At 36.8% G+C, this 143,560-nt stretch overlaps 10 protein-coding genes and 3 pseudogenes across 16 annotated transcripts; 6 read left to right on the forward strand and 7 right to left on the reverse strand.

Annotated features, from left to right (window-relative positions):
* The first annotated feature begins 1,342 nt into the window (after positions 1 to 1,342).
* LOC147291448 (basic blue protein-like) lies at positions 1,343 to 2,712 on the forward strand. Its single transcript, XM_086237897.1, has 2 exons — positions 1,343 to 1,580; positions 2,332 to 2,712. Exons 1-2 carry the CDS (start codon positions 1,403 to 1,405, stop codon positions 2,532 to 2,534), a joined length of 381 nt encoding a protein of 126 aa, XP_086094023.1. The 5' UTR covers positions 1,343 to 1,402; the 3' UTR covers positions 2,535 to 2,712.
* A 10,902-nt stretch (positions 2,713 to 13,614) lies between these two features.
* Positions 13,615 to 18,640, forward strand: LOC147291449 (putative pectinesterase/pectinesterase inhibitor 47). Its single transcript, XM_086235331.1, has 3 exons — positions 13,615 to 14,338; positions 16,913 to 17,249; positions 17,860 to 18,640. Exons 1-3 carry the CDS (start codon positions 13,658 to 13,660, stop codon positions 18,549 to 18,551), a joined length of 1,710 nt encoding a protein of 569 aa, XP_086091457.1. The 5' UTR covers positions 13,615 to 13,657; the 3' UTR covers positions 18,552 to 18,640.
* Positions 18,641 to 19,406: 766 nt separating this feature from the next.
* Positions 19,407 to 21,435, reverse strand: LOC147291450 (putative pectinesterase/pectinesterase inhibitor 46). The gene is made up of 2 exons (XM_086237659.1): positions 20,376 to 21,435; positions 19,407 to 20,083 (listed from the first exon to the last, which is right to left on the reverse strand). The coding sequence occupies exons 1-2, from the start codon at positions 21,433 to 21,435 to the stop codon at positions 19,407 to 19,409; spliced, it is 1,737 nt and encodes a 578-aa protein (XP_086093785.1).
* A 14,565-nt stretch (positions 21,436 to 36,000) lies between these two features.
* On the forward strand, positions 36,001 to 36,669 carry LOC147291451 (secreted RxLR effector protein 161 pseudogene; annotated as a pseudogene).
* Positions 36,670 to 40,393: 3,724 nt separating this feature from the next.
* On the forward strand, positions 40,394 to 44,601 carry LOC147291452 (ETHYLENE INSENSITIVE 3-like 1 protein pseudogene; annotated as a pseudogene). Of its 2 annotated transcripts, none has more exons than XR_015121135.1 (2): positions 40,394 to 40,553; positions 42,242 to 44,601. The product of XR_015121135.1 is annotated as an ETHYLENE INSENSITIVE 3-like 1 protein pseudogene, transcript variant X2 (transcript). The 2 variants fall into 2 exon arrangements; XR_015121134.1 differs by having other exon boundaries at positions 40,395 to 40,553; positions 42,069 to 44,601.
* A 1,322-nt stretch (positions 44,602 to 45,923) lies between these two features.
* Positions 45,924 to 50,907, reverse strand: LOC147291453 (putative disease resistance protein At1g50180). Its single transcript, XM_086237147.1, has 2 exons — positions 49,641 to 50,907; positions 45,924 to 48,412 (listed from the first exon to the last, which is right to left on the reverse strand). The coding sequence occupies exons 1-2, from the start codon at positions 50,683 to 50,685 to the stop codon at positions 46,629 to 46,631; spliced, it is 2,829 nt and encodes a 942-aa protein (XP_086093273.1). The 5' UTR covers positions 50,686 to 50,907; the 3' UTR covers positions 45,924 to 46,628.
* Positions 50,908 to 54,201: 3,294 nt separating this feature from the next.
* LOC147291454 (uncharacterized) lies at positions 54,202 to 60,582 on the reverse strand. 3 transcript variants are annotated; one of them, XM_086238825.1, is made up of 7 exons: positions 60,071 to 60,582; positions 59,298 to 59,345; positions 58,373 to 58,468; positions 58,075 to 58,147; positions 56,120 to 57,844; positions 55,831 to 56,035; positions 54,202 to 54,596 (listed from the first exon to the last, which is right to left on the reverse strand). In XM_086238825.1, coding segments are annotated over exons 4-7 (2,193 nt in total). In that variant the 5' UTR covers positions 58,076 to 58,147; positions 58,373 to 58,468; positions 59,298 to 59,345; positions 60,071 to 60,582; the 3' UTR covers positions 54,202 to 54,334. The 3 variants fall into 3 exon arrangements, with proteins under 3 accessions (XP_086094951.1, XP_086094949.1, XP_086094950.1); XM_086238823.1 differs by having other exon boundaries at positions 56,120 to 57,851; XM_086238824.1 differs by lacking the exon at positions 58,373 to 58,468 and having other exon boundaries at positions 56,120 to 57,851; positions 58,075 to 58,136.
* Positions 60,583 to 67,781: 7,199 nt separating this feature from the next.
* CYP98A3 (cytochrome P450, family 98, subfamily A, polypeptide 3) lies at positions 67,782 to 72,496 on the forward strand. Its single transcript, XM_086236167.1, has 3 exons — positions 67,782 to 68,386; positions 71,048 to 71,445; positions 71,671 to 72,496. Exons 1-3 carry the CDS (start codon positions 67,882 to 67,884, stop codon positions 72,313 to 72,315), a joined length of 1,548 nt encoding a protein of 515 aa, XP_086092293.1. The 5' UTR covers positions 67,782 to 67,881; the 3' UTR covers positions 72,316 to 72,496.
* A 275-nt stretch (positions 72,497 to 72,771) lies between these two features.
* LOC147291456 (protein FAR1-RELATED SEQUENCE 3-like) lies at positions 72,772 to 89,115 on the reverse strand. 3 transcript variants are annotated; one of them, XM_086237830.1, is made up of 7 exons: positions 88,859 to 89,115; positions 88,190 to 88,272; positions 85,778 to 88,018; positions 85,534 to 85,623; positions 84,989 to 85,138; positions 77,583 to 77,698; positions 72,772 to 73,284 (listed from the first exon to the last, which is right to left on the reverse strand). In XM_086237830.1, exons 3-6 carry the CDS (start codon positions 88,007 to 88,009, stop codon positions 77,588 to 77,590), a joined length of 2,583 nt encoding a protein of 860 aa, XP_086093956.1. In that variant the 5' UTR covers positions 88,010 to 88,018; positions 88,190 to 88,272; positions 88,859 to 89,115; the 3' UTR covers positions 72,772 to 73,284; positions 77,583 to 77,587. The 3 variants fall into 3 exon arrangements, with proteins under 3 accessions (XP_086093956.1, XP_086093955.1, XP_086093957.1); XM_086237829.1 differs by having other exon boundaries at positions 85,778 to 88,087; XM_086237831.1 differs by lacking the exon at positions 88,190 to 88,272 and having other exon boundaries at positions 85,778 to 88,087.
* A 3,496-nt stretch (positions 89,116 to 92,611) lies between these two features.
* Positions 92,612 to 95,524, forward strand: LOC147291457 (transmembrane emp24 domain-containing protein p24delta3-like; annotated as a pseudogene).
* Positions 95,525 to 103,041: 7,517 nt separating this feature from the next.
* Positions 103,042 to 103,823, reverse strand: LOC147291458 (uncharacterized). The gene is made up of 2 exons (XM_086235947.1): positions 103,494 to 103,823; positions 103,042 to 103,401 (listed from the first exon to the last, which is right to left on the reverse strand). The coding sequence occupies exons 1-2, from the start codon at positions 103,821 to 103,823 to the stop codon at positions 103,042 to 103,044; spliced, it is 690 nt and encodes a 229-aa protein (XP_086092073.1).
* A 216-nt stretch (positions 103,824 to 104,039) lies between these two features.
* Positions 104,040 to 105,584, reverse strand: LOC147291459 (uncharacterized). Its single transcript, XM_086235948.1, has one exon. It carries the CDS (start codon positions 105,582 to 105,584, stop codon positions 104,040 to 104,042), a length of 1,545 nt encoding a protein of 514 aa, XP_086092074.1.
* Positions 105,585 to 118,834: 13,250 nt separating this feature from the next.
* LOC147291460 (ethylene-responsive transcription factor WRI1-like) lies at positions 118,835 to 123,788 on the reverse strand. The gene is made up of 7 exons (XM_086235076.1): positions 123,316 to 123,788; positions 123,124 to 123,206; positions 122,923 to 122,931; positions 122,566 to 122,654; positions 122,194 to 122,318; positions 122,032 to 122,108; positions 118,835 to 119,519 (listed from the first exon to the last, which is right to left on the reverse strand). The coding sequence occupies exons 1-7, from the start codon at positions 123,534 to 123,536 to the stop codon at positions 118,861 to 118,863; spliced, it is 1,263 nt and encodes a 420-aa protein (XP_086091202.1). The 5' UTR covers positions 123,537 to 123,788; the 3' UTR covers positions 118,835 to 118,860.
* Positions 123,789 to 143,560: the final 19,772 nt, after the last annotated feature.

Consider the following 143,560-nt stretch of genomic DNA (forward strand, 5'->3'; position numbering starts at 1 on the left):
AATTATATTTAGAAAATGTGGGAAAATAGAGTTGGTTGATGGGACCAGCCAGCCCATAACTACCCACTTGTTAGTGGGTCGATTCGGTTTGGGCCGAAGTAGGGTTGGCGGGTTGAAATGGGCTGTTTTGGTTTGGGCCGAACTTTCTGATTTTTGTAAATTTGCCACTTAATTTGACACGGGCAAAACGGAGGGGTAGACCAATTTGGTTGGGTATGCGCCCATCCCTATTAATAATATTTCTCTCTCCAATATTGAGAGAGATGTTCCAATATTACGATAAGTAAAAAATATTTGAATGCGTAGGATGCAAGCATCATACTTAACTTTTAATACATTTATTGTTAAAATGTAATAATAAGGTAACATTTATAACCTTTTATGTACTTAGCTTATTTAGTTTTTTTTTTTTTTAAGTTTTGTTTATTTTGAACTTTATTCTCTCAAATTCTCTTAGTTTCTTTGGTATATATCTGTCCAAAATGTACTGAAAATATGTTTTAATTTTAGTTTACAATTTTAGTTTGACGCTTGTTAAAACTATTTTGGGTGAGTTGGGTTTGTGTTAGTTTCAGTTTTTATTTTGAGTGAGTTGAGCTTGTATTAGTTTCAGTTTTTTATTAAACTTTTTAGACGGTTACCTGTAAGTTAAATTTGTGTGTTAAGGTAATTTTTGTTAAATTTTTAGTTTGTCAGTACCTTAAAATTAAGGGACTCAAAATACTTTTACCATCAATAATAAGATTATTAATAATAATAATAATAATAATAGTGAAATTATGCACCTTTCGCTGTAAGAAAATAGGAAGGTGGTCCATTTAACTAATTAAGAAGGATGACTATACATTGAGAAAAGGAGTGATTCGGGTGGGGTTGGTGGGCCGGTTTCGTTGCTTGGTGCTCCGACGGAAAGGAAATCAGTGAGGTCATGCCGGATTGAGCTGCGCGAAAGCCGTTGCCTTAACTCCATCGCATCCGTTTTCAAATTAGTAATTTATTTATTTATTCTTTTTTAAATGTTGAGGACTTTTATGTTATTTATTGATTCTATTTTTGGCATTGCTGACTTCAAGGCCTGAATCGAGAGTGGAATGTAGAAAGGTGAAGTGAAGGGGCAAGGGTTGGCGGTATCCACAGTTTTTCTGCTTTATAGGTCCAAATGCATGATATATGACTTTTGTAACCAGTAAACCCAGACCCCCCATGCCTTTTGGTTGTTGTGTTGTGACATATGGGTCCTACAACTCTGGTCCACATTAATCACTACTGCTAGCTACCCACTCACTTGGGCCATTAAAAAGGGTCAACTTCCTTCCTCAAATTTAGAAAACACAATTGTGTGTGTGAGAGTGAGATTGAGATTGTGATTGAGATTGAGAGTGAGATTGAGATTGAGATTGAGATGGCTAAGGGAAGAGGCAGTGCATTAGAGGTTGGTGTGGTGTTGGTGTGCCTGATGTTGCTGCTTTACTGTGAGTTGGGTGATGCAAGAACCTACACGGTTGGCGATGCAGGTGGTTGGACCTTTAACGTTGCTGGGTGGCCTAAGGGAAAGACTTTTAGAGCCGGTGACATACTTGGTAATTAGTAATTACTATACAAAGCATAATCATATATATATATATATGCTATTATTTTCTTTATCTTCTTAGTATAGAAGATTTAATTTATATATGCTCAAGATACATGAATTGCGTTTTCTACAGACTAATTAAATTCTATTCACTACAATTTCACTAAGAAAAATTTCTGAGGTAGAGGGTAGTAGCTAGCAGTTTCGGATCCTCTGCTTTTTTTTGTTTTTTTTTCTCGTTTTTTTGTCATATTTTTGCTTAATTTTTAATTATAGTCGTTTATTTATAATTTAAGAGTATGAAACAAATAATAAAATAGATTTGTAGTACTTTTTATGTGTGAATGGAGTTATATAAATTCCTAAATTTATATTATACGATTATAATTAAAACAAATAAAAACAACGCAAGCAGGGAATCCAAATATGATAATAGCACTGAACTGAATATACATAATTAGTTACAATATATTTTGATATTGACGTTGTGTCCATTTAAGTTTGAAAAGAAATTAAAGAAAAAAAAAATGATGAGTCCAGTTGGGTCTAACTAATGAAGCAAATTTTGTGTATAAATATAGAATATAGTAAATAATTTTAAAAATTCTATAACATACTGAGGCTGAGCTGGTGTTACGATGATTTCCTTGTCTACTAAATCTTTGTAAGCTTGTTTGGCAATTAAATTAATATTTCTCATTCATTATATATATGCTGACTAGATAGAACCTGTTGCATTAATAAATTTATATTTCTAGTTTTCAAGTACTCGTCTGGAGCTCACAATGTGGTTGCTGTTAACCAAGCGGGGTACAAGACATGTAGCACAACTCCAAGAGGTGCCAAATTATATCAGACTGGAAACGATCAGATCAAACTTGGCAAAGGACAGAACTTCTTCATCTGCAATTTTTCTGGACACTGCCAATCTGGAATGAAAATTGCCATTACTGCAACCTAAATAATTAATGTCCAATTAAATAATTAGAGCTATATGTGCTTTATCTCCTATATTATTGCTGTATGGATAGAATCCACTTCGGCACTTCCACACTATACTCGCTAGTTGGAAGCCTGAAATATCTGATGTTAACTGTCACTACTACTTTGTGGATGAAGTAATAATATTTTGGAGCAGGAAAAAGTAATTAAAGTCTTGTGGTGGTTTATGATATTTTATTTATCATATCATAATGTAGAGTAATTTATATATATATATATATATACAAACTCCTTCTATTGAGATATACCTCAACTTATTTATGTTGATGTATACTCTATTGGGGCTCACACGAGTCGTTTTGTGTCGATCCGAATCGTTCAATTTTTACATCTCCATTGATAGATCATCCTTGCAAAAGATTAGCCAAATCGAAAATCATTTGCCTATCTAACTTTGATCAAATAAATGGACGAACTAAATATTTTCGATAAAGCCGTTTATTTGTTTAATCAAAGTTAGATAGGCAAATGATTTCCGATTTGACTAATTTTTTGCAAGGATAATCTATCAATGAAGATGATCCTTGCGAGCGGTTCGGATCGACACAAAACGACTCGTGTGGGCTCCAACAAGATCATACATCAACATAAATAAGTTGAGATATATACCTTAATAGAAGAAGCATGTATATATATATATATATTATGTTGGCTTTATTGCATAAATATCATCTAGACTATGAGGCATGTGCACAAACACTATCCAGACTAAATTTTTTTTATAAATTATCATTCAATATTACTTTCACGTGACAATGTACCATCTGCCGTCACATTTCATCCATTCACCAATTAAGATTAGGGGTTTTTCGTCAATTCATCTCAGAGGATATTTAATAAATATATAAAATATAATGTTTAAACAAAAAATTATAATTAGAATGTTTAATCTTTTTTTTTCTTTTTGGCAAAAGCAGATCCCCTACCACCCAGCCATCGGCACCACTTTATGGCCCTCTCTCTCTCTCTCTCTCTCTCTCGCTTTTCCTCTCTCATTTTTCCCATTCTCTCTTCCCAGATTGGAGTGGCTAGCTAACTCCAAGGCTGGTGGTTAGGTGGCGAAAAGAGAAGGAGAGAAGGAAAGAGGGAAGGAGAGGGAGAGAGGGAGGGAGGGAGGGAGGGAGGGAGGGGAGGGCGGTGTCTGGGTGGGTGGGTGGGTGGCAAAAAGAGAAGAAGAGAGGAGAAGATGGAAGTTGTGACAGAAGGAAAGGGATAGAATGAGAGAGAGAGAGAGAGAAAGAGAGAGAGAGAGAGAGAGAGAGAGAGAGAGAGAGAGAGAGAGAGAGAAAGACGAAGGCGGTGGGTACTTGGCTGGTGGCTGGGTGATAGCTAGAAAGAGAAGGAGAGAAGGGAAGAGGGAAGGAGAGCGAGAGAGCGAGAGAAGGAGAGAAGGAGAAAATGAGAGAAGTAGAAAAGGAGAGGGGAAGAGGGGAAGAGAGAGAGAGAAAGAAGAGGAGGAAGGTGGCTAGGTACTTGTTTTTTTTTTTTTGGGTACTTTTAAGTTTTCTATTTAATTATATTTACATAAAAAAGTTATTTAAAATTTTGATTTAACAGAAAATTAAACGGTAGTGCCACATTAGCTCCGTTTTGAAAGATTGGATGACAATTTTTAAAATTTTTTAGTTTGGATGATGTTTGCGCACATGTCTCATAATCTGGATGATCGATATTTATGCAATAAAGTCATATATATTAAGACATCTAATTGTAATTGAATAAATAAACGAACATAGTAATTCGATAAACACATTAAAGGATAACCCTTTAATCAAATGGTTAAACAATTTCTAATTTGTTTAATTTTTTACAAGGATAATCCTTGTATAGAAACTTAGAAAATAGATGGCTTTGATCATCAAATTACGATGTGGAGTGGATCCTACAAGAATATAATGCAAAATATAATGCAAATAGTGCCTGCCAAATATAATGCAAATATTCGGCTCTGGTCCACCGAATGAAGTGCGAACCCAGATTCATTCATGGCGTTCAAAACATTAAAAAATTAGCACACAACTCTCGTTTAAAGACACCCAAACAACGATTGGACTCTTCATTCATCAAAACAACCTTCATTGGATGATATGGGGACACACATTAGTTTAGAGTTTGAATTTTAGTTATGAGAGTAAGGTTGAAGGTAAGCTGGGGAGGAAAGGAGGTTGATGATATGAGATGTTGGGTATGGAGAGAAAATTGAGGTTTTTTGTTTAAATATCATTTGTCCTTAATAGTCATTTCATAGTGGGACAAAATAGTCCATTTATGTGCAAAATATATGTTGGGTAAAAAAAAAGAAAATAATTGGGTATGGCTAGAAATTCCCAAAATTAAAATGCGTAAATCTCTTATACAACATCTGATATGGCAAGTATTTTAATTTACATAGTAATTCTAATTTTTAAGGCACTCTAGCAAAAGCTAAAAGAAAAAAAGATTATGAATACAAGGGTAAAACAATAAAAAAATAGTAACAAATAAACAAATACATATCCATTCTGATTAAAATTTAAATAACAACAGACTCCATTTACTAAGTAATTATTAGGTGAAGAGGGGAGACCCGTCTCTCTCCACTTCTCCTGTTTATCATTTCTGTTTTACATTTTGCTTTTTTATGTGATAATTTATCATTACTATCTTTTTTATCATTATATATATATATAAACTCAATTGATGATTGTGTTAGCCCCATGTCAAGGGGCTAATTAAGATGACAAGAAATTGATAAAGTTGTATCATCTGGTGCATATATGCGTACACTATGATTTATAGGTTTTGATCGTTTTCTTCAGAATGAAGAAAAGATAAAGAGGAGTGATACCTTTCCACATTAAAATTATTAGCTAGGTCTTCGACTTTTTTACATTAACAAAAGGGACTATCTTTGCATTGTTTTCTCCAAAGTGGGGTAGTGAGTGTGAGAGTAATACAGTGGCCTGAAAAGTGATTTTGTGACTTGAGAGAGATAATTTTCTCCAAATTAGTACCGGTTTCGCCTTTTGTAATTGGAACCTTCCACGCTATCTATAAATTGAGCCAATACTTAGGTGGTATGTGCACAAATGAAAGCTCCTATAGTGTGTTTAAGAAGTTTAGCTTCCCACCAAGGAGATATGACAAGTGAGATGTGTAACTAGCTAGCTAGGGGTGGGCATTCGTAACCAAGAAACCAAGAACCTAACCAAACTGGACCTTAAAAACTGAGTGAACCAACCCTTAAGGTCCAGTTCAGTTACCTTTTGAACATAGGACACGAAAATCTAACAAAAGCAACCAACATTTTCACTGCTCCACAAGAGAATTAACTTGTGTTAACTCTATAATAGTACGTAAATATAATTAGAGGGCTGCTATTTGCACACTTTTTTTTTTCTTTTTGCACACCTTTTTGTTAAAAAAAAATCAAAAATCAAAGGAAAATACACATCTATCCTTCTCATACCCAAAAACCAACTCCATTTTTTCTCTTTTGCACACCCCATCAACAGACCAAAAAAATACACTCACACCCAGCCACACACACCCCCCTTCATCTCCCTCACCCGACCACACCCACCCACGCAGCCCTCCCTCCACCAAGCCCCAGCCCCGTCGCTCCCTCCCTCCAGCCCCGACCCACCCACCCAGCCCCCTCCCTCCCTCCCTCACCCGACCACCACAAGCAGCACCCGACCTCACCCCCAACCTCCTCCTCTTCTCTCCTCCCTCCCTCCATTTCTCTCTCTGCTTTCTCCTTCGTTCGGCACTGGTTTGCCGAAAATTTGAGTTTTCTTCGGCAGCCACCCACCGAACACCCACAAACCATTCGACAGCCACCTGCCGAACACCCACAAACCATTCGACAGCCACCCGCCGAACACCCACAAACCATTCGGCATATATCCGCCGAACCTAGAGGGTGGTGGGCCGGGTGGGTCGAGGCTAGAGGGAAGGTGCGACGGGGTTGGGTGGGAGGGGGTGCGATGGGGCCGGGGTTGGGTGAAGGGGAGGGAGGAGGTCGGGCTGGGTGGAGGGGATGGAGGTGGGCTGGGTCGGGGCTGAAGGGAGGGTGCGACGGGGCCGGGGCTTGGTGGAGGGAAGGGAGGAGGTAAGGCTGGGTGGAGGGGAAGGAGGTGGGCTAGGTCGGGGCTGGAGGGAGGGTGCGACGGGGCTGGGGCTTAGTGGAGGGGAGGGAGAAGGTCGGGTGTGTTTTTTTTTTTTTTTTTGTCTGAGAGTAAATGGTGTGTTGGGTGAGGGGTGAGTGTGTCTTTTCCTTTGATTTTTTTTTTTTTTTTACAAAATGGTGTGCAAAAAGAAAAAAAATGGTGTGCAAATAGCAGTCCTCTATAATTATTATCTTATTATTAATAAAATAGTTTTATCTTTAAAACTCAAAAATAACTCACTAACCCTAAATATCTTCTTCCATATATATTTTTCATATTGCGCCGCTCTCCTCTCTCTCTCTCTCTCTCTCTCTCACTCTTTCAGCTCTTACTCCTTCTCTCTCAGATCTGTCTTTCTCTTTTTCAAATATCTCTCTCTCTGCCTCACACTGCCGAAATTGAGAATCGACCAAAACCGATCCAAAATATTAATATACTAACTCATCAATCTTGGCTTTGTCAGTGTCGGTGCCAAATCCCATTTTTGGTGTATTGATGTGCTGACATCGGTTCGAAAAATCGACCAACGGATTGGTGCACCGAACCATGTCCGCCCCTATGTGTTGCTTAGTTGTAGAAATTCAAGATGAAGATGAAGATGAAGATGATGTTGATAAAGAGCTTGATGGTTCTCAATTATCGGATCAATGATTTACCAAAGGTATACATATCCATAACTGACCCTTTAAGCATATTTCATAAGTTCCCTTTCTTTAATATGTGTATTTGGGATTTGATGAAGATTAAAGTACAACTTCCATTGATGTGCTAATGTTTTGACTAGATTTCACATTTGGTCTTTTGGGTTTAGATATATTTTTCCAATTTGGTACTTGAGTTTTTTGTGTTTTAGTTGTGATTTCCTTGATTTTATAAAACAAATCCAAGGCTATATACATAATTTATAGTTATGATGCATATATAAAACCCATGAGTTTAAACCAATTTTAGCAGCGATTTGAAAAAAAAAAATTAAAAAAATTTGTATGGGATACTGTCGTTGCATTTTGGCTGCGTTCCCATATTTATCTTTCAATATAGTTCATGTCTACAATATTCTTTTAGATTTGACTTACAAGCTTTAAAATGCATATAATATATGTTGTGTACTGAAATTGATTTTTATGAAAATTTAACTTGGAGTTAATTAATGAGAGAGGAGATACAATGCCTCAATTAAAAAATTTCCACAAATTGATAACGGAATAACACACATGTACCAAATGTGATGTTGAGTCAAATACATTAAAATTTCCTAAATGTGAATTGAAAATGACTAAAAAAAACAGTAGTTTCCCTTTGGATGATTACAATTAGTTTTTAGTGCATAGCATGCATCAACCAATTACACTGTTTTTAAAATTGCAAACTATTTTCATCAACTACTACCACTTTCACAATCACCAAAATCGGTCACACTCTAGTCACATTTCATTAACTTTTAAATATTAGCATTATTATGGAATAGAATACTAGTTGCATATATATATATATATATATATGCAACTGTGATCAGGATAACAATTTTTCTTTTAATAGGACATGAATTTTTTAGTAATTCAACTCAGTAACTCCTGTTGGAGTGAAAATTGTTTTTATAACTTTTTTTTTTTTTTAAACCTTCTTTTATGATTGTTTGCCAATTTTCGGACAAAATTAACAACGTTTGATTGTTGCAGCCACCTTAGATATCCCCACCACCAACAAATGGTTCCAGGTCATCCTCTTCATTAAACTCATCACAGCAGCGATAGAACTCAAATCATGAGACAGCTAATAAAAACACATCCAAAAGGAGTCCAGCGTCGTCGGAGGAGGAGCAATTTGTCTCTGTCAGCGTCGTCCGTACAACGCTCATATGCTTTGCCTGATCTGAGAGAGTTTGATCTGAGATCTCAACTCTGTAGAGATGGAGTACGTGTAAGAGAGATCTTGAGTCCAAGGGTTAACTTGTTCATCTGGGTTTGTTGAATTACAATCGACCTCTTCTCCAAGCACCTGCCAAACAGATCTCAATGGAGCCAAGGAATATATTGCTAATATATCTCATTGTAATTAGGAGTAAATAGTAATCTAATATATAGCTTTCCTAGCTTGTAAAATTTTGCCTTTTTTCCTTGTTTAAATTAATGTATTGACAGTAAAGTAATTAATATATGAAAACCTAAGAGAAAATTCTCTTACATTGTTGCCATCTTTTTCATAGTTCCTCATTTTTAATTTTTTTGGATAAATTTATGCCTTTCTAAGTTGATTACGAAATCTTGTCCAACTTGGGCTGAACTCCTAGGCCATGAAATTGAGTTGTGTCCTTGGTCCGATGGGGTTTCACACTTTGGGCTCGATCTAAGTATCTTGACTCGATTAATTTGGTTATTTTAGAGGTACTATATTTTTGTACTACATATGTGTCACCTCTCTAATATAAATGGAATCCGCTTGTACATGTAGACTTCTCCTCTATTATAAAATTAGAGGAGTGTGTTAGCAAGTTAATATGAAACTAACCATTCTTTTAGGCTCACTACATGAGTAATTTCAGAATCCAAATCGTCCATTGGTTAGACATCACTTCAAAGATTATCAATACAAAATATCAACCAAACCAAAAAAAGCATTTGGTCATCTAACGGTGATCAAATAAATAAACCAACACTATGTTTGGATAAAAGCATATAAATGCATAGTTGTTATTATAATCAAATAGATAAACTTCTGATTTTAGAGATTTTTTACAAAGATAATTTTTGAAGTAGAGTCTAAAAAATTAACAGTTCGTATTATAAGATTACATCATTTAGTGAGTCCACAAAGGTGTTTAGCTTCGTATTAATTTACTAACCACTTAACTTTAGAGCATTTTTGTACATAATTATATATACATGTGGTACAAAAAATGGAGAACAAATTTGCTCACCACCTTAATTTGGTGATGAGCATCACCATCATTTCTATGTATGTACATCTTTATTCTAAACTAACCACAGTTAATCACCGACAATAAATGCATAAAAAAAAACTCTATTACAATTTATCCCTATAAAGCATAGGGGTGATTTCCCTAAAGTACAAAATATTTTAAGCGCGTTCACCAATTCTTGGAAATCATACAACGTTAGTAATTTCGTCCAATTTTGCATTAAGTGCCAGAGTAGAGTGCCACGTGGATTTTGTTTAATGACGAGAAGAGCCACGTGAAGATAAAATAATAAAAAATTACAAAAAACATTTTATAATATTAAAAACTAACACTAAAATATAAAAAAATTAAAAACAACAAAATTTCCCCACCTTCCATCCTTCTCCCGTGCATCTCTCCCAGAAAATTAAAAATTTCTCCTTCTTCCCCCACAGGCCCACACAGCCACCTTCTTCTTCCTCTTCCTCCTTCTTCTTCTTCTTCACCCAATCAAACCCAAACCTCTCAAGAGTCTCAACCCATTTATGAAAACCTTTAAGAAAATCTAAAAATCAAACAATCTACAAAAAAAAAATATTGGAGATGAAACATATCTATCCATCTCCAACCAATTGACAGATCGTGGGGAAGGGGAGGGGGTCTGGTGGGGGAAGGGAAGCCACCATCGTCGAGATCGAAGGCGTTGTGAAGCTTGGCATCGCCGCCATCGCCGAATCTGTCCCTGTCGATGTCGAGGTCGACCATGCCAGCACCTCCCCTCCTCTCTCTCTCTCTCTCTCTCTCTCTCTCTCTCTCTCTCTCTCTCTCTCTCTCTCTCTCTCTCTCTTCCTCTCTTTCATTGTTCTCTACTTCTCTGGATTTTTATTTGAGTTTGGGTTTTAACAATTTGGACACATTTTGCACAATTTTTATTTTGATCATTGTTGAGCTTTAGATCAATCTTTTGGGTTGTTGTTGCATGTTGATAAAATGGATTGAAGGGAGAATGCAATTCCAAATAGGATGCAATAAAAAAACAAAGAAATCAGAATGCAAAAAAATCAAGGAAGAAACTCATTCTTACAATATATATATATATATATATATATATATATATTATATAACAATGGTGAAGAAAAAACTATTTTATTATTCTGGGAAAAATCCATCTCATTTCTTGTGGGGGTGTGGGTTTGATTGGGCGAAGAAGAAGGAGAAATTTTTAATTTATTTTTTAGGAGAAATGCACGGAAGAAGGATGGGAGGTGGGGAAATTTTTTAGTTTTTTATTTTTTGAAAAATGCTTTGTACTCAACTTTGAATACTAATTTTGTACTCGTTACCAATCACATGAACCTATGGTGGAAAGATGATGAACCCCATCATGAGCTTATGTGATCGGTAATGAGTACAAGGTGGAGCTCAAAATTGAGTATCCAAGCAGTGCTCTTATTTTTTTATATTTTAGTTTTTTTTAATATTATAAAATATTTTTGTAATTTTTTATTATTTTATCTCCACGTAGCACTACACATAAAAAAAAACCCCCACGTGGCATACCATGAATTTAAAATTGGACGAAATTACTAATATTGCATGATTTCAAGAGTTGATGGACGCTGCTTGAAAGATTTTGTAATTTGTTGAACATTTTGAAATTACCCCAATAATTCGTAGGGATAAACCTCTAAATTCTAATAGAGCCAAAAAAGGCTTATCGATCTTCTTTCCAAAATAAAGAAATGACTTAATTATCGATTTACCACTCAAAATTGTAACTCATTCTCATTTTGTCACTCGAAAATTTTTTTGTCCCAGATTACCACCTGTAACTTACATCCGTGTCCCATTTTACCTTGTTCTGTCAACAATTCCGTTAAAAATTATGACTTGGCAGTTAATGCTGACATGGCGCGCTGGATGTGCGCCACGTGTCACATCTTTGTTTTTATTTTCAGATTTTTTTTATAAACTTTAAAAATTAATTAAAAATAGCTCCGAACTCAGAAAAATACACGAAAAATTCCTACGGACTCATCTTGACTAGCACTAATTTACTACCAGGTTAAATTACCAATTTTCCCTCTAAAAATTTCCAAAAAAATTAGAAAGTCCAAATTAATTTCTAAAAAATTAAAATAAATTTTCCTCTATTAAATAAATTCTAGAATTTTCGTAAAATCTTGGACAAATTCTCAAAAATATTTTGAAAATTACCAAAAGCCTATTTTAGAGAATTATTTCGAGACTTTACAAAAATTCTAAAATTTTTCTAGAATTTATTTTATAGGAAAATTTATTTTCCTCTTAGACTGAGAGGTCTTTTGGGTAGCAAGTGTCCACCAGAAAGGTATTGTTAGTTTTTAGAAGACTAACGGTGCAGACCTCATATTTTTTGGAGTTCGGGAGATTATCCTATGAATTTTCAAAGAGTCTAGAGTATTTTAATTTTCTACAAATAAATTTGGACTGTCCAAATTTTCTGGAAATTTTTAGAGGGAAAATTGGCATTTTGACCCCATAGTAAATTAGTACTAGTCAAGACAAGTCAATATGAATTTTCTGTGTATTTTTTTAAGTTCAAAGCTATTTTTAATTAATTTTCAAAGTTTATAAACATAGGAAAATAAAAAAAATCAAAAAATACAAGAAAAGATGTGACACGTGGCGCACATTTAGCGTGCCACGGCAGCATTAACGGCTAGGTCATCATTTTTAACGGAATTGTTGAAGGAACAAGGTAAAATGGGACACGGATGTAAGTTACAGTTGGTAATCTGAGACAAAAAAAAACTTTCAGGTGGCAAAGTGGGAATGAGTTACAGTTTTTTATAGTAAATCATAGTAAATCGATAATTAAGCATAAAGAAAAAGGATAATTAAGCCTAAAGAAAAAGGAAAACTCATCAGCCCCATGCCCAATACGCAGCGACCCCCCCTCACCCCCTCCATCTTTTTCAGTGATCACTCTCTTTCAATTCTCTATCGTTTATTTTTCCCCCTCATTTTCTTTAATTTCCTTTCACAAAAGACATAGACATAAGCATATAGAAGAAGAAGATGTTAAATCTTGTGAAAATGTTGCAGGAGCTAAATATTGAAACACTACCCAAAAAATCATCATGAATCAAACATATCCACATGGGTTTGCAGCCTCCTTGCAGAGAAAGAAGAGTTTGGCCTATAAAAAGCGTCACATGTATATGTAACTTAAAATCTCTGGCAGCAAATCTAGACATGGACGACATTGACTCAAACTGGGAGGATATAAAAGGGTTAATGGGTTTGAATTTAAACTTCAAAGGGAGGTGATCGAGAATGTGGTTTTTGGAGTGTACTTCAGTGAGGGGTTTCCAAATGGAGCATGTCTCTGTGTTTGTGTTAGGAAATTAAAGAAAATGAGCAAAGGGGAGAGTGATGACTCGCCGGCCGGCATCAGGCGGAGGAGTCGCCGGAGTTGAGAGGAAGGGGTGGGGTTGCTGCGTATTGGGCATGGGGTTGATCAGTTTTTTTTTTTAAATTAAATAGTTTTTTGAGAAGAAGATAAAATTGTTTATGCATTTATTAATAGTGGTCAACTGTGGTTGGTGTATAATATAAATAGCACATGTAGAAACGGATGGTGATACTCACCGCCAAATCCAAATTTGAAGTGGTGAGCAAATTTGGTCTTAAGGTTATGGTCCTTACTTTTTACTCTTAAACCCTAGTACAAGATATGAGAGGGCAATAGGCATTGTACAGCGGAACAGCCTAGCACAGTAGAATGAGTCAATGAGATGACGGAGTGTGTGTCCTTCCTTGCACGTTCCCATCTCACTTGCACTTGCATTAATTGATGTCCCTCTAAATTCTCAACACCGACACACCCAACCCAACACTCCATCCCCATATTAATAATCTTCACGCGCATCTCTAGCTAGCTCTATGTCCCTCCCTATAAATTCACCACTCTCTTCTATAAATTCACATCCCATTTCCGTAACACTCATTCACTCAACCCAACAACACATAGAGCCCCGGCCCTCCAAAATGCCAAAACCACCCTTCTCTTTGTTCCTTCTTGTTTCTCTCCTCTGCCCCATTTCAGTCCTTTTGCTAAGCACCTCTGCCGCGGCTGCAGCATCCCCCTCCTCTGCCTCCACCGCATGCAAGTCCACCCTCTACCCAAAGCTCTGCCGTTCGATCCTCTCCTCCATCACATCCTCCCCGTCCGATCCCTACAACTACGGCAAGTTCTCCGTCAAGCAATGCCTCAAGCAAGCTCGCAGGATGTCCAAAATACTCGACCAATTCCTGCACAAGACAAAACGCGGGTCGTTTTCCATCAACCACAGCGAGGCCAATGCTTTGGAGGACTGCTACGAATTCTCCCAACTCAACGTGGACTACTTAGAGACCATCTCGGCCGAGCTGAAATCGGCCGAGTCTCTGAACGAGGAGTTCGTGGACCGCGTTCAGACGCTGCTGAGCGCCATTGTGACCAACCAGCAGACTTGCTACGACGGGCTCAAGGTGGCGAAGAGCAGCGTCGTGAGTAATGGGACTGCGCTGTCTGTGGCTTTGTCGAATGGTACGCAATTGTACAGTGTGTCGCTTGGGCTGGTGACTCATGCATTGTCTCGCAATCTCAAACGACACAAAAAAACTCACGGTGGTGGGTCCCTCCCCAAAGCACACAGAGCTCGGGAGCCCCTTGAAACTTTCATTAAGGTATGCTTAATTAATTGCTTTTTTTTAATTTTAAGTTAATTATCTTAGTTGGGATTTTATAATTATTAATTAGTTGGGCAAATTTTGTAGCATATCTGATGGCAGAGGCTACTTGCGTAGCATTGTTTAGGATATTAGGTAACACTAGTTCAAATTTATTAGCAATATTTATATAATATTAACTTAAGACAGACAACTACGTACAGTAGATAGTGTGACATCCGACCCCATAATAAACAAATAAGATTTTTCATCCAAAACGATGTACTGCAAGATTCTAAAAACCCAGAATAAAGTAAACAAGGATTCTTTGGCTTATAATTGGCCAAAATTACTTAAGATTCTTTGGCTTGTTAGGCTCTATTTAAATTAGTTTTGATCTACAAACTTATAGGTTTTTATTAAGTTATCTAAAAATTTTGCTAATTATAAAATAGCTTATTTTGGTTAAATGTTTATTTTCTCTTTAAATTCTAATAAGCTTTAATACCATTGGTTAAATAAATTAGTCAATAATAGATAAATTCAAATAAAAGAGATCACGAACAAAATAATTTAATTTTGATCGAGTATTCGAGCGCTTGCAATGAGAATTCAAATGCAAATAGTTCGTCATGAAGCTTCTTCTCATTCTTGAGCTATACCAGTCGAACCAAAGACATGCTGGTCTTTAGCTGTAATACAAAGCCAACAAGCTAAAAAGGGTCGACCAGTACATTTACTAAGAATTTATGTATTAGAGTTACTTCTTTTGATTGAATTTTGTGTAATTAACCCTTGCCAAGTATACAATTCTTATATTTGTGGGGCTTGGCAACTTAAGTGGTAGGGAGCATGAACCCCGACACTGAAACCTGAATTTGAATCTTCCTTTTTTTTTTTTCCATCGAACTCCTTTATAAGAAAAAAGAAAAAAGAAAATAGTATTATGTTTAATCTTATATTGTTTAAAATCTCCTTGGTGTGTCTAACCAGATGACCATTTTGTCCAAACATCATTAACGAAAATGTTATGTCATGATGACTATTACCTAGTTGTTATGTGTTTCAATTTTCTACCATACATGTTTTGCTTATTTCAATTTTAGTAACATATTATAAATTTAAGAGTACTTACAAATTTATGAAACTATACACACCAAAAAATTGTATTTTAAATTGCTTTTTTCTTTTATTCACACACTTTGAATTTATAATATATAACTAAAGTTAACAGTTTAAGTAAAATTAAGTAGAGGTTTTTCGATCCAATTTTAATTTATACCTAGCTAGAACAACACTTTAGTTTTGGGAAAATTGCAAGTGCATCCAGTTGGTCCCAAAGGTTTCGCTGTAATTGTTTATTTAAGTCAACTGGGTCTTTAGTGTGATTGAAGTAGATCTGGAAAACTGAGTGTTATAGAATGCTGGGCCAAGTGCCCAAGTCAATATGTTGAATCAATTATATTGTGACTTGTAAGTAATTAATTAGACAGCTAGCCACTTGACGTCACATGATTTCTGCATATTGAAAGGCATTTGGACCGGCACACCTCATTCATGGTTAATAATTCATTAATCATAGCCAACTCCAAATTTGTGTTAACAATGGTGTGTAGTAGGCTAAAATTTACAGGTCAACCTTAATCACATGGATTGTCAGCTGCCTAGTCAAAAATAGATGGACTAAATTGAAAAACCAACAAATACAGGTAATGACATGTTTTTCAAAATCAGCCAACTATAGTTTACACTTTACACAACTCATGTTTGACAAATATGTTGATTTTATACAATATATAGAAGGAATGCTTAGAGGTGTTACCTTGACGAGAATAACTTACCTTGACAGGTTTCAAGTCCAATGGTAGTAATACTTGTGTGCTTTTAAAATATATACGTCAAATTACAGTTTTGATTATTGCAATTTAAATTATTTTCACTCTAGTCTATATGATACAAAAAGTTTTAATCAAATCATGCGATATATATATATATATATATTTTAGTTAGCAATTAAGGTTATATTCATAATTTCGTCAATCCTTTGATAGTTTGATGACGTGCTAGTAACATGGCCTGAGTAGACTATATAAGTATTTTGGTCATTTGCATAGCATCTCATGTTAGTTTGGAGTCGCTATATTGTTGCCATGTCATCAAATTGTGAATAAAATTGACGAAATTATAAATTTAACCTTGAATGTAAATTGAAGTAGTTTAATTTAAACTTTTTGAATCATACGCAGTTGTTGGATAGCCTAATTGAAAATGCCATAGAATTATCCACAATGCACCAAAGTTCGATCCTTTTCCCCCCAACTCAAAAAAAAAAAAAAAAAAAAAAAGGGTATTTTGAATCACACTACTAGACTGGAAAATGACCCATACCATAAGAACCAAAAATGTAGGATGTCCTTTGAAATAGTTCAAGCTAGTAACAACTTTATTAAGTAATATGCATGTGGTATATATAGGCCACCATATATATATATATATATATATATGTGTGTGTGTACATATATCACAGGTTTACCTGTTAGCCATTAATATATTAAACTAAGGAGATTGAATCACCTTATTTATTTCTTGCAGGCTCTAAGGAAAGGTTCTTACAGACCAAGTAGAGAGCGGATTCTTGATGAAATGAAGGGCGGTGGTATTCTGGTCAATGACGCTGTGATTGTCAGTCCATATGGTGCTAACAACTTTACCACCATCGGAGATGCCATTGAATTTGCACCCAATAATACAAAGGCCGATGATGGCTATTTTGTAATCTATGTAAGAAAAGGGTACTATGAGGAGTATGTTGTCGTCTCCAAACATAAGAAGGGTATAATGCTGCTTGGAGATGGTATTAACAAGACAGTGATTACTGGAAACCATAGCTTCGTTGATGGCTGGACTACTTTCAATTCTTCAACCTTTGGTAAGTAATGCATGTCGCATTCATTCACCACATCTGTCATCTCTAATAACTAGGATAGGGGTGAGACTCATGCATATTAGTTATATATAGATGTAGTAATGGCCACATTTATTAGATATGTACGTGGTCATTAATGTGGTGTACTTAGCATGGGTCGAAAAGTAACGCTACGTCTATTATCACATCTCTAATAGGGCTAAGATTAACGAACCTCTATTAGATTTAAGTGGATTTTAACTCTATTAGAGATATGAGTGGATCACATCTAGTGGCAGGTCCACGTACATTATGGAGGGGTCAATTGACCTTGTGAAACTATTTTATCTCCATTAAACTTGGTTATAATCTCTAAGTTTTTTTCTTTTTTTAATTTTTGCCTTAAGGGGTACGGTGTGGCAAAAACTGTTTGATGGGTAAGAGCTATATATGAATCTTCTTCATTACACCTCCACAAAGACAAATTTCTTGATCCGTTAGTAATCACATCTCTATTAAACATGTGATTCTCACAATTGTTTGAGATGTGATCAACATTGTTGTAAAGTAAATGCATAACATGTTGAAAATTTTGTACCCTTTTCTGAAACCCAATTCTGTTCTGTTGCGGCAGCTGTTTCTGGAGAGCGATTTGTGGCCATAGACGTTACATTCAGGAACACAGCGGGTCCACAGAAGCACCAAGCAGTAGCTGTGAGGAACAATGCTGACCTTTCCACATTTTACAGATGCAGCTTCGAAGGCTATCAGGACACTCTATATGCACATTCTCTAAGGCAATTCTATAAGAATTGTGCCATATATGGAACTGTGGACTTCATTTTTGGCAATGCTGCTGCAGTCTTCCAGAGTTGCAACCTGTATGCCCGAAAACCAATGGCGTATCAGAAAAATGCTTTCACGGCTCAAGGCCGAACCGATCCGAATCAGAACACTGGAATCTCTATCCACAACTGCACAATCGAAGCTGCACCGGACTTGGCAATGGACCCGAACTCCACCTTGAATTACTTGGGAAGGCCTTGGAAGGTGTATTCTAGGACTGTTATCATGCAGTCTTATATTGGTCCTCTGATTACTAAAAGTGGATGGTTGGAGTGGAATGGTACAGTTGGATTAGACACCCTCTATTACGGCGAGTTTCAGAATTTTGGACCGGGGGCAAATACCAGTATGAGAGTGCAATGGCCTGGTTATTGTAAGATGAATGCTTCCCAAGCTCTGAATTTTACTGTCCTTAATTTCACATTGGGGGATACTTGGTTGCCTGATACAGATATACCCTTCTCTGGAGGGTTACTGTGATTTAGATTTAACGCTTTCAAGTGAAAAATTGATTGAACTTTTTTCATTGTATTTAGTTTTAACTTAATTTCTAATGATTTGTTGGTCTTTCATGTCTTTATATATGTATTCTGTAATTCAGTAGTTCCTGTTAGAGAATAATTGTTTCCTCTAGTGCATGTACTGTAAGTCCTACAAAGAAATGCAAATTGAAATTCATTGGTTTTTCTTTTCTTTTTTCATATTCTAAATTTTAATCAACCTACATGTAACACATTTGTGTAGTACTATTAATTGGAGCATGCAATGCAAAATTGTTTGACAATGAATAGAAATGTCCAATAATTTGGTACTAGATATATAGATTGTGACAAACTTAAGCTTTATTAGATTGTGACACATTGATGTTAATTTGGTACTAGTTTTTAATTATGGACTTTATATACTATCACAAACTTAAGCTTTATTAGATTGTGACACATTGATGTTAATTTGGTACTAGATATTAATTATGGACTTTATATACTATCACAAACTTAAGCTTTATTTGATTGTGACACATTGATGAAAGCCTTGTTACTCAATTTTCTTTCTCTTATAACCAAGCATACGCTCAAATTAATTTTCTCTTTGAGCCACAGATTTCACCATGCAGTTAATTTATGTTGTAGGCAAAACATTAATCAAACTAATGAACACAGGGCAGTTGGCTCAGAAAACTAATGTTTCAAATAGTGATTTTTTTGTGACGGTCAAAACAATGAGTAAGTATAAGAAGCAAAACAAACAGTCATGATTAAAAAGAAAAATAAATGTGAAAGAAAAAAAAAAACAGAAACAATTTTGTCCATGGAGACCAAATGTATTGGTCATCACTCAGAGGTCCTTTTTGTAAGCAACACCTGCATTAGAGACCCACTGGCTTCCTTGGAGAAATGGCTGCACTGAAAATTTGCTGGCCACTTTATTGGTGATGTTTCTCAACCCCTTCCACCTAACTCTATTCTTTGTTGCAGAACCGGGTCCGAAATTTAGAAACTCAGAGTAAAATATGGTGTCAGGAGCTGTAGTGCCTACCCATGGCAACCATCCACTTGGGCTAATGAGGCTTCCCATGAATGTCTGCATGTACACAGTTGTGGAGTAGTTCTTCCAAGGCCTCCCAAGGAAAGTTTGGACTGATGACAAGTTTCCGAAAGGCGAAATGGTGCAATTCTGGAATGCGATTCCTGTGTTTTGATTGGGGTCGATTTTGCCCTGTGCAGTGATTGTGTTCTGCTGACCAGGCATGGGGCGCTTAGGCATTATGTTACAGTTTTGGAGCACCACTGCTGAGTTCCCAAAGATGAAATCGACTGTCCCGTAAATGTTGCATTCACGGTAGAACTGGCGATTGGAATGTGCATAAAGTGTGTCCTGGAAGGCATCAATATGGCACCTGTAGAACACTATCTGGTCGGCACTCCCCATCAGGGCCACCGCCTGGTGCTTGGCTGCTCCGGCCGTGTTGCGAAATCCAATGTCCCGGGCAATGAAGCCCTTCCCGAAAACAGCTGCACACAAAAGAAATCAATGTTTCAATCTCATTGCATTGTTAAGTTGTCCTTCATTGTCTTTACAGATGATACTCGTAATCATATCTCATACGAGAGAAAAACTTTCCTATAACATGGATAAGTGGTGTGACATCACCAACCGAGAAAAAGGGGGCTTTGGGATCCACCCTCATCTCTCTAATTTATGTTATATGAAAGTTATTCTCCTTGTACAGAGATGAAATTTGAGAGAGACATCAATAATATAATTAGTAAATTATTGTAATAGAAATAGAACATGAAAATTTACCAACTGTTGCAGAGGAAAATGTGGGAGTGCCATCCACAACGTTGCGATGAGCAGATATAATAGTAGAAGTCATCCCATCACCGACCACCAAAACATTCCACTTTGTTTTCTCAACTCTCACATTCTCAAAATAAACCCCCTTCTTCACGTATATGACTGTTCTCTTCTTGCTCTTATCCGGGACAGCATTGAGTGCAGCGCCAATTGTCTTGTATTTTCCACTGCCGTCTTTGGCCACAACAATGTCGGCCTTCTTCCTCAAATCCGAACTCTGAAGCAGCTTCCGGTCCTTCCGGTGCAGCCACTCAGGCACACCAATCCTAGCCTCGGCAGCAGCAGAAGGGTGACTCAGCAACCGCCGCCTCAGCTTCACAGAGCTGGCCACCTTGGAAATCCAAGAGACTATGGCAAGGCTGTTGCTTGTTAGCTCAGTAGAACTCTTCAGGTAATTGACAATGCTATCCCTCAGTTCTCCTTTATTTGCATCCTCAAAACCATCAATGCATGTCTGCTGGTAAGTCCCTGCAGAACTTAACCAAGTTTTGAGATCGTCAAGAACCTCAAGCAAGGACTCATCGCCCGATAACGAGTCGTTGAGATGATCCAAGGCAAGACTCAAGAGCTCGGCACAGTTCACCAAAGCTGCCGTGGACAATTTGTCCGCGGCAGTACCGTTGATTAACCCGTGATCTGAAAAGTGATTAGCGACTTTCGACAACTCATTGATTGCCACTTGGATTGACAGCTTGAAAAGCTCCTCGGGCTGAACATTGCTGGAGTTGACCAGAGGAGCGAGGCTGCTATAACACGAGTCCTGGTACAAGGTCACATCACAGACGGCTTTGACCGAAGCAGAAAGGCTCTGCTGGCCACCGCCGCCGTTTTTGGAGTTCCCGCCAGAGTTGTGAGTGGCGGTTCCAACAACGGCGGCAACTACCACACAGACAAGAACTATGGATGATAAGGATATGACGGCGACTCTCTTCCGGGTCTTCCGACCAGCCTCGAGCTTGGCCTGGTCGGATTCATCGACTTTGCCGTAGGCTTTGAACGAAGACATGCTTATTTATTATTTTTTTTTTATTGATATATGTTTTGTGTTTGTGGACTGCATAAGGGCTGGTGGGTGGGTGTGTTTATATATGGAGGCCTGAGTGAGATATTATGGTAGTTAACGCGGTACTACGTGCTTTGCACTATACTATTTTCGTTAGCTTTCAAACTGCTGTAGTGCTTCACATGTTGAGGCTACCAACACCAACATAGACATGCATGGGCTAGCTAGTAAAATACTTTGGGTGTAGTCATTTTCTCCCCAGAGGATATATATATAAACCAAAGATAAACAAATAAAATTGAGAATAAGGAAGAAGAAAATGGTTGTAATATTGAACCTGTAATATATGCTCACTTATACCGCCCGTCTTTTTTAAAAAAATAAAAGAAAATACAATATGTTTACTTTTTATTAATTTTTTTTATTACAAATCTATAATGAGGTTGTCATTGTCCGTTAGTGACAACCTACGTTTGTTACTGTCCATCAATGGCAACCTACGTTTCTTATTGACAACCCACATTTGCATTTACGTCGAAAATAAAGTCAATCACAAGGTTTTTCTTTACATGTTGCATGTGGAATGTTAATACACAATTACAATAAAGTAATACACACAAGTCAAATTAAGAAAAAAATTTTAAAAAATAAAAAATATGATTGTTACTCTTCGACTACACAACTACAATAAAGTAAAAAAATATGGTTGTTAACTTGTTACTAGTAAACAGTGCCAACAAGTGTCAGAATACTCCCAAAAAAACATATTTGAACACTAGTGCAAAACCTAACGTTATAAGCTTAAAATCTGGACTTATTTATCATAAATAATTTAAGTTATAGAGGTACGTGGACATATTTAATATAAAGAACATTAGGTGGATTAATGTAATAATTCAAAGTTAAAAGTGGACTTATGAATCATTATCAAAAAAATTTATTAAGTTGTGGATATATAGCAGAACTGAAAGAATAAGGGTCAATGAAAGTTTCAAAATAAAAATAAGGGACTTAAGTACATTTACATCCACCAATTATAGGGTCTATTTTAAATTGGTGTACAAACTATAAAATATCTCAAATTCCTCAATTAACTAACAAAAACATACAAAATAGTCCATCCGTTAGGAATTTCGTCAAAGGGACCATTAAGTGTCACGTTGGACATAGTCCACTTGACATTTTTAATGACGTGACATTGATTGGTGGGGGCAAAAATGGGTTTGACCCCAAAATAATTTCTCTCCCATTCCATGACGACACTTGGCACCTAACTCTAACATAGGCCCACCACTTTCCCCCCTTTGTAAATAAAATCGTAAGCCCCTATAAATTAATTAAAAAAATCTAGTTTTTGTTCTAAAGGCTAAAAACAACGCATTTAACCATTAGAATTAAAGTTTTCTGCTTATCTAATAGTTTTGTCCACAATTTCCATTGCAAATGGAATCTTATATATACAGTCCAAAGGCTGATTTTTTTTAGATATTATGAGAATTAGTGTTTAAGGAGCAGACCTAGTGAAAAGAAAAGTCAGCTATAAATCCACCAAAAACAAAAAGAAAATCCAATCTATTTAATTAATAAGGCCTATTGAAAGGTCTGACAGTAAAATTAATGATTTATTAGATTCGATCCACTTTTTAAGTATCCGAAAATTTTCACCATGCAAGTGTTCAAATTTTATTTTAACTAAATTTAATGTAAAGTCAGTCACGAGTTTTTTTTTTTTTTTTTTTTTTACATTAGTATTTCAAATTTAATTCCAAATCATATTTAAAATTTTTTAAAATTCATAATATAATTCAATTTTCAAATTAGGTTGTAAGTTTTAAAATTATTTTTCAGTCAGCACCAAATAGATGACCCTTAAATTTTTAAGCAAACAATTGGGTTTTTTAATTTTTTTTTTGTTACATTGGAGTGAATAGAACAACATTTGACCTAATCTAATCCTAACCTTTATCTCACCCACCCTCACTATTTGGATCCATTAATTTTCTTTTTTAAGATGTTTTTAGTTTTTAATAAATTTTTCGTAAAGGTAAATATTTGTAGCAGAAATTTTTTATTAACTTGCAGGTGGCAAGAATAAAATAATGGGTTATTTTTTTTAAAAGCCCATTATAGAAAATAGGCTCTTTTTAAGGCCTATTATAAAAAATCAAGTCCTAATGTAGTCCACTTTAATGAAATCAAGTGGAAAAACGAACATGGCACAGAGCCCAGCGCGTGCAGTTTTTTTTTTTTAATTCCATGTTAGGTGTCTGGATTTTCCAATCCTATCATGTGTTGACATGTGTTTTTCAAAATTCTTTTGTACTTAGAAGTTTAAGGTTTCTTAAAGGAAATGAAGTTTTCTTTGTCTTTTGTGTAACTAACTTATACCATTAGAGGTTTAGAGTTGAGCTCTAGTACCCTTATATGTGAATTTGGTAAATATCAAGTTGGAATTAATTTTTGAGAATTAAATTCTTTGGAGTCAAATTTTCCTTAATTTTTTTCTGGAGAACAATTTGTTGTTTTGAGGCTATAGAAAATTATAATTAATTACAACGAGTCCGTAGGATTTTTCAAAAAATTATTTAGAGTCCCGAATTATTTTTGATGAATTTACGAAATTTGGAGAGAATAGAAAATAGGAAATTAATTTGGAGTTGTTGACTAGAACTGACATCGAGTCAGCAACGCGTGGTGCGACACCATTGGTCCAATGGCACTGATTGGGAGAAGGCGGATGAGCTCATGTGAGCTTCTGTGCGTGCGTCACACCGGATTTGCTTCTCCTATTCCAATCATGGCCATTCGAGATCATTAAAGCCAAATGATCTCAGCCGTTGATCGCTTTAAGAACCGAGTCCTGACTCGCGTGTCTTCATTTGGGGCGACCTAGATCCATTTGGTCTCACAAAACGGGTAGTCTGTTTTGTTTCTTACTGTTTCTTAGTACGTAATAACCCACATTTACATCGAAAATCAAGTCATTCACATAGTTTTTTTTTTAACATGTTTCTTGTGAAATATTGATATCCAACTACAAGAAAGTAAAACACACAAGTCTAAAGAGTAAGAAAATCTTAAAAAAATAAATAAATAATAAGATTGTTCTTGTTTAGAAACAACTGCATGTTGTTGTCACTGACAAACATTGACAACAAGCTTTACAAAAAGCGTTACATCGGAAGGTTAACCCATGCTTTATAATTCAGGTTCAAGCTCAGATTTAGGTTTAGTCGGGTTGCAAATAAGTCAACCCAACACAACCTAAGCTGAACTGAGATTCAGGTAGAATTAGGTTTAGGTTCCCAATTTCATTGGGTTGGAACTCAAAAAATTATGAAAAGTGTTCGCTCAAACCGCAATAAAAAATAAATAAATTGCAGTTTATAAAACACAAAATCCTCCCAAGCACCATCCAATGTGTGGCAGTGATCTTACTAATCGTTCTTTTTTTTTTTTCTTCATACTTATGGTTTTTTGACTATACACTAATATTATTGATAGTTTAGTAATATATAAACTAATATTAACAAAATATAAATTAATATATATAAATATAAACTAATATATAGATATTATAGTATTATACTAAATGCAATTAGGGTTGGTATTTGAGTTCGGGAGGGCATGACAAGCTCAAGTGAGCTCGGGTTCGGGCTCAAGCTCGAGTTGGAATTCAGTTTGAGATTGGATTCCAGTTAGGGCGGGCATTGACTTTATTAAAAATTTAAAACTACCTACATGGGTTTAGACATCGGGTTTGGGTTGACCCGACTCAAGTTGGAACCCTATGTAAAACTCTCACAAAGGGCTTTCGAATACTCATGAAAAACTTGGCGTTGTAAGCCTTTAACTTTAACGTAAACTTATCTATTGTTAATAATAGTCTCCTACCTAGATAAGGTTTTGTTTCCTTTTAGTGTTAGGATTGGCTATTCCTTGTGATTGTTGAATTCTTGTACATTAAGCAGTCTGTTGCTTGCATCTTAAGTTTTAGGCTTGTATAAATATGTGTTAACACGTTTAATAGAATTATCAAATTATCAATTCCTACATGGTATCAGAGGTTCTATCGAACTAAGTGGTTTCTTTCTTGCCCTCACCCTAGCCGATCCTTTCTCTCTTCTTTTTCTCTTCTCTCTTCGCTCCCATGGCTGACCCCAATGCTGCTAGCTCTTCTGTCTCTTCCTTCTCCCCGTCTGGTCCTAATGTTGCCACTTTCCTCAAGCTCTCTGAATCCAATTATTTACTTTGGGCAAGTCAGATGCGGCCCTTCTTAATTGGTCATGACTTCTTCAAATATGTTGATGGCTCTTCTTCTGCGCCTCCTGCTGAACTTCTTGCTGATGATATTGGCCTTCACTACAAGAAAAATCACATTTAGCGACAAACCGATTTCGTCGTTAAAAACTGCTATTTCGTCGCGAAAAACATTTGGCGACTGAAATATTTCGTCGCCCGTTTCGTCGCCTATAGGGTGTCGCCCTTGATAATTGGCCATGAAAGAAGGATTTCGTCGCGGATTATTTTCTGAGACGAACTTATATTTCGTCGCCGAATAGCATTATTTCGTCGCCAATGTGTCAATAAGAATTGCATGATATTTGAATTTTGGCGCCAAAGTTGGTCACCTATGGTAAAACTATCGTCGCCAATTTTCCTGGATATGGCGCGAATTACACATATTTGGCACCAAGTTTTGTCGCCAATTATATTCATTTTGTCGCAGAATTTGGACGCCAATTATGTTCATTTTGTCGCAAATGATGAATTTGTCAAAGGCGAGGAAAGCTAATTTCGTCGCCAATTCATTTATTTTATATTTTTATTATTTATTTATTGCTTTTTTTTGTATTTAATTAATATTCTTTATTTTTTGGATTCATTTTATAATGTTTTCATTTATAAATTAATAGACGTACATTTTTAAATCATATTATAAAATATAAATGAAATTTATGTAAATAATTATACAAAACAAATACTAAAATAAAGATAAAGATAATTTTAGTTTAAATGTAACATAGAACCTACACATACACAAGTGTTCCAACACTTCAAAAAGATCAAAGCCTATGAATATATACATGCCAATGGGACCTAAATATCTGAACACTTCATCTAGGATCAAAGTATCTAATTACACTTCAAAAGGAGCAAAGTTTATGAACACTTCAAAAACATTGAAAGCATTTTACCTAATGCATGTACATCTGATTTGGCACATACCTAATGCACTCTTACTGCACATCTAATTTACCTAATGATTACCAAATGCCTGCATGAAGCCAAAAAACCGCAATATCAAAATACCCAAAACACATACCATACCCACAAGTAAAAGTGTAACAGCCTAAGTAGACCTAATATCCTCAAGATCATCAAAGGTGTCATCATTTTCACCAACATCATTACCAGAAACACCATAAGAATTGTTTTGTTGGGAACCTCGAATGGTAGCAAGCTCATCTTTCATTTGCATAATATAAGAGGTAAGCTCCTCCACTTTTCCTGTAAGCTCCTTAATTCTCTTATCTGTTGTAGCAGATGAAGCAATTGAACTAGTATGCATGTGAGAAGCATTTTCTTGGCGAGGACCATATCCCATACCTCGAATAGTCGTACCTTTAGCAACCCCAACTCCTCTCCCCAAGATCTCCAACTGATCTGCAACAGGTACAGTGATTTCCTTAAGTGGGGTATCCTCAGGTGCACTCTCAGCCAGCTCCTTCTTCTTTTCATTCAACTCTGCCACCATCTTATCTTACAATCCAAGAAGAAATAAATCCCAAGATTATATGAGCTAAAGAACAAAACAAACAATTTCTCTATCTTTCATTTAGTTCCTTATCTGAATAATCCCAAGGTTACTATTGAATATTTAAGTGACCAAAACTTAGGGATTTCAAGGTTGGAAGTAATAGTTACTAAATAGAAAAGGCCTTATTATTGTTGCGAAGGACTATTCAAAAGCATATCCAACAACATCAACATGCTCAAGTTGTACACTATTTTTCTCATAATGCGATCCCTCTAAAAAAGAAAGGGAAACTTTTTTGCTGCAGTACACACACACACATATTTGATAGTTGCATTAACAAAAACAAAGAAACAATTCTAAAGGGCCATAAAAAGACCACAAAATTCATCACAAAGTATTTCAATTACTGTAAAACACCACAAAAAGTAAATTTGCAATTCTTCACTCCTGGTAACCATCTGACAAGCTCAGCTAATTGTTCAATGTGAATAGGTATAACAAACTATATTAAAAAAAGAAGAAAAACGATTTAGGGGCTAACTGAATGAATAATTTATGAAGATAGACAAAGACTTTTTGAACAGGAGAGCTTGACCAGAGATTAACCAGAGAAGGCTTCCATACCAAACAACAAAATTAACCAGAGATCTCATTGATGAACTGCATTCAATAATTAAGACCAAGGAAAAGAGATCAAAGCTAGGAGTCTGCACAGATCGAAGCACAACTTACAACTACAATTTGCAACTAGTCACCAAGACTCCTTCAAAATAAGTCAAAATTCAATGGCAGTATATATCAAACTTAAGCCATGCATAATACATGCTTCTCTTGACAATGACATAAACAAACCATGTGAAAGATGGTGGTTGGCTCTAGAAGTTGCTAGACCATTAGACTTTTATCAACTAGTTGTGCCCCCATGAAATATACACGTCTCTACAATTTTAGGGTCATGTTAACATTGATTTATTTATAGAGTAATTAATTTATAAATTGAGCTTCAAGCAGAGGTGGTGTCAACCAATTCATCAATAAAGCCTACTATGAATCCCATATGAGTACACTGTAGACTACCTCTTTCCCCAAGTTAATACCTTTGAAGTCAATTACATATGGGTTTGGTTATGTTTGCAATTGGGTACTTTATCTTACCTCATGATGGCAGATGGTATATGAAAATACAAACAAGCATAAAATATTTATATAAGTTATAATATACTTGCTTGAAACAAAAAATAATAAAAAGGTACGTTCATGGTTTTTAAATTCTTTTATGGAGCAGACTTAAACTAATCATTGCTTTAAGTACCAGAGGCTTTAGAGGTCAGCTATTCATTGCTCTTTCATGTACAACCCCATCACAGCCTACCTTAATTAGCTCCCTCCCTGTCTCTTTATCTCTCATAATTCAGAACACATATATATACAATTAGCGCAGAGTTCTTCTATTGGTGGCAAAAGGGGCTGCAAGTAATCAGATAAGCCAAAGCCAAAGCCAAAGCACAGAAACGAATTGTGGTCTCCCATAATGATAATTATAAAAATGGCCAATCTCCTATCTATTGTTTATGTAAATTATGTGGCATGCTTACTGTGTGTTGTAGTTCATTAAAAATTACTCCATATAATTAAGATTAAGAGACATTTCATGAATTAATTTAAGCTGCAATTAAGGTTAAGACACATTCAGATTGGTAATCATAAAAGACTTTCAATTAAGCTGCAATCATTAACTGACCCTATCATTATTAAAAACAAACTACTCCAAACACAAGGATTTAGTCATATGCCTAGCAGATTTGTGTAATTAATCCCTTACATGTTTTTCCTTGGCTTTCTCGTCGCTCTAGTTGCCCGATTTTCTCTTATACATATGGCCTCAGATCTCAATATATGTAATTTGTTGACCCTCCTAAGTTTGCCAACAAATGAAAAATATACTGAATGATACTTAAAATACCAAAAAATTAAACATGCAACTAAATATATATATATATATATATATATACTCTTGGTAGTTGGTACCAATGTTTTGGCTTCCATATCTTTTTGGAAAGGTTGTGAGCCACCATGGTGGTTATGTGGCAGCTTACTTGGATTTTCTCCATTGATCCTAGCACGTTTCTACATGAGGAAAACACATCAAAGTTATAGATTAACCATAAGTAGTAAAAAGAAAAATCAATCAAAAGATCAGTATAATTAATTAACATACCTGATATTCATTTGTTGAGTACAACTCATCAACTATGGTTAAGTCATGAGGAACACAAGGACAAGTGGAAAACATAGACATGCAAGAAAGGTTCTTCTGTCAAACTTTTAGATTCTCAAGGCTGGCTTAGAAAATACACAAAAAATGCATCCGAGGTCAGATTAAGGTGACCTTAGTCTTGAAATGACCATTGTAATGTCTAGTTTATGCTCACTAAAAACCAGATCAAGATACCTCACTAAAAAAATACAGTTTTCAAAGGGAGTGTCACAGGGTCAGTGACTACAAAAATCAGAAAAAGGAATTTTTGTGTGAAACTCAAGACTATCTACTCTCTTGCCAAAACAAAGCACACCAACACACCCAATGCAACACCAACATGGATCAAACAGGGTAGAGTGCATTCTTTCAATTAGTAATTGAGAGAGTGAGACAATTCTTTAAAGTAGTTGATTGTCATTAGAGCTCTATGTAGGCTGTTTAATCACTTTGAGAACTAGGCATGGGCTGTGAAGTCAGATTGAATTAATTCTTGGACTCCAAGATTGTAAAACCACATATTTGGTAATAGGACTAATTCCTCTGCAGATACTAATTCCTGCAAACAAAACCAATTAGTAGTATTGTATTTAGATGAGTTATTGATCAATCATGTGGGGGCCAAGGTTCTATTTAGGTAAGGGGCCATGCTCATTAATTCATTAAATATTTATGGCTTTTCTTATTTAGTTTTCCTTTACTTCATTTGCTATGACAGTTCCTTCAGAGGCTAGAAGAGAAGAAAAATGGACAGGAGGCTGAAGATAAGCAGCTGCAAATGAGATCTAATAAGGTTAGTTTCTTTATTGTTGACTAGTAATTTTCAGTCACTATTTGCACGAAGTTTGGTGCAACTTGGTAAATGCCTTACTTGGGTGCTGGGGTAATTTGAAAAGGTGTAAAATACACAATAGTGTTCAGGAATCTAATGATTGGAGCTGATTGGAGGATTATTTACAAAAGTTGCCCAAGTTCATTAGAGTATAGGTTATCCCAGGCTTCTGGAAGTTTTCCTTTGATCTATTTAGTTATTACAGAGGGGGTTGCTTCTTCTTGGGGTTTTGCTAACAGCACAAGTGGCATAAGACATGTGCAAACAGCACACTGGTGATGGGGTAATATGCTATGTAGAATGACCTAATTATTTCCACGTAAAACTAGTGAGCATAAATTAGTGCAAGTTGAAACTTTGTAATGCTTTCTTTTTGTTTCTTTTATTTTTACTTTTTGCTTGGTCAAACCCTAAGTTATGCTTAAAGAAAGGAATATCTTATGCAGGAAAAAGCAGTGCGGGATGTTAAACAATTGCGTTAGAGCACTGGCTTAAAAGCTAAACTAAACGAAGATCTATCTTCTGGATCCCAATTGTAATCACTTGAAGAAGGTATACACATTTTCTTCCAAAATTTGTTTATGTAAGGTGCTATATCTTTTTGGACTGCATGTAAAGTGTTATATCATGCTAAAATTATGCATTAAAGCATTCTATATCATATTGCATCAAAGCATGTATTAGAGCTGCAGTAAATGCTTTTTAACAGTGTCTGGAAAGTTTCTACCTCGATTTTAGTTTTTGAAGCAATGTCTACTACTACTCTTTGTTTAGTTTTTGAAGCAATGTATTTAACCTTTTAACCTTTCCATTTTATCCCATCAATTACTTTTTCATTAACAGAGGACATGTATTTCTTGCAGATCCCTCCAACATGGCCCCAGTCACAAAAACTCGGGAGGCAGTCAACTCCCAGCAAGGTCCAAGAATTAATTCAATCTGACTTCACAACCCATGCTTGGTTCCCAAAGTGATTAAACAGCCTACATAGAGCTCTAATGAGAATCAACTACTTTAAAACATTATCTCACTCTCTCAATTACTAATTGAAAGAATGTACTCTACCCTGTTCATGATAGACTTGTTAGAACAAAAAAAGAAAGGGAAGGCTATTAGTCATAGATCGACCTGCAGACATATAGAATTCTATTTGTGCTGCATATGACCTCTCAATCTCCCAAGAATACATCTTGAGAGTAGCAACTCTCTCAAAATAAAAATAAATATCTTTTGCAGTATGGTTAGATATGTTCTTAGTAGCTTAAATAAATTCCTTAATTATTAGCATTAGGCCATAAAAAATTGTGTAAAGACTCCCATCTGAATCCATTAAAAGGTTTAGGAACTGCAAACCTGAAGACAAATAGTGGAAGACCTCTCAGCCAACCAACAATCCAATATCATGTGATTCCTGGCTAACAAATACGCTCGGAACTCACTTTCTCTACAATCACGGTCCTACTTCCAACACCACAAATTGAGAACAAAAGTAAATAACAAATCGATCAAAAGAATAGAAGTTGTGATTACCAATGAAATAAATTGATTGAAGAAATAACCAAGAGGAAAAGTTTTATGGTATAAATGAATAAAGAACCTGCTTAGGACAAAACTAAGATTACCCATTAGAAATGATTGGCTATAAAATGAAAAGAGAGGAGCTTTCTACTATATAAATGAATAATGAACGATGAGAAACAGAATCAAGTATTGATGATTTATATTGAAATTCAAAAACTGATGTTTTTGGTTGCAAAATAGAGATTACCCATTAAAAATGATGGGAATAGAGAATCAAATAGAGAAGATTTGGTAATGGAAATAAATACCTCAAGGTTAAGGGGCTTGTAGATTGGGAAGAGTTGCCAGGAATCAAGCGCCGCCGTCGGACTGGGCCGGAGTGATCGAGCAAGAGAGAGAGTGAAAGAGAGATTAGTAAGTCACGGTGTGAGAAGGAAGAATAGCTAGAGTGGTTCAGAGTCTTCCGACCAAATGAGAACTTTCTTTTTGGGAAATGTGAAAAACTCATTTAAAAAAAATGGAAAAGGGAAAAAATGGGGGCAAAAAATTTTAGGAGCAAAATTTGGCGCCTTAATTATGCGCGACCAACACGAATAGAAAAGGCGACCAACAATTTGGTAGCTTTAAGATTTAGTCATTGCGCGCGTAGACCCACCAAGGAATTAGCGACGAAATATGTATGTCGTCGCCCAATAATCTATAGGCGACAAAATATTCGGTCGCCAAATTATATTCTTTTCGTCGCCAATGAGTTTACAAATTAGTTTTTCAAACATTAAGTCATAGACGACAAGATAATATATTTGGTCGCTAATTACACTTATAGGCGACAAAATTTAAGTCGGTCGCCCAAAAAATTGTCGCTAAATGTAGTTTTTCTTGTAGTGCTTGCTCCTGTTCGTCCCAACCCAGCCTATCTCTCTTGGTACCAAAAAGATCAACTCGTCTGCAGCTATCTTACCTTCACTCTTTCTGAGGCTGTGCTTTCTCTTGTTGTTGGCAAAACTTCTGCTCAGGCTATTTGGGAGTGTCTTCGTCAACACTTCTCTCAAATCTCGGTGGCCAATTCCACTAATCTTTGTTTTCAACTTCTTTCCATGGACAAAGGATCCAAAACAATTTCTGAATATCTTCAGCATGCCAAATCGCTGTGTGATGCTCTCGCTGCTATTAATGAGCCCGTTTCTAATACGGATCTTGTCACCGCTGTTCTTCGTGGGTTGGGTGCTGATTTTTCAATGTTTGTCACTGTTGTCTTGAATTTTCCTCCGCTGCCCGATTTTCCAGACCTGCGCGCTCGTTTATTTTCCTTTGAGGCTCATGCTTCCTGCTCTTCCCAGGCCTCTTCTCATGCTCTCATGGCCACTCAGCAGCCTGCCCCGCCCCCTCGCGATTTCAATCCTTCGCAGCCACCACGCCCATATTTTCCAACCATCGTGGCGGTGGCTACAACTGCCGTGGTGGTCGTGGTCGTGGTGGTCGTGGGCGTGGGGGTTGTGGTCGTGGCGGCTGGCAGACGCATCAGCCGTGGCAGCAGCATCCCTCGTGGCAACCGCATCCGCAACCTCCGCAGCCCGCGTGGGGTGGTGCCTCGTGGCAGCAGCCATCCTCTTCGCCTTCTCTCATCGCTGGCGTGCTAGGTGCCCCTCATTCTTTTTGGTGTACTGTTTGCAACAGCCCCGGTCACCATGCTACGATGTGTCCTCATCGTCCTATTCCGGCCAACTCTCCTTTTTGCTGGTTTCCAGACACAAGCTGCCCCTCCTTATCCTGGTCAAGTTGCTTCGTATGTTGATCCCACCTGGCTTCCTGACACTGGAGCGACTCATCACATGACGGGCAATGGTGGTGCCTTACAAGATGTCTCTCCCTATAATGGTAACAATGTTGTTCTTCTTGGTAATGGTGATGCCTTTTCTATTGCCCATACTGGTTCTCTTCCTCTTACTCTTGGCTCATCTAATTTTCGGTTATCTAATGTTTTTCATGTGCCTCATCTTCGCAAGAACTTGTTATCTGTTGATCGCTTTACGAAGGATAACTCTGTGTCTATTTCTTTTTATCCTCACAAGTTTATTGTTTCTGACTTGGCTTCTGGTCTTCCTTTATTTCAGGGCCCTTGTAAGAATGGTCTTTACCCCTTGTCTGCGTCTTCGCCACAGGCCTTCATGGCTGTTTCTTCCTCTTTATGGCATCATCGTTTAGGTCATCCGTCTGTTGATGTTTTAGCTAGGTTATCTTTAGGTCGTCCTTCCAAATCTTTTTGTAGGCATTGTGCCATTGGGAAGTCTCATAAACTCCCGTTTTTATCTAATAAAATTTCTTCTTCTTCTCCGTTCTATTTGGTGCATTCTGATGTATGGATGTCTCATGTTTCTTCTTTTTCCGGCTATAAATATTATGTTTTATTTACTGATGATTACAGTCGATTTTCTTGGATTTTTCCTATGCGTGCCAAGTCCGAAGTCTTCACTCACTTTCGCAATTTCTTTTTATTGGTTAAAAATTTGTTTCATTGTTCTATTCAAACTTTTCAAAGTGATGGCGGTTCTGAGTTTGTTAACAACGATTTTATTGCTTTTTGTGACACTTATGGCATTTTTCGTCGCTTGTCTTGTCCCCACACTCCCCAGCAAAATGGTCTAGCTGAACGGAAACATCGTCATATTGCCGATGTCACTCGTACTTTGCTCTCCACTTCTGGTGCTCCTTTTGAGCTTTGGGCGGAGGCTGCCCTTACTGCAGTCTCCCTTATTAATCTTCTTCCCACTTCGGTGCTTAGTTGGTCCTCCCATTTCTTGCGTCTATATGGTCGTTCTCCTGACCTCTCTTCTCTTCGCACCTTTGGTTGTGCGTGTTATCCGTACCTAGGGGCTTATGTTACTAACAAATTGGCATCTCGTTCCAAAGAATGCATTTTTGTAGGTTATAGCAGGCATTACAAGGGCTATCGTTGCTTGGATCCCTCCTCCAATCGGGTGTATGTCTCCAGACATGTTCTCTTTGATGAAACGACCTTCCCATATGCTCGCGTTTCTTCTACACCCGCTGCCTCTCCCACCGTGCAGCTTGAACTTCGACCTGTGGCTCCTCTTGTGCCCACCCGCCCACCGTTGGCTGCTCCTCCGCCGCCGCCCCACCCACCCTCTCCCCCATCTACGGGTACCTCCAGCAGCACTTCTTCTTCCTCGGATGAACCAGTGTCTCCTCCACCACGCCACTCTATGATTACTCGGTTGCGAGCTGGTGTTGTTCAGCCCAAGGTCCGTACTGATGGCACTATTCGTTATCCTCTATCTACTGATGTTGTGGCTGCCTATTCTGCACAGGTTCTTGAGCCCACTTGCTTTACTCAGGCCTCCCGGTCTCCTGAGTGACGTCTTGCTATGTCCGAGGAGTTCAATGCTCTTCTGAAAAATCGCACCTGGTCGTTGGTTCCCTCTCATCCTCGTCAAAACACCGTGGGTTGCAAATGGGTCTTTAAGGTCAAGCGTCACGCCGATGGTTCTATTGAGCGCCACAAAGCGCGCCTTGTTGCTAAAGGATTTCATCAACAGCACGGGTTTGACTATGATGAGACTTTCAGTCCCGTTGTCAAGCCTGCCACCATCCGCATGGTTCTTAGTCTTGCTCTTACCAACGGTTGGTCACTTCGCGAACTGGACGTTAAAAATGCATTCTTACATGGTTTTTTGGATGAGGACGTCTATATGGCACAGCCCCCTGGCTTTATTGATTCTCGGTTTCCCACTCATGTGTGCAAACTTCACAAGGCTATCTATGGTCTGAAACAGGCTCCTCGTGCTTGGTTCCAACGTTTTAGTTCATTTCTTGTTTGCCTTGGTTTTGTTCAGAGCACTGCTGATCCTTCTCTTTTCACACTTGTGCATGGCTCTCTTTCTCTTATTTTACTCCTGTATGTGGACGATATTATTCTCACAGGTACATTTGATGGGGCCATCTCCTCCTTCATTTCTACTTTTTCCAAGGAATTTGAAATCAAAGATTTAGGCCGGCTTCATTATTTCCTTGGTCTTGAGGTCCTTCACTCTTCCTCTGGGCTCCACTTCTCTCAAACCAAGTATGCTCTTGACTTATTGCAGCATACTCACATGACTGAGTCCAAACCGTGTAATACTCCTATTGCTTTCAAGGTGCAACTCTCCAATCACGCTGGGCTCCCTTCAGTATCTTACTATGACTCGGCCTGACATCGCCTTTGCTGTCAATCATGTTGCTCAATTCATGGCTCACCTGTGCACTACCCACCCCATTGCGGCTAAGCGGATTTTGCGTTATATCAAGGGTTCTCTTTCCATGGGTCTTCTCTTCCGTCCAGCTTCGGGTCCATTATCTCTGCGTGGCTACTCGGATGCTGACTGGGCTGGCTGCCCGGATACACACCGATCCACATCTGGGTTTCTTATTTTCCATGGACCGAATCTCATCTCCTGGAGTTCTTCTAAGCAACCCACTGTGTCGCGTTCTAATGCCGAGTCCGAGTATAGGGCCTTAGCCCATGCTTGTGCTGAGTCCATTTGGCTCTCCTACCTACTCAAGGAATTGCGGCATTCTCTCTCTCGGCCTATCATTCTCTCCTGTGACAATTTGAGCACTACGTATATGGCTGCTAATCCAGTTTTTCATGCCCGGACTAAGCACATTGAGTTGGATTATCATTTTGTTCGTGAACGTGTTAAAATGGGAACTCACCAGGTTCATTTTGTTCTCTCTGTTGATCAGCCTGCTGATCTTTTGACTAAGGGTCTTCACAAGCCTCGCTTTACTCTCCTTCGTTCCAAACTTGTCTCTCCTAGACCGTCAAGTTTGAGGGGGGATGTTAATAATAGTCTCCTACCTAGATAAGGTTTTGTTTCCTTCTAGTGTTAGGATTTGCTATTCCTTGTGATTGTTGAATTCTTGTACATCAAGCAGTCTGTTGCTTGCATCTTAAGTTTTAGGCTTGTATAAATATGTGTTAACACGTTTAATAGAATTATCAAATTATCAATTCCTACATCTATCATAAACAAAGTTAGTAGTGAATATTTTTAATATGAAAACATTAGGTGGGTCAATGTAATAATAGAAAGTTAAAAGTGGACTTATGAATCATTAATTATCTAAAGTTTTTATTCACTTAGGGGTTTCCAAATTAAGTAAAAGAACATGTGTGAATGAAAATTTCAAAATAAAAATAAATAAAAAAGGAAATTGAAAAGAAAAGTCAACTGTCAATAAAATAGAAAAAGAAGAAAATTTCTTATGAAATGGCAATCTATTTAATAGGCCTATTGAAGAGTGGGAGAAGTATAATTTATCCAGTTGGATTCACTTTTAAGTGTCTAGATAGATTTCCCAATGCAAGTGTTCAAATTTTACTTTAACTCCAATTGTTGAGCTAGCCTAGTTTACAAGTTTCTCAATGCACCAATTTCGATTCTCTTCTCCCCAATAAAAAAAATTAATATTAAAGTAAATATTTTTAAAGTATATTTTACGACCCTTAATGATGAATAAACCTACTTAAAAGTTACAATAACAAATAGGTCTATTTTTTGATAAATAAACACACGTTAAAATAAGCTCTGTGTTTTTAGTGCCGAGCGCTCGGGACCCAACCGAGTGCTCGGCGTACTTTTTTTTTTTTTTGAAACTAGGCAGATTGCCACTATTGATCATTACTACTATAAGTGTGATTTATTCACATGTTTGGCTTAAAGTGATATCACACATGCGGGGGCGTGTGAGAATATGGATTATTGTCTGCACATGTGGCATCACTTTAAGCCAAATATGTAGATAACTCATACTCATATTGGGTGACGTAGAGCACGTATGACCACTTGGCTTAACACACGTGGGTGAACCTGTTTTGATGCCATGAAAGAATTTAAGCATCTATCTTACAACCAGTTGGCAATAGAAAGTGCAGCCCAAGACTCTTATAAGTCACTATGAAATATATTTTCTAATGTTGGACAACAATCTACATTCTCATACTGTCGATGATGCATGATATACTATCATGAACTCTAATAAAAACTGTATAAAATTTACGCTTTCCTAATAGAACTCACATAATTGTTTGTTATTAGAAGTTGATATAGTGCATTGGACTAACAAGAGTTCACTGTTACATATTGGACCTCACTTAATTGTTTTTAGAAGCTGACTTTTACACGAGGCTTCTTAAATTATTTTCGAGTGATCATAGACCAAAGAGATGATCCTTAAACTTTTGTTTAATTTTTTTCGAAAAAAATAAAAGATCGTCTTCTTTCAATCTTTTGTCCGTTCTAAATATTAACGAAGTCCAAAAAAATAAAAGGAGTTCTATACTTCTATTTGCAGTCAGTAAATTTTTTAATATCAACGAAGTGCAAAAATCAAAATTTTTCTTTTGCCCTCGGTAAATTAATTAAGAAACTCGAATTCCTTTTACACCACAAAAAAAAAAAAAATATTTAAAGTTTGCTCAAAATATCATCTATCATTCCTAAAATACCCCTTAAACATTTTTACTGCAATAGGCATGACCATTACCAATATTTTCGATACTAACTAGTGTCACATGGCTAACAAGTCCATTTGACAAGGCCCTAAACCCTAACCAAGAGGATCATTATTTGACACCGTCTTCTTATTTAGCATTGGTCATGGTCATTATATATATTGATGAAGAGTGTTTAATTCTTTTTTTATTTTATTTACTTTTATCGTTTTAATAATTTTTTTGTAAATGTAAATATTTGTAACTAAAGGTTTTTATTAAGTTGTGGAATAGGTGTAAATAAAAGTTTCAAAATAAAAATCAATAAAAAAGGTAAATAAAGGAAAGTGAGAAGAATAGTCAGATGTCAATCCAACAAAAAAAGAAAAAAATATGACAAAAAAAGAAGACAATTTCTCATGAAATGGCAATAAATTTAATAAGGCATTATCTCTTGGTAAGTAATTTTGGTCGGCCCAAAAAGTACACCCAAGTACCCAACACAACCAAGCAATCCAAAGGCATAAAAGTTAAAAAAAAATTTACTACCTTTTTCTAGACTTAAGTGGTGCACCCAAGTCACATGAGCACAAACTTTTTTGTGACTATGACAGATAGATATATATCCCATGTGTTCTCCCTCCATCACTATCACTAGTCCAAAAATCAAGGGTCTCACAACACACACACACACTGACACACACACAAAGCCAGAGAAGGTTGAAGTTCCCTAATTTAATGCATTGAAACTGTTCATGGTAAAATAAACAGCCAATTTGGAGTTTCATATTAACCCAAATTAGGAAAAGAAAAGTCAGCAAGGCTATTATGGTAAAATATCTCCATTACCATTTACAATTAGATGTAATATTTATTGTCATATCTAAATTGGCCATTTGGTCCCCTTTCCAATTCAGGTGCCCTTTTGAGGAATAAGCAATTTCGCACGTTCCCACGCGTCCCTTCTTTAGTTTTATTAGCAATTATACTATACATGCGCTCACACAATAGTACAATACTCTATCCAATACACTAATAAACTAGCATTTTTTTCTATTTTTATTTTCATATCCAGTGCTTCTTTCTTGTTCTTTTAAAGAAGAATTGTACAGAATGAGTATTGTACTAAACAACCCTCATCTAGAAATAACTAATTTAAGTTATCATATTTAGTCTTAAATTATATATAGACAGTCAAATTACAAGTTGTCTTTAAGAGAAAAATTCGAATAATTATGTTTACAATGTCTATATCTAATCTAGTGGCCGAAATGCAATTACTTAAGTTTGTTACTCAATTTAACTACGTATCGTTCTTAACTATTATGCGTTTATTCAGTCTTTATATGACACGTGATGAAAAGAAAAATTATATTATCAAAGATGCATGATGTACTATCTTGGACTTTAATAGAAATTGGATAAAGTCACTATTTCTCGACATAATTCACGGGAAACGTTATTAGAAGCTGAGGTAGTACATTGGACAGATTTAGGGTTCACTGTTACATGGTGGACCTCACGTGATTGTTTTTAGAAGTTGACGTAATGCATTGAACGAGTTTAATTAGGGTTCACTGTTACCCGATGGACGTACGTGATTGTCATCATAAGTTGACGTAGCACATTGAATGGATTTAAACTTCACAATTCAACGATAGACCTTCACGTGATTGTCATCAAAAATTGACGTCGTATATTGTTTGGACGTGTGTAAAAGCTGTCAGAAATAAATATAAATATCTATTAACCCACCATGATCTGACCAAAAAAGAACCCACCATGGAAACACAAAATATAATGTTGCCACATCACATGATGGACAGTGAATATTTAGTGGAGCACCAATGACTTCAGTGTGGGGGAGTGTAGAGAATAGAAACCCATCCACAATAAAGTCTTCCATATCCAGAAGGACCAGAACCAAAAGGGTTACCTACGTCTTAACCACGGTTAAAACGTAACCTGACCTTTGTTGAGTATATATATGTCCACCTCCAGCTAAAAAAAGTTACTGGTGTTCCTTCCTATCCTTGTCCCTACAGTCACCTCTCTCTCTCTCTCTCTCGCTCTCTCTCTCTCTCTCGCCTCCCCTTTTCCTCTTCCATTTAGAAAGGAAAAGAAAGCCCACTGAGCTCTCTCTCTCTCTCTCTCTCTCTCTCTCTCTCTCTCGTTGTCTGAGCAAGAGAGGAGTAATCAGAGAGTGCTTGAGGAGCTCCAGTGACTCTTACCAACCCATAACAAATCCATCAATCTGGTACCTTCATTTTCTACATCCTTTTTTCTTTTCAATTTAAAGTGCCTCTGTTATTTCTTATTCTCCTTGTCTACAGAATTTATAATAAAAGTATATTATTTTTTTTTCAATTTTTTGATCTTGTGCTGCTGATATACCTGATATGCACCACTGTTTAGTTATTCTCTTAGTCATTCATCAGAATATGCCATAGTTTCTCTTTGCGTTTTGTTTTGTTTTTTGTTTTTATTAATTATTTGGGTTTTGTTTGGTGAGCCTTGTCATTTCGAATTTCGTTTAGCTACAGGTGCTGGTTGTGTATGAGCCATTTTGTCATTTTTTGTTTTCATTTTGATCCTTTTTCTTTTTTGGGTTTTTATTTTTTTAATTTTGGGATTTAATTGGTTTGGATATGGAAGGGGACTTGATAGCTTTGAACGGATTTTTTGATCCAAAAGACGGCTACACAGACGGCCCCTGAATTTCCGGATTTAAATTAAATACTGAAAAGAATTAATATGTGAATTTTGTTGCTTAGATTTTGTTCAAAAAAAGAATTGTGTTGCTTAGATTTTATTTAAAAGAAAATGAATTCTGTTGCTTAGATAGGTGGAATATTTGCTGTAAACCTTCGTTATAAGCTACATGAGTTTGTGTAAACGGAAAAATCTGAACTTGGTCCTGTCAATACTCAATAATAACGTTTATTTTATTGTGAAGAAAATGAATCTGAGTAATAGTGGATTTATGTGTCCTTGGCTCTGTTATTTCTGCTATACTACTTGCAGGGTATTTTACATGTATTTTAAATTTGGTTTTTATTGTAATTATCTCATGCTTTTCGTGTCACTGTTGGATTTCTTTCCTCACTTTTCTTCTCAGTTATCTGAGAAGCTCATCTTTTGTTCCGGTTTGTAACGTATGTGTTGCAGGGTACTTTACTTATAATAAATTTGGTTTTTATTGTAATCATCTCTTGCTTTTCCTGTCATGGTTGGGTTTAAGAATCTCATTTTTTGTTCTGGTTTGTAACTTATTTGGTTGCATGGTATTTTACTTGTAACTTAAATTTGGTTTTTTATTCTGATTATCTCACGCTTTTCATGTCACTGTTGGAATTTTGTACCCCACTTTTCTTCTTGGTTATTCGAGAAGCTCCTCTTTTGTTCTGGTTCATAAAGTATTTTGTTGCTGTGTTAGTGATGAGGCCATGTGTTAAGGTTTTCTTTTCGGAATCTTTGGTTTTTTCTGCTTCCTTTTGAATGTGAAAACAAAGAGTTCCGTTGCGGTTTTTTGTTTGTTTGTATTGGTTGTTTGTTCCATATCATTTAATTTATGGTTTGTTTTTGTAAGGAAATTTAACTTCTTTAATGGATTACTTTTTATGTTTGTAATTAATTGTATTTATGCAATTATGCACTTTCCCTTGTTTTTTCTTTCATTGAAGTAGAGTTATTATTGCTAGTTCAATGCACCTGATTATCATATGTGATAACTGTGGGTTTAACTGAGATTTGTAATTTATTTCATTTGCAGAAGATTGGAATTCATTTACTTTTCGGGATTGAGTATTCTTAATTGGAAAACCTCGGCTTTTAGAAATTTTAAAGCTAATATCTCTGCACAAGATTGGAAATCGATTAAAGAGTGAGAGAATTTATATTTATATAGATATATAATCAGGGTTGTTCTTTGTGTCGGCGTGTCAGTGCTGAATGGGGATCTTTGAAGAAATGGGTTTCGGTGGTGATCTTGATTTTCTTTCAGCTCCCCCTGGTGAAGTTGAGGTGGCTCCAGAGCTTGAACCAGAGGCAACAGTAGAGGAGGAGGATTATAGTGATGACGAATTGATCCAACTGGATGCTAAAGAGCTAGAGGAAAGAATGTGGAGAGATCGGATACGATTGAAGCGACTTAGAGACCAAAATAAGGGAAATGAAGGAGCTGACAATGCAAGGCAGCGTCAATCCCAGGAACAAGCTCGAAGGAAGAAGATGTCACGGGCACAAGATGGAATCCTGAAATATATGCTGAAAATGATGGAAGTTTGCCAAGCTCAGGGCTTTGTTTATGGGATTATCCCTGAAAATGGAAAACCAGTAAGCGGTGCCTCGGATAATCTTCGAGCATGGTGGAAGGAAAAAGTAAGATTTGATCGTAATGGCCCAGCTGCAATTGCTAAGTATGAGGCTGATCATTCAATCCCTGGTAATAATGAAGACTGCGGTATGTTGGCGTCCACTCACACCTTGCAGGAGCTCCAAGACACCACTCTTGGTTCACTTTTGTCTGCTCTGATGCAGCACTGTGAGCCGCCCCAAAGACGTTACCCATTGGAGAAGGGTGTTGCGCCACCATGGTGGCCTACTGGTGAGGAGGAATGGTGGCCTCAATTAAATTTACCCAAGGATCAGGGTCCTCCCCCATACAAGAAGCCTCATGATCTGAAGAAGGCTTGGAAGGTTTGTGTTCTCACTGCTGTGATAAAGCACATGTTTCCTGATGTTAACAAGATTCGCAAGCTTGTTCGTCAGTCTAAATGTTTGCAGGACAAAATGACTGCCAAGGAGAGTGCCACTTGGCTGGCCATTATAAACCAGGAGGAAGTTTTGGCTCGGCACTTGTATCCTGATTTATGTCCGCCTGCATCAGCTGTTGGGAGTGGGTCTTTTGTAATCGGTGGTACCAGTGATTATGATGTTGATGGGGTTGATGGTGAACAGAGTTTTGAAGTAGAGGATCGCAAACCTCTTGTGAATCACTTCAATATGGGAACTGCTGGACTAAGAGATAGGACAGGATCTCAAGTCAAGGGAGAGCTCATTGAGACCAACTCAGATTTTGTTCAAAAGAGGAAGCTGCTGCCTGAAGAGCCACAAATGATGCTGAATTCGAAGGTTTACACCTGCGAATACCTACAATGCCAATATAGTGATTGTCGCCTTGGCTTTCTCGACATTACTGCTAGGAACAATCACCAGTTGAATTGTCCATTCCGGAATAATTCTTCACAAGTGTTTGGAATGTCAAACTTTCAGCTTAACAATAACAAACCTGTGGGCTTCTCTCTACCTGCTGCTCAACCTAAGCCAGCTATTCCTCAACCAGTAAACCAGACAGGTGCTTTGAATGTTTCAGGACTTGGACTTGCCGAGGATGGGCAGAACATGATATCTGAGCTTTTGACATTCTATGATGGTAATATTCAGCAGAACAAGATCCCAAATCCTGGCAACCTCAATGTTGTAGAAGACCAGAACCACCACCAGGCCAAATTTCAATTTCAGATGGATGATAACTTCTATGGTCAGGGGTTGGTTGTGGGGCAAAATGTACCTGAACCAACCCCTATGCCTGTGCTTCATCCAGCTTTCCCATCGCCACAAGTTCCGTTTGATCAGTGCAAGGAATTTGATTCTGCATTTGGTAACACTCGCAGTGATACTATTGCTGACTTAACATTTAGCTCTCCATATAACTTGGCACCAGTGGACAACTATAATGTGGCACCTGTGGACAACTATAATGTGGCAACGGTCGACAACTATGATGTGGCACAGGTCGATGACTATGATGTCTCACTGGTTGACGACTATGTTGACCCACTGCTGAAGCAAGATGGATCCCTTTGGTACCTCTGAAGGAGTTGGGTTTTCTTCTCTTGACTGCTCCAAATATATGGATAAGTCTGTATATTATCTGGAGGGAAAGGTTATCATACACAGCATTATCAGCTTTTTATATACTCAGCGTTATCTACTTCTGTTTTTATACACAGTGTTATCGACTTCTGTTTTTTAGTTTAGTTGGTTGTCATACCTGTCGGACCTGTCGGACCTGTTAGATGTTAACTTTATAACCCTTAAGAACTTGGGTTATAAGTTATCTAGTTGTTCTCAGTTTAGCATTGAAGTAGGGCCTTTATAAAGGACTGGAAAGAACCGAGAATGATATTAAGTACTTTTGTTGAACTGTTAGACATTTTCCGGTTTCCGAAGTCAATGTTGGCATTTACTTTTATGTAATTTATACACAGAGACATCAATATATGTGCTGGTTTCATGTTTTAGTTGCATTTTTGCTTGTTTCTTTGGCTAGGCTGAAGAGGATTGGTTTCAACTGTTCTTGCTATTAACAATTTTATTCTTTGAGCTCTCTCTCTCTGTCTCTCTCCGGTTTCTGAAGTCAATGTTGGCATTTAGTTTTATGTAATTTATACACAGAGACATCAATATATGTGCTGGTTTCATGTTTTAGTTGCATTTTTTCTTGTTTCTTGGGCTAGGCTGAAGAGATTGGTTTCAACTGTTCTTGCTATTTGCAATATTATTCTTTGATCTCTCTCTCTCTCTCTCTCTCTCTCTCTCTCTCTCTCTCTCTCTCTCAGGACTCCTTTCAACGGCTTTGTACAAGTTTGGTTGCATCAATCACAATTAATGGTTCTCCCAAGAACAAAGTGGAAATCAGGAAAGCTTGAGTGGAAATCAGGCAAAAATCAGGAAAGCTTGAGTGGAAATTCCAAGAACAAAGTGATGTTCAAACATATTTTTAGCTTGGGTCAAAGTTAGGCAAGTAAGTCTTGAAAGTAATTGTCCTTATTCCCCAAATAGTAACAATAGTAATAATTGGAAGAGAGAGGAGTTCTCATTGTTTGGCTCGAGTCTCCTTAATAGCTTTCATCGATTATTATGTTTTGGGTGTATGTCAAGTCGTATGTGCATGGCTGCGTATCCATACTTTTTACTGTAAAAACAAAAGGTCTATTTTTCAAATGAGTGCTGGAAATTTGGGCACATCCATAATCAAATTAAGGGATTCCTTTTCACTTTGACGTAAAAAAGGGATTCCTTTTCACTTTTAATAGGGAAAAAGTTAACCATACCCTCTAAATTATAGTTTTTGTTCCACTTTTGTCTCAGACTGCCTCCTAAATTTTAAATAAGGGTAGATATGTAAAAATCAAATTGAAGGTTTGACTGCATTAAATACTTAGTTTTCAGTGTTTTTAATAAGAAAGGAGAAGAATAAGAAGATAGAAGGAGAATGTGGATAACATTCATGATGCTTTATCCTGTCAACTTAATTAAATATCATTTGGTGATATTTTCTGAGAGGTATTTTGAGTATTTACTAATTTAATATTGTTGAGAGTTCATAGGTATGTTCAGCAGGGTGGTGAATTTTGTGTATCCCCCAACTGTTCTATTGGACTCTGAGTTTGCTAGTGTTTCGTTACCCATTACCCTTAAAAGGGCCTTGAGATTGGCATCAAGAAAACTCCCTATGCTTCTTCTCATAACCAAGAAACTACAAGGTTTGCAATTTTCGAGCAAACTCATTTCAGCCGAGTTTACCTAAATATTAATATGAAGTGCATTGAAAACACAAATAAATGTCAAAATCCAATTTCAAATGGGATTTCCATTCTTACGTAAACAAATACCAAATCAAAGAAACAAAGAACTAACACAACTAAATTACACAAATATCACATTCTCAGCTACCAAACACAAATATCCCACTGAGCTTTATGGGCTGACATGGCACAGTTTAGCTTTGGTGGATTTGACTATGGACGGTTCAGATTAGAGAACAAGGACGCACAACAACAATTAATGCTAGGAAGAGGTCTCAGTTCTTTCTTTTGCTCCCGCAGCCCCTGCTCTACTACTCAGCCAAAATATATATAAACATATCAGTATATACCAAGAGAAAGATATAACACTCAAAACATAGATATAGATAATTTACTTGTTGAAATGGATCGATCTCTAGTTTTATTTCCCTGCATATTGAAATTATTAACATGTGTGAGATACACCATCCATGAAATCAACTGCTTTACTGAGTATTTTGAAACATGACTAAGTAAGAATACTGAATTGAAGGAGTTGGCTTAGTTTTCAACTTGAGTGGAAGGCAAGTCAGAGAAGAAACAGAGCATGAAGTAGAAAGAGGAGTATAAAAAAGGAAGCAAAACAGAGAACCAACAAATACTGAATAAAAGAGAAAAATAAAAGATGTGGAATTAAAAAATGTTAATATTGTGATGTTCATGAAGAACACAACAAATGAATTAAACTAAACACTTTCAAATTAAGAAATACCAAAAATACTCAAAGGTTCCCCAAACACAATGGAAGGCACATGTTGGATTTTATAGAAATCCTCTCCTCCTTCTTGAAGCCTGCTATGGAATGCCATAGGCATCTCTGTGATTGTGATTTCCCTGAGGGTCGTAATATATCTCAACCCATCTGGAACTGTGGTCAGTCCTTGACAACATGTAATGGACAATCGGCAGAGACTAGACATGGCTCCTTCCTCCACCTTCCATTCCTCTATTTCGAGCATGTAAAGAAGCGAAAGAAATTCAAGACGACGAAAACCTCCTTTGGAGCAAACCAGTGTCGTTGTATTCTCCTCGAAAGTTCCGTATTCGAGGCGAAGAGTTCTTAGGTTTGGAAGCTTCTCTAGTATTGCCATTTGGCCGTCCTTGAGACGACATTGCCACAACGATAACTTGGTGAGGTTTGGATAGCATTCCAGCTCTTTCGGTAACTCTACTGTTGACCCATCCAACTGCAGCTTGTATATTTGAGGACAACTTAATACTATTTGTGTAACTTCCACATGACCATTAATCTCAAGTCTGTTGTCCACAATTAGAGACTGAATACGGTTAAGCGTGCTGCTTGTAGATCTCAAGATTTCTTCCAGATTTTGCACGGGGCTTGACAATTGTATCTTCAATTTTCTAAGGTTGGTCAATTGAGTGAGATCATTCAAATCACATTCGCGAGTTGAAACTTGCAATAATGTCTGCAAATTGCAAAGAGTAGACAGTCGCAGCCCACGACTTGTGCGGTAATCGGGGGGTAAATACAAGTGTCTCAAGTGTTCCATCTTCCATATCACATCTGGAACTATATCCCCACCATCACAACGAAGATCTAGAGTTTGCAAACGTATCAAGTTACCTAGGGATGATGGAAACCATTTTATAGAACTACGCCTTAGACTTAAAAACCTTAACTGGACCATATTCCCAAATTCACTTGGCAACTCTACCACACTCTTCATACCTTCAACCTTCAGAACTCTAAGCAATTTGAAATTCTTGAACAAGGATTGTATTACTTTTTTGCTTTTGGGTATCCAAAAATTTGCGCCAAAGTATAATAGAGATCTAAGATGACCTTCTGTTTCACTTTTGGATGGAACCAATTTATCAGCATACTCATTCAAGTAGATGGCAAGTCTTCGAACTTTACCCATCGGTGCTGCCTTGGTTACCATTGAAGAAGAAAACGGATACATTGCCTCGTTTCCACCCAAATAACTGACAATTTGGAAAAAGTTCTCCTCTTCAGCCTTTAACAAGCACAAGTCTCGCATGAGATCATGAAGACGACAAGTTTTGATATTTCTTACTGAACCTCTTGCTCCAACTTGAACCACACACCTTTCCACCAACTCACTTAACAAACTGTATGCTACATCCTCCATTGTTTCCACTAAACCTTGTCTTTGTTGTGCCAATGATATAAGACCTTCAGCCATCCATAGCTGAGTCAATCTTTTTACCGGTATCTCAGAATCCTCAGGAAAATTACCTAAGTATAGAAAGCATGGTTTTAAATGATACGGTAAGTCATCATAACTCAATGCCATCACCCATGATGCGCCAGAAAATTCTTGCTCATGGCCTTTGCCTCTCCTTATATATACATCAACATTTTTATGCACCATATCCCACTCGTTAATTGTGTCTTTTCTAGCTAGAAGTCCGGCTAGCACAATTATGGCTAATGGCAAACCTGCACAATGCCGAAGCATACTCTTTCCTACTTCATTCATCTTTGCCAATATTTCAAAGTCTGACAAACGACAAAAACATAATTAAACTAAATTAATTCACATAAAACCAAATTAACAGTCATATATATATACTAGCGACTGCACATTGTAAAAGATAAAGTAAGACATTTTATATTCAGTGTCCCTTATTCAAATGGTTTTGGCAATACAATATAATTTTTATTTCATTAACCTTATTACTAGACAATTAAAATAACAAATTTAGTGGAAATTGCTTCAAGTTGAATAATCCTAACATGCACCACAAATGCCAGGGATAGCCTTAAATGAAAAAAAATATAGATTGATTAATTTTTTCTTTTTTTATTACTATGAGTGTATGAGAAGTCTAAAATTCAGCCCGTCTAATATTAATTTAGGGGGCGGATCCATGCATGACATCCTATTTTTGACATAGGGTCTACTCCATATAAGATTTCAACGATCCAAACCGTCTATCTTTTATGTTTTCATTACATGATCATTCTTGCAAAAAATTAGGTATATCGGAAACTGTTTACCTATAAAGATTAAGTGGTAAACAAAATAAACACTTGAAATGTTTACCATTTAATTTTGTAGGTAAATGAATTTCAATTTACCTAATTTTTTGCAAGAATGATCTTTTAATGGAGACCTATAAAATATCGTTAAACTCATATATGGAGTGAGCCCTATTGAAAACTTGTGTCAAAACTTGTGTTAAAAATAGAATGTCATGGATCATTCGATCTCCTATTAATCTAATGGTGTTTTTTTAAATGATTTTTTTTTTTTTTAATTAAAGGCTAGCTAGGGAGGAGGATTCTAACTTGGAAACTCATCCAATACTGTGTTGAAGAGAAATGTCACTATATCAATAGCTAAATGTCACTAGCTCAATAGCTAGTTGATTTAAATTCTTGTTTTGTTTAGTGATAGACAACAATTTGAAGTCACACGTCACACCTTCAATTATAATTTCAAACTTAAAAGTCCCTATATATACTCAAAGGAATATAATATATATATATATATATATCTTATAACAAAGTTTTCTTGAGAAGAATATCCTGGGCTATGTATCTGACAGATCTGCAGATCCATATATAATATTGTTCACTAAAAATTAAATGTTGGTAGCACTTAAAAAAAAAAAAAAAAACAGAAAAATGTTTTATTTTTTTAAAATATAATGCCAAATGGAATACGATGGATCAATTGATAAGAAAACAGAAAATAGAGATAAGAGAGGGGGTGAGAAAGTACTTCTTTCATTCCTTCCGGATATTGCTATCTTCTCAAAAAGTCTCCAACTTTCATCATCATCGAGTGGTCGGGGTTGGTGGAGGAAACCATTTCCAGCTGAATGCAAAGCTACTTCTTTGTTGCGAGTGGTGAGTAATATTCTACTTCCTGTTTCTTCTTGCAATGGGAATGCAACTTTCAAAAGTTCCCAAGTCGTGCTGCTCCAGATGTCATCAAGGACCACCAGACATCTTCTTTCTTGTTGGACAAGATAAAGCCTCTTGGCTATTTCATCATCCTTCATTTCAGCAATTTTTTTTCTTTCCTCGTCTGAAGCAGAAATGAGTTTCATTAGAATTCCTTCCCAAACATCTCTAACTCGACACCGTTGAGATATACATACCCAAGCAAAACAATGAAAATGGCGCCTAATTTCATTGTGATGATAGACTTGTTTTGCAAGAGTGGTCTTCCCCAAACCACCCATCCCCCATATAGAAATAACCTGGTGGTAAGTTTCCTCCTTCACCAATTGCATAACCAATTCCTTTACGTTGTCCTCTAAACCAACAACATCCCGTTCGATAATATGAGAATAAGTTCGCCTCAGTTGTTGTTGCCTCTCATACACAGAAGTGGCACCTGCACTCTCCCTTAGTTCTCTAATGTTATAAGTTTGCATACTCAACCTCAAATTGGAAATATTGATGGTGATGCTCTCAATTTCTGCCCCAATCTTGTGAAGATGAACTCCTGCGTTGAAGATGCAAGAAAACCTCTTGAGGACATTCTTCATACCTCCTTTCCTCTTGGAGGCCACTTTGAAGACATAAATGTCAATGACATCCTCCAAATCATAGGCAGCATCTCTAATTTTGGCAACCCAAATGCGCACTGTTTCATCGTCTCGTTGTCTTGCATCTGCATCTTTCAGAAAGCCCTGCATCAATTGTAGTTCGGTTTGTGCACGATTAACTTGATCCCCGACTCCATACAAGAATTTCGCTTCATGAATGATGAACTCTCCGACCCTTTCAACCACGAAAGAAACAACAGCCTCAGCCATATTTTCTTCTCCAAATGAAAAACCACTAAACCAGATTTTCTGTATTTCAGATTGGTATATGGGATCTTGTAGCAGTGGAGCAGTCTCGTCCGTCTTTGTATGATATATGAAGTAATGTCAACCAATTAATCCCAGCAAAAGATAATCAACTTTGTCGTTTCTTTGGTCAACTTTGTACCAATTGGTTGTTCCGCACCCAAGCTTAATTTTATTTTGTTATATTTTTGTATATATTGTGAACCTTATTCATCCAACCTATATGAGATAATGCTGTGACTGTTGGCTCAACATAGCAAAAGACTTCAAGCTCTGGATCACGCAACCACAAGAGCCAAAGAAGTCTTCACGAATTCAGCCTCCTATGCAACTTGTATTTATTTAATTCTTTTCCAATTTATTTCTTTGTTTTCTTTTTTTGTTATTAAAAGTTATTATCTTTCCAATTGTGAGGCTAAGGTTAATTGTAGCTATGCATGGGACACTGAATTATTGCTCGTGTCCCACCTTAATTAGTACCTGTTGTTGATTTTGTCAAATTTCTTTGCTAGTTTTTGTCACATACCGTGCACATGACCGATCTTTTAAAGGGTAAATGTGGAATTACACCTTTTTTCCATTCCCTCCCTCCCTCCCTCCCTCCCTACCTATTGTGGACTAGCCTCTCACGAGTGTGAAGCGGCTCTTTTTATTATGCAAACATTGATATTTTGGCAACCGTAATTCATTTAATAGGCTTCTCCTAAATCACAAATACAAACAAAATTAGTTGTTCAACCCAAATGAAAAGTCAAAAAAAGAAATTGAATATGTGAAATTAAAGAGAAATTAATTAAGAAGAGAGAATTAAGGGAAAATTAATTGAGGAGAGAGAGGCGGCAAACTAATTTTTATGTACGGTTAAGTAAATTTGAGAAATAGATAATTGACCATTGGATTTAATCCGAAACGATCTCAACCATAAAAACCGGACATAAATTTTAAGATTCAAAAATCATTATGTTGTATTATATAGATTTGTCAACTTTATTCGCTAGTTTTTGTCACATACTGTGCACATGACCTATTTTTTCAAGAATAAATGTGACAATCAAACCTCTCTCTCTCTCTCTCTCTCTCTCTCTCTCTCTCTCTCTCTCTCTCTCTCTCTCTTTTTTTCTATGGGGGTTTAATGGATTTTTTTCTTTGAGGTCATAATTTTCCTTTGGTCACTAAGAAAAACAGGCAAGACAAACTCATATGAAAATTTAAAAATTAAGGCTCGAGTACAAATATATCCACTAACTATAAGTAGTATTTCAAGTTAGTACACGAACAAAAAAAATCAAACTATACATTAACTAACAAAAACTTACAATATAGCATATTTGTCAAAATTTATGTCCAAAAAATAGTTAAATGACATGCTGGAGATAGTTGATGTGTCATTTTTAATGACATGAACACCAAATTTATGCCATAGGGCAAAAATGCAATAAAAAAAATACCAAAAATTTTAAAAATTTTAAAAATTAAAATATAGAAATAAAAAAAAAAACAAAAAAAATTAAAACCCCCGAATTCCCTTCACACCCACAATTCTCCCATTGTATCATAAAAAATGGGCATAAATTCAATTTAGACACATAACTATATAATTAAGCTATTTCAATGGGGTCCATGAATTTAAAATATTTCAAATATACACCCGATCTATTATCTAAATTGAAAAATGAATTTATGTCCATTGATTCGTTGAGAAATCAGTTAAATGACAGCTTGGCTTTTACTGACCGGGATTAATTGGCGACGTGGCGCTATCTCAGCAAACATTTCCCGCCAAATGAGCGACACGGGCCCACAATTTAATAATAATAGAGAGAGAGAGAGAGTTTGTGGGCCCGTGTCAGGGGTTAGGTGAACCCGTGTCGCTCATTTCCCGCCAAATGAGCGACACAGGTCCACCTAACCCCTGACACGGGTCCACAAACTCATCATCTCTTTCTCGCTCGTTGAACACAAGTGAGAGATTTATATTCGAATTTGGGGAAAAACGTGATGTTTTTTGGAGACTAAATGGTCAGGAGAGCGTTCGACGAGCGGGAAAGAGGTGATGGGTGTGTGGGCTCGTGTCAAGTGGACATGTGTTGCTCATTTGGCGGGAAATGTATGCTGAGTTGGTGCCACGTCGCCAATTAATCCCCATTAGCAAACGCAAGCTGACATTTAACTGATCTCTCAATAAATTGATGGACGGAATTTCATTTTTTAATTTACATAATAAATCAGGTGTATATTTGAAATATTTGAAAATTCGTGGACCTCGTTGAAATAGCATATATAGTTATGTGTCTAAATTGAATTTATGCCTTAAAAATGTCATGTCAACTCTGTCCAATGTGACCTTTAATGTTTTTTTGGACGGTTATCTTGACGGATGTGCTATATTGTATGTTGTCGTTAGTCAATGTATGAATTTGAAATATTTTTTTGTTTGTTGATTAACTTAAAATACCCTCTATAGTAAGCGAATGTATTTGTACTTGAGCCAAAAATTAATCTCTTTTTTTTTTTTTTTTCCAAGATTCCAAGCCCACATAGGTGTAATGCTCTGGAGGGAGATGCCATATATACCACCTCACGCTTAAGAATTCACAATGTTATAACATCCCGAAGTCCAAAGATGTCATAACTCGATCCACACCATCCAAAGGGATAAAACCCATTTTAGGATCGATGCGTTGTGTTTTGGCTCGCCTTTGGAAGTAAGCATGGAGGTTTGGCTTGTAGTTAGAGCTTAATTGGGCATAGGAATGTCACAAGAAGTGTTAGGAATAGGGGAGATATGGGGAAAAATCGAAGATTCCTATTGTCTGGGCATGGATCATACCTAAGTAGGCAATGGATCTGATGCAGCACGCATCATGTATGATTATTGGCTCCGAAGTGATAAGTGCAAATCTGGCCATTAGGCTCCCGGTATCCGATTTTTGTGCACAATACTTTTTCGGAAAGGGAACGATGAGGCGAATCCAAGTCACAATGCCTTTTCGGTTATGTGATTTAACTCAAGTGTGTCTTGTACTATTTGTATTCTCATAGTGAAGAACAAATATTTCGTAAGCAACAAATTTGCTGAACCACAACAAATTTGCTGAACCACATTAATCTCGTGTTCACTACTTTCTTTTCCTGTTTATTTATTCGATTTTATTGTGGTTTGTTGGATGGTGATTTTATATCTTTTATTTATTCGATTTTATTGTGGTTTGTTGGATGGTGATTTTATATTTGAATCTTGGTTCGCAACCATCAAATCCCAACAATGTCTACATTTTGGGGATGGGTTTTATACTCGTTGTCACAACTCACCTTGTAAACCTTCTTTTTATTATTATAAATTAATGATTATTATGTTATTAGTTCTTTGGGATACACCTTGGAAGGTAGCATTCTATGTTCGATAACGCAGGTCTTAAAGCTTATGGATTTATGAACTGCTGCACCATTAACTTGTTGTGTCGCAAGTCAAATGAAATTTGCAAATTCTAAATTCCAACAATTTTGCTAATTCAGATTAATATCCCTAAATCCAGCTATTCATACTAAATATAAGCATAGAAACTAAAACCACCAGCTAACAGACCAATCTGCACTGTCATTACATTCTATACTACAAATCTTCATTTGTGTCCATACCCCTCCCATCATCACTACCTCTGTCATCTGTACTGTCATTACAATCATCTGTATTCTGTACTCTCGAACTCAAAAAATTCCGCTCACCCGGGATTGTCACATCCATCCAGCTGAGGTCATCACTGCCAATAACTCCCAGGTCATCCACCCAATCTCCCATGTTAGCATGGGTAGCTTCTAAGCATATAGGATCAAGTGTACTTCTTGTATAAATCGCTTTACTTGCTTCAGCACGCCTGCTTCCATTTTACCAAAAACCACAAATGAAAAATTAAAAAAAGAAAAAAAAAGAAAGGGTCGAGTTCAAAGAAGAAAAGACTGGGCTGTAAGCCTAAATGGCATGATAGACACAGAAAGTAATGGAAAGCAAACTATATCACATGAGAATATTACATTTGCCACTCAGAAATATGAATTTTCAAGCACATTCAATATAGTATCCTATAAATCAACATCTTCTTTTAGAAACATCCAATCTAGTATCCTATAAAGCAACATCTTCGTTTAGAAACAATTGCTTCTACAAAGCTCTTGAAACATCAGAAAACAAGTCTCATTTATATATGTATCTTTTACTCCAATGTCTCAGAAGATACATATATATGACAAAGAGGCACACAACTCTCATTTCCCTTAAGTAGGCATCAACTTCGGAGAAGACAATTATCTTATTAAGAACATTTCTAAAGAAAATTCAAGTTTCAAATCCCAAGTAACAAATACAGTTCTGTTCAAATAATTGTGGAATTCTTGTATCCATAGAATCTCATGTTTTCTCCATATGTCATATGCATGCTTAAATATATAAAATATCCTAATCCAATGAAATAGATGACTAGCTTGTTCCAGGGATACATTTTGACTGCATTTATTATCCTTTATTGAAAGTAGAAAAGCAAATGGAGAGTGCATCACAGGGACAACTTTGAATTGAAATGGAATGAAGGCAGAAGACCAAAAACAAGAGCTTGAGATTAACTCTGGTGGTTGTTCTTAGGATAAAAGTAACACAAGTCAATTTTCAGGTAAAAGTTATCCATGAAAAACAAGGCTAAACAGCAAGGACCCAAGTCCCTCTAGGATTTAGTCTGTCTTCTGAGACCTTGGAGTAATAGATACACATATAAATGAAAACAAATGAAATGCTAGTAGACGTGAGAGCTCTTCCCAGCCATGAGCTATCTGATGAATATACTTCCAAAACAAGAGCTTGAGATTAACTCTGGTGGTTGTTCTTAGGGTAAAAGTAACACAGGTCTATTTTCAGGTAAAAGTTATCCATGAACTACAGCCTAAACAGCAAGGACCCAAGTCCCTCTAGGATTTACTCTGTCTTCTGAGACCTTGGAGTAAAAGATACAAATATAAATGAAAGCAAATGAAATGCTAGTAGACATATGAGCTCTTCCCAGCTATGAGCTATCTGATGAATATACTTCCAAAAAAGTTACTGAAGATGGACAAACTTACCTCTGTTGAAGTTGCAAGTTATAATGAACAAATACAAGGTCATTCAACCTATGTTGCTCTAACCGGTTCCTTCTGTTTGAATACATACAATCAAACATGCTCCAACTCCTCTTACATCGGATAACGCTGCAATTTTGACTAAGTATCCTGACAGCTAACCGTTGTAGATCCGGGTAATCAGCTGCATAAAGTGACCACCAAGTAGCTGCAAAACAAAACAACATAGTTTAATGCTTCCAGTGTACACTAATAATCTGGAAACTTGGAAACAACAGATATCATTTGTAACCTGGGGCCAATGATTCTCGAGAACGTAATGCAACAGGTCGACCAAAATCCCCTACAGCTTCTTCATAGAACTTTATGTTGCTCGTAATCATATCCTGAGCTGTTAAATTAGGCTCTAAGGTTTCAATACAGTCAAGCAGTCCCTTCTGGATGACTTTGTTAGTAGAAAAACTAGGGTTATAAAATATAGATGGATTGAGATAGTATGCAGCTGCATGAAGTGGGCTATGAAGCTCCTCTTGCCAAATGTGATCAATAACCTTCAAATATGGCAAGTAATCAGATTCCTTATTGTTAAATGCCACAATTACACTTTTCTTTGATTTTTCCATTGCATCATATACATAACCAATAGATGGCTTCTCATCACAGTCCATAAGATGAAAAACAGAAAGTAGGGGCTTTGTCACCTCCAGAGTTTGATCACATAGTGACCAGAAAACTTGGTCCACAATAATCTCAGCCACCTCAAGTCCAGCCATTTGCTTAGAGAAAGTTGACTGCATCCAAGTAGCATTGGAAAACATTTCATGAAGCTGATGCTTCAAAGCAACAATATTTTGCAGTGTCAGGAAGATGGAAGCAAATCTTGTGGTTGTGAGCTGGACTATGTCTCTCCCACCTGTTTTCTTCCTCATTCGATTGAGCAGCTGAGCACTGTTGTATATAAATTGAGTTATCTTTTTTGCCTTAGCCAAGACCTCTTTAATTTCATCCATTTTTCCAATTTCCTCAAGCATTAAATCAATACCATGTGCCCCACAGGTACTGCAGAAAAAGGTTTTATATTTATCCACTAAAAGCTTTCTTGCAGCTTTACAACTGGCTGAAGCATCCGTCACAAAATTGACAATATTCTTAGGCCCAACTTCTTCAACAACACCATCAAATAAATTGAAAAGGGCATCTTCTGAGATATCTGGTGCATCTACAGATTTGAGGAACATATTGCCCTTAGGACAGTAGACAAAGAAGTTTATAACCGAATGACCAGTTTTATCCATCCACCTATCAACCATGACTGAGCACCCAGTCCACTCCCAAGATTTTCTCAGTTCCTCACCATATTCTTCTGCATCCTGAACACTTTTTTTCAACAATTTGCCCCTCAAAGAATGATAAGAAGGCATCTTATAGCCAGGTCCCACAGCAGCAATGGCATCAGCCATCTGTTGGTAAAAATGCGAATTTGCAGCAGTGAATGGTATACCAGATTCATACATAAATCTGGCAACGGCCACATCAGCTTGATCTATGATCTCTTGAGAAGCAAAACTCTGATGGAAAGGTTGAGCAACAATAGTTGTTGTTGGAGTTGGGAAGGAATGCTTTTTGTGCTTCTTCATTCGGCTGGAAATCCCTTCGATAACCTCTTTTCCCCTTCTCCTTCGAGTGCCTCGTGTGGAAACTGTCTTCTGAGTTTCCTTATCTCCTTCTTCCCTATACTGCAAGTAGGATGCAGAATCTTTGCCACTATTTAATCCTTTCTGCTTTTTAAGTTTTTCCAATACTTTAAAGCCTAGTTGTTGTTGAATCTGCACTTTAACTTCTTCAGGTACTTCTTCACATGGAGCTACATTCCCCCTTTCCCCAGCTAAATGTTGTTTTAGTCTGGAAATTCCACCCCCAAGCATTACTTTATGGCAGTATTTGCATTTAATCTTCTGACGACCGCCATTTACCATAATACCATGGGCCCAACCAGGATCAGAAGCTCGGGAAGGCACTGAACCCTTATGATTAATGCATGGTAAAAGAATAAATGTAAAAAGAAAGAATACACAGGCACATGTATACAATAAAAGAAAAATCTATTGTTGGTCTTGACCATATTAGGAAATAATAAGATAAAAATTAAGGTATTTAAGCTCAGATATTTCATTAAAATAAGCAAGCTAGAAAAGATTTTTAAAAATTATAAAAAATAAAAAATAAAACATGTAAAACAGAGCTCACTTGATTCTCCTTGTATTGCATATCTGGGGAAGTGTCAGAAAGCTCCTAATATCCACCATAAGCTGTTAATACTCTGAATTAGAGTCGCCAATATATAAAATTGTGATTAGCAATGAAATAAAAATAAATAACACCAAAATCAGGAGTAAAGCTTAATCGTGATATCAAAGCCTATAAATTCAGGACTTCTATGTGAAAAAAAATTGGAATTTATGAATTACATCTAAAAAAGAATGACATGAAACCAAACTACTATTGCTAGCCATGCTTTGACTAAAACAATATGGCTGGGCATAACCTTGTTCATCGTTCATCTACTCCAATCAAGATTGCATTTTCACCACTGTTGTGTTGATGTACCAGCATTCTGACTCTTGGATTTAGACATAACCCTCTAAAGACAATAAATTTTGTTCAAATTAATATTACATACGAAAATATTTACCAAAAACCAGAAAACAAGAATAAAACATATACATATAGGTATATTTGTGAATCAAAATAACCAAAAATGTTTTTGAGTCATAAATATTAAATAAGACAAAATATCACATCAAAATTAAACTCCAAGTCTTTTATGTCTCTTCCATCAAAATAAAGAACATTTTGTTAATTTCACATTTATCAAACTGGCACCTATTTTCAAAAGTGAAACTATGAACCTTAAATGTTCTTTTCTTTGTTCAATTCAATGGATTTAGAACATTTCAACTATCATCATGTCATATTGGTGAAATTTTCAATATCACATTCACGGTTGTTTATAAATGAATTCAAATTATTTTGATAGAATACTTCATTATAAATAATACCAACATCAAATACCACATCACATGTTGAAAGGAACCAAACATTGTTTCCATCTCTTCTCATTGATTTCACTGAATTTATAATATTGCCTGTTTTTAGAAAATTTATACACTTTGTTTCGATCATATAGACTAACCAACATATCTATAAGTTTATGTATTTTCTATGGAATCATATATTATGCTATGAATTTTTACAAAATATTTCTTTGATAGAAACATAAAATGCACAATTGTAGTAATACAGTCTTGGCTTAAGAACTGTGACCAATTATGTCTAATTAGAGAGAGAAAAAGAAATTTCTTTGTTTGCAAACGTAGAACAAATGACAGAATAAAATGTTCCACCATAGACGAACCAAGAACTCCATGCACCATGATACCATCCAATATCCAACAATCCCCTGAACTTACCATTCCTTTGCACACCTCCATTCTTTGCTTGGCACGCAGAAATGGACACTGTATCAATTGATAGGAAATGAATATGCAGTTAGATGAGCATCCAAAAATATCAAATACCAAAAGAGACACTGTAAGAGATAAGGAAATTCCAAGAAGTCATCACCAACATCCATGAGAACAAATTAGACGAGCAACCTTTACAGCTGTATGGAATATTTCAAGACTACAGAGATAGTACTAATAATTAGATGCCTCGTCATTTCTTTTTCTTGGGTTGCAAGCAATCCAAAATACTACAATTCATCATTGTTTTGTTTTCATTTTGTTGCATACGCAACCAACACTAAATTTCATGAATCGCTGTATATTTTCTTTTTGACAAAATATTACATACAAAGCAATAATAATATGGTAAAAATAATAAATGGACAAGAAAATTCCGGTCATTTTAGTGACAGCACAAGAATTAGTCAGAAACTCAGAATAGAAGACCCAGGTAATTTTTTGTTCTTGATAAGTAAAGAAACTAAACAATAAATGGAGGAAAAACACCCAACAAGAAAAAGAGAACGTATTGAAAATTTGCCAAAAAATGGGCAAAAGTTGAGGTGTGTTTCCCTTCCTTTTGGCTTTGAACACCTCTCTTCGACATTTCCTCAAACACATTCTCAGCATTGCTTTTCATTCTTTCACAAAAGTAATAGAACTTACCAGTTCACTTAATAGGCAATCAATATATCCTCTAATTTTGAAAACGGTAAACCAAAGGAGTGATTGATTACCTTAGGTCCGATCAACATGTAGCTGGGTCCTGCACTTTCAGCCAAAAGCTTGACTCGAAACTTCAGCACCTCACTCTCTCACGTCTTTCTGAGTATTGCTCGCACAATTTGGCTCGAGCTCACTGGTGGGTCTCCACGAGCCGCATATGGCTCCAACTGATCACCTTTGCAAGCATGAACACAGTAAAAAATGGAAGGCGGAGTTGAATGAATGAATGAAATGAAGGATCCCAATTTGACAGAGAGATTGAGGAAAAAACGATCTTAATTGGTTTTTAGTTTCTGGGTGTTTTTCGTTTTATCTGAATGCACTTAGAACTTGTTCCGTTTGTATGGGTTATGGGTACTTTAGTATGGGTCTGAGGAGGGTTTGGTGGGTGTGTTGAAGCTGCTCCGGCGACGGAAGAGCATGCGGAGAAGGGAGGGGATGAGGGATTAGGGAGACAGATGGGGAAGATTAGAATTTTTTTTTTTTCTGTTTTATTAATTTTAATTTGTTTTATCTTTATTTTTTTTTCTTGCAGAGAAAAACAAACATCAGGTAAATTTATTTGATTTTTAATTTTCTTAAGAGAAATTTTATTTATACCCAACGATTTGCTCAACTTATCTTACACCATTTTTTAACATGAAAAGACAAGTATACCCGATATAAATTGATAAGGACAAATAATATTTTGAAAATGCTTAATTGTGTTTTTAATAGAGTGCTGCTATTTGCACACCATTTTTTTTCTTTTTGCACACCCTTTTTTCCTTTTTTTCTCCTACACACCCTCTATCCTCTTCTAAAATTTAAAAACTCTCTTAACACACCCATCTAATTACCCTAATGCCCCCATTTTATTCATTTCACAAAATTTAACACAACACACCCCATCAAAAAAAAAAAAAAAAAAACCACATACACAGCCCATCCTTCTCCCTCACCCCTCCCCCTTCCCTCACCGACCACCTTACTCCCTCCCTCCCCCTCCCTCACCGACCACCTCCCTACCTCTCTTCCTTTCTATCTTTGTCCGGCAACAACAACCCCCACCCACCCTTTCCTAGCCTCGGCCTCCTTCTCCTTCATCAACCAATAGACCACCTCCTTCCCTCCCTCTGTTTCTGTCCAGCTCCGGCGACAACAATCCCGGCCCACCCCTTCCCAGCCCTTCCTTCTCCTTCACCAGCCACCTCCCTCCCTCCCTCTGTTTCTGTCCAACTCCAACGACAACAACCCTGACCCACCCCTTCACAGCCCCTCCTTCTCCCTCACCCCCCGATCACCTCCCTCCCTCACCGACCACCCCTCCCTCATTTTCTGTCCCTGTCCAACTCCAACAACAACCCCAGCCCACCCTCTCCCTGCCTTTCCAATTGCGACCACCTTCTCCATTTCCCCCCTCTCTATCTCTCTCTCCACCTTAAAAAAAAAAAAACGCAGATAGTGGCTGGTTCGACGGGCCAGTGCCGAACCAGCCACCACTTTGAAATTTTTTTATTACCGAACTAGCCACCATCTTCTCCGGTGAATTCATTGTTTCCGGCGGCGTCAAGGAAGAAAACTGAGGCTCGAGAGAGAGAAAGAGAGTGAGGGAGATGATGGGTTCGGTTGAGAGAGTGGGTTTAGGAGAGAGAATGAGATAGATTGGGCTGGGGAGGGAGATGGTCGGGGTGACCGGTGAGGGAAGGGGAGGGGCTGCTGGGTTTGTGTTTTTTTTTTTGTCTGAATTGATAGGGGGGGTGTGTTGGGTGTGGGAATGAGAGAGTGGGAAAGAGAACGAGGGTGTGTTTGGTCTTTTCTCTTTGATTGGTTTTTTTTTTTAAGTGGGGTGTGCAAAAAGAAAAAAAAGGGTGTGCAAATAGCAGCACTCTTTTAATATTCATAATTTTAGTTGATTCTCACTTTATCATTTAGATATTTATTTATTTTATTTTACCATCTATAACTATTTTTCGTATCTCTTTAATTTTTTTTCATTCATCTGTTAACTAATTCGTCAATATTGATGACAATAATGTCTCTGTCACATTATCATTTTTGACGACTTGGGTGAGGGAATTGATGAAAAAAGGTAAAGTGAAACATGAAAAATAGTTGTAGATAGTAAATTGAAATAAATAAATATTTGAATAATAAAGTGGGAATTAACTTAAATTATGGGTGGTAAAAATATAATTAAACCTTTTAAAAAAAAAATTGAATGTACTCTTGCACACTTTATATAAAAAATTAAAAAAAAATTATATAGAGAGCAAATTTTCGGATATATAGAATTTTCCAAAAATAAAAATAAAAAATCATTCGCATCATTTTTTTTTTTTTGTCAGGCATGGCATTATTTACTATTGCGTTAACGAAAAATAGGCAATGTTTAGCTAAGATCGGCGCTGGTACTTTTTTTTGTTTTCTGCTATTTGCCCTAACTTTTTCTTCAACCTTGCATTCATATATGAAACTCTATGAAATAAAATAAAAAATTAAGAAAGGAAAAAAGAAACCCAATACCCTCTATACTTTGGAAAATCATGTTGTAGTTCTTTTTCTTATTGAGCCTTGAGCCCTCATTTTCACACAAAACAATGGGCCTTGGGCCCTCATTTTCACCAAAAAATGGGCATTGGGCCTTGGACTTAAATGAAATACAACCGTTCAATGAATTTCAAAATGAACGAATTGGTACTCGTCATGCGCAGATTCACCAAACTCATGCATGTGGCCCATCGATTTGCACAGTATCAATATAAAAATCAAAAGTACACACTACTCATGCACTTGAGCAACACTCTAGCAATGAAGAAATAAGTTATTCCTATTTTTCGACATTCACAATCAAAATTCATATATGAATTTTTTTTTTTTTTTTCTAACAGAACAATCGTTACAAAAAATAAAACTAATGATGTCAGTGGAATGAATGAAAATTGTACATGGAATCCAATTGAAATAAGCCAAAATCTGAAGATTGTAGAGGAAGTAAAGTAATAAACCCTAGTAAAAATGATGAATTTGGTCGGCCTAAGCAATATATAGAATAGTTGCTCGATCACTTGCTCATATGATATAGTCATAATCCAAGAACAAACTTCTCTATCTCACCAACCCACCACCAACCCCAAGTGGGACCAATACACTCCTACTTTTGACACACTAACACCAAATTCACCAACCCCCACTAACACTAATCAGGATATTTATTATCATTATTATTATTTGTTTATTTATTTATTTTTAATAGCTGCGCCAAGGGGATTTGTCTAGAAAAAAAGAAATTAAATTAAAAACTCAATGGACAAGTGTAGGAGATTGTATTGGGTTCTTGAAACGTTCACCAAACATGGAAGAGAGGCTGCAATACGTTGAAAGGGAAGTGCGAAAGAATGATAAGTTTATGGATGAACAATGGACGACCCGACAAAAGCAAGGAACCCATGGAAACAAGAAGGCAGTCACAATTTTGGACCATTACCCATCATCTCTTTCTATGTGTTTTCTATTTGTTGTAAATATGTTTTATTTTTATTTAAAGGTAAACTAAAAAAATTAGATCTTTTTTAGTCCATATATTTTGACTCAAAATCATATTTGATCTTCACTGTTTAATTTTGTCAATCTGGTTTATGTTTTGGCTTTATTACATTTTACACACCTGAACTTTGAGCTCAATCTCACTTCACCACCTAAAAAAAAAATTGTCTCAATTTACCACCTGAATTAAAAATTTGTTGCAATGTACCACCTCTCGCTCATTTTGTCTAAACTTTTGTTAAAAATAAGGGTGTTTTGGTCTTTTTCAAGTCAATTTTTTATTGTGTCAAAGTAAATAAAGCGTAAAAAAACCATTTTTTTTTTACAATAAGAACTTGAAAAACACCAAAACACTCTTATTTTTAACAAAAATTAAGACAAAATTAGCTAAAGGTGGTACATTACAACAAATTTTTAATTCATATGGTAAATTGAGACAATTTTTTTTTTAAGTGATGAAGTGAGATTGAGCCTAAACTTCAGGTGGATAAAATGTAAAAATGTTACTTACAATTTTAAGACATTTTGCACCCAATATGAATGTTTTTTTGAATCAAAAATTGAAATTAGTTTTAAAAAGTCTATAAGATTGTCTTTCAACCCCCAATAAAACTTTTTTCAAAAAAAAAAAAAAACAAAATTTTTTTATCTAAATTAAAAATCTAGATTTTATTAAAATTATCTTAAGATTGCAAATAATATAAACGCAAAGATCCAATTGACAAAATTTAAATCATAAGAACTAAATATGATTTCGGGCCAAAACAAAGTACTAATTACAAAACATGATTTACCCTTTATTTAATGTTATTTGAGTGAATTTGTAATTTTCAAAAACATTACCAATAGCTTGGATAATGATGAGTTAAATGAGTTGTTATTGATAAATTTTTCTTCATATTAAATTTCTTAGGTGCGTCGATGCATTCCTATCTCTGCCCCTTTCAAATTTTTATTTTTTTTCTCAAAATCTGCCTCATTTGGGACGAAGTGCTACAGGGTCTCAAGATTAGACCTGAAAATAGACCGGTTTTTTATTCAAATTCTATCAAAATTTGATATAATTAACGGGATATATATGGATTTGTGATCTTAATCCGATAATCAGATTACGATCCGAATCCGATAATTCATTAGCTTAACAAATCAAATAAGGATTAGACCTAATCCAATCCGACTTAATATAATACATAATGCATTTTTTAATATTTTTAATGTTTAATTGGATATTAATCCCTCAAACTCTTTTTTTTAAAGCCTCCAACCCGTTGACTTTTTAATTCATAGATTAAGCCCAATTTCTAAAATTGCAGACACCTAGGATTAAAACACACCTAAAACTATTTTATAATTACAAAGTCTGGCATTGTCATTAATAAGAGTAAATGAATTAAATTTATAAATTTTGTAGATTTAATTGATAGATTTTCATGATTGAGTGTAATAAATTTTATTCATAATTAATTCAAATCAACCAAAAAAAAATTATGTATGTACATAAAATCATTAATTGTAGGTATATAAAATTTACGCACAAAAAAAAAAGGTTCATTGATTTTAACTACTAAATTTCAATAACTTTTTAGTTTAGATACCAAAATTAAATAATATTTTAGATTAGGTACTAGTTGAAAAGTCAAACAAAATAATAAAGTAAAAGGTATTAGAATTTATAAATATTACATCACATGCCACTACAATAAAAAAATAAAAATAAATTACATCACAAATATTACATTAATTTATACTATATTGTATTAAAAAAAAAAAAAATCAATCCAGTCACAACTTAACTATGACTGTCTTGGTAAATTAAAATAGACAACTCACACCACTATACTATATATTATTTTGAGTAAAAGTATTGTTTTGACCTCTATTTATACTATGTTGTAGTATAATTTCTCTGAAAATAATTCAATTAAGTCACAACTTAACTGTGACTGTCTCAAAACTTAGATGTGACTGTCGTTCAGTCACAACTAAATTTAAAGTTGTGAATGTCGTACAGTCACAACTAAATGTGAAGTTGAGACTATATTAGCAAATTTTCAAGATAATATAAAAGCCTCAAGGGCAATTTTGTCAAAACCTTATAAATTTTAACTAACACCCATCATATGTGGGCCAAAAGACAAAAATGTCAAATGGAAAAGGCTCAAATCAAATGAGTCAACATATTTGTGACCTAATCTAAAAAACTGCATTTAAATTTGGTAGTTCAATTGAAATTAGGGATGGGCACGAGATCGGGGGGGACGGGACTTACCTCATCTCGTTCCCATCTCATGATTTGAGTTCGGGATCGGTATGGGACGGGATGAGGGTTTTGGGATTATGGTACCATCTTGTCCCGTACCAAACTGGTTCGGTACGAGTTCGGTACCATCTTGATCCCAAACTAAAAAATAATAATAATTCAATTATTCAATTTTTATTCAAGATTCATCCTCAAATAATAACATGTAAACATAACAAATGACCTTTTAAATGACCTTGTAAACTTAGTCCATGAAACTTACAAAACAAATACAAACTTACAAAGCAAACCAAATAAAGTTTAAGATAATAAACAAAACATTACATGCTTCAACACTTTCATAAAATTTAAGTTCTTCAAGACAAAGTTCATCTTCTAAATCCAAGTTAAAAAATGAATTGGGCTTAGTGATATTTGGGCCTATTAAATTAAATAAATAAATTTTTAATTAAATTTTAATTAATCGGTACGGGATGAGACCATCTCGGTATTGAACCTTCAAGACCGATCCCATCCCGTTTGAGATCGGTACAATACGGGATTGGAAAAAAAAAACGGGATGGGACCAAACGATACGGAATGGCACGGAACGGTATGGTTTCGGTATTTTCGGTCTTAATGTCCACCCCTAATTGAAATATTATATAATCTTCATACTATACCAAAAAATTATTGGAATTTAGTATTTAATTCTAATTTTCAAAAAAAAAAAAAACAGTAGGTGCATAAAATTAACACGAAAAAAATAATAAGTGCACAAAATAAACACGAAAAAAACATAGTAGGTGCACAAAATAAACATGAAAAAATCAGTAGGTGCACAAAATAAACACACAAAAAAAGCTAGTAGGTGTACAAAACAAGTATCTTAGTTAATCTTATATTATTTTTTGGGTAGTTTCGTATTATTGTTATTATATAAATTTGATATTAATTATGATATAGCAAAACTAATTTTCAAAATAAAAAAAAATATTCAAAGTTGAAACAAGTAACAATAATATCATTTCAATAAAAAAACTGAAATATTATTAATTAATGAAGATAAATAGCATTAACTACTCCTAATATTACCTACATAGGGTAAAGGGTATCTTAGGAAAACAACAAACTTTTAGTTTTAAATTAAGCTGACTCATCCAACAATATAAGAAAAATTACTTATGTGGACACTAGTCAAAGGGTTAAACCTCTTAAAAAAAAAATTATGTTGGGTTACAGTTAGAAAAAAATATATTTCAGGTGGTTTATCCTAATTTATTATATGTTTAATAAAGATTATATATGTGTAAAAGTAATTTGAGGTTTTTTACACATTAATTGTCTTATTCAGTCTAATACTAATAAAGTTTTAATCAGCTCTCTAAATATATCCAACTAAAATCCGATTTGATTTAAATCTGGTACTAATCGAATACGAATCGACATGTTTTGAATTTGTTAAATCTAAATATAATCTGAATTCGATAATTCGATTATGAAGATTCAGATTTGAATTTAGGTCAATCCGATCCATTTTCAGACGTCTACTCAAGATTGCTATCCCTGTGCCTATCTACGACGAGAATAGAATGTTCAACCTGCTCACCAACCTTTGATTCCTTCATACACCAAGTTAAAAGTCCCAATCATATCCATTCTCACCTCACCAACAACCAAAAGACTAATTAAAACCTTCCCCACTGCGCAGTCACCGCACATCAAAAGCACGCGCCACAAATGCTTGGTTCCTACACCTCCAAGGTGGGTCCCAGCTGGTTTGGTTTAAATTTGCAAGCAAAATGATGAAGATGGGTGGTGGTGATCCACATGATTGTGTACGTTGTGAGTTGGGTACACTTTCCATTAAGTGGGTCACCCTCTTAATTTCACAATACTAATCAGTAATATATACCACGTCCACAGTACACTACTAATTATCCCTCCACCAACTCCAATCTGTCTCTATATAGACCAATTCAATCCCCCTCCCACCATATATTGCCCAACTGATCCATCCCAAACCCTCTCCATTGACATATTGATCCAACGATCAATATGGATGTTCCTTTTTCATCACCACCCTTGGTTTTATTATCCATCATCATAATATTATTCCTCCTTGCATACAAGCTCTACAAACGGCTGAGGTTCAAGCTCCCGCCCGGCCCACGCGCGTGGCCGATCGTTGGAAACCTCTACGACGTAAAGCCGGTGAGGTTCCGGTGCTACGCGGAGTGGGCCGAGGCGTACGGGCCCATCATATCGGTGTGGTTCGGGTCGACGTTGAACGTGATCGTGTCAAACTCGGAATTGGCAAAGGAAGTGCTTAAAGAGCAGGACCAAAAACTTGCTGATAGGCATAGGAGTAGGTCAGCAGCAAAGTTTAGTAAGGACGGGCAGGACCTTATTTGGGCTGACTATGGACCTCACTATGTGAAGGTGAGGAAGGTTTGCACCCTTGAGCTTTTCTCTCCAAAGAGAATTGAAGCTCTCAGGCCTATTAGGGAAGACGAGGTCACAGCCATGGTTGAGTCCATTTTCAATGACTGCACCAATCCTGGTATGCTTCCTTTTCTGTCTTTTCCATTATTTGCTAGCCTTTTGATTTTATTCCCTATTTGAGATGAAATATATATGCAATGCAAATAATTTGTTATCAAATTGACCAATACTATGATTCAATGGAGATTTGTGAGCTGTACCAGAAAATTATTTTCTATATAAATAAAGCAAACACTTAAGTAAAACATTTTCAAATTTAAGTTTTGTCTTTACTGAATTAAAATGTTATAAAAGAACAATACAAACATTAATTAAAAACGGTAAAATACCAATACATTAAAAATTAAAAAGAAAATACAAACATGTTTATAAAAAATAGGAAATTACAAGTAGTTCACACTTCACACCATCAACTACTCACGTACTCCACAATAAAAAAAAAAAAAAAAAAATTCAATATATTGTTGCGTGATAAAAAAGACTTTTGACATGTTGCATACTTGCATGCCAAAAAGTCTAATATATATATTTATAAGAGAAAGTCTCTTGATTACGATCGATCGGATGATCGGATCCACATCTTTTTCAAGTTCGCCAACTAGTTAGGGGCATGAGGGGAAAGAGAAAAAAGCAAAGAAAAAGTCAGATAATAAAGTCAACTAATTACGACGGTCATGGCAACTTCGTTTGACTAATTATAAGTTTTTTTGGGTATAATGGGGCGAAGTTGAAAGAAAAACTAAGTTAAAATAGCTCCAGCGGTAGAGAATTCAGCAACATCAGTAGATAGCAGAGAAATGACATAGTGTCTAGTTATAAGTTAATATATATATATATATCTTTTCGTTGAGGTATATCTCAATTTAAATACGATGATGTATAACTTGTGAGACTCATTTTGTATTGTAATTCGATGGTTGAAGTCGTTTATATTTTAAGTTTATATACAAGAATCATCCTTGCAAAAAATTAGTTAAATTAAAAATCGTTTAATCATTTGATTAAAGGATCATCATTTTAAGTGTTAATGAAATCCATATATTTATCAATTTATTCTATTATAATTAAATATCTTAATAATTTCTGATTTACCTAATTTTTTATAAGGATAATCGTTGTATATAGACTTAAAAAATAGATAACTTCGATTATCAAATTATAATACAAAATAAATTTTACAAATTATACTTCATCATTATGTTTAAGTTAAAATATACCTTAATGAAATGGCTAATATAATACTTAGTGACAAAGTGCTCCTGTCATTCAACAACCACGCCTCCTGCCATTTAATAGTCTTAATTTGCATATTATAAATGCAGATGGCCAATAATTGATTTTTATTGTTTGGTCATAGTCATTTATTAATTACTGTCGGAATAAAAGGTCAGTGGTAATTTTTCTATGAGGAAAGGGTTTTCGTAAAAAGTATGCATAATATATGGTATATGCTTGATTTTAAAGAAAAGTTATATAGCATTCCCCAGAATATATATATATTTTTTTAAAGGAAGAAAGAAGGAGAAGTTATATAGTCTCTATAAAGCAAAAAGTTATATAGTTTTTGATAAAATTATAGTTAAATATGAAATTATTTGCTAAATATAAAACTGTAGTTAAATTTAAAAATATAGCAAAGTATAATATTAGTTGTGAATAATATTGTTTATGCAAGAGTTTTAAACCTTAGTTATATATATATATATAATTATGGCTACTTTATACCGTCAAGGCATTATATAATAGATGCATGTGTTGTGACTAAATGCATGCCGAGTACAATGCACAAAGAAAGTTTCCTTTTTCTTTCTTACTTTCTTTAATCTTCATTAAGTTAGGTAAATTTCTTTCTAATCATGAGGCCCCTACATTTAATCATTTCAACAAACTTCTTTAAATAAATTAATATGGTTTTGTCCCATCATGAGTATTAAGTATAATATGTTTTGGGTAGATCAACTTAGGACATTTAAATTGTGTTATCATGCAGACGTTGTATCACACGCATTTAATCGATGAATTTATTTATTTAAATTAGTAAAATATAGTTTTTGCACTGTGAAATCCGTCACATGACAAGCAGACAAATTTACTGGGGGGCATGTCTCTACTTAACCCCTTTGAATTGCGATATGCCAATATGTGCTGGGTCCCTACTTAAGCGCATGACACCCCTGACTATGCCAATATGATATAAATTCCAACTGATCGATACCCTGTTTCAGCTGGCACAAATAGCACAAACTTGTAGTACATTTATGAATAGATTTAAGAGCCAACAAAAGAGAAGTCAACGTTCTTTACCAAGAGAGAGGTCAACACACATGTTTGGGCCTCCTAATTCTTAAATATTGCATTACCCAAAATAAAGTCTTAAATATTGTAGTTGAATTCATGGTCAGTTGGTCACAAAGTTAATTAATTACAATTAATGAGCATGTTTGGGGTTGATAATAATATCCCATTTGGTCGGCTCAGATGGGGCTTACACTAATTTCCAATTTTCAATTTTCCAAAAGATGGATCTTTTGTACTAATTTCTTTATTTTTACTTGTCGGAGTGATTTAAACTTGAAACATTTTTTAACAAACGAAAAAGTATATATATTACTAAACAAATAGCTAATTGATTTGTTTATAACAACTAGAATGGTTATATATGATTTTAAGGCTATTTACTTATTTAAATTAAGTGTAACATATTGACTTTATAATGCAGAAAACTCCGGAAAAAGCTTGTTAGTGAAGAAGTATTTGGGAACAGTGGCTTTCAACAACATAACAAGGCTAGCATTTGGGAAACGTTTTGTGAACACAGAGGGTGTGATGGACGAGCAAGGGCTCGAATTCAAGGCGATTGTGTCGAATGGACTGAAGCTCGGTGCATCACTTGCCATGGCGGAGCATATTCCATGGCTACGGTGGATGTTCCCACTAGAAGAAGAGGCATTTGCCAAGCATGGGGCACGAAGAGACCGGCTCACTAGGGCAATCATGGAAGAGCACACACAAGCTCGCAACAACACTGGTGGTGCCAAGCAGCATTTTGTTGATGCATTGCTTACATTGCAGCACAAGTATGACCTTAGTGAGGACACTATTATTGGACTCCTTTGGGTAAGCAATACAAATTATAGTAACAATAATACGAATACTAATATATTCTTTCCTATTTAATCAAGGGTTATTTATAACTATCATATTTTCAAAATTTGCCATTTATAAGCCACATCAGAATTGGACTGAAAAATTAGGACAAAGTGAGACACGAGAATAGTTTGGGGGGTATTGTTATATATTTATTTATAGCCTAACACTGCATTGATTGTATGACTTGTGCAGGACATGATCACTGCAGGCATGGACACTACAGCCATTTCAGTTGAATGGGCCATGGCCGAGCTCATTAGGAACCCAAGGGTGCAACAAAAGGCCCAAGAGGAGCTAGATCGGGTCGTTGGGTTTGAACGGGTCATGACCGAAGTCGATTTCTCAAACCTCCCTTACCTACAATGCTTAGCCAAGGAAGCGCTACGGTTGCACCCGCCAACTCCACTAATGTTGCCCCACCGAGCCAATGCCAACGTCAAGATTGGCGGCTACGACATCCCTAAGGGTTCGAACGTTCACGTAAATGTTTGGGCTGTAGCCCGTGACCCGGCAGTATGGAAAGACCCAAATGAGTTCCGACCCGAAAGGTTTCTAGAAGAGGATGTTGACATGAAGGGCCATGATTTTAGACTACTTCCATTTGGAGCGGGTCGGCGGGTATGCCCGGGAGCCCAACTTGGTATCAATTTGGTGGCATCCATGTTGGGCCATCTATTGCACCATTTCTGTTGGAGCCCAGCTGAAGGGGCAAAGCCAGAAGAGATTGACATGTCAGAAAATCCAGGGCTTGTCACTTACATGAGGACTCCATTACAAGCAGTGCCTACGCCAAGGTTGCCCTCACACTTGTACAAACGTGTGGCCGTGGATATGTAACTTTTACTTTCTTTCTTCTTATTATCTCATTTTCTCTTAAGTTTTTGTTTATGAAAAGGGTTTACTATTTTATTATTATTGTTATTTCAAAATTTCCATTGTGGGTGTAAATTACTCCCATAACGAATGAATCATGCTGCGTTACTAAAATCTTAAATGTTAAGTTGTTTCGTTTGTAATTCTCTTAAGAATATTTTATGAAAGTACTTTCCCACCCAGATGAAAAAAAATCCATTTAATTTTAGTTGCCGAGACTGATCAAATAGATTTGTCAGTTTGAGCAAATTGGATTGAACTTTGAACACCCATATCCATATATGGATTCTAGCTTTGACAACATAACAAGCCAAACTATGTAGATATAGATAGTGCATATACCTTGCCAAGTCACTAAAATCAAAGTCTAATCTGAATAGTGTTTCGTGCCAGAGGCACTTCTGCACTTCATAAGGATACAGCAAGATCTCCATAACTATAATACATCAAGTGAGGCTGAATTCTTTTTGGTAATGTAACTTGAAATATTACTGACAATCTCGAAGATCTCCAACTTTATACATCAATAAAATCAGACACCTGGTACTATGAATTAGAACGTCCGTATTACTAAATTCGGGTACTATTAGGATTCAAATCATAGAACATCTAGAGTCCGATGCTTCAGATACAAAAATATATGCAAAGTTCATTGCATCTGGCATTCACAACTAACATGTACAGATAAGTATTCAAAGCATGGTTACATGGCAACAATGTATATACCCTAGCTAAAACTAAACTAGATGTGGTCCAAGGAATATAATACCTAACTACGACTAAACCAAATTAACAGATCTTCACTGCTCTATTGTTATCGCCTTTTATACAGTGATTGCCTTCAGCCAATTATTGGATTTGGAGCTTGCCAAGGTAACTTCTAGCAGATGGAATACTCTTGTATATATATACTTCACCTCAGCATCAAGCTCTCTGTGTTCAACATAGAATCATGACATAATATTAATATCCTCACCAATCATAACTTGATCTGGAAGTACATTTATTTTGTATATCACCCAAAAAGAACAAAGCCATTTATATAATACTCGAAAAAACAACTCCATTATAAAGTTTATTTTACTGCATAATACCAGTAAGCATACACATGAGTATAACAAGAATGAAATTATGTAAATATTGGGATTGGTAAATTCCTGTCTAGGTCACCTAGTGCGGTCTTGCAGACATGACGATATCCAGATGGTTTGGACTGTAAAACCTCGAGGAGATGGAGAAGCATGAAGACATTTAGTTTAGAGTCGTAGGTGGTTGAGTCTTTAGGCTCGAAGGTAATCATGACCATAAATCTAGAAGTCTAGGTAGGCTGTAACACCAACCAACCTTGCTTCTCACATAATTGGGCTGTGAGTTAGAATTAAGTTCTTGGGAAAGTTGGATTGTCAGATAAAGTCATCTTTCTCGGCTAGGTCAGCCTTCCCAGTTGGCCACCTAAAGAGAGCAAGTGACTGAGACTACTACAAGCCTTTCAGTTTTCAAATGCCCCATTCAAATTCAGAGAATTTCAGAATCACAGAGTTGAAGGGAAGCTACGAGAGACCAAGAACGAAAATATCGAAAATGCCTTAAATATCAGTACTCAAATTTACGGATATATCGATTTCAGTGTAAAGAAAGTTGAGCCAGATTTTGTTCTTTTGTTGGTTGATTGTTGATTAATTAGGATTAGTGGATGAGTTTTGGTCTAATTAGGGCCGGATTTGATTTGATTTTATCCTCTTCCTCCTTTTCTTCCCTATTTTTGAAAATTCCTATTTAATTTTTCCAACAAATACCGATATTCTGCTAATATACCGATATTTTGCTGACATATACTGATATCGGAGAAATATCAGAGAAATAGTTCACAGCCCATTTAAATATCGTTGGTTGAAATTGCAAATTTCTCGACGGATATATTGGCAATTTTGCAGATATGTTCATCCATGCGAGAGACAAGGTTGTGATAATCTTCCTATAATACTAGATAGCCATATTCACCCAAGTTTGATTATTCAATTCCTTGATCTTAAGGCATTCACACAAGACCCAATAGAACAAAAATTTGTTTAAAGTTGTATGTAAAGTGTTGTGTATTATTTATGCAGTCCGTGCATAACCAATGGAGATGGTCTCTAATGTGATTGTCACAAGGTTTTGGTTGTAAGAGATCATCGCCTCCAGTCCGCATGAATAAAAAAAATAGTTTTATCCCGAAATTTAGAGGACAATGATTCCCAAAAGCGAACTGTAGGCCACAAACCCTCCACTTCTTCCCCCCATGATTTTCAAAGTCCTCTTATTTTGTTCCATCTACGTAACCCACAATTTAGCCACTATGCACTTTGCTTTATCCCACTCCAAAAGCATAATGGTCGTCAATAAGCATAGATGTGCACAATTTAGAAAGAGTGCTGCTATTTGCACACCCTTTTCTTCTCTTTGCACACCCTTTCTTAAAAAAAAAAAAAAAAAAAACTCAAAGGAAAAGACCTTATACCCCATCAATTTTTCTTTTTGCACACCCTTCCTAAACAGAAAAAAAAAAAACACACACCCAAAAATCACACACCCCATCCCCATCTCCCCCCTCCCCCCCCCCCCCCGTACACACCCCCTCACCCACACACCTCCTCCCCACCTCTCCTCTCTCCGGCACACACCCATCCTCGAGCAGCCTACCACCACCGGCGACCACCCCACCCTCTCTTCTTTTTCTTCCCCTTACTCGGACCACCTCCCTTCCTCCAGCAAGCTCACCGTCGCGCGCCGGAGAAGAAAACATAAAAAAAAAAAAAAAAAATTGGATCGGGTTCGGTGGACCAGTGCCGAACCCAATGGTTTCGTTCGGTAGGTACCCACTGAACAATCCTATTCTATTCGGCGGGTACCTGTCGAACGAAACCACCGGGTTCGGCACTGGTCCGCCGAACCCATTGCAATTTTTTTTTTTTTAACTTGTTTGGCTGTCTGCTTGGGTGAGAGGAGAGAGGGAAGGAGAGAGAGAGAGAGAGAGATAGAGAGAGAGAGAGAGGAGAAAGGGAGGAGCCAAGGAGGGGTTGCCGGGCTGGTTATGGTGGCTGTTTTGGGTGGTGCTGCGCGCGGTGGTGGTGCTGCGAGGAAGGTGGTGGTGCTGCGAGGAAGATGGTGGCGCGCGGTGGTGGTGGTGCGAGGAATGTGGTGGTGCTGGTGCGAGGAAGGTGGTGGTGGTGCTGGTGCGAGGAAGGTGGTGATCGGGCGGAGGGAAAAAAAACAGAGCAAGGGGGTGTGTACGGGGGGGAGATGGGGATGGGGGTGTGTGGGTGAGGGAAGGGCCAAATGGTCTTTTCTCTTGAATTTTTTTTTTTTTTTCAGAAAGAGTGTGCAAAAAGAAATTTAGGGGTGTGCAAATAGCAGCCCTCTTTAGAAATTACCCACAACAAATTAGCTTCCAACAACAACTTGTGCCAAGACTTTAAGAAAGTACTAGAGCAATGGAAAGAAAGATGAACATTGTTTTCACCCTACACCAATAGAGAGATAGACTAGCATCAAGTGTTTGAAATGTTTAGTTTGGGATGGACTAACATTAGGTGTTTGAAATGCTTAGTTTATGCTTGATCTGTTCAAAGATATGAGTATCTATGATGAACCATTGTATGCTTAGTGAAAGTATTAAGACAGGTTAAAAATTATACTGTTTGTGCATACAACCAGGTTCAGTCTTCTTGTGTTTGTAGGCTGTCTTTCTTTGCTTTCCAGCTTTTTATGTTCTTGTATTTGTAGGTTGAGGGAAGTTTCTTTAGTGGACTGCAGTTCGACATTTGATTGAACTATTTTTTCTCTTATTAATACAAGTTTCTCAATTACTATTTAAAAAAAAAACTGCTAACAAACCTAAAGAGAGCCTGAATTACAATGACTGAAATTTCTCCCCAAGTAACAGCCACCATTCAACTCTCATTCAACCGCTTTGTGACCATAACTAAACTAAATAGGAGAAATTGTGCCTGAGTGCATAAAACGAACTTTAGGTGCAACCCACAGAAACAGATATGTTAAATGTGCTTTGTGCTTTTGTTTGCATTAATATGTCTAGTTTGACACAAAATGGGCACAACTCAAAACCTTAGGGCACAACCCCCCCACCCTGCATGAAGTAGTAATTTCAAAACTGAACAAACTAAAAGATAAAAAAGAAAAAAGAAAAAAAAAAGATCTGTATTCTGAATTTGCATAGCAGGGAAAACATGATTGGCTAATTTGAATGTCAATATTAGTATTCAAGCCAAAAAGTTCATGCTACCAAGCACTGGCCCTCAATGTCACTTAGAGAGCAATTCTATAACAAAATTATCATTATATAATTAAGGTGACCAGTCCTTGGCGATGTGCAATAATGTGTAGAAGTCAGAGCATCCAGCCCAAAAACAATTGGAAATTAGTGGAGAAGTCCAGAACATTATATATTGTTATGTAACACTTAACATTTCCAATGTGGGATATCCTCTGCACGCCCCCTCATATGTGGCATGACTTGAGCCAAACATATGGACACCTTATATTAGGTAACATGGAGCATGTGTGGCCCAACACTAAGCCTAACATGACAATATAGAAGTTAGAGCACAAACCCAATATTAATTGGCAATGAGTGCAGAGGCCCAGGACATTTAAGTATTGCAAGACACTTAATATCCCCAATGTGGGATATACTCTCAAGTCTCAACAAATGGCTTTTTTGTGGATTGTTTGGTTCGAAAGAAACAATCCGCTTTTTTATGACAAGAGTAAGTGATTTTACTTTGGGATAGGACTAGGTTCTTAGCTTCTCACTGGGCACCTTTGTCAAAGCACTTCAGAGAAATACCTTTTATAGTAATTAATCTCGATTGGGGGGAAGTACAGACTTGAATGTGATTTGTGTTTTCAGTTTAAAGATGTATCTTGGATTTGATGGATTTATTATCCATTTTAATTGTACATTTCTCCTTCTTTATTCATTTACTGTGTTTCTTATTATAAGAAAATAAAAAATAAAATAAAAACGCCATGGGACCAATCAAGTTCGCTAACCCAATAAGTATTATACCAATCAACATGCAACAATATAGGAGACTCAGTTCAATCATTTAAGAGCAAGAGAACAGAACGGAACCTCAGAAGAAAGGGAAATTAGAATGCATCCAACTAATTCATTCAATCATGACAATGTACAATAATCAAAATAGCACTGTGAATAGTATGCTTACATATGTCATAGCTGCTCACGGATATAAGCCATTGATCTCAACATGGAACCTAGTGTATCTCTGGACACTTGAAACTTGACCTCCGTTTCTCCAGAAGTTGTCTTTGTATCTTGAAGCTGAGAAACCACAACAATGTAGATATACAATTGAACGCTTGAATTTATGTTGACGGATTTATGGAAAAATAAAGAATAACTTCATATAAAATTGGTTTACTATAGAAATAAAAAAACTGTTGAACACATAAGATTCCTATGTTTGAAAAAGCATAGCCAGGTATCTCTTGCTCTTCTAGTTTCCGAGCATCCTTTTGTTCAAGCTTAAGAAGGCTCCTAGTTTACTCCGAAATTTTCTATATGGGGTTTATCTATGAAAAAAAAAAAGGCTTCTTCAGAACAATGCAGTGAGAACACAGCAATAGCAGATGCAGAAAAGGTAAAAAAAATTCTGAAAAACAAAAAAATACAATGCAATCATGTGATAAAAATGGAAAACTGCTCATTCAGAATAAGGGTAAACAAATAGAGGATTTCACAAGAATGACCAGTATTATAAATAGACAAAGTTGAATAAATATGATATAATGGTGAAAACAAAGATTTAGTCACAATGCATCCATAGCCAGTTTGTTGCATTCTACTTCTTTTTCTTTGGATTGGGATTTCAATTTCCAGAGAAACTTATACTACTTTGAAGCCAATCAATTCTCTTCTCTTTTGTCTTTGACTGAAAATGTCACTTTATGCCCATCCAAAGTAGATGGAAGATCTTGGCAACTTGAGTCATTAAGTAACTTTTTATGTATCCTACTTTAACCATTTAATTGACAATCCACTATTGTCATTCCTTTTTCCAATCCATCCAAGATGATTGGAATGCTAAACTGCCCACATAGGTACACCTACTAACATGGATTATTGTTCATGGAAAACAAATACTTGTGATATTATCCAAAGTAAAGGCCTAAGAGTTCAGCTATCTCCCTAATGCTGCATTTTTTTTTCCGAAAAGGAAACAAGAAAATTTTATTAATTATAAACATATAAAATACAGAATGGTGGACAAGGAATCCGCTGCAAGACACTGAAGCTCAATACAAAGTTGTATAAAATTTCAATAAAACAAAACAAAAACAACACACAGCATCTCAGAGAAAAAAAAAAATCTAGCTAAGGCATCAACTCAATGCAGCTTTCCAGTCTAACATAATAGCAGAGAATGACAACCCCTTAAATTCTGAAGCTACTGATACCCATAGGGACAACCCAGACTTCTTGAATTCTTATTCCTGCCCAGCATTTTGTTCTTCTCACAAAGCAAAGCACAGCAACCCCATGGAAGCACCCAACTTATATCAGCCTCCACCACAACTCCAAAGCAACTAAACATTGCAGGAAAACATGGTCAACACTTTTCTCTCCATGCACAAAATACATCAATGTGGGGAAAAACATAAGGCCTCTTATATTCAACTTGATCACATGTATTTACCCTCCCATGAGCCACTATCCATGCCAAAACCTTAACTTTTGGAGGAACCTTTGCCTTCAAGATCTGCCCAAAGCCATCATCTATACAGTAATTTTCTATATATTTGTCACCAAGTTCATGGGTCTAAAGTCACCAACTCTCAAGCACTATTTCTTCGAAATCAAGCAAATTTATGTTCGTTTGTAACTTACGTTAATGGTTCCATATCTATTGAATTCTTCCATAACTTTCAAAATGTCTCCCTTCAATATCCAAGCATCTTTGAAATCGTGCTAAAGAAACCCCATCTGGGCCCTCTGATTTATCCTTACTGCAAACAAATACTTCTCTTTTAACTTCCTCCTCCTCAAAACACAGCTCTAACCATTCTGCTTCAGTTTCATTAATCGGACTCCAACTAAGACCCTTATTGCAGCTGTATAATCTCTCGTAAAACCGGATCGACTCTAGTTCCATTGCATACTCACATCCTTCTAACAAATAAGAGCCTATTCAGCATTAAGTAGACCTGGATCCTGCACATTTGTCTCTTGGATGAAATTGTTGAAGGCTTTTATACTTCCTATCATTCTCCCCCATTAGATTTCTCTAAGTAAAAACAAACCACATTAACATATCCTCCCGAGCACTAACTCAAACCACACAACCCATATAATCCAGCCATCTCTTCCCAAAAACCAGGCCTCTCCCCGTACCTTGGATCACAAAACCAGGACAGCCACCAATCCAATCCACTATACTACCACGCACCAACTCAACCCACGATACAAGTAATCGGTCAAGGAAACGCCTGAGGCATTTCTTTGGTTCGTGAAATTCCCCATAGGCTTACACATCTGGGGATGAGGTGCATGCCTTTTTCTATTGAGGCGCATGTCACACGCCCAAGAGCCTTAACCCAAGAGGCGTACATCAACTGTTTTTAAAAGCCGTAAGGCCAAATGGTGCTGCTTGGTCAAGGCTCTTCAAAAAATATAAAAAAAGAACAAAGAAAAGAAAGAACCTTGAACCTTTAGTAGCTCCTGATGCAAAATAAAGTCTTAAGAAAAATCCATATCATCTCTCCTCTTTGGAAGCTCCAAACCCAAAACCCAGCCCTATTATCTCTATGCTACTTCTTTGTTTTTATTTTTCTGCTATTTCTAAACCTTCATCCACTGTGAAACAGCTTACGTTCCATCAGCAGTTCCATTTTTTGTTATTTGTCTGCACTTTTGTTCTCTCTACTATCGGGGTGAAAATTTTGTAATCAAGAGAAAATACATATGGGGATACTTTCAACTATTTTTATTTATTTATAACTAACATAAATTAAGGCCCAAAAAGCTTATGCCTCAACGCCTTGAGGCTTAGGCCTGGCCTTGTGAAGTTTAAAACAACTTGTGTTATGCTTTTGCCTTTGAAAACAGTGATCATTACATATATATGCTTTTAATAAAAAAAAATATATATGTAACTTGGATTGGAAATAGACTTTAATTATGGAGAGTTATGGAGAATATAAATTTAAAGAATAAATAACACAAAAGAGACGGTAACTTTTATTTCCCTTTTCTTTAATCTTTTCAAAATTTAAGAGTATGAAGGAGATGACTGGAGTGTTGAAAGGAAAAAAAAAAAAAAAAATTGAAAAAAGAAGAAAAGAGAAAATGCTTAAAAAACGTAGTTTCAATAAGAAAAGAATTTAAAGCAAAGTAATTTAGCTAAGAGTACTTTTTGTGTTTAGATAAGTAAGAGTATGCCTCTCTGATGAATGTTTTCAACCTTCCCACTTCTATATACGAATGGATTATGAAAATTTTAGGGACATATCACCCTTTTCAACTTTCATGCAAGCCTATAACTCTTTCAAAATAAATATACAATAAGATAACTGCATCCTTTTAGGATCAATTTTCTCCAAATACAAAATACTGCAAAGTGAGATATGAAACACAATTTCATGAGACATGCATGTCTCTTTCATGTTGATTTTCCAAACGAGTCAAAGGGAGAATTAAATTGTTAGGGGGTTCAACTCACTAAAGAATAAGATTTAAAAAAAAGAATAATGTTCAATGCAGTGAAGTAGATACAACATAAAATCAAATGAAGTTTTCCAAAATAATTTTCCTTTTAGCATTGACATTGCTTTTATCAAAACTGCAATCAGGCCTATTAATGCCATAACCAATATATATAAACTAAAAAAACAATGCAAAAAAATCCTTTCTGAAAATTTGATTTTATTCTATATACCTTCTGTTTAATCCCATTCCCCATGATGATGCCCTACTATAACCTTCATAAAAGCTTCCTATCATGCAGACTCAATGAACGTGAAAAAGCACAGTCGTATATAATAGAACACTCAAAATATAATTAAATATATATATATATATATTACAGAATACTCCTCGCTTTTGCAAGTTCAATTGGACATCATAATATGCTCAAATGACATTCCATCCAAACTGATCTAGTGCTTAACAGAAATGAAAGTGCCAACCCAATAAAGATCCACTTATTGAGTGACGCAAAACACAAGAAATCCCAGGCAAAGAAAACAGAAAACCCCATATCTCCATGGTCTATGAATGCAATACAAGATGATCCACTGTTTCAACCACCTCCCTACCATCTATCACCAAAAATTCTCCCCCCTCAAAGTATCTCAGAATTTTTTTGATGAGCTGCAGTCCACATAACAAATGCTACCCTCTGATGGAAAATCTGCAGCCCACCCCTCACTTCAAATTTCTTCGCAACATCCAACTACATCCTCTCCCTCACCACTAACTTATCCCCATACAGAGCCTTAATGGTGACTTCTTTAAAATTCCTTGTAATGAAATTTCTAGAATCCATTAGTGTTGCTACTGCCTTTTTTTTAAATTCTGCGCTTTTTATTACCATTCCTGTCATCATCAAGCTGCATCAACCCTTACAAATCCTACTATAGAAACCCCAAAAATACCCACCATTAACAAGCATACAAAAATCCAATAATGATATGAAACACTTGTTGATACACTTACATGCCCCCAAGCAGAAATACACCTCCTCCCAAAAGGAGAATACGGGTCAGCACATGGAACCATCGAGGTCGGCACCAGTCTCCCTTCACGATGGCAGACCTAAGGACTGCCGAGCCATTTATAACTTGGGGTACACAAAACACTTGGTACACCTGCCAGCTCATTCCCCCTTGCCATGTGGGGACCACTCTTGGGTGCACAGACAACCCATGCCCCCAGATAAAGTTAACCCTCCACGTGGCAAGAGGAGAAGAAGACACCTGTTTGGTCACCAACCCCACTCCATCAAACGCCACTATAAGTCTATAAATAGTCCCATCATTGTGAAGAGGAGGTTAGACATGTATTACTCTCACCTACTGTCATTACTTTGTCAAGCTTACTAACCTGAGTGTCGGAGGACCTTAGGCCGGTACCACACCGGTGCCTATCCTTCTGATCTCATTCTCCCTGCCTTGCAGAGTGTCTGACAATCCCCTACTGACCTAACATCAACAGTAGAGCCGGGATCAGAGGTTAGACACCTGTGACTGCCGAGCCTAGATTTGTGCAACAACAACAATATTCTCATGTTATTGTTCACAGCTCCAGAACAACACTATACCCTAAATCTTACCCTCTTAGTATACCTTTTTACAGCCGAAAATCCACATAGTTCCCCAACATTGTCCCAACAATGGATCCTTATTCTAGAATCCCAAAATCCTTAGCTATAGCCCAGATAATTCCTGCAACTTACATTTTGTTGACTTTAACCCAGGAAAATTCTATTCCTACCCACTATTTGCTCACAGTACCCCCTTGCTAAATACTCCCCCCACCTCATATAAAATTGTACTCATTTACTCATTATACCCACCCAGCAGTCCCCAAATGCTCCCACTTATGTAAACCTATAACCCGACCTCATTAAAGTCATACCCATCGATCTTTAAGATCAAATTTCTCCACCGGACCTCAAGCAACTTCAAGCTCCTATGTAAACCTATAACCTGATCTTATTAAAGTCATACCCATCGATCTTTAAGATCAAATTTCTCCATTGGACCTACCCACCCACACGACCTCAAGCAACTTCAAGCTCCTACACCCCCCCCCCCCCCCCCCCCCCTTTCAATTTTTTTTTTCTTATGAAAAAAATAATCCAAGGTGAAAATCTTCTAAGGTTAGTATTGTTGTGGGATAAATTAGCTATGAAGTAAAACATATGTGAAGTAAAGCCAGCCGTAAAGTAAAGCAGTTGAGTGTTTGGTAAACTATGTTTTCGAAAGTGTTGTGAGTGTAAAAAGCAGTATTAAGATGTTTGGTAAATTTTAATGTAAAAGTGTTGTGGCTATGTATAATTACTAAATAAACATGATGCTGAAAGTGCTGTTGACTTATTTGTTTGGTAAAGAAAAGAGTTTTACTTACTTTTATATTCTTTTTCTACAAATTTATATTAGCATTAATTTTGCTAAAAATAAAATATTATTAAATAAGTATGCATATTAATTTTTCAGGTATGAATTATCAATGAAAATTTGACAACATTAGCAGTACTATAATTTTTATGGTACAAATAACAAAAGTATAATTAATGATCAAAACATAACAATTGGACCTTCTTTTTTTTTTTTTAATTTAAAAACACTAAATAAAAATTGAGGGTATATTAGGCAACTCAAAACTTTTATTAATGGGGCCACAACTTTCATTCACAACAATTTTGAAAAGCATGTGGGGAGTTGCTTTTCAAAACTGTGGTGAGTGGTTGAGAATTGTGAGATAAAGTTGTTTTTATTTTTATTACCATACATTAAAATTACTGTGAGTGATTGAGAATTGTCATCCACATCTGCTTATAGCTATCCAACTACAACCCCAAACAGGGCCTAACAAATGCTTCATTTAATCCATCTGTGTTTTTCATGCTTATTTTGGTCTTTTTTTGTGTGTGATTTGTCTAGTGGTGGTGGTTTTTCAAATTACTATTCGCGTTTTGTTCAGTAGACCAATAACGAAGGATTTATTAATGTCTGGTAGATGGCTATTGAACAAACTTTACATGTTTGGTGGTATGCCATTGAACCGTTACTTTTAAAATTGGTCAAATCCATTCAATAGTATACCATGGGGCATTTCAAGCTTGTCCAGTAACCAGCAACTGAAATAATAAAATGTTCGGTACTAGTCTATTGAACAAAATATGAATAGGAACTCCAACAAATACAAAAAAATCTTCACTAGGATTCAAAAAAATGCCAACCCATTCCTCATTTTAAGACCCCCAAATGACGAATTGAGCATCCATTTATCAAAAGCAATTTGTATGGATCTATGTGAGCTTGTGAGCTACAAATTGGGTTTAGGGTTTACTTAGTTTAAGGTTGAGAAGGTGATGAGAGAGTTGAAGAAGATGGATGAGTACGGGGTTTGTGGGTAAAAGGTGTAGGATTTAAGGGGTATGAAGAGTAAATTGTTTTGTTCTTTTAAAAAGACATCTGTCCTTATTGCACATGCGTTGAGGGTAAACTTGTCCTTTCACGTATTTAATAAGTGGGAGTATATTGAGCAAATAGGGAGGTATGAATAGAATATCCCTCAATTCTTTGGCAGGATACTCAATATTTCCCTTTGCAACCATAACCCTTAAACTGGCCTATCAATCTATAAACCTTCAGTTTCAAATTCACTTATCCACCTATATTAACCGTAGACAGGCCAATTCTCTTAATGCCAGACAAATTTATGTACAAGTCTAGCTTTGATGCTAAATCTAATTGCAAAATTAGTGTAAACCCCAGCAACTAAATTGTAATTACCTAAAAAAGGGAAACGGATGTGAAAAGATTTCAGAATATTGAACTTCCTCAATAAGAACAATGGAAAAGAGGCTAAAAATTCGAGTTTGCATACCTTCAAATTGATGACAGCAACTCTGTTGGCTGGTGCAGAGAGCTGCTGACTGATATAGGCCATCGATCTTAGCATAGGCTCCAGTGTAACCCTTGTTAACCTAAATTGTACCTCTGATTCTCCTACAGGGTTCTTTCCATAATCTTGCAGCTACAATAGATGTGGAAGAAAATTAAAGCAGAAAGACAAGCAACCTATGACCATATTACAGTCTACATGACAGGGGATAGCCTCCCCCCCACACACACTCATTAAAGTCATACAGACGCCGGTGGTCCAAATTCAGCAATTATGCATGAGTTAATATTTGAAAATGTACAGCAAGAAATAATCATTGTTTTGTCCTTAAAGGGGTCAATGGAAACTGCACGAATATTTATTAGGTTTCCAAAAGATGAGAAGTCATTTCCAAAATAAAGTTGCATCATGAGTTTAAAAATGTTATACTGAAAAGATATCCGTAAGTAAAAGTAAAGCACACTGAAACAAGATGCATGATAGTGAAGTTCGAAATCTCGTCCACATATACAGAAAGGCATGCATACCTTCATGTTGATAACAGCCACTTTGCCAGCTGATGTTGAATTCTTATTTTCTATGACCCATGTCATGGACTTGAAGCAAGTAAGAACCACCTACATCAATAAATAGAAATTTGAATGAGTCAACACCATATCTTTAGAAAATTTAAATTAGAACTCTCTAGATCTCAGGTATAACGGAAACACATGGCCAAAAAAGGTATAATGGAAGCACCAAAACCAACTATAAAACCTCCAATAAACATACAGTGTTATCAGGATGGCCACCATCTGGGTGAATAGAGACAGGGGCCATGCTGGGCTGGTTCAAATCAGCAACAGGAACTCCTGCATCATTAAGATTAAAGCGATGTGGCAAAGCTTCTTGCCAAGGCCAGAACGAGGGGGCCATTTCGCCAAGCGGCAATGGGGTTTTCTTCATATTGTCTTCCTGAATATTTCCACTACCCTGAGAGCTAGGAGGTGTGACTCTAGCAACATTTTTCTTCGCAGCAGCAATCTGTTTCCCACCCTCTCGTAGAGCACTCATTGCTGCATTGTAAGTCTCTATAGCAACTGCCCCTTCCTCCGCATATCTAATGGCTTCCCGACATAAATTGTTAAAGCGCACTGCGAGTGTCTCAATATCTTGCGGATCTGAACTCTGCTCATCTAGTCCAACCCCAGATTTGGAATTCATTGTCCATCGCTTCAATATGTAATGTGATGGAAGAGTAAGAACATTTGTTACAGTGAAGACAGTCAAAATATGTCTACAGAGGATGCCGGAATATTCAAACATCTGACAGCTGCAGCTTGCTTTCATCTCTGGGAGATTTAATGTGACTATATACGCCTTGTCATCATGTTCATATTTTGCCACTCTGTATTTACTGACCAGCCCATCACCCTCAATCTTATTTGCAGTATACACAAAAGTTTCAACTAATTCCTCTTGAAACTTAGCAAAAACTTTTTTTGTATACAGGTTAGCTGCCTGTTGTTCCATTGGTGATGGTGTCTTCAATACTGGTGTGGTGCAAACTGTATCATAATCGGATTCTATTTCTTTTTCTAATGAATGCTCTAGGGCCCTCTCATACTGCTTAAAAAACAGTGGTATACTCGTCTGTTGATTCACATAGCCATCAAAAAAAGAACTAACCCCTTGGTTTGAGGAAATTGCAGCAAAGAAAGTGCCACGAAAATAAACTGGAGCCCACTGCTTTCGAGCATTATACACTGCCTGGAGCCAGTCATTTCTCCGGAGATCATATCTATCAAGAAGGGATGCCCATGATGATTCAAAATCCTCAATTGTTTCTGAGAAGTTGATGCAGCTATACAGCTCTCCGTAGAAGGAAGGATGAGCAAGGTATATATGAGCCAGTCTTTCTTGGCCTTCTCTTAAGATATGCCACTTGCATATGCAGTGGCGTGTTTCTGGAAACACCTGAGCAACTGCTACTTGTATGGCTCTGTCTTGGTCTGTAGTTATGGAAACAGGAGGCCGATCATTCATAGCAGAAAGCCATGTCTTAAACAGCCAAGTAAAAGAAGACTCGGACTCATCTAGAAGTAATGCACAACCAAACAATACCATCTGACCATGATGATTTACACCAGTGAAAGGAGCAAAAGGGACCTGGTACTGATTTGGTCGATACATTGTATCAAAAATTACAGCATCACCAAAGTAGTTATAAGCTGTCCTCGATCTCGCATCGGTCCAAAAAACATTAGTCATGCGGTTTTCATCATCAAGCTGTATAGCATAATAGAAGCCAGGGTTTTCAGCCTGCATCTTCTTGAAATAGTTTAGAAGATTTTGAGCATCTCTTCCAAGTGTTCTCTTTCGGCTAGAAGGCCTTATATAGTTATTAGGCCCAATATTCCTTGTTGGGCGATTTGGTTCTGCAGGGGAGACACTCCTACCTCCATGATTTGGTTCATAAGAGGCATGACTAGCATCCATAGAAACATAAACATCAGTAGTGGCATCCAAAGTATCAGTCACATTCTTTGTAGCGCCAGCAAAGTGTCTACGAGGTCGAAGGTAATGGACTTTACTAGGATTTACCATAGAGTGGTTGTGGTCCTCAACAAACTTTGTCACAACCCAACTGTTTGCATCCTTTTTCTCTATGCGTAGCATGGCATTGCAGCTTTCTATATTCTTTCTTTTGAATACCTCTCTCGAGCATGCAAAGTCCCATGTCACGATTGGTCCATCAGGCTTAGTACGACTAAACTGACCAACATGGGTGCTAAAACCAGCATGCCTGGCATATGCATCATAGAGAGTCTTGGCAGCATCCTCTGATTCGAATTCCATTCCCACATGTGGTTTAGTATTCCCATCATCATCCTCAATAATTATTTCTCTCCCTGTAAAACTTTCATCTATGTTTTGCTTTTGACCTCTATCAGGTTCGGCGCTTTCTAACACATGATGTTCCCTGTTTTCCCCTTCAGCATCTACCACCACTGCGGTGTCCATGACGGTTTTCTGAACAATAAGTACAACAATATCATTCCTTCTGCGCTGACTAGAAAATGTTCCTCATGCTTATCCCAGCTGAAGAAATCGTAAAATGAGCTTATTAATTTCATAAAACCATTGATGAACTAAAGCTGATTCTTATATTAAAAACGTTATGAACAAAAATAAGAAGATTACCCAGATGCAAAATCCAAGGAGTAAGTGGCTGTTCAAAATTGTGGTCAGGCACACTTGATGGAATGAGAAAGAGAAAAAACCAGCTGCAAATAACCAGACTTTCAGGAATAAGACTCTCAATACTTCATATTGCCCACTCCAATGGTAGGTTTAACGTGTTTATAAAGAATTCTTGCCAATGTAGTATTTCTATAGCATGATATTATCATAAAATGATTTTGAGATCGATTTGAGGTGTCACATTGCATTGCATATCCTATTATGATCCTAGAATTGCCAAACCCATTTGTTATTTCATTAAAGAAACCCAATAAAATAAGAATTACAATAACAAAGAAAGAAAAAAGGACATTCAGTGTGATTCTTTACTTTTTAGTTAGACTACTGCGCACCATTTAACAACCGCACAACAAAGTACCCTCTTTTCTCTTTTTATCCAAAACTAAGACAACTACACACATATATTGTATCTTCCACATCAAAGTTTATACCAAAACAAGTTTCTCTTTTTCGGAGTTGAAGTGACATTCACTTCTGATTTCAGTTTAAGAACACAAAATGTTCCAAAAAAAAAAAACAAACAGCACGTTTTCAATTGGTCATTTATTCAAACGAAAAATGGGACCAAACGAAGCAAAGAAACCAGAAAAAATAAAAGTAAAATCTCACCTGGTTTCTTGAAGCCTCAATTTTCTGATTGGAATTTAAGTGCCACTGTCATTTCGATCTTCAGAGGCTGTGATTTAGGGTTTCTCAGTTTGGGGGTAAGCAAAGAGTAATAGAGCATAGAACTCCAAAAATAAAATAAAAATGTATTAAAGGAGCGGGCGGGCGAGTGTGAGTTGTTAGTGCATAATACACCCCAAACCCAGAAAAGGCAGTCAGTCGTGTTCGTTTCTGCCTTTCTTATTTTCGTTTTCGGTTGACATTTTCGCTCTCTAATTTTTAAGAGCCTCCCAACTTATATTTTATTGAATTTTAAAGTTAAGTAAAATTTAGGTATTTTCAATTTAAATTTTAATAAATTTTAAAAAAATTAAGGTGTTTCTAATTTAGATTTTAATGAATTCTAATAAAATTCACGTTTTCTCAAAAAATCATAAATTTTATTAAATGAAGATTTTAATGGATTAAGACGTATTTTTTACACATAACAAATTTCATGAAAATTCCAACCAATTCACTTAGATTTTAATAAATTCTATAAATTTAAAATCCATTAAAATTTAAGTTGTGAACACTCCCCTTAATGTTTCATAATTCCTACGTGTACGTACGTGCGCTACGGCGTTACCAACTAAGGCTTGTGCTCAGTCAAACCTTCCACCAGTGGTGACTGAGTGCAATAATCATATATAAGTCTCAAATTAGCCTGAATAATACTAAGAGTGATAATCATATATAATAGTTGAAAGCCATATTGTTGGACCTAATTGAGATTAAGTGATGATTAATTTATAATTTATAATTTAAATATTTATAAAAATTATACCATTGGTTTTATTTTAAGGTCCGTTGACTTTAGGTACCAAATTGTAATGTTTTTTCATTTTAACTACCAAAATATTTATGTCATTTCACTTTAGATACTAAATTTCAGTTTAAGTACCAACTTTAAAAAATATTATTATGCCGAACTGTGACTGTCTAACAGTTCTAACTTTTTTATTTATTTGTTGTTTTTTCAATATTTGCAAGGCTTAAACTTTAATGTTTAGTTTCTGAATTATAGAACTGCATCCCTCAAGCCTAAATCAAAAACATTAAACCTTTATAAATTTTAAATTTTTATGAATTTAAAACAGTTACAATTGTATAACAAACCAATTTGTAACTTAATCCAAAATGTCTTGCTCTAGATTAGTACCTAAATTAAAAAAAAAAAATTAGTGTCTTGCTACTTTACTGAAAAACTATTGATATTTGATATTTAATCATAATTTTCTATTTATTTTAACAAGATCTTTGATATAATGTCAATATTAAATATATTTGAATATATTATTTTATTACCCAAATTATAATTTCTATATTTTCTCTCCACTAAATTATTTTTCAAATTGTTTTGGTATTTTTTAATATTTGAAATGTATAAAAATGATAAACACAAAATAATTTATTTCATTCCACGATACGAAATGACAAATGCAAACTCCAAGTAAGATAATTACACTTGAAATAAATAAAAAATTGCAACACACATAAACGACAAACACAAAGACAAACATAAAATGTCGACGTTCAATGTCGGCGTCGTGTTTGGCGAAGACTTCCTTCTCGAATTCAAAGTTGTTGTACTAGATCATTTTTTAGTTTCATGTTGATTTCATTTGACCTAATCAACCTAACCCAAGCAAGTCTTTCATCTACTTGCAGTGGACAATAACTTTGAGGCCGGTCCATCGTGGGGTTCAAAATCATAACTTTGAGAATTCTTAAGCAATTGATCGAACACGTTGTTCCAAAAAACCATGTCTCTTTGTTGGGCGCCGATGATGCAATCTTCAAAGTATTGCATCCAAACTTCAACTAGAGTTAACTCTTCCTCATTGGACCAATTCTTCCCCCTTCAGATTTCCCATGAATGAAGAGAAAAAATTTCTACAACAATTTAGTATGCAAAAGATAGATAAGTGAGTGAGTGAAAATATGAGGTGGGAATGACTAATTTATAGAAAAAAATTATAAACTAGCTGTTACAAAAAAATTTCTGATTTTTTTGGCAAATTTTCGAAATTTTTATGAATTTTAAATTCATTTTTAATGAATTTTTCAACGGCTAATTTTTAGGGGTCCAAATCATGCCAGCGTGTGTGCATTTTTTTTTTTTTTTTAAAAGGGCAGCAACGATCACTTGAAGATGATCGTTGATCTCCAACGATCAACAAATCTCTATCGTCCGTGTAAGCCACACATTACCCAAGGGGTGGTTGTCCTCCACTGTCACACGGGGCCTAGTTTGCCGGCCACTATCTCCAACTTCTTGTTTCCCGCGTAGGTGGTCCCCACCTCCTATTGATCTCACATATTTTGGTTGAATAATGCTATATGTACCATATTTTTATACTACATTTTTGTACCATCTTACGTGTCATTATTTTACTGGACAAGGTTTTTCTTTTTCTTTTTGGATTTTGGTTTTTATTTTTTAGTATCTAATGTATGAATGTCATGTAAGTTGCCACATAAGGTAGTATGAAATTGTGGTATAAAAATGTGGGATGTCTAGCACTACTGATTTTGGCTCAATGAGTGTGATACATGGGTTAGGCTTTTGCCCTCAAAAAACTATCACCCTCAATATTCCGGCCCACTATAGTGAGTGTCAAACACTCAAACCCATACATTGCTTTTACATTCACCATTGTGGAGGGTCTCACCACCTCTTTGTGAGTGCTCGAATGCCCTTATTATTATTATGAGTTACTAACAAGCATATACTGATGATCAACAACAATTGTAGTTTTATTTTTTAAGATTTATTTTCTTAGTACTCGGTGTGTACTACTTTCTTGTTGTTGCATATTAACATTTCACAAGAAACATGTAGAAAAAAATATCCATGTAAATGACTTTTTTTTTTATATAAGTATAAATTTTAATTTTTAACTAACCAACATTTATAAGCTTAATGTTTGACTCTAATGTTGATCATCAAAAGTGTCTTGAGCTTCCGAAGGCTCGAAACTTAAAAGGACTGATTGATTTTGTGAGAGCTAGTGGCCTAATTTGTTTCCTTATTTTTCCAAAGGTCCTTTTTTATTAATATCTCTTCTAAAGTTTTGTTTTTAGAAAAATTATTGGGTATAACCGATATATCGTCACGTGGTATAACCAATTCACGTATAAGAATATTGTCTCATAAGATAATTGTTGGACTAACATATTTGGCTTAAAGACGTTTTTTGTCCCTGTACTATGGATAAGTCGCACTTTGGTCCTGTCATTTCAATTTGAATTTTTTAAGGACCATAGTTCCATTAATGTCGTATTTAGGTCCAATCAATCCGTTAAAATCGTTTACTTCGGAACCAATCAGGTGGTACCACGTTGCCATTTTTCGTCTTGATTTTGACGGATTGAAGCTGATTGCGACATTAATGAAAACATTGTCCTATAAATGTGCAAATTGAAATGACGGGACCAAAATGCGACTTACCTCAAATACAGGGACCAAAAGTGACTTTATGTGAACATATTTATATTTATAGGGTATAAATGTAATATAAATAATTTGTCTTAGATCTTTTCCATTTTAATTTGTAATTTTTTTTTTATTGTTACTTTGACGCACTTGTTAGGGTCTTGTCCGTTTTGAGAAACTAACGTAAGACAAGTACCAGCACTGATTTCCAGAGAGAGAAAAACAGAGAGAGGGAATGAAACAGAGAAAGGGAGTGAAACAGAGAAAGGGAATTGATAATGATGGAGAGTGTGAGTGGGGTGGCTATCTTCTTGATCCTATGCTGCCTGGTACGGACTGGTCAAGCAATTTGGCTGACCCTACCGGCCTCCGGCACCAAGTGCATCTCCGAGGAAATCCAGAGCAACGTTGTCGTTTTAGCCGATTACGTTGTCATTTCCGACGATCATACCCACTCCCCCACCATCTCAGCCAAGGTCTGCTCCAATTTCACCAATTTTTTTTTTTTTCTGTTTTTTTAAATTTTAAGCAACTGTTCCAATTGGGTTTTTGATTTCCATTATAATCGCAATTACATGGATACATATATCAGCCAAAAAATAAGAAAAAGATCTAACTTGTAATAACATGACTATGCATGCATATTTCATTGGTGGTGCAAATGTGGATATTGGGTTCTACTTGGATGCCCTTGTAGTAATAATCAATCAACTGATTGCTCAAGTTATGGATTTGTTTATTATTTATTATCATCTAGTGTATATTTCACACATTTTTACAAGGCTTTCTATTGTTTAGATGTTCTTTTTGTTTCAAAAGTTATCATTCTGTTGCGTCTGCCTAACCGTAAATAGATGGCAATGCATAAAGGCATATTGCATTGGTATTGTAAACAATGACAACCGTAGGCCTTATTCATTTCGTGTCAAGCCAGTTGCTTTGATCTACAAGTTTGGCTGCAGGGTTACTTAGACACCTTTAAATGGGTTAGTGGCACATTGAAAATGAAAAGTTCGCAAAACTATAACTAAATTTGATCAACAATAATACCATTGGCCATTGTAGTGGGAGATGGTAAATCCAAGGGCTGTGGCTGAATGGCTGAATTGGTTAAATCCAAGTTTTCCAAACTATAACTAAATTATATCCACTATTACCATTGGCCACTATTCGTAATAATGGCTGAATGGCTGTGGTTTATTGGTGTTCAGATTTGTGTACATTGTAGCAAACAAAATTTTTCACATTATCAACAGGCTTTATTGTCCTCAAGAATCCTAATATTAGAAACTTGACAAAAGATACGTCGACATTGCTAGAATATTAAAAACTTATATGAGATTCAAACTGATTACTATTTGATGTTTGAGGAGGGATTATTTATGTTGTAATAATGTTAGTTAATGGGAAATTTAATGTCAAATTGAACATGTCCATCGTTTGACTTGTACAATTATGGTTTCATCCTAGACTTGGTATTATTTTCTTTTATCTTTTAATAGTACTTCTTGTTCTTCTTGAGGTGACATCACCTTATGGGAACAATCTTCATCACAAGGAGAATACAACACATGGTCAGTTTGCCTTCACAACTCATGAGGCTGGCAACTACCTGGCATGTTTTTGGGTTGATGGCAAAAATCAAGGAGGTAGTGGAGTAAGCGTCAACCTTGACTGGAAAACTGGAATTGCGGCTAAAGATTGGGAAACAGTAGCAAGAAAAAAGAAGATTGAGGTGAGTGCTTGGAGATTTTTTATTTTTATTTAGAGATAATTACAACTTGCACCCTAGAGGTTTGACTTGATTCACAAGTTGGTCCCCGTCTTTTCAATTTTTTCAAATTGCATCCCAGTGTTTGAAATTTATGACAATGTGGCCCATCCATCTATCTGATATTCTGATCGTAAGGTAAACTGTTAAGTTGACATGGCAAGACTGGGCCTACTTTTTTCTGACATGGTATGCTTGGGGGCCCTCTTTTTACTCACGTGGCAGCCATGTCAGTGCCATGTGGATAAAAAATTTTATTTTTTAAAAAATGTTTAAAATCACATGGCCTCCACCTCACTGACATGGTTTTTATTAGCTAGTGGTAAGATTTATTTATCACAACAATGGACATTAAGAGTGAACTGAGTATTGTTTTGAAAAATGTTATTAAATCCAGTTTCAAAATGGAAAGCTGTAAATTCATGTAACTGTAAATTCGCTTTCCGCCCATTAGTAATGGTGGGCATACATATTTAGCCTAGTGGAAGCCAATGTGGTGTCTGAGTTATCTATACTATATTTATAAGTCTGTAAATATGTTCTTTAAACCATTATTATGCCCAAAAAGTTTTGTTGAAAAAAGAGGCATGCATTTGCATGTTTTTTTATAAAAAATAATAATAATAATAATAACTGTTGTAAATGAGTATTGGCAAGATTGAGAAAATGCCTATTGTACTGATCTGGATCTCAGAAGTCAGAACACCATTTTATTAATATTGGAAGTTTTGTATTGTGATTATGTTGTATATGTCAGTTATTGCAGGGAGAGTTTCTATTTGATATTTGAACGATAAGTTGATGGTTGGAAGAAAGGATAAAATTTCACATTATACACAGAATTCACTTGCAAGCTGATGCACACATGCATATTTAAGGGTAATAGTGTATATGGATTGAATATGGAGAAGGTTGGTCCATTAAGGGTAAGAATGTAAGATACTAAGATATGCTACCTAGGGACCATTAGCTGGGCTAGTTGGTGTGTTCATGGAGTTCTTTTTCTACAATAGTCATCACAACTAAAGTTTCCTACAAACCCTACTGTTTAAATTTTCTTTTGCATCATTACCCTTGATTGTGCTTATTTTTTAATATATGCTCACATATAGGGTCTTGACCTTGAGCTACGGAAACTTGAAGGAGCAGTGGAGGCCATCCACGAGAATCTACTCTTTCTTAAGGGCAGGTAATCTTTACATTCCCAATAAGAATGCATTTGGTATTTTTGTCCTTCATTTCTGTTGTAATTTCTTTTTCCTTGTTTTGTTTTTCATATTACTCAGAGAAGCAGATGAGCGAAAACACTAATGCTAGGGTGGCATGGTTTAGTATGCTGTCCTTGGGTGTCTGCATTGTAGTTTCAGGTCTGCAGTTATGGCACTTGAAGCGATTTTTTCATAAGAAGAAGCTTATTTGAATTATGGTACTTCAATTATCTTTCAAGATGAAAAATGAATTTATACCATGTAATGTAAACTATGATTACACATGCAGGCAATTTTCTGTTTTTGTCGAAAGAGGAAAATTGAGAAAGGATAATAATTTAGCAGGAAATAATGATAGTTTGCATTTTATATGTAACAATAGATATTTGAGTTAAATGGGTCATTGATCACTTTGGTGTTTGCCAAAATTATATTGCTTTGTAAAAAATTTGGAATTGTGGGGGGTTGTCAAAAATCAAGTACTTGATGAACCAAAACTGAACCATTTGATGTGTATGGTAGCTTTGGGACATTGGAGAATTTGAAAATCTAGGAACCGTTTGGTGTACAACCACAAGCAAATAAGGCCGTTTCAGGCTAGTTGCATAATACTTTGAGCAAGCCATAGCTGAGGAATTTTACTACTGCAGATTACTTGTAAATGGAAATCCCCACGAGAAGGGCTCTCAAGGCAAAAATTATTTTAAGAGGGTGGCTCAAAGAGAACACGGTGGATGGAGTAAGAAATGCTATTCGAGATAGAAGGGGGTGAGTTTATTGCAGGTTTTGCCCAAAATGTTAAAATATGTTGGTGCCTGATACAAAAACCTGCACAACCTGCAGATTTTTGTTGCATTTGTATGAGGCTTTTTAACATTTTACCCACCTGAATTTTGGGGTCAATATTATTTTATCACCTAATAAAAAAATATTGCTAATTTACCACCAAAATTTAAAAACTTTTGCAATGTGAGACCTTAGGTAGATTACAAACCATTTTCAGTTAAATATAAGCATGTGCGTCACACATGACCTTCCTTTTAAGGTGTTTTTTTGTCTTTTTATGTCAAATTGGAAGTGCAATTGGAAGATTTTCATTGTATTTTGGGATATTCGAAGTGCAATAACTATAAGGTTGATTTGCTTCTTTTACATACATCCTTTGTTTATCGATGAAAATGTTCCAAATACACCTCCAATTAGACACGAAAAGACTAAAAAAATCCTTAAAATGAAATTACGTGCGTCATACATGCATATTTTTCACAAAGAGTGCAATGGAATCTCCCTCATGTCTAACATTGCAAAAAATATAAAATTAAGGTGGTAAATTGTTATAATTTTTTTATTAGGTGATGAAGTGAAATCGACCTCAAAGTCCAGGCTGGTAAAATGTAAAAAAAGCCTTTGTATACATTTGAGTTGAAAGGAGTCAAGGAGATGCAAAAGAGGTTGTTGATATGGTTAATGGATAGACTGAACAAAGTCATGCCTTGATGCATAAAAAAGGCAATTTCATAATTGCCTTAATTAAAGTTTTTTTGTAGCAATGGTCCTCGAAATTTATCCCGAGTATCACATTGGTCCATGAAAATTAGCCAGGAAAAATGATGAGAATTAAGGTCTTTTTAATATAAAAAATGATGAGAATTAGGCGTGAGTTGAGTGAGTCTATTGGGTGGAAGAAATAGGAGATAAGTTGTCATTTTAATCCATCAAAAGAGTGTCACGTGTCAACCACGTAACTAAAATTGATGGACAAATGAATGGAACTAACGGAATGGACATAAGCGATATACGGATTAAAGTTCACAAACTATAGAATTTAAAAACAAGTTCGTGAACCAAAGTGATACTCAAGGTAAAGTTCGAGGACTTTTGTTATAATTTACTCTAAAAATATGTACATTAAAAAAAAAAAGCCTTTGTTCATGAGGCAAATAAAGTAGCCCATTGAGGAAGAGGATGAAGCATGTCTATCACTTAAAAAGAAAATATCATAACTGGATCTCAACGAAAGGTAAAATTTTCATAATATTGAAATTTTCTGGCGAAAATATGATTTGCAAGAACATAAAGGTAAATTTTTTCAAAATTGGCCTAAAATGAGATGGTTGCAAAAGTAGAAAGGCCAGGAAGACACCAACTTGCATAAATTAGTGCAAATAAGGAAAAGGTTGTAGTTTTCCTTTAAAATTATGCAACAACATAATATAAAATTAAAAGGCATTATAGGAAATAATTTTAATGCAAACAAGTGAACAACTAATTCTACCATTGGATGCTTATTTGAACATATGGGGATGGTCTACAGGGTTTATAACAACTCTTCTTACTACAGGACGCTCATGTCACATAGAGGTACTGCAGAAGAAAAAACTGCAAAGTTTGCTTTGCACTGAGTAAGAAAAAACTGCAAAATTTGCCTTGCACTGAGTAAGAAGATATGGGAATGTCTGACCAAAATAAAAAAGATAAAGGAATGCACAAATGGACTGCTATGATAGTTTATAAGAATTTGTGATAAGGAGATGATAATGCCTTCAAATTTAGACAAAAGTTTGTGGCCGTACCTCATTACTCAATTGCGGCTACTGAGAGACCTAGACCCTAGAGTTGGGCACATGATATTTATGACTTTATAACTAAAATCAACCCTATTTTCCAATCTCCATTCTACCTCTAAAAGCATAGATGCCTTATAGTGATTTTTAACTTATAATTCACCCTTTGAATGGAACTAAGAGTTCCTCAATCAAAGAATCAATTTACAAACCAATTACAATTATCAGTGTAATACAATTTCGTTGTGCATTGCATGCATGCATTTTGTTGGGCAGAATTAGTTACATTCAACTTCCCAAAAGAGAAAGTTCGGTCCATAACTTATGAGCAAATATAACAAACATGCAAAGCACATTAGAGACAACAAAATCATAACCAAATGTTGATGCTGAAAAATGGTAAAGCAGTCAACGTCGAGTCAAACAACGCGGGCCCGTTGACCTACCACTGAGTGGATGACACGTCGAAGTGGGGTAGGAACGGGTAACTGGGTCCGACTAGTGAATAGTGGAGAAAGAATAGTATCCAAAGCACCCTGCGCAAACAAAAGTGAGCGGGAAGGGCACCGGTGTGGTACCGGCCGAACCTCCTCCGACGCTCAAGTCAGTGTTCAGAGAATCTGTGAGCAGAGTGAGTGAATAGTATAATATTGATTGAAATTGTCCTTTTGTGACAAGAAAGTACCTTTTTTATAGTACTTTTGGAAGAGTGTCAACCAATCCGGCGATGACACGTGTCCCTTATGATGACTTGCACTGTAAGAGCGCCACGTGTCACCTGTCTCGAGGATCCGAGTGAGTTGACACGGGTCGGGGGTCCAGGAGGCTTGAGCTTGGGAGGTCGGAACCTAGGAGGCCAGAGCCTAGGAGGCCGGAGCCTAGGAGGTCAAAGGCTAGGAGGCCGGAGCCTAAGGGGCCGGAGCCTAGGAGGTCAGGGGCTAGGAGCCCCAGAAGGGCTTAGTCTTTCAGCCTAGGAAGTCGATGCCTAAAAGCCCATAAGCCTAGGATGGGCTTAGCTTTTGGGCCTAGGCCCAAACAACATGATGTTAAGCCTTGTGTGACTTGTCGTTATGCCCAGATGATTAATCATACGAACAGAAGTCCCCCAAGTTTCCAAGCAAAAGATACTTCTTGGTTGGGAACTTTGTACACAAAAAAGTCCGAGCAGAATGACAAGTAACCACATACTTGTTCCTGCTTAAGATACTGTCCAGAAGTCCCCCAAGTTCCTTAGCAAGGAAAGCTGTACTGTAGGAAAGCTTGGGGGTTACATATGAAAGATCCCTTTTTTTTTTTTTTTTTTTTTAATTGCCCTGTATTCCGAGCAGTAGACGCTTCGCGAAATCCCAATGAATCCCATCCGATTTCATGGTGGGATGTTGCCCTTTATAATTGAGATTTTTGGAAGTAAGTGGTAGAGTCCAAATATAAAATACCCACTCCAAATCTCACACTTGGTACTATAGAAGTATTTTGGAGAGAAAGTGGATATTTAAAATAACCCAAAAGAAGGCAGCTGAGCGTGGAAACAAAACAGAGAGAGGCTGCTTGGGTGAGAGTTGTGAGGAGGGGCTGACTGAGCTCGGGCCGGAAGATTCGGAGTGACCGGAGCTGCTCAGGTCGCGAGGGGGGAAGCTCGGGTCGGGGGGGAAAGTGCTCGGATCGGGGTGCTCGGGTCGGAGTGGAGGGCTCGGGCCGGAGGGGAGGTGTGTGCTCGGGTCGGATTCGGGGCAGGTGAGCGGCGCAGGGCAGGTGATCTTGCTCGGCTCGCCTTGGGTTGCGCAGGAGGGGCCGGAGGGTGGGTTGGTCAAGTTGGATCGGCGCGGGGGAGCGGGTGCGCAGCGGGCAGGCGCTCGGCTTGGGGTAGTTTTTTCTGGAGGGGCGGCACGGCTCGGGTGTGTATGGTCTGGAGGGGCGGCACGGCTTGGGGTAGGGGTGTGTGGCTCGGGTGGGTGCACCGGGGGGGGCTGTGGTGTGCCCGGACTGGTGGTGTGCTTGGCCGGGGTTGATTCGGGTGCTTAGAAGCTCGGGTGCTCGGGCAGGAGGTGTGGTGCGCGGGCAGCAGCTTGGGCTTCTCGGATCGACGCGGGTCGGGCTGCTTGTTTTGAGCGCTTTGAGGTAGGCAATTCAAAATTCTTCCTAGCCAATTGATTTGTCGATGTTGACTTGGAAAAATTGAGAACTGTGAGAAATTGTAGTCGTCTAGCCCGGTGCGGACTTTGGAATTCTAATTGTGAATTTTTGGATAATGTGAGTAAGGGCAGGTGGAGGTGCAGGTGGGTATGAACCTTGCCGAGCACTGGGTAGGCAACATGCCTTCATTTTTGGACTTTGTAATTTATTGGGTATTGTGTTTTTGGCCAGGTACATAGGAGACAAGATAAATGGGTTGGAACCCGTCTGAGCTGTTGGAGCTGCGGAATACAGGTAAAGGCTTGGGTTTTTATTGCTTTTCTTCTTGAATTGATATTATGAATATTGGCTTTGATAAATGATTGGTGGCTGATCATCTGAAAGGGTGAATGTTGTCAAATTGGGGGTAGAAGAGCACATACGGGGGGTGGGAAATCAGTATTGATCTGATATGTCCATGGTGTTGTCTTGGTGTTCTGAGCACTTCCCATCTTGATTTGTGGTTTGTCTTGGATGGGCAGGTGCGTTGGGGTCGGACGTTCCATGTCTTCCTCAAACGATAACAGTTCCATGGATGAGGGGGAGTCTGATCGGGCGTCCACAAGTGATGGGACATACTGGTCCGTGGATGGGTTGTGCGAGAACATGATGAAGGAGGAGGAGCTTGAAAAATTGAGGGTGGAGTTCCGAATTCCCGATTATATCCATCTGAGCCTCCCGGGAGAGGGTGATGTCTTGAATGACCCGCCGAAGGGGCATATTTTGTGTTTTGCCAAGAGTTTTCACCATGGGTTTAGACTTCCTCTCCACCCCTATTTCCAGTATATGTTAAGGAAGTTAGGAATTACCCCAGCTCAACTGACGCTCAATAGTTGGAGAACATTAATTGGACTGTATGTGTTGTTCCGGGATGAGGGGTATGGTGCCCCGAGTATGGCTCAATTCTCACACTTGTTTGAAATTAAGTCGAGTCCCAATTTGCGAGGGTGGGTGTACTGCTCTCAGTTGGCGAACGAGCAGTTCACCGATGGTACGACTCGCCAAATACAGGTGGGCCACCCAGACGCTCATAAGGAGTGGAAGAAAAAATGGTTCTTTGCGAGTGGAGCCTGGGAATTCGGCTGGAGTGAGAGGATGACCATGAATAGAGTGCCGACGAATTTCCACATAATAGGTTGTCTGGTTGAGCCGATGCATTGGTCTGTGTACACTTGGATTATTAGCTGATATTGTGCTTGTACTAATAGTAGTCTTTTGTTGTTTGATTTTGCAGGGGGTGAGTGGGAGAGGCTTCCATTGTCAGAGGATAGTGTGGAAGAGGTGCGGAGGGTGCTTAGTCGACCCCCCCGAAAGTTGAGCACTGCATACCTTTTGTCTCCTGAGAAGTTGGCCAAGTACGGCTTCGGAGCCCTATGTGAGTTTCTGTACTTCCCTTCTTGGAGTATTGGTTGACGAGAGAATAACTTGGGCTCATTGATTTTATTGGTCTTACAGAGAAGATGGCCAATACGAAGAAAACAAGTAGACCGGTTGGTCCTGCCCCGCCTGCTTAAAGGAGGAGGATGATGATGGGGCGTTGTTGGCCGGGGGTGGCTTGTCACAAAGGAATACAAGTAGAGGTGCGTCGGTGCCCGGGGGTATGAGGCATAGTGGGTCTACCAACACCCATGTTCCGAAGGTGGCTTCTCCTAGGAGGGAAAAGAAGACTGGATTAGATGCGGCCGAGCACGGGAGAGAGGGTAAGAAGACAGCCAATGCGCCTGATCCGGTCCCAGAGGAGGATCGTCTGGTACAGCAGGCAGTGACAGACTTTGGAGGGTCCTTGAAGAATGAGAGGGATGACCGGGTGATCGGCGATGGTGTTGAGCCGCTATCTGTTTTGCAGCGGGCCTTTTCCGAGCAGTGCCAGGTAAGGGAAAGTGGTATATCATGATGAGATGTCCAAAGTTTAAACTTTATAGCTTGTGATAACACTTTCGTGGCATTCGACCTGGCAGACACTGTTCTTTACTTATCAGGCACATGTTAGTGTCCTTGCCACGGTGGAGAAGATGAAAGACGAGATGTCGAGATTCGTGATGTGGAAGGACAGAGCGCTCTCAGCCGAGGAGAAGGTCAGTACCCTGGTCGGCCAGAAAAATGCGTTGCAGGCCGAGCTGCTGCAGGCCAGGAAGGAGGCGGACCAGGCTAGGCAAGAGTTGGAGCAGTGCGGGCAAGAGCTGAGCCAAGCCAAGCAAGAGTTGAACAACGAGTATAACAGCGGCTATGCAATGGGCTTTGGCGATTGCAAATTAGAGCTCGAGGAGATGTGCCCTGATTTTGACTGGGACCGCGTGCGTGGTCTGCTAGGGGCTGGTAATGATGGGCATGTCAACGTCTCGGAGGAAGGTACCCAGGAGGTAGAGCATGAGGATGGAGCATCCACAGGTGAGGAGCGTGACATGGGAGAGGATCCCAAATAGATATCTTGAGCAATCATGGCCCGGGGGTAGGGGTGGGCGGACCATCGCCCTATTTTGGTTTGAGTTATATGGTCTGGTCGGATGTGGCCCGTACCAACTTGCAAACTCTTTTGATTATTAAGTTTGTACTTAATGTTATTTGGATGATTTGGAGGGTGTTCGACCCGTTATGGGGTAGGATGCACTTCTTCTTAATACATGGTATTGTGGAATTTTCTTGAATGCATGGTACTTAGTTTCCCTTGGATGCATGAAATCTATTTTTCTTTGAATGCATGGTACTTAGTTTCCCTTGAATGCATGATATTGATTTTCCCTTGAATGCATGATACTTAGTTTCCCTTGAATGCATTGGCCATAGCCGCACCTTGAATGCATGGTACTTAGCTTCCCTTGAATGCATGGTGCGGATATGGGTAGGGTCGGATGTCTGATGGCCCGGGGGTCCATACAAATAATTAACACTTTGAATAAAAATGAAGAAAAACGTGTCCGTGGTAGGACTTGCATTTATTTAAAGCGATAAGATAGATGAAATTGAAAAAAGTCCCCGAGGGGTACAACATTTGTCTACTTGTAAAAGTAGCGGAGGTGCTCGGCGTGCCAAGGGTAGCCGAGTTTCTTGCCGGTTGTGGCGCGGAGCCTGTATGTGCCTGGGCGGATGACTTCAATGATTTCATATGGTCTTTTCCAGTTAGGTTTCAGAGCACCCGTTTTGGCCAAAGTAGTGATGCGCAGGACCCAGTCCCCCACTCGGAAGTGGCGAGGCTTAACTTTAGAATTGTAGTATCGAGTGGCCCGTTGCTGGTAGGCATACTTGTGTAGCTCAGCCTGGGCCCGAAGCTCCTCAGCAAGGTCGAGACTTAGGGCTAGCTGGTCAGCATTGTGCTCAGGCTGAAATGTGTCGAGGCGGTAAGAGGCAAGCCCGACCTCAACTGGGATGACGGCTTTAGAAGCAAAGGCCAAAGAAAAGGGGGTTCCCCGGTCGAGGATCGACAAGTCGTCCGGTAGGACTATAAGACTTCGGGTAGGAGGTCAGGCCACTTTCCCTTCTTTGCATCAAGCTTGGTGTTCAAGGTATGTTTAATGGTCTTGTTGACGGCCTCAACCTGCCCGTTGGCCTGAGGATGACCAGGAGAGGCAAAGAAAACCTTGATGTTGAATGCAGAGCAAAATGACTTGAACTCTTTGTTGTCAAATTGTTTGCCATTGTCAGTGATAATGGCGTAGGGGAGACCAAAGCGGCAAATTATGTTCTTCCATACAAAGCTCTTAATGGTCTGGGTGGTTGCCTTTGCCAAGGGCTCGGCTTCTGCCCACTTAGTGAAGTAGTCCACTGCGACTACTGCCATTTTGACTTTTCCTTTCCCCTCTGTCATTGGTCCGATTAAGTCAATACCCCATTGGGCAAAGGGCCAAAGACTGTTCATGGTAGTTAGGGGCTCGGGTGGTTGGTGCGGAAAAGTTGCAAATTTTTGGCACTTTATGCATTTCTTGGTGAGCTTCTTTACATCAGCGCGGAGGGTATAGTCGCCTTGCTCGGGGGTATAGTCGAATTTCTTGGTGGGCTAAAAATTCGGCCCCTGCATGATTGCCACATACCCCTTCATGGATCTTCCGGAGAATATAGTCGCCTTGCTCGGGGGTAAGGCACCGTAAGTATGGCATGGAGAAACCCGCTTGTATAACTTGTTGTTGATAATGGTGTACCGGGAGGCTCTATGGCGAAGGCGCCGAGCCTCAGTCTTGTCTGTAGGTGGGTTCCTATGCTTAAGAAATGCGAGGAGAGGGTCTATCCAACTAGCTTGTTGCTCAGACTGGCAGATTTCCATAACATCAGTGCTGCACTGAGGTAAGAACTCGACTGGGACAGACCTCCCGGCTTCATGGTCAACAGTCGAGGCAAGGCGAGCTAGGGCATCCGCCCTCTCATTGTCTACCCGAGGGATTTGTATGAGCTGGTATGCTGAGAACTTACTGAGTAGGCTTTGAACTTTGGTGAAGTAGGCGGCCATGCGCTCACCCTTGGTCTGATATTCCTGTGTGACCTGGTTCACCACAAGTTGAGAATCGCTGTAGATTCTGAGTTGCTCTACGTCCATATGTAGTGCCAAAGATAAGCCGGCCATGAGGGCCTCATATTCAGCCTCATTGTTGGATGCCTGGAAGCCGAATCGAAGAGCATACTCGATGGTGGTCTGGTCAGGGGCGATCAAAACAAGTCCGGCTCCACTGCCCTGCTGGTTAGAAGATCCATCAACATATAAAGACCAGATTGGGCGTTCTAACCTGATTGCTGGGGTTGAAGAAGTTAGTGGGTCGGTGGTCGACACAATGGCAGAGGAGGGCTCAGCCTCAGGTAGAAATATAGACTCTGAAATGAAGTCTACAATGGTTTGTCCCTTGATCGTGGGTCGTGGGCGGTAGGAAATGTCAAATTTGCTCAGCTCAATGGACCATTTGATAAGTGGCCAGAGACCGCAGGTCGCTGCAAGACTTGCCTGAGCGGTTTGCCTGAGCGGTTGATTGGTGAGAACCACAATAGGGTGAGCCTGTAAGTATGGGCAGAGGCGCCGTGCTGATGTGACCAAGGGAAGGGCTAATTTTTCTATCTCTGGATATCTGGTCTCAGTATCTTGCAGGGCCTTACTGGTATAGTACACCGGGTGCTCGACCCTATCCTCAAGTCGAATTAGGACTGAGCTGGTGGCTGTCAGGGAAACGGACAAGTAGAGGAGTAGCTCTTCCCCTGGCTCGGGTTTAGAGAGTAGAGGTGATTTGCCCATGTACTCTTTCAGATCTTGGAAGGCCTTCTCACACTCCGGAGTCCCGTCAATGTATTTTGTCCGAGCCTTGAGGGTTTTGAAGAATGGGGCGCAACGGTCGGTGGCCTTAGATATGAATCGTGTCAAGGCGGCGACCCGGCTCGTTAGGCTCTGGACTTCCTTCTGAGTCCTGGGAGATTGCATATCGATCAAGGCTTTGATTTTTTCAGGGTTGGCCTCGATCCCCCTTTGGCTCACCATGAAGCCAAGGAATTTTTCCGAAAATACGCCGAACGTGCACTTGGCAGGGTTCAGGCGCATTTGGTACTTCTTGAGCACTGAAAACATCTCGGAAAGTTTGTGGACGTGGTCAAATAGATGAGCGATTTGTGGACGTTGAAACAATCAACCGAGCCCCCTGCACAAATACACAAAAGTGAGCGGGAAGGGCACCGGTGTGGTACCGGCCAAACCTCTTCTGACGCTCAAGTTAGTGTTCAGAGAATCTGTGAGCAGAGTGAGTGAACAGTATAATATTGATTGAAATTGTCCTTTTGTGACAAGAAAGTACCTCTTTTATAGTACTTTTGGAAGAGTGTCAACCAATCCGGCGATGACACGTGTCCCTTGTGATGACTTGCACTGTAGGAGCGCCACGTGTCACCTGTCTCGAGGATCCGAATCTTTCAATCACAGAAATCATCTTCAATACAATGTCATCAGGAGATTCAGGAATGTCCCTGCCTGTATGGTTATCAAAGGAGTTTCTAGGGAAGTAAAGGCTCCTTATATAAGGCATTGAGTCCTTCCACTGCTTGGATACACATTTACAAACTGCCAAATCTCGGGCGTTGTTCATAGATGACAATATGTATTGAACAACAGCATCAGGGAGAGAGTCCATTCTGTGAGAACATCAATCGAACATGTAGCAGACGTTAGCCAGATTTAAAAACTTGACTGAAAATGTTGACAGAAACTTACAGAATTACACAATTACTAAAGTTTCATAAAGAAATTGGTTAAGAGTAGTTAGATATTATGATATAGGACATGTAAGCTATCTTAGACTACTCTTGATGTGTTTGTTATAGGAAATCTAAGCTATATAAGAATACTCTTAAGGTTTGTTATTTGTGCTCAGCATCCACTAATGTCCCTTGTCTTGGAAATCTAAAAATGAAATATGTCTGTTTGGTTTCTGAAAAAACATAGGAGATTAATATATAAAAAAAAAAAAAAAAAAAAACCCAGAAATACTAAGACTAGAATTGTCATTCTCAGGGACCCAATATAACAAATACTTCAATGTAGTAGATGTCCATGCAACTGCTTGCATTTGCTAAATGATATTATCTTTTAATTAACACCAAATCAACGCAATTTATCAAATATAATATATTTTGGAATTCAACGCAGGTTTATTCGAAATACGATATGCAATCTAATAAAAAAAAAATAGGATATGCAGTTTGTAAGAATAGGTTACTCAACACAGGTTAATATTGGAAATGAAAAATCTGATAAGAAAAAATAAAATTATATATAAAATGATGCTTGTAAGACTTGGAGCTGAAACCAAATGAAGCTAAAATTAGGAAAAAGACCATATGGGAAATGAGCAATTTCATCGCTCAGGCAGATGCCAATTAAGCTTTTGTTTGAATTTACATAACCCAGATGGAGGATGAGGATTTAGAGCAATTTAGCGTGAACCCAAATGAGAAAATCCCACAAAAAATTCCCAGGTAATTAACAAAAGGAAACCCGTTCAAAAATTAGCTACAGGCTTTGCACTAGTAAATCTATAAAGCAAATGAAGCACACAAAGAGAGAAGAAGAACACAGATAGAGGGAGGGAGCTTACAGTTAGAAATTTGAATGTGATAGCCTTCTTCCAAAAAACAAATAAATAAATAAATAAAAACAAAAAATGTGCGATGGATCTGAGAGCCTTTGTCAATTGTCACTGGCTCGCTCTCACAGTCTCAAGTCAAAGGCTCTCTTGGTGTTTCTCAACGAACTATATATATATATCCACACTCCAGAGAGAGAGAGAGAGAGATAGAGAGTCTTTGTGGGGAGGCGCGCTCACTCAGGGTTTAGGGGTCGTTTCAAAATTCAAAAAGCTTTTGTTAATGTTTTTTAGGGAAAATGTTAGCAAAAAGACTATAATTATACCCATATTTTCAGTTGAAGATCCCATTTTCACTTTGCTTCAATCAAGGACTATTATTTTTTAAGTGTTTGAATTAAGGATATTCTGTCAACTCCGTCAAATTTTATGTTAAAACCTTGTCGCATGAGGGTCACGTGACGAATTCATAAGGACGAAAAAGTAATTTCTTCTAAAAAAATATTAAAAAATAAAATTAATGAATTAAAAAAAAAATCTCCCAGCACCGCCACTCCCTGCAACATGCCGACCCGGCCCTCCCCTTCCCCTACCTAGCCCCGCCCCTCCCCTTCACCACCTAGCCCAACCTTCCCCTTTCCCCCTCCTAGCCCAGCTCAACCCCTACCCCACCACCTAGCTTGGCCCCGTCCAGAGAGAGAAAGCGAGAGAGATAGAGAGATGGAGAAAGAGAAAAAGTAAGAGATAGAGGCGGCAGAGGGATGGGTCGGGGTCGAGGCTAGCTACGACGGGGCCATGGCTGGGTAGGGGGCGTGACGAGGATGGGTTGGGGAAGGGGAAGGGGAAGGGCCGGGAGAGAGAGAGAGAGAGAGAGAAAGAGAGAGAGAGAGAGAGAAAGAGAAAGAGAGAGAGAGAGAGAGAGAGAGGGAGGGTCGGGCTAGGTGGTGGGGGGAGGGCCGAGGCTGGGTGGGGGAAGAGGGAGGGCTGGGTCAGCATGGTGCAAAGGCTGGGTGCGAGAAAGAGAGGAGAGGCAGAGAAAGAGCGATGCGAGAGAGATAGAGGAAATGCAAAGAGATATGAGAGAGAAAGAGAGGCAGAGAGATGAGAGAGAAAGTGAGTCTGAGAGAGAGGAAATGGGTGGGGCTGGGCTGATGGGGAAGAGGAATGGCCAGTAGAGGGGGAGTCGTTGGTGGAGGGGGAGTCACCGATGATGGAGGAGGAGTCGACGGTGGTGGCTGGGGAGTGAAGGTGGGTCGGTGGTGGCTGGGGGTGAGGTCGGTGTGGCTGGGTTTCAATTCCCAGCTTTTTTTATTTTATAATTATTTTTTAAATGCACAAAAAATATATAAATGCCCCTGCAAACTAGTCACGTACAAGTCACGTGACAAGGTTTTAACAGAAAATTTGACGGAGTTGACGGAATATCCTTGATTGAAACACTTGAAAAATAATAGTCCTTGATTGAAGTAAAGTGAAAACGGGATCCTCAACTGAAAATTGGGGTATAGTTATAGTCCTTTTGCTAACATTTTCCCCGTTTTTTATTCTGTTTTTAGTTTTAGTTTTTAAACTTGAAACAAAATTTCAGACAAAAACAACCATAGAAACATAAATTGTATTTTTTTTAGAATTAAATACAAAAATGATTCATAAACTTTACAGTGAATCTTAATTTGGTTCACTAACTATAAAAAGTGTTAGTTTGATCTACGAACTTTTCAAGTTGTACCAAAGCAGTATAAACGTTAACTTTCATCGAAAAATTTAACGGAAACTGGTAATGTGTACAACAAGTGACCACATTTTTAGGGGAATTTCAGTCCGTTCATTACATTTTCATGTGACAAATTTCATTAATTTTTGGATGGAAGTTAACGTTTGTACTGCTTTTGTACAACATGGAAAATTCGTAGACCATATTGACACTTTTTATAATTAGTAGACTAAATTGAGAATCAGTGTAAAGTTCGTAGACCATTTTTGTGTTTAACCCTTTTTTTTAATAAGGAATGTATTTGAGCAACAAAAACAAGCTATATAAGTGATGTAGGACATGAGCAACCAATCCTTCCAAAAGCTATAGCTGTTAGAAGAGGTGCAACCTAATCCTATAAATCACCCAGGACCAGACTCGAGAGCGCACTCTTCAGGACTACCCGTCCGGGCTTTCGCCCTTACCGACTAGCCCAAGTCTCCACGGAACCTGGAACCATATAGACCTACCCTCGGGCCCAAGCGCCTGCATGATTCTCCCACTCTTAGGGAGAATCCTCCCTCTTCAGGGCGCACTAAAGGGGACTCGAACACAAGACCTCCTGCTCTGATACCAACTGATGTAGGACAAGCACAACCAATCCTTCCAAAAGCCATAGTTTTTAGAAGAGGCGCAACCTAATCCTATAAATCACCCAGGACCAAACTCGAGAGCGCACTCTTCATGACTACCCGATTGGGCTTCTACCCTTACGGACTGGCCCAGGTCTCCACGAAACCTGGAACCATATAGCCCCACCCTCAGGCCCGAGTGATTCTTTCACATCAATAAGCAAACTATTCTTCCATATTATGAGATAAAAGCTCCTGAGCAGCCATCATAACATCTATAAACGACCCACACACTAATGCAGCAAAGGAGAAGGTATCGGCAACACTATGCCATCTGAGCTCGTGGACACAACCAAAGTGCATGAAATGTCGATTCTACACCATTGCCGGCCACAACATGGGTAGTCGCTTCTGTGGATTAGTGCGACATGGTAGAATATCATGGGCTGGCCGCCATAAGAAAACTTTTGTTTTGCCAAAATAAAGAGAGCCCAAACCCATTTCCAAAAAGATTGCATTCTCTGGGGATAAGAAGAAGACCCCATATTGGAAACAGACATGGATACACTCTGAGCCAAGTTATAACCACTCCGAACAAAGTATTGACAATTAGAAGTGTAGTGCCACAACCATTGATCCTCATGACGTAACGACCCCAAAGGAATAAATAGAATTACATCGGCTTCTTCCTCTTAAAAATTGGCAAGAATAAACTCAACATTCCAAGATCCCGATACTATAATAAGTGAAGCAATGGATGCATCTTCTAGAAGAACCGGAAAAGAATCAACTTTAAAAGACAAGGACAGGAATCCATGGATTCCAATAAATGTAAAAAAACTCACCAGTACGTACCAATTCTTCTTCAAAGTCCATAAATCAAGAGTTCACGCCCCCATAACAACGAATGACATAAAGAAAATGAACCCCCAACCATTGGGAGTGTCCAATAATATGAATAATATTGAGCCTTAAAAACTTGAGCCACCAAAGAATTCGGGTTCACAAATAAGCGCTACCCTTGTTTAGCTATTAAAGCTTGATTAAAAAGCTCCATATCCCTGAAGCCTAATCTACCAACCAACTTTGATTTACAAAGTTGTCCCAGGCCAACCAATTAATGTATACCCCTTGACCTTCCGGCCATGAGACTGCCACCAGTACTGAGCCATAATAGAGTTAAGTTCATGTCACGCCCCAATCCTGAATAAAATTTAATATCTCGGAGTGAAGCGTGACTTACGTCCTAATCGCAGATTAATAAAATTATTTCTACAATTAAGACGTGAAAAGAAAAGAAAAGAAAATAGTATAAAATAATTGAAGAAACTAAGTAAAGTGAAAATGAAAAATAGACTTTATTTAGCAAACTACTGTTCCAAGAGTACCATACTAGATGTTCATCTTCTTATATATTACAATGTATTGATAAACAAACAAAACATAGTACTCCAGCAAATTCTCTGAATTTCCCTTGGGTATTCCACATCATCGGTCATATTTCCGTCACATGCACAATCTATTAGGGTGTGAGCTTTTAAGGCTCAGTAGGGTATAGTGATCCCTCATGGCCAGTTATCATATTTAATCAATGTCTCAGTAAAAGAAAAGAAATACAGATAATGATTTCAATTATATGCAATGAGAATGTGTGTACTCACTCCTTAACCATTCTCGTTGACACATACCCAAGACAAACAGGCCTACACATCCCATACCGTGCATCCTTCTACTGTGGCCCCGAATGTCCCAAGTATGAGCCAACACCCGTCCTTCCCTTAAGCCCAAATATTTTGAATATTATTAATTCCACTTTTATTCAATAATTCTTCCACAAATCATGAGATCACCAGGTACATCTCTCTTTCTCCATAGTGTCTCTAATAAATCACGAGACCACCAAGTTCATCTCCCTCTCTTCTTGGTGTCTCAATTAATCATTTTTTTAACCTTGTTCACAATCATACTTTCCTTATGCACTTATTATTATGCATGTAAAGATAAACATTAATGCATGTATATGTATAGAGAAATTAAATTGTACATACATAATAATTCAACCTTACGCAATTTGAGTGTATCACAGACTTAGGAAATTTCACAATGTACACACAATATTAATAATAAAAGCTTATTCACATATATAATGCACTTGATACATTTAATGAAGAAATAGCATCACAAGTACTAAAGATAAATTATCACAAGAAAATAAATCACACAACATGACACAAGGATTAATTGTAATATAGTCCAATCATTGGGGAAATAGAGACCTTACCTTAATTTCTTGAGCACGAGTTTCTTCTTGGTCCGTTCCTATGTGTTCTGGTCTAAAAAGTTTTAAAAAATATAGTTTAGATATAACTTAATTAAATTTAAATTTATTTCACTCTCTTTTTAAGGAGAGTGTAACTCACACTCTAACTTAGAGGTGTCGGATTGACGCGAAATTTGTACCAATGGACTCATATCAAAAAATAGAGTTGGGAGGGTAAAAATTGGGCGAATACGGTCGTCGGAAACAGCCGTTCACGTCACCACGCGCCGACGGTGCGAGTGGGGGTAGCTGGCCGGTCACTGTTCATCGTCTCTTTAAAATAGCCCATATTTTCCAGATTTTTCAGTTTTTTTATCTCATTTGTTACTCGACTTTTGACCTATCAAACCTTCACCAAATTGAGCAACCTTATACTTGTTTTAAATCCCTGCATCACCTCTTTACAACCATATAAAGAACATGAAAAACGGACGGTTAAAACTCAAGTTATAAGGCCCGAAAAGAGGCCATACGAACATGCGAATTTTCTGGAAAAATTTCCAGATTTTTCATTTTTCTTGGTTTTTCATTTTCTTTCGTCTTCAACCCTCAAAACATATTCCTATGGCTATAGTAAGGTTATAAATGACATATTTTTAGTTTAACAATATTAAACAAAAAGGTATAAACAAAATTTAAAAAAAAAAAGTTTCAAAAGAAAATTGCTAAGAACACCCATGATTCTTTGAGCTCACCTTCCTTCCTATCCTTTGTAGTTAAAAAAAGGCTAAAACTTGTGATTCCTACAGTAAAAAGAAAAACCACAGAGACTAAAAGATGTTAGTTCAAATGTTTAAGAAAAGTCTAAACAACTAAGAAGGATGGAGTTTAACTTTGAACTCTAACTTTCTCAAGTTTCTTCCCTCCCCTTTCTGTCCCTTTTCAGTTCACTCTCTCTCTCTCGCTCTCTTCTTTTTCTCTGTTCAGTTTTGCTGCTCAAGAGTATTCTTAAGCACACTTTATTTATAGCCAATATTCAGTTAAGAAGAAATGGAGCTAATCATTATTTAGATAAGGACTCATCACTCTAAAGGGATCATCACCATTGATCTTAAGCTTAGGTGTTTCAAATTAAGAGGGCCGATGGACGTTGGTGTTATCCCTTCTTCTATTTTTTTTTTTCAAGTTGGGCTTTGTATCTTGTAGTCAATTGGGCTAAAAGCCCACACTTAGAAATGTAGCCCACTTTTAAAGCCAAAATAAAAATAAGTTTATTTATCTATTTATTATTAGGTCTATTGATTTTAACTACTAAATTTCAATAACTTTTTAATTTAGGTACCAAAATTAAATAGCATTTTAGATTAGGTACTAGTTGAAAAGTCAAACAAAATAATAAAGTAAAAGATATTAGAATTTACAAATATTACATCACATGCCACTACAATAAAAAATAAAAATAAAATTACATCATAAATATTACATTAATTTATACTAGATTGTATTTTAAAAAAATCAATTCAGTCACAATTTAACTGTGACTATCTTGGTAAATTGAAAGAGATAACTCACACCACTATACTATGTATTATTTTGAGTAAAAGTATTATTTTGACCTCTATTTATATTATATTGTAATATAATTTCTCAAAAATAAATTCAATTAAGTCACAAATTAACTGTGACTGTCTCACAACTTACATGTGACTGTCGTTCAGTCACAACTAAATTTGAAGTTGTGAGTGTCGTACAGTCACAACTAAATATGAAGTTGAGATTACATTAGCAAATTTTCAAGATAATTTAAAAGTCTCAAAGACAATTTTGTCAAAACCTTATAAATTTTAACTAACACCCATCATATGTGAGCCAAAGGACAAAAATGTCAAATGGAAAAGGCTCAAATCAAAGAGGTCAACATATTTGTGACCTAATCTAAAAAACTACATTTAAATTTGGTAGTTCAATTGAAATATTATATAGTCTTCATGTTATACCGAAAAATTATTGAGATCTAGTATTTAATCTTAATTTTCTATTTATTATTATTATTATTATTTTAGTACATTACAGTTCACCACAAAAAGAAGCAAGCAAGCGAACTAATAGACTCATGACATAAGTAGGCACAACCTGGGATATGGATTTCAATAAATTTGCTTTCCCGGCGTAAGATAATAACTTGGTACGCCAACCCGCCACCTTCTTATGGAGCCACTCCTTGATATTATGAAAAGTAGCCTTCTTATTACACCCCACCACTAGAGGGAAACCTAGATACCGCTCATGAAAAACTACAAATGGAACACGTAGAAAAGAAGCAATTTCATTCATTAGATCTGCAGGAGTTTGTCGAGAAAATGAAATTGCATACTTCTCAAAGTTAATTAATTGGCCCGAAGCAAGTTCATATTGTGAAAAAAAGTCTCTCAGTGCTAACAAGCCTATATAGATGCATCAAATAATAACAAAGTATCATCTAAAAAAATAAATGTGAAATAGAAGAAGCAGCCGGAACCACCGAGATGCCTTTAATTTGACCGGAAGCTTCCGCATGGCGTAAAAGAGCCACAAATCCCTTAGCGCATAAACTAAGGAATAATATGCCCCAACACCTACCTATTGCAAATAATACCATATTCAACCGATGAAATACACTCAAAAGTCAAATAGATCAATAAATCTTGCAACAAAGCCCAGCTTCTTCATGACCTCCACAATAAAAATCCACTCCACTCTATCATATGCTTTAGCCTTATCAAGTTTGAGTGTCGTCCTAGGACTCTTGCTACGTACCCGTTTATTTCGCATAGCATGGACTGTTTTGAAAGCAATCATCACATTATCAACAATGTTCCTATACGGAACAAAAGCACTTTGTGTGGGAGAAACCACTATTGACAAAATACTCTTCAAGTGATTAGTAATTGCTTTTGAAATTAATTTATAAAGAACATTACACAAAGCAATGAGTTGATATTGAGGAATCTCCTCAACCATTTATAATTCTTTTATATCCTTTTCTTTGTTTTAAAATTTAAAATTTGAATAGGTTTTATCTATTCCAAAATAACTGCATATCACTTTTTTTTTCCTACTGCACGATTGAAATTGTCGAACTATTTCAACCCTTGAAACTATTGAACAATAACTAACAAAATTCAAGTATTCCAAATGATTCTACTTTTGTGTTAGTTTATTTATTGTTCACATGTATATGTAACAAAAAAAAAAAAGGACAAATGACATTTGTATAAATATCATTTTTATATGTCGCACTCCAAACCCCAGGTATGCAACAAAGACACCCACCTTGAATGCCCCAAGAAATTAATACCACTAAATCAAGTACTAATCTCCCAAGATATCCAAGGCGGGTTAAGCCTTTTGGTTTAGCACGGATTGGATCAGAGATAAATAATAAATAGCGGAAGCAGGAGAAGAACAAATAAAACTTATTTATAACTAACCTCCAAGGTTACGGTATTTCATTGCAACCTTTAAAAATTTAATAATTCGAAATACATAGCAAGAATAAAGGTTTCAAAATTACGCAACACATAAAATCAAAATAGATAGCTTAAAACCATCTCCAAACAATGAAGGAAAAATTATTTAAAACATACTTAACACGAGAAAACGATTAAATATCACCAATTAAATCTAGGTAGTTGACAAGTCTCACGATGCTGTTCTACTCGACCATCGTCCAAGTTTGTCTCTTTACTATGCTTCATTCCTATAAAAACATCTAATAAACAAGGAACAAAACAAATGTAGGGGATAAGCATCACATATGATCATTGCTTCCCATCAGGGGACCCTGCTAGGTTTGAAAACCTCTAAATCCTTTTCCAGTGAAAAACACAGTGAAAATCATTTTTTGTCAGATCCTTAAATCATCCAAAATAAGTTCTTCAAAAACCTTCTCTTTGAAATCTATTCAAAATATTTATGACTCGGCTGTACAACAATATTATAAATATGCAAATTCATAACAAATCATTCATATCTGATGGTTGATACACGTTAGGTATAACTACGACCATCTATAATAATAAAAAAAAAACAACTACCATAGTGAGATCGAGTACAATGGTCAATAGAGGTAGGAATTCTCAATTGAACCATACCACCTGCTACCTATAAGTTATGAGCATCTGCTAGTTCAAACACACGTCGCAACGTAATAACTTGGCTAAGCCCTTCATAATCTTAATAACACCACTTCTAGAAGATTTAGAGAGTTGAACCCAAGGTCACAAGTTATGCAACCTTTACTCTCAGATCTATCATAATAAACATAATAATAATAGCATGTTATAATAATTTAAAATCACACACACACACACACACACAAGAGTTCATAGTCAGTAATGTAGGATAAATCTTCATACTTAGAATCCAATGATCTTCTTGCCTATGCATCCTTATCCGTATCGAATCCATCTTCTTTCTTGTCACATCACAAAGAAATCATTCGATAACTGGTGTTCCTAGTGTCCGACAAACGACAACTTAGTCAAAAGTTAAGTTCAACAAGATCTCGTCATGACCCTTCTTTTTAGGTCGCATGTCTTTAGAAAACTCTAGAAATTAGTTTAGGATAGGTCAAACCTAAGTACTATCCAAGTATCTTAATTAATTAACATAATCTCCAAAATAAGTCACCAATTCATCAAGGTTGAATAATAACTTAAATTCAACTTAATATTTCCATGCAATAGGGATATACATGCTAAGCCTACCATACCATTAGCCTTTAATTAAATCTCCAAATTAAGTCTACAACTAAGCATACTTAATTAATAAATAAATCCAACTAACTTAATTAAACATGCAAGACTAAAATTAAAAGCCTAAAAATAAATAAGAAAAGTTAGAACACTTACTCTGTTATAGACCTCCTTAAGTAGACTCCAACTTGGGCCTCCTCCTCCTAGAGAAGACTTCAAAATATTTTACTAGGAGGAAGCTTCTAAAAAATATGAGCTTACTCCAAAATATAATTAATAATAATCTTTCTAGAGTGAGAAAGAGAAGCCAAAGTTAGAGTGAGAAACTCTCACACTCTATTTGGTGGTACAAGTGAAAATGAGGTACAAGGGTCTTTATTTATAAGCATAAGAGGTTGGGAAGAAGTTGTAAATTTTCAATGTGGGACAAAAACACCTAAAAATGCACTAACAAGGGAGTAAAACCGAACCGAGTTAAGTGGGGAAAACGGGTCACAAATATGGGTAGTTTGTGAGACAAAACGAATAGGTTCGGCTAGTTAAATGGGTTGGCTAAAGCGGGTTGATGTGCGGGTCAAAATACCCATCCGCCTGTGACCAGGTTGCTCCAAAGGATGAACGGTCGAGATTAAATGAGCTTTAATGATCTCCAACAGCCAGGATTAAAAATGGGTTTTAATCGCGTGTGGTGTAGTGTACCGTTCCTTGTGTGCACTTGCTGCATCAGCGCCACTGGGTGCTACGTCAGCTATGATAGGCCAATGGCAACGTGCCACGTTGCGTGCTGTCAGTCCCAGTCAGTAGTTCCTTTTCTTTTTCTCTTTTTTTTTTTTTTTAAGAATTCTACAAACTTTGGTAATTCACCAAAATTAACTACTCCAAATAATTCTCCGAAAAATCACAGACTTGTCTCACTGAGTACTAATTTTCTATGACCTTGAAATAGTCTAATCACTTCCAGGAAAATTATGAAAAATCCTCATTTCATAGTTTAATTCTGAAAAATAAACATAAACATAATAATCACCAAACTCTTGAATTTCCTTCTCCAAAATTCACTTCCACACAACTAAACTCTAGAATTACAAGCAAAGGTCTTGGTTAGTTAGAATAAAGTTAAACAAATCTTTAATTCCTTTCAATAAACCTTAAAAACAAGGTTGAAAAGCTTAAGTAACAAAATGATCATAAGCCGAAAATTTGGATTGCTACATTATACAATTTTAAGATTGAAATCCTTCAGTAGTTTCACTGGGTTGTACAAAAAAAATATATATATATTAGTAACAACAAAAATGACGTTGAAGACTTGTTAAAAAGTGGGCCGATTTGTATAAGACATCTTCATGTGTGCCGGTTTTGTCCATAAGGCCGTTCATTTGGGATTTAAAAAAAAAAAAAAAAAGAGTTTTTTTCAATTTTGGTCCTGAACTTTGAGTCTTGTCCTAACTAGGTAGCTAAACTATTATTTGTTCTAATTTCATATCTAAACTTTTATTTTGTCCCAAATTAGTTTACAATGTGACTTTTGTTAAAAAATACTAACAAAATTTCGTCATGTGTGTTACACATGTCTTATATCTATGGTTAATTTGGCTTATTCACAATCCTATGTTGACTTAAATGCCCCTAATTTTGATGTATTATTTTAAAAAAATCACCTTATATACTAAATTGGTACAAAATAAAAGTTTAGGTATAAAATTAAGACAAATAATAGTTTAGGTACCTAGTTAGAACAAGACCCAAAATTCAGGTACCAAAATTGAAAAAAACCCTTATATAGTTTTAATATTTTTAAGTTAAGAAGGGTGTGCTGAGTTGTTATATTGACATGGGAAGTTCTCTTAGAGCATCCCTCTTTCACTATATATTCCTCAAATTTATTCATAAATTTGAGTAAAAATTTAAATTTAGGGAAGAGTTACTCCAATGGTAATGTTAAATTTTTCCCCAAATCTTTTCTAAAATATCCATCTTATCCCCAAAGAATCATTTATTTATTTATTCTCTTCAAAACTTACTTCCCTCCATATTTTTTCCTTCACCCAACTTTATTTGGGGGCCCCATGATCCATCCATCCAACTTGATTTTGGAAAAGTTTTAGTTAAATCTCAAATTTGTGAAAAATTTGGGGAATGATTGAGTTGAGTTTTGAGTCATTTTTCCTCAAATTTAAATTTAGGGAAAGGTTTAAGGGAGGATTGGAGTTGCTCTTAATGATATATTTATATTATTAAACAAAACAAAAGATGCCTCAAAGAAATTTTTTACTTTTACTTCTTTTTGTCCAAAACAAAAGATACAAAAAGCCCCATAAACAGTTTTGTTTCTTCTCGCCTTCCCAGTCCACCCCACCCCACCCCACCCAACCCACAACAAATTACAACAACAAACTCATCAGACCAACCCCAACAATCCCCAACCCTCCCAATTGACCAAAACATTCAGACAGAATAATTATAAGAAACTGAAGTGGTTGTTGAAGATGGAGATGAAGAAGACGAAGACCCATTATCCTCCAAGTTTCTTAGGGCACCAACCTCATCAACTCCTCCACAACCTGCTGCAGTGTCCAGCAAGCCATTCAAATTGGCATCACCACCTGCTGCTCCAAATATCAAGTCAAAATTTGCTTCAAACCCCATGTCATCAAACAAGTCTGGCAACTGATCAAAGGGCTTATTGTCAAGAGATATATCAGGAACTGGGAGCTGAGTAGTGAACCCTGATGTGTCCAAAAAGTTCCATTTAAACTGGTTCTCGTGATCAGTGTGATCCAAATCCATGACATCCATTGTAGTGCTTTCTATGCAAGGCACAAGATGTGCGTATTCATGAAGTTGGGGGGTCATGACCATTTGTTCTTCTTTTAGTTGCTGCGGTTGAAATTGTTGTACTTTGTGTTCAACTACTTCCTCTTCTGCTGGTCCATTAATGGAGCATTTGGGAGGTGGGTCTTGTGGTTGTTGTTGAAGATTCAGAGGTAGATTTTTCTTCTTGAATGTGTCAATGTAGTTGTTGATGTCAAAATTGGTCACTGCATTTGCTCCTCTGTACTCTATTGCTGCCATGTCATATGCTGCTGCGGCCTCTTCTTGTGTGTCTTTAATAGCAAAACGGTGAAAGAGAATTAAACAGTAAAACTATTTAGTCTATATTCGCGAAATACGTTACAGACGATATTTCTAATAAAGGCGGGACTCACATTTACTAATGATGTGGTCGACAATAACATTAAATGTGATATGAAGAACTCATGTGCCATAATAGTAGTTTTTTTTTTTTGTTGAGCAAGATAGTAGTTAACTAAATCGGAATCATAGAAGTGAAGATCGTCATTAATCTATACCTTTTGTACCACGTAATTTAATGTATACAAAATTTCAATGCCCCCACAAACACCTAACTTTTGTTGCATTTAAAGGAAAAAATAGAAGGTAGGAATTAGGTGAGGACATACAAGGAACCTTCACATGCTGATTTTCTATTTCGAATTTTTTTTTTGTGTGGTTTGAGAGAAGGGGGGGTTGTTCAAGTTGTAACCACAAATATCAGAAAATATAAAAATAAAAAATTGAAAAACAAAAAGGGAAAAAAGAGGGAAAAAAAAAAAAACATAGAACCTGAAGCAGTGGATCTATGTTCCCGGACAGTATAGAATTCATGCTTTAAAATATGTTATGCCTTGAGTTTGAAACCCTTATTTCTCTAGCTGGTTATCTTGAATTTTTAAATCAAATGCCTTTTTGTCTCTGTTGTTGTCATATAGACTACAGAGCGCAGAGCTTCTTTTAGAAGAAATATTGTTACTTGAAATTGAAAAATTCCTAGTTTTAAAATCTTGGGCTTAATTTTCATTCTTTAAATATAAATGTTTCTAGGTGTAATTTTTATTTAAAATACGAAGAGAAAAAGCTAATTACATATTCTTGAGATTAGACTAAATGGACTATAGTTTCTCAATACATTAGCTAATCAAATTATGTGACCATTAAAATGTGAACCGGTCATAATAATTTATATGAAAAGTACACATTAATTAGAAGTCACATAATATAATTAAATTTTCTAATGCATTGTGAAAAGTAGATCCATTTATCAATTAGAGATGCTAGCATCAATCACTCATTCGCGCGTGAACGACTGTCAACCGTTGACGGTCGATGGTTGTAACGAACAACATACCCATCAACGGTTGAGAACCGCCCACACGCGCATGACAATGAACACCAGCATTTTATAAGATTTTTCCTTTTTTTGGGTAAAAATTTAGAATGAGAAACAAACTCAAGATTTGGAGGGTACTAAAGATCTGGCAAAAAAGGAAGCCCAGGACTTAGATGACTTGGCAAAGCCAGAGAGAAGCACACAAGGAGAGCCATAAGACACGTGACCCCCCGTGCCTGTCGCTTTTAAAAAGGTTGAATATTATCAATGACTCTGAAAAATCTGATCCTGTCTTTGAAAAGAGGAATGACAGAGGCAACTTTCTCACTAAAGGGGGTCACGTGCCCCACTGCAACACTCATTTGCTGCCTAAACTCCATCCAGATCCGGTCAACAAAATGGTTGGCTGCTTCTGTATCTCTTCCTACTCCCGCATGTACCCAACCAAACCCCCACTGTTTACTTTTTGTTTATTGCTACTAGCAGTCCCAATTTAGCCTCTATTACACAGTTTACACTAGAAAATATACGAGTGTATGAAACTAAAATGGAGTGCTAATAGCAATTTCGCTGTTAAATTTTTTTAAAGTGTTTTATCCCATTTCTAATTTTAAAATTGAGATGCAGATATAGATGTAATTTGCAGTATCTTCTCCACAGAAAATGACAGCCATAATTTAAAAAAAAAAAAAAAAAAAAAAAAAACAAATTGAAAAACAAGATCAGTACAAAGTTACAAACAGTTATCCTTCAATGGATTTCTTTTTAATTTTCAGGTCAAAATAAATAATTATATTGGTTTTCTTAGGAAAATATTTGTATTTTGGTGGTCCTGTCACCTGTGGAATTTACTTGTGGGGCTAGAAGTTTTTTTTGTGTGTATGTCTAACCTAATAACTCTACCAGTTAAATCTTTGGCACCTTCTTAATTAAATCCATATTTCCTAATTAATAACATTGATTACCAAACTGCCATTTCAAGGCTGTATTTACAGGTTAATTTTTTTCATGGAATAGATATAAATACAATTAGTATAATACCCAAAAAAGTTTAGAAGATAATTTATTTTTCTTCATAGAGAAAAAAGATTCAATTTGACATGGAATATTTATAATGTTTTGGACTGGAATGCAAAACCAGCAGCCACCTCTGCATTGACTGACCACCAAAGGTTATGACATTGGCATCTAGTTCAGTACAGCAGTTGGCAGCATCCAGTTCTTCAAAAAAATCCAAACAAAATTCAAGCTGGATTGTCTGGCAATTTGGGAAATTTTTGTTTTTCTGAAAATTGTGCCATAAATGGGCAGATAACTCCTTACAAATTTGTTATATATGAGACAAAATTATGTGAAGGCATGCAAAGTGAATGTGCATTGAGTGAGGCAATTGAAAGTGAAATTGTGAAAATATAATAAAAGAGATTGGAAGGAGAAGAAGTACATACTATAAGTTCCCAGGTACAAGTACTTGTTTCCGAACACTCTTCCAATTCTAGCTTCCCATCTCCCATTGTGGTGATGCCTGTGAAATTGCACCAACTATAAATAAACAACCAAGCCTAATTGCTTCCCAAATAATTATAGTGCAAATTAACAAGCTTAATTACCTAGCCACCCCGCGATACTTCGAAACACCTCTAGAAAAACCGCTGCTCTGCCGGCGCAATGATGCCAAGTATTCTTCCTTGGAAACCTTCTGCATTTCCTCAAGTTCCTTTGTGTATTTATCTATCTGTATCATACACAGAATGTACGCAACCATTACTTGTAAGTTTACAAGTCACAAAAATACATGAAAAATGAAATATTCTAATATACGACCGTTGTAAACATCCGGTTCTCTCACATTTAACCGTTACCACCACGTGTGCTGGTTTTTTGGTCTTAATTATTGTGAAAGAAGTGTGGTATACAAGACTTTTAGAAAATACAAATAAAAAGAGAAATAGAATATATAGTTGGATTTATAATATATGTACCGGGAAATTGAGGATTGTATTGGGGCCCCAATACTTAAGGGCAGCAAGGTCATAGGTATGAGCAGCAGCCTCCTCATCATCATAGGCCCCTAACCATGCCACAAATAAATAAAAAATAGATTGGTACGTCAAAGGCCGGCAACTCAAACAGAGGCAGTTTATTTAATAATAACCCATCAGCCCCCATGACCACATAATGAGAAGAGAAACATCTTTAATTTATTTTCCCTTAAACATTTTTCTTTTTTTCCATAACTGGAAAAAATTAAAATAATTAATAAAAATTATGAGTAAAATATTAGACTGAAATCATGAATCAGAAATGAGACAGAGAGAGAGAGAGAGAGAGAGACTTACCCAAATAAACTAAATTAAGCAGAGCGGCAAAAGTGCATATGAACGTTGCATTGACAGAGATTTACAGGAATAAAACACAGTCAGAAACCCAGAAGAAGATTAGATTAAATCTTAAACAATGGAAATTACAGATCTCCTTTAAATTTATGAAATATATATGACCAGAATTTTTACTTCATCTAATTTAATTTAATTAAGTACCTTGTCTTCCTTTCTTGTTTTGAATGTTGTTCCATGAACTCTTATCCCAGAGGTGAGCTTCATACCTCCCAGTCCATCTATGCCTATGGAGCAAATCAATTACACAAACACAGCAAAATTTCAGACATGCAAATGAAAACCCATCAAGGTTAATTTGAGTGTAATTAATTAAAATTAATTAGTGGGTACTACCTGGTGACCCCTCTGTAAATAGAGCTTCTTCTGCCATGGCCAGATGAGTTTGGGTTGTTGGTATTCTGGCATTTCTCTGCTGCTGGGTTAATTTTGCGGTTTCTTCTTGTTCTTTTGGGCTTCTGATCAGACTGCTGCAGATTATTCTGGTCTGGAATTTCAGGCCCACCACATGAAGATGAAGAAGATGAAGAGCAAGAATAGCTAGGAGACCTCTTCATTGTGAGTAGTATCAATTACAGAGATAGAGACAGAACAAGAAGAAGAGCAAGAACCAGAATAACAAATTATGGTCTAATGGGTGAGTGAATTATGAGAGAATGAGTGAAAATGGTGGATATAAATGCATGTGTCTTGGTCTCTATGTGATGGTTAGATTGATCAAGGGACTTGTAGTGGTAGTAGAAGAAGAAGTAATAGTAGTAGCATTTTCTGGTAGCCCAAAGTGGTTTACCAAAAAAAGGAGGGACTACTGTGGGGGAAGAAAGAAGAAGAAAAGGGAAGTGTTAAAAATACCAATTTATTTTTTTGGGTTTTATGGGGTTTAAATTTAACCTTGGGTTGAATATGGAGGTGGGTTAATTAACCAAGAGTTAATTAAATGCCCTACACTTGGCTTCACCCGCAGACATGCTACCAATGGGGTTACATCTCTATGTGCTGGCCTTCTCGAGCCTCAAAGAATCTCTATCCCAAATTTTAAAATTGAAATTAATTAATTTCAAAACTGGCATGAATATGTCAGTTACTTTATGGGTTTGGCTTGGGCAGTGCCGTTCCTGACTTTTTGGAGGCTCGGGACGAAAATATGAAATGGGCCTTTTTGTACACAATCTTAGTTTTACAAAAAAAATATTATAATTTTATGTAGAGATGTTTTTCATTTACATATTCTTGAAAAATAATAATTTCATACAAAATGAAATAATATCACAGTTTGTATAAATTTTGAACAATAAATAATTAAAGTTGCAAGGCCTTTGGTCATACAAGCTTTAAACAAAACTAATTAAAGTTGCAAGGTCCTTGGCCAAAAAAAAAAAAAAAAAGAGGTTGCAGGGCTTTTGGAGTTTGGACATACAAGCTTTAAAGAGGAAATGAGCAATAAAAAAGAGAAACCCCAAACTAATTAAACTAATTATAGTAAACTCTAATTTTTTTGGAGAAGGAATGAGGACTAAAGAAGAGAAACCCCAAATTGAAATAGAATCAAAAAAGAGCTCTCGGGCTGAAGCTTAAAGAATTTAAGATTTGATCCGATGCAAGGAATGGAGGAAGAGAAAGTGAGAGGAGAGAGAGAGAGAGAGAAATCTCGTTCTTCTAATAAAAAGAAACTTTGACGTTTAAATTTTCCAATAAAGAATTGAAAATTTAAAACATAAATTGATTTAGTAGTTAGTTATAAAAAAAAAATCAATTTGGGCTTTTACAAATTTGGGCCTTTAGAAATAAAGTATTGTACACTTTTATAGAAATTGTACAAATCACATTTTTTTAAATATAGTTTATATTTTTATTGTATAGTGTATATATATAAATTTGGGGCCCCCCTTGAAGATGGGCCCTAGGCGGTCGCCCTTCCAGCCCATGCTCAGGGACGGCTCTGGGCTTGGGGAGGTGGTGATCCAAGTTTTACTTGAGAATCAATAAAGTTGCCCTCAATTCCTAACAAAATTACACCAACAACCATGGTTTGTTTCAAATTGGGGGATTCTATGGACATTTGGGCTTGAATGTGTCGTTTTTTGGAAATCTTCTGGGCTTTTTAATCCAGAGATAAAACCTTATAGATTCGAATCCTCACTTAAACACTCTAATCTCTTAATTTTTCTAATCTTTTAATTAATAAAGTGTCATGTGTCTTTTTAAACATCTTATGGTTCACACTAATTTAAAGTTACAATTACCAAATTAAAATAATTAAAAATAAGAAACTTAATTCTATAATCTAACCATATAATTAACCAACGTTAATTCCTTGACCCCCAAAAAAAATAAAGAATGACGTTAATCCTTGACTTCGCTCTTCCAAAACCCTCCTCTCATGGTTTCTTTGTATTATCATGGTGAAATTTCCTTCTACTGCAAATTGGTGGTTAGATTGACATAAAAGAGTGGAAAATATTGGTAATTCTCTCTCTCCTTTGCAATTTATATTTTGTATTAGCCCTAATCCTTATTTCTTCATACTTCAATACCCAAGTATTTTGGGGAAATATTATATTGTAAACTCTAAAAAAGTTACAGGACAATGATTGTGTATTTTTTTTCTTCTGTTATTTGTTTCCCTACTAGTTTGATATTTGGTTGCCCCTATGAGCTTTGATATTTTGTTTTTTCTCTGTCTAACATGATTTTGCCAACAACATTGATTTTTCTGTGTAAGGATTTATACTCTTAGTTTTTTCTTTTGGTTTTAAAAATTAATTTAATTCTAGAAAAGAAATATATTATATAAGATGATGGCACTCATTGCCCTATGATAGGCCGCTTTGCTTTTTACAAAGTTTGATTTTTTTTTTTTCCACTCTTTTATGTCAATCTAACCACTAATTTATAGTAGAAGGAAATTTCACCATGATAGTACAAAGAAACCATGAGAGGAGGATTTTGGAAGAGCGAAGTCAAGGATTAATGTTGTTCTTTATTTTTTTTGGGGGTATAAGGAATTAACGTTGGTTAATTATGTGGTTAGATTATAGATTTAAGTTTCTTAATTTTAATTATTTTAATTTGGTAATTGTAACTTTAAATTAGTGTGAACCATAGGATGTTAGAAAAGATACATACCACTCTATAATTAAAAAGTTAGGAAGATTACGAGATTAAAATACTTAGGAGAAGATCTGGATCCAAATCGGATTACAAGTGTCTGCCTTAATCATTGCTGGCACTTCTTCAGTATTAATTTTGTTTTGGGAAATGGGAAATGTGTGAAAAATTTTAAGCAATAGTGAAGGAATTGAATTTGTAATTACTAAAATTAATAACTTATTAATTCATTGCATTATATCAAGCATTTGACCACAACAAATTTGTCATCTAAATGAATGAGTGTATTATCTTGTATTTATCTGTTCCTTCGATTTTCTTGGTGAACTCGCATCATTGAAGAAGGAGGGGGCTCTCGGGAGGAGATCCTCTTCTTTTTATATTAATGTGTTAATATAATTTTTATTTTACATGTTATAACTTATAAGTAAAGTAAGATACTTGGGTGTTAATAATTATTTGATCTAGTAAATAATATTCAGTCTCTCTTTTATCTGGAAGAGATCCTGAGTTAAAAAAAAAAAAAAAAAAAGCAAGATACTTGAGTTTATGGAACCATGGAAATATCTTAATGCTTTTGTTGCTCAAAATTTTTAAGTTTAAATTCCTAATAAAATAGGGGTGCGTGCTTTCATCTCATAACTCGAAGTTTATAAATACAAGTGGTTTTAACTATGCCTAACTTCACCTTTGGGTTAGTATTGATTTTTCAAGTCTCAAGTTCTCTATTACAAAGGCCGATTGATTCTTAGTATACTCATTTTTTTACTTTCCTGATTTATTTGATTCTAACATCATTCACATTGATCTAGCTAATCCATTCTTGTTAGAAATTGTGATTTTTAAGAGTTACGGGAATGCAATCAATTTCGTACTTATGAATATGAGTGGACACAAAATTTGATTCGAAAGCCATTCCTACCTCCAAATCTTGATCGAGGAAAGTCCTTTGTTGTCCAAGGTAGAAAAAAAACTTCAGAACAAAATCGTTGTTCCTTACTTGGTTGAAGTAATTAGACTTGGCAACGGATCGTGTTTTTGCAGGTTCGGGTTAGACACGACACGAACCGTTAAGCTAACAAGTAAAAAAAAAGTCAACACGAACACGACACGAAAAATAACAGGTGAACACGACACAACCCAAATGAGGTAAAAACATTTCATTACATTAATAAATATGATTATTGAGGTTTTTAGATAAAAGCCCATTTTGGCAATGAAATATTGGATTTAACCCAAAGAATTTTGTCTTTGGATTTTAACCCATTTTTTATTTTTGTATGTCCATTTTGCCCCTTGATATAAATAATGGAAATAAATTAGAAATCCCTAATTTAAGGCATTTATTACTCATAATTTTGAATTTCAATGTTTTTATTTCCAAAAGTTTGATGACACCTGCATCTAATTCAAAAAAAAAATAATTAACAAATATGAAGGTCAACATTTAAAAACCAAAATATAATTAACGTGTTAAATACCCAATATTGATATAACTTACCTACTATATAGAGGAAAAATTGAAACACTCAACCTTCACTTTGGGTAAAAAAAAAAAAAAAGAATAAAATTGAAAGGTAACAATGGCAACACAAATACAAACTTATTTACGAGATATATAAACATAAATCATAATATGTTCCAAAATGTCCAATACTTCTATCATAGTTCATAAAAAATAAAAAAGATGCTACCTCTCACTTAGGTAAAGAAAAATATAAAACACAAAAAAAAAAAAAGGAAAATACCTAATTTAGAGGTTGAGGTTGCGAAGAAGAAACCTCTGATTGAGGTTGAAAGAAAAAAGACACGAAGAAGAAGAATAATTATATACATCTAGTTAGGTTTAAAGGTATATAATATAGAAGTAGAACAAACCTATTTGTGAGGTATATAAACATAAATCAAAATATGTACCAATATCTATAACTTTGGTTGAAAAAAAAAATTGAAAAAAGATATCCCTATATTAGGTTTAAAAAAAAATAGAAGAAAAAATAGAATAATAATGAGATACTTTTAATTTAGGCCGAAAAAGGATGGCAGAGAAAGAAGCTAGATACCTCTAATTTAGGTCGGAACTTTCAACCTTCATGTGTTTGCATCATCTACCTATTTCTTTCTTTTCGTGTTCCTTGTGGTCACATCTATAACGATGTCCAAATCATTTTTCATGAGGTGGACTTCTTTGATTAAGCTCTCCAAACCCTCAAGTAGTTGCAGTACAAGGTCATGCGTCTTTGAAGGACTCCAATTGAGAGAGCAAAGAATTGGACATTGGTAGATTATTTTGGGTGGAGGAAACGAGCAAGTGGTCAATTTCTGTTGAGGCTAAATCTAATCAATATTCATAATAATAAATTAATTACCAATTACATGATATACAAAATCAACTTAAAATGAAATGTAATTATTATGAAAATCATAATTAAAGATTGTTTAATATAAGGAATTAATTGACACAACATTAAAACTAATCATTTGTCAACTAAAGGGCAAAATAGGCATTCAAAATAAATAAAAAAATACAACAAAAATAGAAATCCAACGTGTCAAGGTAAAATCGGGCATAATTTGAAAACAAAAAAACGGTGGGTTTAATCCAAAGTCAACAATCGTATTTAGATTTTTATCCAATTATGTGTATATTATTTTTAGGGGTGGGCACGAGACGGGGGAGGGACATGACTGACCTCATCCCGTTCCCATCTCATGCTTTGGGTTCGGGACTGGTATGGGACGGGGTGGGCTTTTTGGGGTTCTGGTACCATCTCGTCCCGTACCAAACCAGTTTGATAACAACCTGGTCCCAGACGGAAATGAGGTGCTACGACGAGAGAGAAGCTGGGGTGCGACATTGTGACGACGAAAGAGAGGCTTGGGTGCGACGGTGACAACAAGAGAGAGGTTGGGGTGCGACTGCGACGAGGAGAGAGAGGTTAGGGTGTGCCTATGCGATGGCAAGAGAAAGGCTAGATGCTAGAGGCTGGGCTAGGGTGCTAACTTGTGAAATGCGAAGTGCGATGCGAAGTTTGGAGAGGGTTGGGTTTGGTCTTTGGTGACTTACTGACTCACTGGGAATGGATTGAGTTTTTGGGTGAAAAAAACTGAAAGTTAATATTTGGGCAGATTGGGCTTAATAAGTTAATATTAGGGCCTATTAAAAATGAAATAAGTAAAGTTTAAATAACTGGTACGGTACGGGACCATCCCGGTATTGGGCCTTCAGGACCGATCTCATCCAATTTGGGATCAGTACCAAGTTTTGAAAAAAAAAAAAACGAAACGAGCCCAATCGGGACAGAATGGCACGAAACGATACGGTTTCAATATTTTTCGGTTTTAATGCCTACCCATAATTATTTTATTCCATAAATGTATAGTTTAAATATTACACATAAAAAATATATAAAAAATGTGCAAATTAAATGATTAATATCATAAGAAAAAATCAAATAAAATATATTTATTTCTAAACGGGTCACTAACGAGTCCACACGATTTCAACACGACACGATAAGCCTCAACCCGAATACTAAATTTTTCATGTCGTTTTGTGTCTTGTTAACAGGTCGGATAGGATATTGCTAGGTCTAGAAGTAATCATCTTATCAAAGAAGTTAGATTTCGCACACAATACGTACCAAACATCATCATTCTACAGAAGCCATCCCTAAGGCCATATATATAGTGGCACACCCTCTGCAATCCATAATCAAAGAAGGAATATAAGATCAAAGCTCGTCAATGCTACGTAGGCCGTTAACAAATTTGAGTGAACGTGATCTTAAGGATCTATAATTTTATCATATGTTTCCTCAATTGTATGTAGGAATAGACTTCGATTGTCTTCAAGGAACGAGTATACGTTTTTAAACCTCAATTGGACTAAGAGCCACAATGTGAGGAGGTGATTCATAATGTTCGGGGTAGTAGCACGTTTTTTGTCAACTCCTTTATATAAGAACACCACAAACCTCATTTAGAGCATCTCCAATGCTAGAGCAGCAATATCAATGCAATAGGAGGCTTTTGGCACCCAAATGCAATAATTGACATTGCAATTCTACTTGGGCTCCAATATTAAATTTCAATAGCTAAAGTTTTTTCATATTTTGATATATCTTCTTAAAATTAAAATTTATAAATTTAATTATTTTTCAAAATTATACCATTACAATATCGCAATGTGATCTTTAACATGACTAATATTGAATATATTTAAATAATTTTAATTTCATACCAAACCTCAAATTTCTCTATTTTATTTTATTTCATTAACTAATTTAACTTTATCCACTTTTTTCATATTTTGCAATATTTAAATTTATAAAAATGGTAAATTTTATAAATTAGAAGGCACTTACAAGTAGAACAACCCTAAAAATAATTTTTTCCTTTCTTTCCAACTTCATAGGGTGGACAATTCATCTTTGATTAAGAATAATAATAAATTTAACAAAATAATGAGCATTTTGATAAGAAATGCACTACGATTGGAAGAAAAATGTTGTACAAAACACCCAAACACATTTTCTTAATAAAAAAATCGACTTCTGCATGGTTCAAAATGAAACAGTCAAAATTTTTTATAAGTTTGTCTGTTGCGCGCCATGTTGCGCAATTCAACTAACTGGAAGGATGACCGATTTATTAGAAGCAGTCAATCACAACTTCCGAAGTGTAGTGACCGTGTTGCTTTGAAAGGATTTGAAAATTAGCCAACTTGTGCTTGGAGAGGATTTGAAAATTAGCGGGGACCACACATCAACGGTTGTGTTTGAATCTCGTGTGTACCCCATCTATAAGCGTACTTAGTTTGGTTGGTGGGTCCCGAGGATGTCATCAGTCTAACCATTCACTCTCAAGCAATGACTAGAATTAATTAAGTATCCAACTTAATTAATATCACCAATTAATTCTATAACAACCTAATTTAATAATTTCTTAACCTATAAAAAGTCGTCTATTTTTTACCTTACCTATAATAAGCCTTTAATTTTTTTTAAATGAAATGGTAATTTATAAAAAAGAAACAATACTGCAAAGATTAACAAAGAGAGCGTCGTGGATAATCTCAGGAGGCTCCTCGTACTAAACATGTAGATCATAAAGCAACATAGCACCTCTAAGAAGGTTAAAATGATTGATGGTATTATCGATGGAGGTTAAGCCATGTATGGCACCCTTAAGCCATTGGGTTAGTAGGACACCCCACCCACTATGGTTGGGTAGCAAATCTCATGTTGAAACCCATACTCTATAGACCAAGAAAGCGAAATAGCAAATTTAGCTAATCTATAAGCTACTCCAATATTAGCCATACGTGGGATATGATTAATGGAGGTCATCCCTAAGGATTCCACAAGAAAAATAGATTCTATAATTAGGGTTGGTATTAATTCGGTAACCGAACCAAAAGCTCCCAACCGACTGAGGCCAGTCGGAATACCAAAATGCGAACCGCAATCGATTCAACGATGGTCGGTTTTCGATTGTGTTGGAGGCGGTCGGTGGAAGTCGGAGTCGATTTTGGACTGTCGAAATAGAGGGAGGTAGAGGTCTAGAGGGATGTCTCGAGTGGTGGTGGTAAGGAAAGTCTAGGGAGGGTCTTGGGTGGGGGTGGGGGTGGTGGTGGTGGGGGGGGGGGGGAGGTCTGGAGGGGGTGTCGATCAAAGTGGGCTGGGGATCGAGGTCTCGAGTGGTGGTGAAGATCGTAGGTGGTGGTGACTGGTGATCACCCGAGAAAGATTGTGAGAGAGAGTGTGAGTGAGAGAGATGCATAGAGGTTTGAAAGAGATGAGAGAGATGCAGGGATAAGAGAAATATGTAGACTGAGAGGTGCAGAAATGGGGAAGTCAGTCGGTTCGATTGGAATGCCAATTCTAGAAACCAGAACCAGCTCGACACCGATTGAGGTCGGTCAGTATGGAAATTGTTGAGTGTCCAATTTGCATCATTTTATGATGCTAATTCCCTAACCTAGAGTGCAAGAACTCGATATTTTAGGTCTTGTTAGTTTGTTTTAGTGTTTTGTAGGTTAAATGAAGCAATGATGGAGAAAGAAGCTAAATGAGGCTATTTTGAGCTAAAAATGGAAAAAATGAGAAAAAGAATCTTGAGGGAATCTTCTCGAAGGATCTGGAATCTGGAAGGAATCTTTGAAGAATCTCAGACAGAATCTTTTGGGGAATCTTTTTGGTCAAGGTTGACTTTTGGTCAAAGTCAAAGGTCAAAGTCAATGGTCAACCATGCCACATCATCTCATGACATGGACCACCCATGCAGCCCATGCACTATGGGCCATGCACATAACCCTAGCCCAAAGGACCAAGGCCATACGCCTATTGCTAGCCCAAATGGTGGAAGCCCAGGTTGTGTTATCCAAGAGTCCGCAAGCCCAAGGAATTCGCACCCACTCAGCTGATCCAAGGCCCAAATGAAAGGAATCCTTCATGCTCAAGGAAAATCTCACAAGATTCAGTCAAAGATCACAAGGAGTCCTAGTTGAAGAAAAAGTCAAAACCCTGGAAACTAGACACTAAATTTCGACAGTGATTCTGTATTTCTACAGATCGAATCAGATGTCATGCCATATATGGTTGAAAAGCTACGGATGTTAGCTTCGCAGGGAATTTTACGGATCTCGATTCCGAGGTGTGTAGCTCAAGATATGACTATTTTAGTGAGGGTAGCGCAGCAGTTCCGCGAACAGAAAAGTGGGTTCCGCCCAAAAAGAGCCCAAATTAGCCCAAGGCCCATGCTTGGCCGAAAATTACAAGTCTTGATGTGCAAGGAAAGTGTCAATCCCACATTGAAGAATGAGAGAAACCTCAGCCCCAGGGTTCCCAATAAATAGACCTCTCTCCTTCATAAGTGGGGGACTTCTTCAACATGCTCTCCTCTTTCTCTTACTTTCTCTCTTTTGCTGCAAAACCCTAGCCACCTTTTGTTTTATTTTCAAGCAAGCCTCCAACCCCCATCTTTGTCTTTGCCGAAACCCTAGAGGAGAAGAAGGTTTCTTTGCCGCAGCCCCTAAGTCGTCGCCCAAGGGTGGAGCCACCTCCACTTTGCTGCCGTGGTCTCTCCTTCTCTCTTCCATCGGTTTCATCGGTTTTTAATTATGTTTTGTTTTGTTTTTACTTTAGTTATGAGTAGCTAAACTTCTAGCTAGGGCTAGGATGAAGCCCTAACTATGTTATTTACGTTTGTCATGGATTAGTGAGTTTTTAATTGCAATTTATGTTGATAAATCTTGGACCTCTGCTTTAATTGATTTTAGTTGTATTACATCTTTGATTGATCACCTTAGGTTGTATGCATCTAGAATTTGTTATGGAATTTAGGGGTGATAATCAAGCCATCTGTTTCAATAGGTAACAAAGAGATATCCTAAGAATTTATCTTTGAGGGAAGAGATCATAGATGCTCTTAAGAGGGTCTATGTGTTTGTCGTTTTCACATAATCATAATGACTCTTGCATGGTTAACAGCTTAGGTAGACGATAATCAAGCTATCTAGGAACATGTGGGTTAACTAAGTTAGTAAGAGATAATCAATCTACTAATTTATGCATTAGGAGGACAATAGTTAGGTGAGTGTCCGATAATCAAGGCCTCCCGGCTGGCAACTTTATCAATATATCTTGTCAATTAAATGCTCTTACATGTCCATGATTGTGTAAGTAATATGTTAGTGGTGGATTCCGACCCCTAGTTGTTACATCCATTGTTCTTAGTTTAATATTTTAATTTGTTTACTTTTCATGATTATTGATCATTGTTCTCAAAACCAATCTGAAACCCCATTATTGTGTGTGTGAGTTGGTGTTTGATTTAATTGAATTTAATTGAGTTAGTAATCACAACATTAATACAATTCCTTGAGGGATCGACCTCGTATTTGCAAGCTTTGCTATCCCGCGATTCATGCACTTGCGAGTTAACTTAGAGCTAGAAAAAGGTTAATTAAATTGCTCTAGGAAAACAATCAACAAGTTTTTGGCGCCGTTGCCGGGGAATTGTTATCAGTGTTGATTATTTGTTTAATTATTTTTAGTTAAGTCATTTTAGTTAGGTTTTATTTTCTGTTTTTTTTATTTTATTTTTGGTTATTACTGAATTCTCTTGTTTTTGAGGTACAATGGAGGATCCACGTTCGAAGATCACTCCTCCTACCCGTGAGGAAGTATCAAAGATATTGAACAAACAAAAGGGCACACCAAAGGTTATTCGAAAGCCATTGAGAGTGGTGTCCACTTTTGTTTCATTGCAAGGTAGTGATTCTGAAGTGGGACTTGAAAAAGAGAAACAAGAGAAGGAAGTTGAGAAGAAGGTGCAGCCGAAAAGACCATTGAGTGATTATTCATCTCCAACACTCCTTGCTCAACCAACATGTATAGTCTATCATCAAGTGGAGGCTGAACAGTTTGAAATTCAAAGTGGGACAATTAAACTCTTGCCAATTTATTATGGACGTGAGGGTGAAGATCCTTATACGCACATCAAAGAGTTTTATGCTATTTGTGAGATTGGAAAGCTGAAAGGATTAAGTGATGAGCAAAGGAAGTTAAGATTATTTCCATTATCTCTCAAAGAAAAAGCAAAGAGTTGGTTGTATTCCTTGCAAGTTTCTTCTATAGAATCATGGGAAGATTTGGCATCTAAGTTTCTTAAGAGATTCTATCCAGCTAGTAAGACTACTATTGTGAGGAAGCAGATATTAGGATTTACACAAGAGGAAGATGAAGTTTTTCATGAAAGTTGGGAAAGGTATCAAGAGCTTTTAAATTCGTGTCCACATCGCAATTTTGCCCCATGGATGCAGATTGATTATTTCTACGAGGGTTTAATGGAGCAAGATCGCACTATGGTGGATATGACTTGTGGAGGAGCATTAAAGGAAAGGACTTCTGAGGATGCATGGGCATTGTTTGACACATTGGCACTTAATTCTCAGCAGTGGAATAGGGAGAAAAGAACTACGAAGAAATCGGCCATGGAAGTAGAAGTGGCTGAGCTTAAACAGATGATGCAGGTTATGATGGCTAATCATGTTTCAAAATCGTCACAAGAGAAGTTGTGTAGTGAAGTTGAAAGAGTTCACTCTAGGCCGAGTCCACCACCACCTGTCGAGCTAAGAAATACATACTTGGAAGAGATGATTGCTACAATAGCTCAGAGTACAACTTCAATGTCTAATGATACAAAATCTTTCATGAACAGAACGGAAGAGCAGTTGAATACTACAGCTAGAGCTATTTCAAGTTTGGAAGCCCAATTGGAACAAGTGACCTTAACCTTGGATAAAGTGGTAAAGGGTGCACCAATCCATGATAAGGCTGAAGCAATAACTACTTTGAGAAGTGGGAGAGTTGTGGACAACAAAGTAGGTACTAATCTAAATCCAAAGAGTGACAAGCAAGATGATGAGATTGTGATCTTGAATCCTAAGCAAGCTCAAAAGGATCAAGAGAAGGTTGTGGGAAATCAGGAAGCAAGTGAGGAAGTACAAGAGGAGCCCACAGTCACCTCAGGAAGTAAGCAAGCCGTGACTGCCCCAGTTATTCCAAGGGCCCCGTTACCGTTTCCCCAACGCCATAGGAAGCAATTTAAGGATAATCAAGCTAAGGAAATCCTGGACATGTTTAAGAAAGTGGAGATCAATATTCCTTTGCTTGATGCCATCCAACAGATTCCTAAGTATGCTAAGTTTTTGAAGGAATTGTGCACTCACAAGAGAAAGTTCAAGGAACATGAGCAGGTTGCTCTAAGTGAAGAGGTGAGTGCTGTATTGTTAAGGAAGTTGCCACCTAAGCTGAAAGATCCTGCCAGTTTCACAATTCCATGTGTTGTTGGGAATCACAAGTTTGAGAAGGCATTGTTGGACCTTGGAGCAAGTATCAACTTGATTCCCTATTCAGTTTTTGAGGAGATTGGCCTAGGAGAGCTTAAACCGACAAGTGTTACACTCCAATTGGCTGATCGTTCTGTGAAAGTTCCTAAAGGTATAGTTGAAGATGTATTGGTTAAAGTTGCTGATTTGATTATGCCTGCAGATTTCATAATCCTAGAGATGGAAGATACGCCACGAATGGGTAATGAGTTACCAATTATCCTTGAAAGACCATTTATGGCCACAGCCAACACCAAGATAGATGTGAGTAATGGGAAGTTGTCAATGACAGTTCTTGGTGAAACGGTGGAATTTGATGCATTTGGAGCTATGAGATATCCAAAAGAGAAAGTAGATTGTTTGAGAATAGACTCCATAGACCCGATGGTGAAAGAAATGATTAAAACGAGTTTTGTTGAAGATCCGCTGGAGGCCACCCTAGTGTTAGCCAAACCAAGCTCCCCAATTGGAGTGACTGAAGAAGTGCAAGCTTTATTTGATGAGAACCGGCCTCATATAGGTAGGTGGTCTAACCAATTTGAAACTTTGATTTCTACTAAGGATAAGCCATTACCTTCAATTGTGCAAGCACCCAAGTTAGAATTAAAGTCGTTACCTGAGCACTTGAAATATGCATACTTGGGGAAAGAGGAGACTTTGCCTGTGATAATTGCATCAAACTTGAGTAAAAGTGAGGAAGAAAGACTTTTAAAGGAATTACAAGAGCATAGGTTGGCATTGGGATGGACCATAGCTGATATCAAAGGCATTTCACCGACAGTTTGCATGCATAGGATACTTCTCGAGGACGAATCTAAACCAACCCGTGATGCTCAAAGACGATTGAATCCAACTCTAAAGGAAGTTGTTCGTAATGAGGTAATCAAGTTGTTAGATATTGGAATCATTTATCCGATTAGTGATTCAAAGTGGGTTAGTCCTGTTCAAGTTGTGTCGAAAAAGAGTGGGATTACTGTGGTAAAAAATGAGGAGAACGAGTTGGTGCCACAAAGAACACAAACTGGTTGGCGTGTGTGTATTGATTATAGGAAGCTGAACACTGCCACAAGGAAGGACCATTTTCCCTTGCCGTTCATTGATCAAATGTTAGAAAGGTTGGCTGGTCATAGTCATTACTGTTTCTTGGATGGGTATAGTGGCTACAATCAAATCCCAATTGCACCCGAAGATCAAGAGAAGACAACTTTCACATGCCCTTTTGGTACGTTTGCTTATCGAAGAATGCCCTTTGGATTGTGCAATGCCCCAGCTACATTCCAAAGATGCATGATGTTTATCTTCTCTGACATGGTGGAGCGTATCATTGAGGTGTTCATGGATGATTTTTCTGTTTTTGGCTCTTCTTTTGATTCATGTCTTGAAAATTTAGAAAAAGTATTGACAAGATGTCAAGAGGCAAATCTAGTGTTGAATTGGGAGAAATGCCATTTTATGGTGCAACAAGGAATAGTTCTTGGTCATGTGATCTCGAAGGATGGAATACAAGTTGACAAGGCCAAGATTGATGTGATACAAAGGTTGCCGCACCCTACAAGTGTTAAGGAAGTAAGAAGTTTTCTTGGACATGCTGGATTTTATAGGAGGTTCATTAAAGATTTTTCAAAGATTTCGAGGCCTCTCTGCAGTCTATTGCAGAAAGACGTGAGTTTTGAGTTCGACAAGGATTGTGTGGATGCATTCAATAAGCTGAAGAAATTGCTCACATCCGCACCTATTATCATGCCACCAGATTGGAGTTTGTCGTTTGAGCTGATGTGTGATGCAAGTGATTATGCCATTGGAGCTGTCCTAGGTCAAAGAGTGAACAAGTTACCGCATGTGATCTACTATGCGAGTAGGACGCTCAATGATGCTCAGTTGAATTACTCCACCACTGAAAAGGAGATGCTCACAGTGATCTTTGCATTAGAAAAATTCCGAAGCTACTTGATTGGCTCGAAAATCACCATTTACACCGATCATGCAGCTCTCAAGTACTTGTTAAATAAGAAAGATGCTAAGCCAAGATTGATTCGATGGACTCTGCTTCTCCAAGAATTCGATATTGAGATCAAGGATAAGAAGGGATGTGAAAATGTAGTAGCTGACCATTTGAGCCGTTTAGTTAATGAAGATCAAGCTGAGGAGGACGTGTTGCCCTTGAGAGAGTCATTTCCAGACGAGCAGTTATTTGTTGTTGCTGACGCACTTCCATGGTATGCTGACATAGCGAATTATTTGGTGAGCGGAGTAATGCCTGAAGGTTTGAAAATTTCACAAAGGAAGAAATTTCTACATGATACAAGACAGTATGTGTGGGATGATCCGTACTTGTTCAAATTTGGAGCTGACCAATTGATACGCCGGTGTGTACCTGAGAGTGAGCAAAGGGGGATCATTGAAATGTGCCATGGTGGAGAATGTGGAGGACATGGTGGAGGAACAAAGACAGCTTACAAGGTTCTCCAATCAGGTTTCTTCTGGCCTTCCATATTTCATGATTGCCATAAATTCTATAAAGCATGTGATAGATGTCAAAGAATGGGGAACATTTCTGCGCGAAATCAAATGCCTTTGAATGTGATGCTTGAAGTTGAAATTTTTGATGTTTGGGGCATTGATTTCATGGGACCATTCCCCTCTTCATTTGGTTTTGAATACATCTTGGTTGGAGTTGATTATGTGTCTAAATGGGTGGAAGCGATAGCAACAAGAACTAATGATGCTCGGATTGTTATTAGTTTTATCAAGAATAACATTTTAGCAATGTTTGGGACACCGAGGGTAATCATTAGCGATGGAGGTTCGCATTTTTGTAATAAGTTGTTCACAGCATTGATGACGAAGTATAGGGTGAACCACAAGGTTGCTACTCCATATCATCCCCAAACAAGTGGCCAAGTTGAGATTTCCAATCGTGAGATCAAGCACATTCTCGAGAGGACAGTTAACATGAATCGGAAGGATTGGTCAACCAAGTTGAATGATGCTTTATGGGCATATCGCACAGCCTACAAGACACCCATTGGTATGTCACCTTTCCGGTTGGTCTATGGAAAAGCATGTCATTTACCAGTTGAGCTTGAGCACAAGGCCTATTGGGCAATTAAGAAATTCAATTTTGATCTGAAACCCGCTGGTGAGAGGAGGATGTTGCAACTTAGTGAGTTGGAGGAGATTCGACATTTTGCTTATGAGAATGCTAAGCTGTACAAGGAGAGAACAAAAAGATACCATGACAAGAAGCTCGTGCCAAAAGAATTTATAGTTGGTGATAAAGTACTACTTTACAACACGAGATTACGTCTTTTTCCAGGCAAGCTTAAGTCAAGATGGAATGGACCCTATGAAGTTATCCATGTTTACCCATACGGTGCGGTGGACATAAGAAACTTAAAGAATGGAACGGTGTTCAAGGTGAATGGCCATCGTCTCAAGCCTTATATAGATTCGAACTTCGACTCTCACCTAGAGGAAGTTTACTATTAGAGAACGGTCATTACGTCTGGCTGAAGATGTCAAACTTAGCGCTTCTTGGGAGGCAACCCAAGTGATGGAGGAAAAGAAGTTTGGGGGAGGTTTGTGTGCTTGACGACCTCATCGCGCTAAAGGGAAGTCCTAACCCTACTTTTTCCATGTTTCACTCGTTTGTTCTGATTTCTCCCATGCTTTTATGTTCATTGCATGATTTTATTATTTAAAACATTGGGGACAATGTTTCATTTAAGTTTGGGGGGAAAGGCAATTTCATTCATTTTTGTTTTTAGATTTCTAAGGTTTCTTTTTAAAAAAATATAAAAAAAATTTTAGTTTTGTTTTCAATTAGGGTGACAAGCCCATATCAAAATGCAATCATCTAAGTGTCATTACATCTTGGTAAGGTCATTGATCCTTAGAACTTTATTGCAACAGTGTTTTTAAAACAAAGTTTTTGAGTCTTTTAGTTTTAGAGTCCCCAACAAGTCGATGAATTGTTTATAGCCATTGAAAAGCATGTTTAGCATTCATTATATAGGTTATGTGTTCTTGTTTTTCTAATGTTGTTTCATAACCTATTTCATGATTCTTTGTAATTAAGCCTTGTTTTCATAAGCTTAAGTTGTGATTTGCATGACTAGAGATACATATACATGATAGAGGAGACTTATATGACCTAAGTGAGCTATTGAGCCCTGTACTTCAATTCTTGAGTGTGTTTATACTTACTCCAATCCTTTCTTGTCATTTAAGTCGTTGTTTGATCTCATTATCATTCTTTTGTTCAAATGCTTGAAATGCACCTGATTTGAATCATTGAACTAGAACTTATCTCTTACTCTATGCAAAACATGTCTATTACTACATGGATCTTAGGAGATGATTTTAGGCCTTGTTTGTGTTACCTAGAGCCAAAAGCCAACCCTTTGTATTTTATCCCTAGTAACCCCATTGAGCCTATAGCCTTTTCTTTGTAAACCACATTATATACCTAACCCTAATTTTGGGGGAGTTACACCCCTACCCTGTTTACCTTTTATCTCTGGTTTGTCTTAATTTTATGGATTTGAGGTTGAAAATAAATGTGAAATATAGCTTGAAAGCAAAAGAAAAAGAAATGTGCTGAAAAGAGTGTATGCCGTACTCAAGAGAAATTGAAAAAGAAGAGTTTCGAAAAAAAAAAAAAAAAAAAAAAGGAGAAAAGAAAAGAGAAAGAAGGGACGGTTTCAAAGGAAAAGAAAAATGATGATGAAAGGTACTCAAATGTCCAAAGCTCAAGCTATGAAGTGCAAGTATGCAAGGTATGCCTGTAAAGTGTTATTCTGTGTTGCAAAACCATAGTTTGTAGCCTTTGTATTATCATTTCATTTCAATATCTTATCCTTACCACAAGCCTACGTACAACCTTAGTAAAGTCCTATTTGATTTTAAGGGAAATGTAGTTCCTAATGTGGAGCCTAGATGAAAGAGAAGACTATGGTGATTGATTCTACTTCAAGTTTTTGATATTCCTTTCATGAGATCATTGCTTTCTTTCTAAATGTGCCTTTCTTTCATGCCAATATGTGAGCTATTTGTTTTTGTTTACATAAATTCTCTCACATATAATTTTGAGTGCACAATTCAACCCAATTTCTGAGTGCTTTATTGTTTAGGGTATGCCTTAGTGAGGATTGGAGTTCAATCTATGTTGTTTATGTTAATTTAGTCTTGTTTATCTAACACTTGGGTTTATGTCAAGGATGGGCTATATGTACAATAGAGGAGTGAAGTATGTTGTTGAAGCATTATTAGAATTAGAAGATTAAATAACCTATATACCTTGCTTTGCTATGATTATTGGTGGCAAAACTCATGAAATCATTTGTTGGGAAAGTTTGTTGAGTCAGTTTAGAGTCTTTTCTTTATTTTGTTTGCTCGAGGTCTAGCAAAGTCTAAGTTTGGGGGTGTGTTGAGTGTCCAATTTGCATCATTTTATGATGCTAATTCCCTAACCTAGAGTGCAAGAACTCGATATTTTAGGTCTTGTTAGTTTGTTTTAGTGTTTTGTAGGTTAAATGAAGCAATGATGGAGAAAGAAGCTAAATGAGGCTATTTTGAGCTAAAAATGGAAAAAATGAGAAAAAGAATCTTGAGGGAATCTTCTCGAAGGATCTGGAATCTGGAAGGAATCTTTGGAGAATCTCAAACAGAATCTTTTGGGGAATCTTTTTGGTCAAGGTTGACTTTTGGTCAAAGTCAAAGGTCAATGGTCAAAGTCAATGGTCAACCATGCCACATCATCTCATGACATGGACCACCCATGCAGCCCATGCACTATGGGCCATGCACATAACCCTAGCCCAAAGGACCAAGGCCATACGCCTATTGCTAGCCCAAATGGTGGAAGCCCAGGTTGTGTTATCCAAGAGTCCGCAAGCCCAAGGAATTCGCACCCACTCAGCTGATCCAAGGCTCAAATGAAAGGAATCCTTCATGCTCAAGGAAAATCTCACAAGATTCAGTCAAAGATCACAAGGAGTCCTAGTTGAAGAAAAAGTCAAAACCCTGGAAACTAGACACTAAATTTCTACAGTGATTCTGTATTTCTACAGATCGAATCAGATATCATGCCATATATGGTTGGAAAGCTACGGATGTTAGCTTCGCAGGGAATTTTACGAATCTCGATTCCGAGGTGTGTAGCTCAAGATATGACTATTTTAGTGAGGGTAGCGCAGCAGTTCTGCGAACAGAAAAGTGGGTTCCGCCCAAAAAGAACCCAAATCAGCCCAAGGCCCATGCTTGGCCGAAAATTACAAGTCTTGATGTGCAAGGAAAGTGTCAATCCCACATTGAAGAATGAGAGAAACCTCAGCCCCAGGGTTCCCTATAAATAGACCTCTCTCCTTCATAAGTGGGGGACTTCTTCAACATGCTCTCCTCTTTCTCTTACTTTCTCTCTTTTGCTGCAAAACCCTAGCCACCTTTTGTTTTATTTTCAAGCAAGCCTCCAACCCCCATCTTTGTCTTTGCCGAAACCCTAGAGGAGAAGAAGGTTTCTTTGCCGCAGCCCCTAAGTCGTCGCCCAAGGGTGGAGCCACCTCCACTTTGCTGCCGTGGCCTCTCCTTCTCTCTTCCATCGGTTTCATCAGTTTTTAATTATGTTTTGTTTTGTTTTTACTTTAGTTATGAGTAGCTAAACTTCTAGCTAGGGCTAGGATGAAGCCCTAACTATGTTATTTACGTTTGTCATGGATTAGTGAGTTTTTAATTGCAATTTATGTTGATAAATCTTGGACCTCTGTTTTAATTGATTTTAGTTGTATTACATCTTTGATTGATCACCTTAGGTTGTATGCATCTAGAATTTGTTATGGAATTGGGGGGTGATAATCAAGCCATCTGTTTCAATAGGTAACAAAGAGATATCCTAAGAATTTATCTTTGAGGGAAGAGATCATAGATGCTCTTAAGAGGGTCTATGTGTTTGTCGTTTTCACATAATCATAATGACTCTTGCATGGTTAACAGCTTAGGTAGACGATAATCAAGCTATCTAGGAACATGTGGGTTAACTAAGTTAGTAAGAGATAATCAATCTACTAATTTATGCATTAGGAGGACAATAGTTAGGTGAGTGTCCGATAATCAAGGCCTCCCGGCTGGCAACTTTATCAGTATATCTTGTTAATTAAATGCTCTTACATGTCCATGATTGTGTAAGTAATATGTTAGTGGTGGATTCCGACCCCTAGTTGTTACATCCATTGTTCTTAGTTTAATATTTTAATTTGTTTACTTTTCATGATTATTGATCATTGTTCTCAAAACCAATCTGAAACCCCATTATTGTGTGTGTGAGTTGGTGTTTGATTTAATTGAATTTAATTGAGTTAGTAATCACAACATTAATACAATTCCTTGAGGGATCGACCTCGTATTTGCAAGCTTTGCTATCCCGCGATTCGTGCACTTGCGAGTTAACTTAGAGCTAGAAAAAGGTTAATTAAATTGCTCTAGGAAAACAATCAACAGAAATCCAACCATGACCGACCTCAATTAGGCTTCCACCGAAAAACACAAAAACAAAAAAACGGATATGTTTAGTACGGTCGTTTT

The sequence above is a fragment of the Dryas octopetala genome, chromosome 3 (assembly GCF_963921425.1).
Source record: "Dryas octopetala chromosome 3, drDryOcto1.1, whole genome shotgun sequence".
Lineage (NCBI taxonomy): Eukaryota > Viridiplantae > Streptophyta > Magnoliopsida > Rosales > Rosaceae > Dryas > Dryas octopetala.

Excerpts from the sequence above, each read along its gene's own strand:
- LOC147291448 (XM_086237897.1), top strand. The coding sequence starts at position 1,403 with ATGGCTAAGGGAAGAGGCAGTGCATTAGAGGTTGGTGTGGTGTTGGTG. Across the intron at positions 1,581-2,331 it reads TAGAGCCGGTGACATACTTG|TTTTCAAGTACTCGTCTGGA; the intron begins GTAATTAGTAAT and ends TTATATTTCTAG.
- LOC147291449 (XM_086235331.1), top strand. The coding sequence starts at position 13,658 with ATGCCAAAACCACCCTTCTCTTTGTTCCTTCTTGTTTCTCTCCTCTGC. Across the intron at positions 14,339-16,912 it reads CCCTTGAAACTTTCATTAAG|GCTCTAAGGAAAGGTTCTTA; the intron begins GTATGCTTAATT and ends TATTTCTTGCAG. Across the intron at positions 17,250-17,859 it reads TTTCAATTCTTCAACCTTTG|CTGTTTCTGGAGAGCGATTT; the intron begins GTAAGTAATGCA and ends CTGTTGCGGCAG.
- LOC147291450 (XM_086237659.1), bottom strand. The coding sequence starts at position 21,435 with ATGTCTTCGTTCAAAGCCTACGGCAAAGTCGATGAATCCGACCAGGCC. Across the intron at positions 20,084-20,375 it reads ATTTTCCTCTGCAACAGTTG|CTGTTTTCGGGAAGGGCTTC; the intron begins GTAAATTTTCAT and ends TTTTGTGTGCAG.
- LOC147291453 (XM_086237147.1), bottom strand. The coding sequence starts at position 50,685 with ATGGCTGAGGCTGTTGTTTCTTTCGTGGTTGAAAGGGTCGGAGAGTTC. Across the intron at positions 48,413-49,640 it reads ATCCGGAAGGAATGAAAGAA|ACTTTGAAATATTGGCAAAG; the intron begins GTACTTTCTCAC and ends GTCGTTTGTCAG.
- LOC147291454 (XM_086238824.1), bottom strand. The coding sequence starts at position 58,095 with ATGCAATACAAGGAGAATCAA. Across the intron at positions 57,852-58,074 it reads TGCAATACAAGGAGAATCAA|GGTTCAGTGCCTTCCCGAGC; the intron begins GTGAGCTCTGTT and ends ATTAATCATAAG. Across the intron at positions 54,597-55,830 it reads AACTTGCAACTTCAACAGAG|GCGTGCTGAAGCAAGTAAAG; the intron begins GTAAGTTTGTCC and ends AAATGGAAGCAG.
- CYP98A3 (XM_086236167.1), top strand. The coding sequence starts at position 67,882 with ATGGATGTTCCTTTTTCATCACCACCCTTGGTTTTATTATCCATCATC. Across the intron at positions 68,387-71,047 it reads CAATGACTGCACCAATCCTG|AAAACTCCGGAAAAAGCTTG; the intron begins GTATGCTTCCTT and ends TTTATAATGCAG. Across the intron at positions 71,446-71,670 it reads CTATTATTGGACTCCTTTGG|GACATGATCACTGCAGGCAT; the intron begins GTAAGCAATACA and ends TGACTTGTGCAG.
- LOC147291456 (XM_086237831.1), bottom strand. The coding sequence starts at position 88,009 with ATGGACACCGCAGTGGTGGTAGATGCTGAAGGGGAAAACAGGGAACAT. Across the intron at positions 85,139-85,533 it reads TGGCTGTTATCAACATGAAG|CTGCAAGATTATGGAAAGAA; the intron begins GTATGCATGCCT and ends CATCTATTGTAG. Across the intron at positions 77,699-84,988 it reads TTGCTGTCATCAATTTGAAG|CTTCAAGATACAAAGACAAC; the intron begins GTATGCAAACTC and ends GTGGTTTCTCAG.
- LOC147291458 (XM_086235947.1), bottom strand. The coding sequence starts at position 103,823 with ATGGCAGTAGTCGCAGTGGACTACTTCACTAAGTGGGCAGAAGCCGAG. Across the intron at positions 103,402-103,493 it reads GGCCTGACCTCCTACCCGAA|GTCGGGCTTGCCTCTTACCG; the intron begins GTCTTATAGTCC and ends ATCCCAGTTGAG.
- LOC147291459 (XM_086235948.1), bottom strand. The coding sequence starts at position 105,584 with ATGTTTTCAGTGCTCAAGAAGTACCAAATGCGCCTGAACCCTGCCAAG.
- LOC147291460 (XM_086235076.1), bottom strand. The coding sequence starts at position 123,536 with ATGAAGAGGTCTCCTAGCTATTCTTGCTCTTCATCTTCTTCATCTTCA. Across the intron at positions 123,207-123,315 it reads ATTTACAGAGGGGTCACCAG|GCATAGATGGACTGGGAGGT; the intron begins GTAGTACCCACT and ends TTTGCTCCATAG. Across the intron at positions 122,319-122,565 it reads ATACAATCCTCAATTTCCCG|ATAGATAAATACACAAAGGA; the intron begins GTACATATATTA and ends TGTATGATACAG.